The sequence below is a fragment of the Phycodurus eques genome, chromosome 10 (assembly GCF_024500275.1).
Source record: "Phycodurus eques isolate BA_2022a chromosome 10, UOR_Pequ_1.1, whole genome shotgun sequence".
NCBI classification, from domain to species: domain Eukaryota; kingdom Metazoa; phylum Chordata; class Actinopteri; order Syngnathiformes; family Syngnathidae; genus Phycodurus; species Phycodurus eques.
In genome coordinates, this window is record NC_084534.1 from 25,327,675 (window position 1) to 25,470,398 (window position 142,724).

The window sequence follows — 142,724 nt, forward strand, 5'->3', positions numbered from 1 at the left end:
CCAACTTCTGGTTTGTAATAATATGGTTAGAATAATGGCTTGGTGAAGCAGCATGTGGCTCAAGGACTAGCTCAATGGTCAGGAAGGGGTACATTTTTAGTATTGCTACAGGCACAGTAAAGCAGAGCATTCGAATCGCTCCGTTTCTCTTCCTGCTGAAGTAAAAAAAAAAAAAGGCTCTTGTCGCTGGTCAGAGTTCACAGGGCTCGATTTGAACTTCCCCACACACAAATACCTCCACAGCTGATAGACCTATACACTTTTCGGCAGTCGCGGTGCTAGCTTGAATGGCTACGCTACATCGGGAATTGAAGCTGCAATCCCCAGCATGCCTAGCATCATTTTGTGAAATACCGTTAGGAATTGCATGTTTATTGTTAGTTGTTTTTTCCCTCCCCCGTAGTAGTACTAGTAATAGTAGTAGTAGTAGTAGTAGTTGTCGTTGTTATAATAGTGTTTTACGTACTTGTTATGTGTCGTGGTGCCATTTTTTTATTTTTTATTTTTTTAACCGTGAGTAAGGTTAGTATTCTGTTTAGTGACCATCATTTACACAGTAGAAAAACATTTCAGGTCGCAACTCCTTTTTTTGGTCACATTTTGCACATGGCAGGGACCGTCACTGCTTTTAGGCTAGCTGTGTTGTGATCCTGTTTGGTTGCTGGGTTTTTGTTTGATCAGTTTCCTGATAGTGTGGATGGGCGGTCGCCGCAATATTGTCGACTAAGAAGACGAGAGAGAAAAGAGAGAGCTTTTGCTTGGTCATGTTTCGCCCAGTTCCTCGTTTTCGTCGCCCTCGCGTGTAAGTACTTTCCGGTTCTAGGGTTTGCTTCTAAACTTGTGTAGATTAGAATTTGTTCCTTTGTTTATACCTTTATGCCTGTCCTCTAAAGTTGTGCGGTTGAAATTGTGTTTCTTTCCTTGCCCGTTTAATTCCTACAAGGCTGAGTTCTTTGATTCCTGTTATTTATTTGCACTTCCTTTATCTTTCCTTCCTCGTAGTGTTTTTCAGTTAGCATTTTCTTCTTGTTCAGCGTCAAGCTCCCGTCTTTTTCCACGTCAACCTTTTGTTGACATAGTTTTTCCTATAATTCTTGCTCACGTTGCTGTGCTCCCTTATTTCGATGAATCCTACAGTAGTTTGTTTGCTCAAATTTGTGCATCTCTGCTTTAAGGTTCAATATTTTCCTGGTCCCTTCATGGCCCTTTGTTGCTAGGCAGACTTTATAGAACTCTGTTATATCTCCCCCAGAAACTTTTCAGCTGTTTTAATGAAAGGACCAAGAACAGAGAACTGACAGGAAAAGAAACTGAGACAAGTTTTCTCATAGTTGAATTCAACATCATAGCCACAATTTCTGAATGTAAAAGGTTCAGGGTGTAGCCCTGGCTGCAAGGACGGACCATTCTGCATTAAATATAAAACTGATTACATTGCTATCCAATGAAACACACGCATCTCCAAACGGAGATAAAAATAAACAAAATCTCATTTCAGTTTAGCGCTGACTAATGCGGTATAGAGAAGAAAAGCAATCACGGGTTATCATTTGCCTCTGAACCATCCATGCTGCCGTTTTAATTAAATTGATGCAATGAAGTATCATTCATTCATTATGGCATCTGAAATCAATACCCAGCTCAAGTCCCTTGGCTGCACCGAGCTGTTAGTGCTGCGGCATCCTTCAGGGAATAAAGTACACATGCGCTATTCGGATGCGCGGTGAAGCTGTTTGCATGGGAAGGAAAAGGAAAGATTTGGCACCATCTTTTTGAGAAATGTTGACGGAAAGGTCACAGCTGAGTTGAACATCCGTCAATGAGACTCAATGACGCATTACATGCTGTGAGTGCCAGTTCCACCATTACACGTATTAAAGCCCCTCTGGAAGCTCGCCAAGACGTTGTCTATCACAGCCCTGATGGCGGCACCAGCAGATGGGACCCTCGATCGGCCTAAAATGTCCTTAACCGATGTGATCTACTGCTTTAATTAGCTCATTCTTCCATCTTTGTAGTCAATGCCGAAAAGACACAGAACTACAAAACAATGTGTCGGTGCCTTAGTGGGTCACAGGCCCACTTGTGCTCGCTCCCTGGATGCTGAAATTGTGCAATGGGGTCACATAGTGAGAGAATTCCATCTAATTGAGAACTGCACCAGGGAGAACGAAACAGGAACATGTATGAAATGAGATTCGTGGGGGGGGGAAAGGTCGAAATCAAACTGGAGGTGTTTACAAAGATGGCCCCTATTTGAAAAGAGGACACCTTTATTTGTGGAAAAAAAAAAAAAAAGAATTTGTGTCCAGAGTTCATTTATTTACGATGTTCAACTACAACAACTAACATGCATTTATTTGAAGTAAGATGTCTATTTGAGGGGAGGCTTTTGTTTACATAAGAAAACACATGCAGATTTTCTCTCAACCACAGACAAGAACGGTGCCTTTAATATTGTTATTAAAACAAAAGATTGCGTTTTTGTCTGAAGTAATGTGTTTATTTGAGAGAAATGTTTCTGGGGGGAAAAAGACACTTTTCCCCCAAATCGTACACAGAGGGCATTAATTTAATCAAGTGTATACAAGTACCTGGCTTATATTTGAAGGAAAGACATAGTTGTATTCATTTACTCAAATCTACCAAGTGTTTATTTCAAGTTAGCTGATTTTTTAAATGCCTTGATTAGTTTAAAAAAAAAAAAAAAAGCTTCAAATAGCGTCGAGAGGGCAATTACCTGCTAACTTATTGATAACTACCAGGTGTTTATTTGAAAGGAGGGATTTATTTGTACAAATGCAAAAGTCGATATATTGGTCTTCGCGGCTCAGTGAGGTTTAGTCCACTTGCAACCGTCAATTCCCGTCTGTACCACTAGAGGGCGTCACAGAACAGTCATATCCCGCTGCCCATTTCTCACCCAAGCGCACATAAAACATAATTTGTCTTTGCAATGTGGCTACCTACTCTTTAAAATAGAAGTGTGAACACATTTATCATTTATCACCATAACCAAGTAAGAAGAGTGAGCCTGACTTGCGTGCCTGTTTGAACCAGTGCATGCGTATGCTGATCATCACTATTCCAGTAAATCCTCGACTGCATAGCTGCACGATCACTGCTGCATGCTTCTCATGTGAGACTTGGCTGCCGAGCTGCTGTGTGCCCCAACAGCAATTCCGTGAATTAATTCCTGCTGCGTGCTCTCGAATTAGTCGACATGCATTTTGTTTTTAGGAAGGGGGTGATCTCCAAAACAGGAAAGCGAACATACATGACATGACCTTACCCTGTTATGCTTGCATCAGAATCATTTATATGCCACGCCAGGACAATAGTGTTTTGCCTAGGTAACCCTTAATCGCCAAAATAATAGTGACGGACCAGCGTGAACATTTATTCGTAACGTACTCGAATCCAAATTGTTTAGGATAGTGGGTTCATAATGAGGAAAATAGTGTCTCTCTTGTTGCCTAAGGGACCCCAAATCACCGCTTAAAAAGTGTCTGTCATAGTGGTGAACCAGCCGGGACACTACTCCCTAACATACTTGATTTGGATGGTAGACTTGGGTAAAATAAGTGCGAGGAAAATAACGTGTCTTGTTTCCATAGGTGACTCTAAATCACCTATTTTAAGCAGTTCCCAACACACTCGTATTTAAAAGGAAAATAGTGTGTCTTTTTCCCCCATATGGTGTCCTTAAACACTTCCTTTAAGCAGTCTGTAACAGAGAGTGTTTATTTAATTAACTACAGTACTTACATGTACCGGGTTTGTATTTGAATGAGGTTTTTTTTTTTTTTTTTTTTAAAGAGGGGGCCTTAATTTCTGACAACAACAACAACAAAAAAGAATTGCTGATGGCATTTATTTTTTTAGTTTATTCACTCAAAACCAGACAACTACCAAACATTTAGTGGAAGGGGGCTTATAATGAGGAAAATAGTTGCTAGGTGACCCTGAATCACCTCATTTAAGCAGTCCAGGAAACTGCTAGTCCCGAACATACTGGAACCCAAATCATTTGGATGCTGGACTTGGGCCTTACAATGAGGAAAATAGTGTCTCTCTCTCGTTGCCTTGGTGACCCGAAATCACCACGGTTACGACCGTTGAGAGTTGTGTGTGCTGATCTTCTTGGAGAAAACGTTGCCGCATGCTAAGAAAAATGATCAGACAATGTTTATTTCAAGTTCTGGTAGCATATGGGTCATTTTCGTGTCATTCGATTTAATAAAGGTAAACACACTTGCAGAAAAAAAATTGTTTGTAATTCAAAAATTGTTTTGCTGCCGCCTTGATTTTAGGTGCATACGTCTCCCATCCTGAAACAGCCAAATCCTTTTTTTCTAAAAGGTATTGATTTAAAATTTCACACCATAATAGTAAAGAAAAAATGCAAAACGGGAAAGACATAAGCAGCTTCATAGGGACCGTGCAAATTGCACAATTCACATCCGTTGCCCTTCAAACTCTCCAGATACAAGTGCATAAATGATCCCAATTACTCATTAAACCCATTGGACTCTTGGTTTTATACAAACGTAATAACGGTAAAGACATGCAATTGCCCTGACACTTTCACAAATTCATACATACTTCAGAAATAACATCATCTATTTTGCTCTCTGCTATTGTGTGAATGCGAAATGGCTGCCACATCCTGACACTTCAGATCACAGATCCCTCTGGGGGGGGGGGGGGGGGGGGGGGGGGGAAAGGAACTCCTATAAGGCGAAGATGCATTTGTGTTAGTTTTCACAGAAAAGGCATAATGCGCAATAGGAGAAAAATTCTAAATGTCCAAAAATGTAATTAGCATCTTCATAAAACATGTTGCAAAACCTGACATTTCATTTGGGACACGTAACGGTAAAAACATTTTGCGATTAAAAGTTTGAAAAATGGAACTTTAACACTGACAAACAATGATTCCCTTTTGAATGATAACAACTGCCAATGATTCAAATAATACTCATGTCAGTAAAATAATTGATTTTCAAAATAAAACGCGGTGGGCCACGCCTTTGCCGTAATCGATTAAATGCTATGAAAATGACTCGTACACATTGGTTAGCTTCGTTATAATCGTTTAGCCTCTGACCACGTCTTTCGTAAATAACAGCAGGGAGGCTAACTAAATGAGTCGTTCGTACAAACATGTTATATAGTATGTGGAGTTTGTTGCCATTTGTGGGGGGAAGAAAACAGATGATGGCAGAAATGGATTAGGACTTTGGTATTTGGAGCTGTGGTCATCAGCCGTATGCACTGTACACGTCCTTCCAAGGAATCCAGAACCTTCCTGTCGAGGGGTAGAAAAGGTATTTAAATGCACAAAATGCGTTCATTATGAAAGGGAAGATATAATTTTAGACGGGGCTATAAGTGTCTCGCACCTTATGCTGCGAAGGCCCCGCACTCTCGGCTCCTAATTTGGGAATTCGACACACACGGACAAATAAACGCAAGCACAACAGGTGTTAGCTTAGTTTAGGAGCATGACCGAGGCACACATGAAGGCAATTTTGTGTGGGAATAAAATGAAACAATCCACTAAAATTGAAATGAATAAAATGTGCACGTCCATTGAGCAGGCTCAGCACTCTGCTGAGTCGTGGAAATGTGAGCGAAGTCTCTTTAAGTGACGTGCCACTACCCATATAATTTAGGAATTCTGCCGTTCGGGCACCTCGTCCCAGTTTAGTGCCCGCTCGATGTTGGCAAAAGTGTGTCATGGAGTTCACGTGGGCCACCTCATGACTCTTTTAGACCTAGTGGGAGGGGTTTTGTCAAGTTTTTGAATGGCTGAAAATGTGACAAAACGGGCTGAACTCCATTGGTTTACTTGATAGGAGGGATTTATTTATAAATGTAAAGTTTTTCCTCAAATAGAGGCTTGCGATGTTTACCGGTATTTACTCAAATCCAGATCCCTTCCAGGCTTGAATTTGAAGTAAGGCATCAATTGGAGAAGGTACTTTTATTACTAGGTCTTTATTTGAGGCATGGTTTATCTTTGAGTGGAAGCCTTTATTTGTTGAAGAAAAACATAACAAACAAACAACTACACGGAGTTTATTTGAAGTCAGGCTTCTATCTTTGAGCAAGTATTTACTTGTTTGAAATTTTAAAAAACGTGTATTTACTCAAATCCAGGTATCTATCCAGGCCTGTCTTTGAAGTAGACTATCTATTTGAGAGGAGGCCTTTATTTGTTTCCTCATTTTGTGGCCAAGGGTGTTTATTTATTTAAATTCAGATAACTGCCAGGTGTTTATTTGAAGTAAGGCATGCATTTGAGAGGAAGCCTTTATTTTTTGGGGAAAAAATGTGTGCCTCAAGTAGTAGCCAGGTGTTAGATTTACTCAAATTCAGACAACTACCAATTGTTTATTTGAAGTAAGGTGTCTATTCCAGATGATGCTGATGTCTGTTTTAATGTTAGGGTTCTATACGTGTGGTATGGATCAGGGTTATAAATTAAACGCATGGAGTCATCGTCGATGATGGGTGAATTATTGCATCTTTGGTTCTTTCAATAAATAATCTTCTCAAGTTGACTGTGATCAGTTCTTACCTTTGTGAATGAAGATGACCGCTTATTTCTTTTCTGCCTCTGGAACAACCGGCTCTGTTTATAACGGAGGCACCTTGTTAGTCTTCACGGAACTCCTCCCCAAACAAACGTCTCATTATTTACGTACGTCGGACTTCCAGCTTGCAGCTGACTGTGACCTCGCCGTGGTTGTTCCTGGCTCGACAAGTGTAAACGCCTCCGTCGAAGCTCACCGGCTTGCGGATCTCAAGGGAGCAGATGCCCTGCACGCAGATCTGACGGAATTTGGGGTCGTCGCCGATGATCATCTGGTTTTTCAGCCATTCGATCTTCGGCTGCAGTGGGAGGAAGACGGTTTTAGATGGGGTTATTATGTGGTTCTGACTGCGGGGATAGTAACAACATTTGATGTGGATTTGGAGGGTGGTTTCTATTTGTGTTATGGATAAACGCTCCACCCATTCTGGAGTTTTGATATGGCGACGACCCCCTAGGAATGCCACAAATGTGCCCCCTCTTCTCACCTGACCCGTCACCCCCGCCGGCCTCTTCTAACCCCCTGTCATCCTAACACAAAGTATACCAATCCCACTCAGAGCCTTCTCATCCGGCGTAGCTAATGACAGCAGGTGAAAGGCTTGGAATGGGGCCGGAGAACCGTACCTTGGGGTATCCCCTGACGGAGCACAGCAACTTGGTGCTGTAGCCCACCGTGGTGGCTCTGTTGGCCAGGGAGGTAGTGAACTTGGGCGCCTCAGTGAAGTCGCGCTCCTGGTACTCAGGGGCCTTGTACTTGATGCCTGCAGGAAATAACACTCTTGTTAAAGAGATTTTTCATCTTGGCTAAATAAAGGTTAAATTAAAACAAAAAAAACCAGAGGCTCAGATGTTATGAGTTTAATTCGTTAGCTGAAAGTGCATCGGCAACTGAGGCTCTCCTTGCCCACGTGCGAGGGCATTACACTACCTTAACTCGGTAATCACTGCTGGACGTTTTTCTTTTACGACCCACAGAATATTGTGTTCTGTGACAATATAAGCACCAAACCTACCAAAAGAAATACTTTTTTTCTCTAGCGTTTTCTACACACTTTCTATAGCATACCGCGACAAATTTATACCATACATATACATACTCCGTTCGTGGTGCATAAACATATCCTACTTCCAATGTGTCAATCTCTCTGACTCATAAGGGATGTGACAAACTGAGATTACCCCCCTAATTTATATCATCAGCTCAAAAGTTGCCGATCTCAAATCCAAAGCGATGCAACGCTGCCATCTATTTGCGTCCGCTTGAATGCCTACCCGTTGAAAAACATATTTGACGAATATATACGCTGTTGGCAGTAAACGTTGGATTTCAGTTGACAAATATGTACATCCACGGCAGTGAATGAGTTAACTGCGCCATTTAAAAAAATTAAAATCCACTTTACTCGAGCGAGCGGTGACATATTTGAAATACAATCATCGTTAACTCAAATTTTGGCACACAACACAAATAAAAAAAATATCGACCAAGCGACAAACGCATACATCAAGTTACCACTGTAGTTTGGAATAAATGTCTTACCCGTCTTGAGGATCTTGGCCTCGTCCTTGGTGATGGCCGCCTCCTCGCTAACTCCACACTTGTTCTCCGAGAACACCCGGAACTTGTAGATGTTGCCCATGATGAGGTCTGAGATCGTTGCGTTGAGTCTGTGGTAGTGCTCCAGCACGGTGAACCAGTCCTGTCAACACACCCGCAACTCTCGTCAGGATCCAGGATGTATTGTAACTAACTAGGGTTCCAGTGCGGTTCGTACTCCGGTCTTCTTGTCGGCCTTCTGGATGGTGTAGCCTGTGATGTCCGTGTTACCGTTGTCTTTGGGCACAGTCCATTCCAGAGCCACGTTGAAGCCCCACGTGTCCACGATCTTTACGCTGGCTGGAGGTCCAGGAAGCTCTGTGAATGCACAAGACAAAACATTAGCAAACATTCCAGAATCTCCTTTAATTGGGAGGAGACCTTTATTAGTTTTAAAAAAAAGTTTTTGTTCAATTCTCTCTCCAGATGTTGTTCATGAATCTACCGAGATTATGAGGCAAATATTTGAAGGATTTTAACAATCAAATATTTTTTTATTTCCGTTTTTCCTGGAGTTGTGACGAGGGAGTGTTTTTTTTTTTTTTTTTTTCAACTCATCTACAGAGACTACCAGGTACATATTGAAGGTTTATTTTTGAGAGGAGGACTTTATTTTTAACAAAAACACAGACATTAAACATACGGCGTTCACCTACCGACAATCTGCAGGGTGAGTGTGGCCTTGTCCTCAAAGTCGTCCACTTTGACGCACATCTCGAAGACGCCGGAGTCGTCCCTCTCGGCCGCCCGTATGAAGATGATGCTGTCCCTCTCCGTGCTGCGAATGTTCACCCTTCCCCTCTCCAGGGGCTGCCCGTTCTTGGTCCAGCTCACCACAGGCTTGGGTTTGCCCTTGAGAACACCAGACCATTACACTTTGGTCACGTCCGACACGTAAGGCGGCTTCCTGGTCTTGTGCTTACTGTGAAGGGGATGGTCAGGTTGATCTTGTCCCCAACTTGGGTCACGTATCTCTGCCTGAGGAAGCGAGGCAGGCGCACCTTGGGACGATCTAAGTGGTGAAGAAAACAAGGACAATATTATTTAAAAAAAAAAAAATCAGTTTAAGGAAAGAGGCAGCATGGTGGTCGACTGGTTAGAGTGTCTGCCTCAACAATCACAAATGCGAGAATAAGTGGAAATGCCAGTCATGTCGTGTCGCCTTATCGTGTCACTTAGAGCGGATTAGCTGCGCTGAGAAATCACTGTGTGTCTTCCAAAATAAAAGGCTGTCATGAGATTTGAGTGTCACCTGAGACCAGTCAACACCTCTCCCCTGCACACAGACAGGAATTCAACCTCAACCGTACCACGGACGTCCGCCTGCTGGCCCTCAGCTCACTCGACGCAATCCATCTCCCACGAGCTCGACGCCTGGGCAAGTACGATAATGGCCGCAGACATCCCTGCTTTTTTTCCGCTGCTTTCGGGGGCCCTTTTGAAGGAAACCATTCATCAAATGCTTTCTATTCCCAGCGTGCCTGCCAAGATGGGTATGACAACCCAACTAGTTACTAGGCAAGCAAGTGGACTCAGGGTTTTACGCTAAGGAGAATTTAGTGAGCGAGGCCAAAAGTGGTCTTTACTGTGTTGTCATGTCCTGTTTTACGGGAGACTTTCTTTCCCAGGTTGACGAAATTTGTATCTCTTCAAATAGTGTGTGTTCATTTACTCTACTGGAGAGAGTTGCTGCCATTTATTTCAAGTATGGTGTCCATTTAAAAATATTTTTGTGTATGGTCTTTACCTTGTCGTTACCTCCTTCATGGCCATATTTATATTTCCTCAAATAGTATCTGTTTTTATTTAGCCTCCTGCAGTGAGTGGCAGGTGTTTATTTGATGTAGAATGTCCATTTTTCTACTTCTTAAGTTCACGGTCTTTAAGTTGCCCTGTTTTACCGGCAACCTCCTTCACCAGGACAGCTTCAGGGAGGGCGACAGGCAGACTTCGTCCTCCGGCGTTCACGGCCACCACACGGATCTTGAGCCGGTCTCCGGTGGTCTGGTTCTTGATGATAAAGCGGCAAGACTTCTGCAGGTCCTCGTTGACGGCCTTCCAGTCCTCGGCTGAAAGGATACATTTCAGGTTCAGAGGAAAGGTAACAACTGCATTTCAGTCTTTGTGCGTGGGCGGGGCGAGTGTCCTTAAGCAAACTTAGAGGACCCCAAGCCCCAAAACTTTTTAAAGCAACTTTCAAATTTGAAAGTCCTCATATACTGTGACACCATTCACTTTTTCCGGCTTCACGACATCACCAATCTTTTTATTTCTTTTTAAATCGTACTTATATTGTGGATTATTTGCTATGTCATGGGATTTTGCGGTGATTATTTTTCCACACAGACTGTTACTGCAGACTCGTGTTTGGGATCCTTTCACAGTTAATAAAAGAAGCTAAAGTACAACTGGCTTAAAATACACAACTGCACGTTTACGATACAATTATTAGGCGTTCATCATTAGCTAATTTAATATAGACTACCACAACTAGCTAGAATGCGTTGTAGTCCCTCCACACATGATTAGGATAGAGGGAGTATAGGCACATCTTCTGGTGCACTTTCAATCACTTTATGTAACAAACAGTAACAAAATACTGTACTGTAAACATAAAAAGACCTAAAAATGTGCCCCCCCCACCATAAGCGAGCAAATGCAATGTTTTAAACATATATATTTTTTAATACTTTGTAGCTTTAAGCAAACAGCTCCTGATAAGGAAGCTATGCACATTTAAAATGGAACGTTTTGACATCTTGAGTTTGGTCCACCTTTAAATTGCTGATCGCTTAGCTTTTAGTCTGAAAGCAGAATGACCGAAATGCCTCAGTCCTTGTAGGGCGCTCTGTGATGTCGACACACCCAGCAGTAGTCCACAAACTTGTGAGCTGATCACTAATGCAAGAAATCCTCCATCAGCTGCCCCTCTGAATCTCGTCTGGTGATTTACAGGGTCAGCTGAGCGTCTAGCGGGCAGTGTATAAATATCACCGGTTGAACTCTGGCATGCCAGCTTTGCGGCGCGTGCACCTGCCGCGGCCCTGGCACTCACTTCCGTCCTTGCACACCTCGATGGTGTACCCGTCTAGGCCGGACAGCCCGACAACCTCCGGCTGACTCCAGTTGATCGTCACCGAAGTGTCGTTCTTGTCCTCCACGAACAGATCCACAGGGGCGCTCGTGGGCTCTGCGGACAGTGATAATAAAACTCATATTTGGGGAATTTTTGCATGAAATGAACTTTTGATTGGGCAGCGGCAGGGGTTACCTTTGGGTGGAGGTGGCGGCGGTGTCGGTGCTTTAGGCTCTTCGGGCTGTGGGGCCTCGCCAGCTTCTGCTGAACGGGCACAGCCAGGATTATTGGCGGAGTAAGCGACAGCAAAAACATTTCAAACACTTCCCGAACTCCCTTTTTTTTTTTTTTTTTTTTTCTTCAGCCAATTTGTCACCAAATAAAGAGAGGGGAACATGTACACTGCAAAAACTGCGCTCAAAATCACTAGAGGCAAAGAAGGGATGAAATTAACATAATTTTAGCAAAATTATCTGCTAATAGACCAGGAGAATTTGACTTGGCAATTTCTCAAAACAAAAAAGACCGCTCTCCTTAAAAGTAGTGTATTTATACGACCCACACCTATATAATTTAGGTAGTTATTTTACAATGTCTGATAGCAATTGATTTAATCATAAGTAATCATACCTTAAGATATTCAAGAAAAATGCTAGAAGGAATTGAAAGTGAAAAATTGCCTTTTAAAAAGTAATATCTTGGCAGACAAATATGAAGCACATTTTGATTTGAGATGTTTAATCTTGATTAGGTTTTAGTTTTTGCAGTGTAGCAGCTACTAATAAATTTTGGATGTGGAAAAAAAGTGTTTACTTTTAATAATGTTCAAAACAATATGTCAGTCTTTAAAATATATTTTTAAAAGTAGTAAATAAGTGGAAGTAAGGTTTTAACTTGTACAAACTTGTACTTTATTGGTTGACAACATTGTTAATTCATATGATGTAACTGAGGCACAACGGCGACTTGGCAAGTGTTGCCTTTGCTGCACGGCTGAAAGACCGTGCCAATGTTATTTGGAGTAGTATTTTGTTTGGCTCCACATCAACGGCTATTAATTCAAAAAAATATATATATATGAGTGCGTCACGGGCGGGCATGTGTTTGTAACCCGAAGACGCAGCATCTGGCAAGGTGTTATGACTGCGGGGAATTCATTTTTAGTAATGCTCAAATGACAAGTCCGTCAGTCTAGAATAATTTAAAAAAACATTAATAAAAGTGAGCTAAAATTATATCAGTGGAGGTTTTGTTCATAAACATTAAAAAATATATAATTACCGTATTTCCCCAAATAAAAGTGGTTATTTACTTAATTTAAAGGGCAAGCTACGTAGATACGTATTGTAAGCTAGTCACCAGAGAATTGTAACTTCCCTATTACAATGTAGCTGCCTCACAATAGAAAGTTGGCAAAGTTGATGCATGGCAATGAGACCATGCCGGTGTTGTATTTTGGTTCCTGCATGCCAGAGTTTGCGATTTCAAACGTATTGTCATGCGGTGTGAACGGGATAGATGTTACATGGTGCTTGCTGCACGGCTGCAAGACTGTGCCGGTGCCATTTGTCGCATCACTGATTAAACAAAAATGTGGTTCAATTTAAAGCATACGCTCAGGGGTTGAGGTAAAGCGGGCGTTGCACAGAGATCGCACTGAGTGCACTTGTTGTATGGCTGTGAGACCCTACTGATGTCATTTTGTCGTATCTCCGGTGTAATGAAATTTTAGCTCAATTTAATCGAATAATCTTCCATGGTGAAGATATACAGAGAGCACTTACGGCATGCTGTAAGACCATGCTGACATTGTTCGTTGTATTCCAGCTTTAATGAAATTGAAAACTAACAGTCACACGGTGGCAATAAACAACATTGCACAAAGCACTTGATGCAAGGCTGTGAGACCGTGTCGATGCTGAATTTTAAATCCCGCATGCCAGAGTTAATGTAGGCAAATTTTATGTGATTTTAAAGCGTATTGTCGTGTGGTGGGGATGTGTCGAACGTGACCGACCGCAAAGGGAGCGTTTACGGCACAGCTGTGAGACCATGCATACCCAGTTCAAGAAAGAAAGTTTCTTAAAACCTCACTTTTGTTCTACGACAGGAGTGAAATGCAATATTTCCTCCAACATGACGCTCATTTCATTGACATACGTAACAAAAGAATTATTATTATTATTATTATTATTGCCTTGGTGGAGGTATGCGCATGGCTAGTTTGTAAATATAAGTAGTAAAGTGTAAATGAGTAGTTGTATTGATTCCCGAACATGGTGTAAGGTGACGTTAAAATGTATATTGTATGAAGTTTGTTAGTCTCAAAACATGTAGAACAAGCACCATCCTAAGAGTAAACAGTGTAAAATAAGTCAAATAATTTCAGAGTTCCACACACAAGCTTTACCATCAGCTGGTGCGGCTTCATCAGCTGGTGCGGCTTCAGCAGGGGCCTCGCCCTCCACGGCAGGCGCGGAGGCCTCGGCAGGTGCTGCCGGCTCGGCGCCAGTGGCGGGCGCCGCCACCGCCGGCGCGGCAGGCTCCGCCGGTGGGACCTCCACGACCGGGGCGGGCTCGGGAGCCGGTGCTACAACCGGTTCAGGTGTGGCCTTTTGCACCTTCTTAAGAGGGGCGGGTTTCTTCTTGATCGGGGCAGGCTTGGCGGGCATGTTGGCAGCTAATTCCCAAGTGGCAAAAAAAAAAAAAAAAAAAAAAGTCCTTTGACTGTATCCAATGCCAAAGGTTTCACTGGAGTGGAGCGCTTATATACAACCCCCACATCCCCGAGAGAGACAGGCCCTGCCCTCTTTGCAGTGGACGGAATTGACACCGCTTGACTGACTTCGAGCTTAACGAAGCCGCAAATGAAGTCTTAAGGCATTCACCCAGTTAGTCCATTATTTAAATAATAATTACTTGATCAATTATTGGATTAAATGGATGCACAATTTGTATTGTTTATTTAACTAATAATCAATATTTAATTGTATTATTTACAATAAATGAACACGCCAATTGGCGGCACGGTGGACGACTTCTGAGGACAGTTCTGAGGACCGGGGTTCAATCCCGGCCCCGCCTGTGTGGAGTTTGCATGTTCTCCCCGTGCCTGTGTGGGTTTTCTCCGGGTGCTCCGGTTTCTTCCCACATCCCCAAAACATGCATGGTAGGTTAATTGAAGACTCTAAATTGCCCGTAGGTGTGAATGTGAGTGCGGATGGTTGTTTGTTTGTATCTGCCCTGCGATTGGCTGGCAACCAGTTCAGGGTGTACCCCGCCTCCTGCCCGAAGATAGCTGGGATAGGCTCCAGCACGCCCGTGATCCTTGTGAGGATAAGCGGCTCAGAAAATGGATAGATGGATGGATGGATGGATAACACACCAATTAATAAAAATATGAAATGTACATGTAAAATGGTGACTGTTTCAAATAATCTTTGTTCCATTATATACAATAAATTGCCCAATTATTTGATAACATTTATTGTAAAAGGTTAAATATGTAAAATGGTTTAAGTAATATTTCCCATTTGCATCATTTACAATAAAAAAAAATTATAAAAATATTAAAGCGATGTAAAATTGTTTACTAACATTTATAATTCGTAGTTAAAATAAATGTGTTAACCATTTGTTTTATAAAACTAATTTTAATAAGTTATGTATTAGTAAAATTGTTTATTATAGTTTTTAAAATAAAATACACAATTATTAAATAAAACATTAAATGTATCGCTAGAATTGTTTTTTATTTTTTTTGTTTCATTCACACTCTATTAACAAATGTTTTTGTAAAATTAATTAAACATATTATTTACAATAAAAATAATAATATAATTTACAATAAATTAATTTACCAATATTTATTAAAATAATACAAAAATCGAAATGTACTGTACAGTTAAAGTTTTTGACTTATTTATTGTATTATTAACAATGTATTAACCAATTCATAAAAACAATAAAACATTAAACTTAAATATAAAGTATCATTTGCAATTAAAAACCCATTCAGTACAAAAATGTTACCTTTTATTTTATTCATATTTTTTAATTTTATGTACAAAAACATTCATCAATTTTTGAATAATAAAAACCATTATGCACAAAAACAGATATGAATTTTTTCAAATATCTACTATAAATTTGCCAATTATTTAATAAAAATTGTTAACTCATCATGCACTCTTGTTTACTATTTTTTTAATTTGATCAATTACAATAAGTTAACTGAGATTTATGATAGTAAATCATAATAATAATAGCTCGACGGACCTTTTTTTGGAGGGGGGGTTAAATGAAGTGAGAAGAAGCAGGTGATGAAATATAACATGTACTTTATTGATTTGAACAAACAGTGGTTGGTTGTACGGTGGGTGGATTTACTGTGTGGAGGCTGCCTAGCGCTTTTCGTTAAACCTATCCGAGGTTTTATCGGAACTCGACTCGGAACTCTTCTTTGCCGAGCATCCAGAACGCTGCCGTATTTACAATCTTTACAACGACATTTCGTACAAAATAGAGAACTTAACCTTTATAAAGGATTCTTAGAAAAGAAGAGGAATTATCAAATATCGGAGTCGTAAAAAGAAAACAAATTATCTTCCTATTTGTCACACAGCGAGTTTACATGCATTTAGAAAGAAAAACCTTGAACATTTCAAGATAGCTCATAACATCTTCTTTTTTTTTTTTCTCCGACTTTCTCCAAAAAATATGACTATCCAGCAACCTGTAATGGCCTCCATTTAGTTTTCTGAACGACACCCTTTCGAATTGCTTTTTCCAACCGTTTTGGAATTGAAGGTTCAATTTGAAGTGGAGATCTTGACCATTATTTCAGACTAGGTCTTTTTACCCTGTTTCCAACATAACGCCCTTCCCGAAAACACCGTTTTAAGGCTTACCGGGTTATGCCTTCGGCTCACGATCTAAGAACTGGAACATTCGACATTGTCAAAAACCCAAGTAGAAGTTGCTGTATAGTCCCAATACAAAACTTAAGTCACGGCTACTACAGAGTGACAAGCACAACAACCAGTCCATGAGATGAAACGTTCCAGAAAATAGAGTACAGGGCTTACATATTTACAAAGAATTTGATCTAACCCCTTTTTTTTTTTTTTTTTTTTTTTTTTTGTGTGTGTGAAACTCATCTTTGTATTCACTTGGAAAGCTATGTTGACCAATCAGAGTCGGCTAGTCGCAACCAAGCGACCGTTTTAACTTTACGTATAATTTATCGTGTCACGTTAAAGTGGCTGGACATTCATTAACAGGATTTAAGCACATATGAAGTTCATTCAACACCACATCCTTAAAGCAGAGTACACGCATATCGATAATCGGGTCAAATTTCAGCATTTTTCCAATCAAAGTCAGCATAGGCCCACTTATCGCATGTCTTTTAAAGATTATCCTAGGTGATTATCCTATGGTGTGGGGTGTGCCAAATCGGGATTGAACGACTTCATATTTTTTTGTAGTCGACGCTAAGGTGAGTTGACTTTGATTAATCAATTATGTCAATGATATATATATATTTCCTTTTCCCGATCAGCTTCAAAATTGGTCAGGGCTGGCAAATATAAATCGCTAGCCTAGTAGCGTAATTGCCTAAAATCCTATTTAAACGTTTAAAAAAAAGAAAACGAGAAAAAAACAATATATTTCTTTAGCAAGTCCTAAATATTTTTCATTGATTTGGTAACAGCGAGATTAAAATGGATTCAGCAATTATGCTATTAGGCTAACAACAAATGTCAAAACCTGGTCAAAATTTACAAAAGAAAAACCTTTTTCTATTTCTTCTTCTATTACTACTCTTTCTACTTTGCTGTATTTATCAGCAGTCTGGATGGTCTGTGGCACAATGCTGCCTCACACAGGTCGGTCTTGGTACTATGACAGACATCTGGTTTGGGGCTTGACGTACACGATTGTCGATGTGTGTGGTGTGCTGTGTTGGTCAACTTGAGTGCATCCTGGTCAAGTATGGCATCTGTCACATTTTTTAAAAAAATCATTTGCGCTGTTAAAAATCGCTATGTGTGTACCCCGCTTGATGTAATACAGTCATTTACTATTTTAGGGACAATCTATGTATATTTTACACACACACACAAAATAAATACATGAAGCACCTTCCAAAGTGTTAAATCATTCTGACTCTGGAGCAATCCACCAATACCGTAACACGGATATGGTCATATACATGGTACAATGTCTCACGTGACGCCACTTGTTTATATATATATATATATATATATATATATATAAAGTTACTCTCAAAATCTATTTAACGTCAACAATCTGACCAACCTACCCTGAATCGTTGCGTGATCTTCGACAGCGAACAACGGTAAAAGCACCAAACCTACGAAAATGTCGATACTATGCAACATTTGATTTTAAGCTTTTCCTGGTGAAGTTTATGACGTGAATGGACAATGAAGTGGGCGTCGGTAGCTTTAAAGTCAATCACCTTGGCTTTCGCTCTCATTATTAGCTAAGTAACTTTGCTACATGTTTTATACTCGTCTTTGCATCCGTTATGACCTTTGTCTTACAATCATTCGCACCTGCGGACATGATTCGGAATAATGTTTTCGGGTTTCACATACGCGAGTGATTATTCGGTTTGTAAGAAACGCGACCGCTTATGAAGGCATATTAGCGCCGCACAGAAAGGACAAAAATCATAGCTGTAGGTCAGTGGTCACTCGTGGTACACAAACAAACACTGAATTCAATGTTCAGAATGTGCATAATGTTATAGTGGCTTAAAAAAATAAAATTAATCCAGTATAGAACTTTTGTTAAGTACAATTCAGCTGTATTTAACTTTTAGATACTTGTTTCGAAACAAAACCATTGCCTTGTTTATGGTGAATTGCAAGTTAAAACAACAGGTCTCGTGTTTTCAAAAGTTTTATAACGACAAAAGTAGGATTGCTAGAACAGATTTGTTCTATTTTTATCAGTTGTTGTCGGGAGACTTAATGAGCAATCCAAACAAATGGATTGTTGAACAGTCTTTTGGAATGTTGAGCAGTAATAGGTTTTAAAAGTCCTTCTACCAATGTTTGCCTGAACAGCATAGACTGGGATAAAATACCAGTAATGTTTGCGACACAGCTTGGATTTTGTTGTTGTTGTATAGTTATATGGATAACACCTGGCAAAACCTACCTACCTAAATTCTCCAATAAAAATCAAGTTGATTGTTTCTTATGTAATTCTTGAGATGGTAAATTTGTGATTTTCCTTAACTGTAAACTATAATCATCAAAATGATTAAAAAATAAAATATTTCACATCGTGTGTTGTGAATCTGTTTGCAATCTGAATTTTTATTTTTGAATTGATCCACTGAAATTAGTTTTCCGTCGATATTCTCTTTTAGTAAGATGCACCCGTATTCTGTGTGGCGCTAATATTCCTCGCGTCGAGTTTTTAAGGAAGTGGAGTCAAACTGTATCATCATTCTCCTCCTGCTGGTGGAGTAATTGTGAACGTAATACCTGCTATACTGTACATGGCAGCAGCGGTGATATTTGTGTGTGTTTCAAGGTTAAAGCAGCTAAAATAAAAAAAGTGCTAGAACAGTTGCAGAGAGAGGGGTGGGGGAAAAAAAGTATGACAGCAACATTTTCCAGTTTGTGAATATGGAGGTGCAAGTTCAAAGTGAGAAGTAGCGGCAGAAAATGAAAGGCCATCAAAACCTGCTAATAAGGAGCTATGCTGACATAAGCACCAGTAATTGTTTTTTTCTTCTTTAAGGCATCTTTGTAGTTTTTTTTCACCTGATCAAGTTGGAAAGTCAGGGGATTGCATAACGTGTAACATTTGGCTTTAAGAGACGGATGCAGCAGATATGAACTTCAGCAACTTCCATTGTGCTGTCATACTTTTTTTTTTTTTTTTTTTTTTTTTTTTTTTTTTTTACTTTTGAGAACAGCTTCAGTGGACGAGCACACAGATCCCTGCGTTATGCTGCGCAGGGTGTGATGGTTCGGACATCTCCTGAAGTGTTTTTTTTTTTTTTTTAACTTTTAGCACCAATCTAAGAAGAGGACTGAGGGAGAGAGGTGGTCAAGGGACCTGAAAGGAATCGTGTAAATACAGGGGGTCCTCGGTTTACGGCGGTCCCGACATATTGTACAAAAGGTTACAAACGGCACAGCGGCAAAAAAAATAAAAATGCTGCTCCTGGCGCAAGAGTTCAGTTACCGCCGCATTTACAGATATTGAGCTTTAGGGAATTTCAGGATGACTCTAAAAAGCACTGTAACCTTTACAGGTGAACTTAAAGTGAAAACAAACGCTTTTCCAAATTTGACACACCACAGAAGAGTGTTTTTAACAACCCTGCCAAATTTGAAAGATTAAAACAAAAACGTAAAAAAGTATGTAGTGATAAAATTGAGAGCCGTTCAAGCCGTTCTCTTTGTTTCCGCTAAATGTGTGGAACCAGGCCCAGCTGAAAAATGGTCTAGCACCTTTCTTATGCCTACATATATGTTTGAGCCGCAAGCGTATGTCCATTTAAACCATGCAGTGGCTGCTATACATCCTTCCGGGTTGTTTTCCACGTCGCAATGGGAGGCACTAGCCACCAGCTAGCTTAGCAATAATAGCTAGGTAACTCACAATTGCGCCGCATAACGAGTCATGTGAACGAAGGCGCTTAAGTTATTATATTGTGGGGGAGTTGGAACTGGCGACTAAGTGTGTCACCGGGGCTGTTTTAGCCACGCCCCAAAAATCAGGAAAACTGAAATGGTAAAAGCAATTTGATGCTATATTTCCATAATTGAGTACATCATAATCTTGCACGTTTTCAGCAATTATCGTCCAAGGTATAGTATTTAGAAACAAATCTCTCAATTCATTTTAAAAGGTCTTTAAATTCCAATTCCAATTGAACAAGGTTAGTGGTAGACTCCAATTCATTTGGATTTATGTCGACATCTGGGTTACGTCGCTGTCGTAGGCCGGAATGCCGTCGTAAAGCGAGGACCTCCTTTATATATGTGTTTTGTTTAAGTTCACCTATACTTTCTTAAAAATTCTGCATGATTTTCACTTTCAACTTTTCATTGTAGGAATGATGCTTCAAAATCAACCTACAACCTTTTTCTTTTTTTCTGAGGGTTCCCTAATGCACAGTACATTGTCCTTACAGCAGACGAGTAACAATGACTTTTTTTTCATATGAAGTGCTGAGTTTTTTTTAAAGTGTCAGCTTGTTCACAGTCTTGGCAGGCTGGGGTCATCCTTGTCTGGGGATTCGATGTAATTGGCAGCCTCTTGGAGTTTCAAAAGCATTGCCATCTAAAAGCAGAGAAGACACGGTCATGTCCATTTCAGTTAAAAGCGCTCATGTTTTGCCACGTGTCACGAGCTGATCTCGCTTACCAGCGGATCAGATTCCACTGAGCTGGGTGTAGTCTCCTTGCGAGACTTCTCCTCGCCGGCTTGACCGGGACTACTGGAACCGATGCTCGGGGGAGGAAGGTGGAACAGCTTGGCCTGGTCCTGTTGGGCAGAAGGCCAAGGCAGCGTGTCCCTCACCCACTCCACGGGGTCCTCCCACACCGCTTTCTGGCCGTGGAACTGCCGCATACCGGGAGGGTAAAATTAGAGCACCTTGAAAAGGAAGCGGCGCCACCATCTGCAGCTTCGTTCAACTTTTGGAGAGTTTGGACTTCAGGAATTAGCTTTGAAATAAGTTCTGATGTCATTTAACAGAACCAAAAGAAGTGTTCCGTCTGATTATACCCGTCACCCGTTTCCCTGGACTGGTCATTCGTAGGGCACACACATACAGGGGCGTAGAACTGGAGCATAAGGTAGACATGTTTACTTCTAGGACGCAGTCAACCACTCAGTACTTTAGTTTACTTTACTTTAGCCACTGTCACAAAGGTAGACACAGCAGACCACATCAGCTATCACAAACTAAACGTTCCTAAAGCTTTTAGTGGAATGCAGAGAGAGCAGGAATCATAAAGTAAAAGAGGCAGGAGCTGTGTGTTATGATGGTCTCTCACCTTGATGCCATCCTTGGCTCCCTCTTGCAAGTAGGGAATAATAGAATGGTTCCAAAGGTCAATGAACCATGACCGGAACTCATCTACAGTGACTGGACAGGACAGGAAAAAGCACGGGCCTGAGGAGACAACGGCGGGACACATTCAAGCACGGATGCCAAGATGTCGCCCAAAATCATTTATCGGGATTTCATACCAATGAGAAAGTCCGACGTGCTGTGCTTCTCCAGGAAGGTATGCAGGTGATACCACAGTTTCGGAACCCAGTCCAGCACCCGGACCAGATCCTCATTGGTCAGGTTCTGCTCGTCCTCGGACTCCATCAGCTTCCTGTGCAAATAGCGCACCAGGAAGCCATTGGCTGGCTCCACATTGTTGGAGAAGATCACCATCCTGAGACAAAGGGGGAAGTTACAAATCAAACACAAATGGGTGTTGTTCAGGGTTGGTGGACAACTCAAGACCCATTCCCAGTCCTAGTAAAGACCCAAAATCCAACATCAGTTGTCACTGAGTGGAATACCAGCTTTTATCAAATTCGATTCAAACTGGGTCAGACGGCATCAATATCTTGTGAACAATACGTAACAGTTGTGTTGTTGTTGTCTTTGTACTGCTGATACAATGACACCACTAACCTGAAGCTGAGATGCAGGCTGTGGTTTGCCGTCATCTTCACTGGCTGATTGCTCGTTCCGATGATGTACGGGCTGAAGAGGGAAGCAAAGTCACACAGGGAAGCGAATTACAAAGGGCGGGTTCCAAACAAATGTGAATATGTGAATTCGGTAATAGTAAATCACTAATTGACGGCGTATTACTGTAACACGCTTTTTTTAATGTCAGATTATGTATAGATTACCATTTGTGGTATTTGCACGTCAGCGCTCCGTTGACTAGTTCGCTGACGGAAGCCGGATCGTGAATATCGTCCACGATAATGACCAGAGGGTTTTCGGAAGAGCTGGTTTCTCGGTCTATTTGATTGGCCAAGTTTGAAAGATACAGCTGCAGATCCTGCGTGAAGAGACAATGGAAACAAGTGTCGAAATGCTGATTTTAAGAAAGAGGCCGTTTGTGTGGCTTTCCTCTCACCTTGCATGACTGACGATGCATGTTGAAGGTCACCACAATGCCGTCGGAGACTTCACGGGCGCTGCGGTCCACCAGGTACTCGGCCAGCCGCGAGGCCAGGTAGGTCTTGCCTGTTCCGCTTGGTCCAGATAGGATGAGTCTGCGGTGTTTGAGCAGCAGGCTGATGTAGTGTTGCATCATGGGTTTGGGTATTAGGGTCTCGAAGACGAGGCTATCCACACACTTTTCCTTTAAACCTGGGCCAAGGAGCAGAGATTTTGCAGATACGCATAAAGATAATGACTCAGGATATTGTTGTTTTTTACAAAAGTGTTCATTTACTGCGCACTGTTATACAGTAAGGCGGCACGGTGGACGACTGGTTAGAGTGTCAGCCTCACAGTTCTGAGGACCCGGGTTCAATCCCCGGCCCCGCCTGTGTGGAGTTTGCATGTTCTCCCCGTGCCTCCGTGGGTTTTCTCCGGGCACTCCGGTTTCCTCCCACATCCCAAAAACATGCATTAATTGGAGACTCTAAATTGCCCGTAGGCATGACTGTGAGTGTGAATGGTTGTTTGTTTCTATGTGCCCTGCGATTGGCTGGCAACCAGTTGAGGGTGTACCCCGCCTCCTGCCCGATGACAGCTGGGATAGGCTCCAGCACGCCCGCGACCCTAGCGAGAAGCGGCTCAGAAAAAATGGATGTTATACAGTATGACAGATTTTTTTTCTGAATTTATATCTATGACAAAATCCCACCACCAAAATAAAAAAAACAAAACTAATAATTTGGTCTCTATATCCCGGCCTATTGCATAAAGGTCTGGAACATATCCCCAGTGATTAACGGGAGTTCATTGTACTTTTGTTACCATTGCAATTGGGATTGGTGAATGGAGACCAGTATCCTCTTCAGACAATGTTTCTTTTAGGGCTGTTAATTAGAACGCCATCATCTCTCCAACGGGGCTCAAATTTCTTTGGACGCAGAAGTTTTTTACATCCCTGGCAATATGAGTTGAACGCAGCAACACAATAAGCGGCCTTACTTATGTTGAGTCTCAAGTTAGGCACGACAAACATGATGTTCGTTATTTGAGAAAACGGCTCGACGCTTGTTAAGGAAAGACGACGACGGGAGGAAGAAGGCATCACATAAATTAGTTTGTTTCACCTCGCATGCCCTTCATAAGCAATGTGTTGCCCAAGCATTTGGCTCTGAAAATAACTTCCAGTGTAGCGATGGCAAGCGAGCCCACCAGTTAGCGCAAGTATAGGGTTCCGCATTGACATCCACGGTGGGGCAGGGGGGAGCGGTGGGTCGACCAGCTGGACCCGGCTGGCACTGAGTTACAGGGCATCGAGTTACGCAGGAATTGGACACGATTTTCCGCTTCACTCTGGCTTTTTGCAGTCTTCATCGGAGATGGTCTGGTGGAGCCATATCTGGTCTGCTAGCAATGTACATGTGTAAAATTTTACTTTTTCCTAGTAGGCATATTTTACATTATTAACGTTTAAACGGGGTGCACACATATAGACAATCGGGCAAATTTGAGCATTTTCCCTCCCATTTGATGAAAGGCCCGATTATCAGATATCATACCTTGAGTGATTATCCTGTTTTCTGTAGTAAGAGTGATTTTTGCCTCCTGATCTGCTCAGAAAGTGAAGTCTTCACCACAATAAAATGATTTAAGCAGGCTACACACATAGTGATTGTGATCCAGTGGTGTCACTAAGCCTGTTTCAGGGGGACTGAAACCCCCTGAAATAATCTTAAACCCCCCCCAAAATGATTAGGTTGTTACTGGTGAGGTCAAATTCTTTAGTGTCATCTTGTTCTTGTTTGTTCAGAAACAAACAAGAACAATTGAGATGGTCAATTGTGCCTGTACCTTTGAGCGCCACAGTGATGCTGGTGGGACCTCGGGACATGCAACGTGAGGGCTGCGTCTCTGGAGCCTCTCCGCCCAGCACCCTCTTGATGTGACCCATGCTGTAGCTGTAGATGGAGTCGGTCGACAGGCCGAGACTGTAGGTGGGGTCCACCTTGGCAACGTAAACCTGGAACGAACGGAACAGCAATGAACGCCAATAATTGCCAAGAAAATAAAGGAATTCGGGAGTATAATCATGATAATATTAATAATTTTGAGTTTTCTTATCATGTTTTTGGAATGTGGGAGGACCTGGAGAACATGCAAACTCCACACAGGAAGGCAGGAGCCAAATCTCTGAACCACAGACCTGTGAGGTAGATGTGCTAACCACTCGTTCATCATGCTGCCTTCTTCATTCTTCTGGTCATTGGTCAATGTAGAGTGTATCCGGAAAGTATTGGCAGAAAGTTCATATTTTACGTCACTGCCTTTTTCGAAAAAACTGATTAAATCAATTTTCGATTCATCCAACCAGATGGAGCGGATGCGGCAAAGAAGGAATGGAAGAAACTGTGCCAGGTTTGGGGCTTCGCATTCAAAATACTTGAAGCCATAATCCCGAAACGTCTTATGTCGGAAACAGCGAACCCAGTGTTGTGTCAATGTTCATCTCCCAGCATTCACACAATTGGAAAATCCTCAAATGTCAACGCTACAAGCTCAACTGATGTCTTTGCCGTTATCGCCTCTGTGTTTCCATCACCCATTGCACTAGTTGGAACTCTTAACAAGTAACAGCATGCTAAAATTAAACGCAACAGCTGATTTACAAACGTCAGTATGCAGGTTACACATTCGGTGCCTGGGCCAGGTGGTACTCAAAGAATAAGCTGTCTCACCTTAAAGGCCTGGCTGACGGCAGAGTCCAGCATGGGCCAGTCCATCCTGCCGTTGACTCTGACGGTACCCAGGAAGAAGTCCTGCTGTTTCACCTCCTGCTGACGCCAGGAACAAGGCAGATGATGCGCATGTATCATGATGTCTGCAGGTGGACAAACAACAGTATACTTACATCTTTGAAGACGTGCAAATCTGCAACGCAAACCACCACCCTGACACGGTGGTCGTCTCGCTGCGAAGATAGGCTTGCGCAATCCATGGAATCTGCCGGAAGGAAACAATGATTGGATGACTGACACATGGACCTTCAGTAAACTGATGACATGTCAAGGTTTTAACTGAACCTGTGCTGGTTCTTCTGGCCTCGTGCACTGTGAGGGAATGTCGCGGTGACAAGTTGGCGAGAGATGTGAGACACGAGGACTGGGAAATGGAGCTGGAGGGTCCGGGAGATGGACAGGGGGACAGGCTGCTTGTCTTCAGTTGGTCGTTCTCCACCTTGAGATTTTCCACAGTCCTCTGTTGGCACAAGAATGACCTTATCAGTTAGATCTTGCACTATATAAAGGGCAGTGAACTCCAATATGTGATGGTAACAGGCTATATTTACAGTGCACAATTCCGAAATTTTGATTTCAAGTGGAACAATTGGGATATGCTTCATGGCAGTGTAAACAGAAAACAAGGTATTGAAATCAATTATCTTCAGATGGAAATCAGGTGTCTGGATTAAACATTTGCGAGTCCAGTGTAAACATACATATCAGATCAAATCAGTCAATGCCAGCTTGGCATCATTAATGATACATACATACATCTGCCCAAACAACACAAATAAACACATTAAAAAACACCCTGTGTAAATCAAAACCAGAGGAAGCATAGACAATTAATATCGTCTAAGTATGCTACATTAGACGTGTGCATTAAGTAAGCTAAATATTGCAGACACTGACTATTTGAGTAATTCTTCCAAATCAATGGGGGGGGCGGGGGGGGGCGAGTCAGACATAGAGGGCTCTAAAACCATAGCATCTGCATTAAATGGATGGTAATCATTTACATGTTACATATGATAAATTGCATTGTACCTAGAGCGGAGCCTTGAGGTACCCCATACTAACATCAGATTTATCTTTAGTGGCAAGGCGTTATGGTGTGTGGAAAAATTGCAATGAAACAAAATATAATTATACCTGCATGTTGGTCATTGTCTCCTGCAACTGCTCCAGCTGATGGGCTGAGGTTAAAGCCTCCAGCCGGATGTCAGTAAGTTTCCGCTCCTTCTCCCACAATTCTGAGCGAAGGTCCAACACAACCTTATCATCCGCCACCTCGCTTCCCTCACAGAGCCTGCAGATGTTTAGGCTATGATTACTGCACTCTCTTTTCCGAATGTTAGGGTGTTTTAATTAAGAGAAGGCGCATTACCCGGATGTTGAAGCAGAGGCTGAGTCTTTCATGGACGATGGCGGAGAGTCAGCCCCATCACGGTGGACTTTGGGCGACGGTGGTGCCGACGACTCTGGGGTGGCGATTTCCTCAATGTCGGCATAGGGCTCTGTTGTCTTAGACCCCTTCTTGCTGAAAGCCTTGTTGAATGAGCTGCGTAACTGTCGAGGAGAGCAGGGAAACAGTAAATGTAGTTTTTAAATCCGCTAAATACACAATACAGGCGTCGGCTTAAGATGGTCCCAACATACGTTTCAACTTTACGAACAGCGTGCAATGAACTAGTTCACGTAGCGGCAAAAGCATATTTGTGGTTCTGTATTCAAAAACTCACCTTTTGTGGGTTTTTTCTTTGGAACATATCCCTATTCATTTTTAAAGCTAATGTTGTAAGGTGACATTTAAAAAGGTTCAGAACATATTTATGTCATACAAAGTCATATTAAGTATGAGCAGATGTGATTTTCCCTGTTCGACTGCTGTAAACTGCACACAACAGTCTAAATAAAGCAGTTCAAGGAGACAAAATGAGCTTAGGAACACAATAAGCAGGGAAAAAAATGGAAGATGAAGGGTTTACAAGCCATCGCAACTCACCTCATATACCTGAAATTAAAAGCGGGTGGCGGCATGAGGGACACATAAAAGTGTTACTTAATAGCAGGATCATGAACACAGGCGGGAAAGATTCTGTGCAGTCGGTTTTGTCACCCAGTAAAAGTTGCAATCAGTTTGTGTGAGGCATGCGTCCTCACCCAGCTTTTCTTCTTCTTCTTCTTGGCCTCCTGTTCCTTGAGACTGCCCATGCTCGAGTGGCTGATAGTGCTGGCGAGGCTGGAGAGGCTTTCCGATGAGTTCTGACGATTTATCTGAAGTTCTGAATGGAATAAAACCAGAAAAAAGACACATTTAGTAATGGGGAGCTCTAGAAATTTTATTTCATGTACAGTATCTCACAAAAGTGGGTACAGCCCTAATACGTAGTTTTGTAAATCTTTTCTTATACCTTTTCATGTGACTACACTGAAGAAATTATACTTTGCTAAAACGTATTCAGTTTACAGCTTGTATAAAAGTATATATTTACTGTCCATTTTATAAGTCAACACACAGCCATTAATGTCTGAAACGCTGGAAGCAAAAGTGAGTACACACCGAAGTGAAAATTGTTTTCTACCTTTAGATACGATTTCGGAATTATTGAGAGCATCCTGAATGATGTCATGGGCCTCGGTGTTCTTAGTCTTCAGAATCTCGATGGTGTCCCTCAGATCATTCAACTCAGAATCCTGAAGGGAGACAAAAGACAGAAAACACCCAGCATATTTCTATAATTTGTTCTCAAATCTGCTTGTCATTGTACATGCGACAAGAGGACATATAGTAGAATCGTTATACCAAACCTTCTGTTCAGAGGAAACAGACAAGGTCTGCAGGCGAGATGTCATCAGTGCCAGGCTCTGTTCAAAAGCTGCGACCAGGTTAGCCTGTTTGACATACGCAAAGAGTGTCATTTCAAGTTCACCAGCTGCCATCGACAAGTTTATAAACTCAGAAAATATCTTCTCGGATGGTGTCACAAACAGTGGTGTTGCACCGCAACTGCAACCGGCACCGGGCTCATGATGGGTTGTTATACACTATTCACAAAATCTATATTATATAGATATTCTGCTCTTGGGTGAAATTTCAGGATGAACCTAAAACGCACTATAACCTTTAAAGATGAACGTAATTTGACCTTCTCTAAACCTTTGAATGCACAAGTCCAACTGTTCAGTGTTTCTGTACTAACAAAGACCTGAACATCAAAATTCACAATAGGTGTTTGATCCATGACAATTTCTAAGGACTTACACTTCGATGCCTTTCTGTGACTCTTCCATTCCCTCTGTATCTCTGTTGCAATCTACTGATACTAGTCTGTGACACTCTAAACTCAGAGGCCACTTCCCTCTCCTCCTCTCCTGGTTGAAGCTTTGCAATGCTGAGTTACTGTTAATCAAACTTTACTCAATGTCAAAATGTGAACAGCACGATGAAAAGAACTGTGTGAACACCAATTCTAATTAAACCAGGAAATGTATTGGTTAATTTATAATCAAACACCTGTTGATTTGTTTTGTTTCAGTCAGCTACTTATTAGAGAACAGCAAGATGTGCCAAAAGTACTGAAACAACAAAGAGTTGGACATGTGCATTCAAAAGTTGAGATCAAATTAAGTTCCACTGTAAAAGTTGAAATTTTACCCAAAAGCCCAATATCCCTAACTTTTTGTGAGTAGTGTGTTTTATGTTTGCAATAACCAACAATTCCTGTTTGTGATGTTATTTCACTCGAGCGACAGTCCAACCAACCTGGCCTAACTGCTACACCCAACAGCCACAGGAGCGACCGGTTAGCGGGGAGGGGGGCAGGCAGCGAGCAGCAGGAAGTCCGCGAGTCAATTAGCGGCCAGGAAAATAAAAGAGAGGGACAGTGGTGGTTAGGCGTTGCAATAACCCGGACAGTGACACGCATACAAGCAGGTGTTATATTGATCAAAGACCAGGTTAGTTTAAAGAAGTTAGAAGCGTTAACACAAAAAGCGAGTCAGTGTTAAATTGGTTGGTGTTAATAGCTGGATTTACACTGCAATACCGATGTAATGCCGATATAATGAGCAAATGCACATAAATAACTCAACAAGAGTCAGCAGCGGGCAGTGACCACACAGAAGTAAACAACAATGCATTAAAAATACAAATATTAAAATATTACAAGGCATGAAGTTGACCTGGGCTTACTCTTCCCTTCACTGATTTAAATGAGGGTTACATCTACATTACTCCACTGGCAATTATTTTGCTTATTTAATGAAGGACACTCTCGTAGTGTAGCGTATTTAGACCATGTATGAGTGTACATGCTTCTGGGATTTACGGCTGGTGTTTTATAATGCGTTTTTTGTTGTTTGGTCAAATGCGGGTGGGTATATGTCACCAACTGGAATACATCACTCCTTCATTGCAGGATTTATGTTCCATATCCACCTGCGAGAAGGGAAAATCTGCGATATAGATTATTACCCCATATGTTTGTGATTTGCGACTCGTGGATTCACCTACCTACCGACCTATCCTATGTTAAATGAGTTTTTTTTTCAGATATGCAATGGGATCTTGTTGCCAAAGACCTACGTTGAAGTGAGCTGAAAAGCGAGAGAAACTTTTTAGTCAGAGAAAAATCTGCACTCTAGCAGGACCGCGATATGAGTTATAGTTACCGTACTATAATCTGATGATGTGAGGCTCCTATTGCTGGGGTATATTTTTAATATGTGCGTTTATGATGCACTCCCATTGGTAAATAACATTACCATATCATGATGCACTCCCATTGGTAAATAACATTACCATATCATGATTGAAATCCACATTTGGAAGACCTATTTCTGATCTGATCATATAAAATTGTATTGACACCCCCCCCCCCCCACCCTTTATGCTACTTTGACTCATATTCCAAATTTGCCCCAAAAAATCTGAATCATGTCAACTTGAACTATGCAGTCTAAATCCAGTCCATGTGTCAGAAGCCTGTATAAGCAGCAGGTAACGGTGAAGGAGGTGTTGTTCTGCTTTTAGATTAAGGAGAGTGACTGTAAGTCAAAGTCAAAAGGAGCCGTCGTAAAGTCGTACGTACGTTGGCAGACAGCTGCATGGTCAAGTCGGCGACCTTCTCCTGCGAGGATTCCAGCTCGCGGCGCAGTTTGCGGATTTGCTGACGACGAAAGATCACCCATCACCTCATTAAACAGTTATTTTTGTTATTTATATTTCTATATGGACCAAGGAACAGAACAAAAGCAAAGTAGAGTTTGATTGCGTTTATGTCACAGACAGTCTAATTACAAACTTGGGAAAAAAATAATAAAAATTGCACATAGACTGGAAGAAGGGCCACAATGATGGATAAAAACACTATAAAAGTCACATCAGTGACTTCCAAATTCAACCAAAACTTTGGAAAAACAATGTCAGGATACCTGACTGCACCTCAGTTACGCAATTATGAAAGGACTAACTTGTGTTTTGTTTTTTACTATTTATCTATTTGTGATTTTTTTTATGACACTTTTCAAAAAAGAAGGACCAGATTCAGCGTGAAAATAAAGGTTCATAGCAATAAATTTTAATATCATAATTTCAGTCGTTCAACTGAAAAAGTAAAACTCATATTATATAGATTCGCTACACATAATTCTTTTTTATATTCTTATTTTTGATAATTATATCTCACAGCTAACAAAAACCCCAAATTCATGACCTCAAGAAATAGTAATTCAGAAAATTATTCCTGTCCTTTAGTAAGACCCCAATGTCTCACCAAGTGAATGTATGACACTTGAGATAAATATTGAGTTTGTGACTGAATGTGGCAGTTCCACTGTAGATACTGACTGACAGTGTTGCAATCATAGGATGATGATGGCTTTTCCGAGAATGTTATGAAGTGTGAAAATGGCTTCTTGTGGACTTTTGGTGGCGTTAAGGAACAATATTTCCCACTAAATACAACACAGAACATCTGACAAATGGGCTGAATTCAAGAGAAAATGACCCAGTTTCGGCGCCGCAGCCTTACCTCCCCTTGTATCCTGTCCTCATTCTACCGAAGGCATTGCGAAAGCATGTAAATGAGAGGGGTAACTTGAGTAGAAGTTGTTAAAATTGCAGTAAAAATAACTGGCTCTGGGCTTTTTGTGAACTAATGATGATCATTAACGCGGCAATAAATGATGATCATTAACACAGTAATATTCATCCTTTACCGCAAGTCATCGTTGGTCATTAAAAGTGTTATTATTCAGCTGCGAAGGCCAGCAAATCATTTTGATGAAAACATGATTTACTCACCGAGGAGGAGTAGTTGGATGAAGCATTGGAAGCTAAAGAGAGCACAGAGCCGTGCACTGAAAAAGGAGAAAAAAATATGAGTCCAAAATTTGAACCATATTTAACATTATCAAAAACTACTTGGTTCCTCATTGAAGGACTGCATAGGTGCATACAGTAACTTCCAACCAGCACAACATTAGCTACTGCAGTCTCATGAGATGCGATACAAGAGCTTTATCAAAAAATACAAAGATAGCAATGCTCACTTTTGATTGACACTCGCAGAGATGTATACATTTAACAATATCCTTACGATTGGGATTTAAGTTTGTCGTGATGTACGCTGTGAATGGGCGAGTATATTTGAGTTTGAGACGGGGGTCAATGGCATTTTTTAAATTTGAGCAATCCCTGATCAAAGTAAGCAAAATCGGATGTCTCTAAGATCCTGACCAATTATCCTGTGGTGTGGGGTGTGTTAAGAGTGATTAGAGGAGGAAGGAATGGTAGTGGTCTTTTTTACGAATAAAATCGAGATCGTGGAAAAACCCCTGGAGAAAGTGTGAAAAAAGACTATTGACAAACTTGAGGTGAGTTCTCAAATTAAGTTAACGGCTGGTTTCATTATCCTAATAACACTATTGGGACCTTATTGTCTGGGCAAATTCACTCTTAACACATCTCAGACCAGAGGATAATCCTATAGAAGAATTTATCTGGCATTTGTCGTCAGTTGGTCGGAAAGGGGCAAAATCATGAAACGGAACAATAGCCAATCAGGAAGCGACCTTGAGCTCTCGCTGTTATCGGATACATAAAGAGGAGCAACTCGTCATCATCACGGAGTCCTGTTTTGACCACAGAAATAAGGGCTTAAGCTGGAAAACAGTTTCACAGGTTTATCATTCACGATTTTGTGGGCAGAACTGGGAAGAAAAATCACTCCTCCCTTAATTTTTTCATGACATCAAACATCTCTAAGATATTTTCATCTCAGGCATTTTTCCCCCCCCAGAGGCTCACCATCGTCCGCCTGCTCACGGAAAGAGCCGGAGCGCATCATGCTTTTGGGCCGCTCCGCCAGCGACATGGGGCTGCCAAGCGGGGAGGAGCCGTAGAGCTCGCAGTCACCGGGAGGCCCGATGCTGTTGGAGCGCGATATCCTCGCGGTGCCCAAAGAAGAAATTGGGGCAACTATCATGAAAGAAAGAAAGAGAGAGCGTGAGCAGAAAGTGGGGGGCTACAGTACACAAACACACGCACCCTGATGAGCCAGCAAAAAGCAATGCTAAATGCTAAATTTATCTTCGTCTGCATTTTGTCTTTGTCTCCCAGTTTCCACCGTTTATAAATCCAACCCTTTTCTATACTACTTGTCCACATTAGCTGGCGTCAATCCCAGCTCACTTTGGGCGAGAGTCAGGGTACACCCTGCAATCTTCACCAGCCAATCCCAGGGCAGAGACAGACCAATAAACAGTCACGCTCACATGAAACAATTTAGAGTCATCGATGAACCTGCATGAAAAAGCATGTTTTTCAAATGTGGGGGGAAGTCGGAGTAACTGTAGAAAACCCCTTAGTTCTTAACTATTCACATTCAAGAATTGTATGGTCCCAAATTTGTGTGAACGTTGTGGGGGAAGGCATATTCTGTTTCTGCATGACTCCGCCCCAGCGCAAAAAGCAAGGCATAGCAAGGTTCTTGTTGCAAAAATGCTCCGCTGTGTTCAGTTGTAGGGAACGTTCGCTCACCCACGTTGGTGAGAGGCGCTTTGGTGGCGGACAGGAGGTGGAGCGGACGGGTGGGCGACGGCAGCTGAGGCGGGCTGTTGCGCTCGGACGCCGCGTTATGCGAGTGGCGTCGTCCCGGTTTCATGCCGTCACTCTCTGACAGGCTTGAGCTGCAGCGTCTTGTGGAGAAAAGAGCGATCGTTTTAGCGTTAAACACGACGACGCATGACGATGAGGTGTAATGACAGGGTGTCCTCGGTTTTACGATGGATTTTGGCATTCTGAGTTTGTACGACGGTTGGAAGGCGTCATAGTCTCTAACCAAATGCAAATCCAAATTACTATTCAGTTACTAAATCTAATGTAACTTTGTTTATCTCTATGCCAGCAACGGATAGTGACAAGCAGAACATTTAAATGCTCTTCCACTACATGGCAGAATTAACCTGTGTTTGAACCTGTTAGCATTCATATTACAGAATAAATTACTTTACAACTAATTGGGCGAAGTTTTCACACCAAATAGATCATCATTAGTTCACTGTATTAACTTTTTGTGACATTTTCTTCATGGCCGTGTGCTGAGAGATTGTAAGATATAAAATAGGTGCCTTGGCTCCATAAAGGTTGGGAAACACTTCTCTAAGCTATGGTAATGCAGTCGTAAAGTCCTCATCAGAGTACATATTTGTGTGAAAAACACATTGTCTGCAAATTAATGCAATCGTATGTTTGGTGGTGGTCGGAGGGGCCGTAGGCCCAGAATGGCAGCCACGCTTCTGTCAGGCTGTCCAAGGGCAGCTGAGGCTAAACTAGTAGTTTAACACCACCGGGGTGTGACTGAATAATGTGTGAAATTATCTTTAAGTGTCTAGAAAAGCACTATATAAGTTCAATACATTATTATTATTATTATTATTATTATTATAATACAAATCAAATGAAAAGCAGTAGGCACTGCAGTAACTGAGCATGCCTTCTTGTGCCACGTGACCACATATTCTTACACTGTGTGCCATTCATAACCTCAAAATCTCATATACCGGGACCATGGTAAACCGAGGACCATCAGTTTATGAACATACTCTAAGCCTTTCTTTGGCAAGGTGTTCCTATCTGTCTGCAACCTGCAGAAAGAAAGTAGAACAAATTTGTATTGACTGGGAAAACAAAAAAACCTTCATTGGCTGTTGAGATGACACCAACCCTTCTGAGAGGTTGAGGGACGTCCTGCTCCCAGCACCCCACGTCCCCGCGCCTCGTTCCTTATCCTGTGACTCATTGGCGCTAAACCTGGATCGAGGGGGCACGCTCATCTGCAGGGGCAGCGACTCCATACTGCGGTGCATGGTTGACAGTTTGGGATACAGCAGGGGCGACCCCCCGAGGCTGTCGCCGGTGTACGAGCCGGGCGAGTCGATGTGCAGCACGGGCGCCGGGCTGGGAGTCAGGCGGGCTGCTGAGTGGGAGGAAACCAAGTCCTGGAGCTTGGAGTAAGGGGGGACTTTGGGAGGGAGGTCCTGAATTGTCACACAGGAGTCCAGGCTGTTGGAGTTGACCTTGTCCAAGTGAGCCAAGCTGGGTGGACGTCCCAAAGACTTGGCTAACATCCTATAGGGAGAAGACATAAATAACAAAATGTGTCATACAGAAACCGCATCGTTTTTGGGGTTGCATGTGAGATGTAGCCTAACCCAGTTGACCAAAAGGCAGATTACACCTCAGGCTGGACTTTCCTAAGGCAAAGCTATGTTTAAATACACAAAGTGTACAGCTCATCTCTATTCTGTGAGCAATTAAATTTGTACTAGACTGCTATTCTCTCATCTATACAAGCACTAAGATGAATCTAGGGCGAGATGGAGACACCTCGGTGTGGTGGGCGACGACAGTTCGGGATATTTGCTGCTGCTGGTTCGTCTCAGGCCGTGCAGTTTCACGATGGATTCTCGCGAGGACTCGGACGGAACCTGATCTCCTTTCAGGGAAGCACAGTCCATGTCCATGTCAGCGCACACGGCTTTGGCCCTGGCCTTCTCCTTCTCCCGGTCGGTCTGGTTCACCGGGACAATGATGGTCCAATTAGACATTTTGCTGCTAAAACTTGTGGGTTCTTTAACTCTGGGGCTTGCCATGCTGACGGGCTTCATGGTCAGCAGACTCGGGTCTATAGTACCACTGACGGGTCGGGACACGGGACGACCGATGACGCTGAGCGTGCTGGACTTGGCGGGTCGAGGCAGGCTGCGGTACTGGATGCTGTTCCGGGCACTGGGCCCCAGGAAGCTCGGCTCGCCACTGGCATCAAAGCTGTTCTTACGTCCAGAAGGCACTCCTGACCCTACTGGCTTCATTGACATGCCTGAGGACTTGGGAGTTTTCCCCACAGTAGCAGAGCCACTGGAGATGGTGGCACCCCCTGCTGTCAGCACTGTGGCAGTACCAGTGGCTGCAGGCGGTCTCTTGTAGCCAAAGGAGGCTCTGGTCGTGGGTTTGACTAAACCCGACGGTGGCTTTCGGGGCTCCATGTGATGATCCCGGCCGGCGTCAGAACGTGACCGTTGCAGACCCGCCGTCTTGATGGAAATCTTGGATTTATCCTGTGGCTTGTCGTTTTTTGGCGCTGCAGAGAGAAAACAATAACACAGAAAAAGACTAAATATGTCAGTGCATACTTTTCAAACATTCCCATCAATAAAAATGACAGAAAGTTTAAAGGGAATGAAAATGATGAATTGGATGAAAGTGAAACGACTAGCCTGATCACATAAAACATTTGCTCTGCAGCCAAGTTAAACTATAAGCAAAGACACATCTGTGTTTACTTGGGGGAACTTTTATGTGCCTCACGTGTGAATCACTGCCAGACTTTAGATTCATAAAAGGTAATAAGTCCTTGTTCATAAAGTCAATGTAAAACCCAGCATGGGTACGTAATCAAAGCAAACTTTAATCTTCCTTAATTTTGTTAATCCATTATCTAAAGCGTTTGTCCTTATTAGGGTCCCGGATGAGCCGGAGCCAATCCCACCTGACGGGCGGGGTACAACTTGGAATAGTTGCCAGCCAATTGCAGGGCACATATAGACAAAACAACCGTTCACGCTCATGTTAACACCAATGGAAAATTTAGTCTTCAATGAGCCTAAGGCCCGCCGCACACTTGCACATGTGGCCTAACCCGACTGGAATGGACCATTGTGAAAAAATGGAAAAAAAAATGTAATAACTCTGCTAAATTGACTCCAAAAATAGGTCGACACAAAATGTCTCCCCCGAAGCTCCGCTGGGACCCCCCCCCCAAAACAATAAATTCCGCCCGGAAACATGTTTGCGCCGCTGGAACCCATGTTTCACACGGACATTTATTGCAGATGGACGCAGTTTTGGGGCAATGAAAAACTTTGGCGGAGAGAAAAACGACAGTGCAGCGTCTGTAAGCAAGTTTTAAGACTCTGCTAGATCTGTTATGTACATATAAGTATATTAACTGAATAGTAGTTAGCATTATTTTTTTTTTACCTTAAATGGTGTCGCGCTAATGGTCATCACGATTGCTAACCATTTAGAAGAATTGGGTGCCACCAGCCAGATTGTCACTGTCCTGGCCAGTACCGTGTCTGGCCCCTCAGCCATCTTTGCGGTTAACTTTGTGCGTATTGTACAAGCGGGACTGTAAAGCCCTTGGGTCAAAAGGATTTCCAAATCCAGGTGTTCAAGGATGTTCAGCGGTCAGATGCCTGCCACATCTAGCTCCAGAAGAAGCTCATCTTCATCACTTGAAAGCCTGACCACCAGTTTGGTTGTCCCCCAGCCTGTCCAGTCACACACCAAATGAGGCTGTGCGTTTTGATCTGGCCCTCTTCCATGCTCCTGTACATGCCAAGAGCCAGACCTGCAAGGACTACAGCAGCAAAGTCCACATTATTAGATAAAATGTGGCCTGCAGGGTCTGCAAGGTCCACCTTTGCATGAACAATAAGCGTAACTGCTTCATTTGGTACCATGAAAAAATGGCCTTGTGGTGTTAAATGTGACACTGCAATGTTCTTTCTACCTAAAAGGTGTTTTTCTTGTATTTTGTCTTGATATACTTGTTCGATTTTGCTTTTACCACTAACGGGAAAGGAACCGAATATGGTAACTTCGTTAAGGTTGAGTTTCTGAACGGTCCTGATATATATTTTTTTATAATTGCAGCAAAATTGCAAAAGTTTGTTATAATCCCCAACAACACTCTCAGTTTGAATTTTTGAATTTCAAAGTATTTCAATGAGTGCCCTGTCAAGGGTTAAGGATCCAAATCCATCCCTTACAAAGAAATGAAAATCCATGTTAGCTGTGCAAATAAAAGTGTTATTATCGATTATTATTCAATTATTCGATCACTAATCAATAGAATCAATTTTAAAAGGATTCAATAGTGACAGCCCGATTGTTGACTCACACTCTCATACTCAGCGATAGAGCCCTGCACATCTACCGACGCTGCAACCAGAATCTGCGAGCCTGTATCAGGTTTTACGGCCTCACATACTATATGTTAGACCGTATCACTTTTACCGAACAACGTAAACATGTTGTGATTGTCAAGGAAAAGGGTTGCCACAAAGAGATAAAGATGGTGAGAATAAAGGAGATAATGTGGATATTTTGAGAGGCTACCTCACCCCATTCACTGGCTGTACCCCAGCGCGCTTTGTACATCGCTCGTGTGCATTTTGGCGACAGAGACTGCACACCTCACGAGCTCATCCACAGGTACATATGAAATTATAAACATAGTGAAGTAATAATGTAAAACACAATACGGTATATTCTGTTTTTGTATGGCTTGGCGGAATCTCGGTTTTGTAGCATGTATGTTTTTGGAATGTGGGAGGAAGCAGAGTATGTGGAGAGAACCCACGCAAGCACAGGGAGCAGAGATTCAAGCCCTAAACCTCAGAATTGTGAGGCCGATGTGCTAACCACTAGCTAACATGTTGCCCTTCATTACACTTTATTTTGTGATAACTGGCAATACAGCACTACAGACTCATTTTAAGTTTATGTGAATGGATCCATTCCTGATAAAGGGTTAGGACTTTTCCACTTTGTCTACTGTGCAAATAGGTTATAGTAAAAAAAAGTCTTGACGGATGGTGGCTCTCACCTGCCACTCTCAGCATGCTCTGCGACGTATGGGTGATGGGGGAGGTGACCCCCACCGGAGGATTTCGACTCTTCTTAAAGCTCCCTGGTGCGCCCAAACTCTGAGGTTTCCTTGTTTCGCCCTTGACGCTCAGCTCATCGCTCAGACTGGGCGGCTTCTTCCTCCACTTGCTCTGCGCTTCCGTCTTGAGACTGCCCGTGTCGTACCCGCACGCGTCCACCTTGTGGCCCGCCTTGCCATCCTCGCTGTACCAGGAGAGTCCACTTTCCACCAGGGAGCGCTTCTCAGCGTCGGTGCGGAGCTGTTGAGAGACGAGAGGCGCAGTGAAGATAACAATCACGTGCTGCCTGCTGTCTCCCCACGACTGTGCTGCTAGTTGTAATCTTTGTTTCATCTCAGCTGCATTCCAGAGGGGAAGAAGCAGAGATAAGTCAACTGCCCTGAACACTGGAAAGAAAAAAAAACGATTATAACTATTAACTACTATTCACTATTATAGATTTAAAGTGGACATATAACGCAAAATTTACTTTTTCATTGCTTGTTTACAAATACAGTAGTTGGGTCTCTGGTGTGTCTGCCCACCCATAAGTGTAAAATTGAAAAACAATTTGTGTTTGGTGATATGACCCTGCACCACATACACGTAGTTTAGTGGATGAACTGCTGCATCCGTGAGTTAAAATGCTTTTATTGCCTTTGTGGGCCCTCACTTTTTTTTCCCCACACTCTGGTCTCAGTCATCTTGTTAATAAAAGCCAGACTTGCCATTGGCCCAGCTGCTTCTATGCTCAGCTTTTCCCCTGGGAAGAACAATGTCCCTTTTGTAGAAACATGGAAGTCAACAATATCCTTAGAAAATGTATGTTTTAAATGTTCAACAATTTAACATCATAAAATGAGCCGTGGAAGAGTAACCCTGCAACCAATGCAGCTCTCTCAATGTCTTCTCATGCAGTTGTATATGTGAGGCAAGGCGACTTCAACATGGAAGCATATAACTTGGGTCAAGCCAATGAGGATAAATAAGAGCTTTTTTTTCAACGTATACATAGGCAACATGTCTTTGGAAGCACGATTGACTGCAATTGCTGTCCACTGGATCTCCTTCTTGTCATACAGAACATAATTTTAAAATGTATCCACTCAGGTCTGTTTCTTAGCAGGAATTTCAGTTGCTCGTCGCTTTATTAATCCATAGACTAGATTAATCTCCCAGGCCTAGGTCAACTGGTTACAAACAGTTTTACCAGCTCACCATGACGGACGAGTTGCGTCTGGATCCCAGCGGTGTGTTCGGGAGCGAGTTGAGCGACGAGCTGGCGTTGAACTCCTCGGAGCTGAGGTTGTCCGAAACCTCGCCGTCGGCATCACTGAGCCCGCTGCTGATGGAGCTGCTTTCATCCCAGCTGAAGGGAAGAACCACAAAATACATAAAGCTAATGACGACCATATGAAGGGCAAATCAGTTGAGACTATAAATCCCGATGTTAGCGGGGGGGGGGGGGAAAGCGTCAGACTAAACTAAAAAGGTGATTTTGACTTATTTATGAGCGTGTGATAAGCGATCCTGATCCCCGACATTTTGGTTTAATCTTTATTAACTGTTGCTTCAAGGGAAACGTCCCGGGATGCGGCGGATATTAAAAAAAAGAAGAAAAAAAAAGAAAAAAAACAATAACTAAGACCTCTGACAGCTTTAGGGTTAATTCAGGGTCCGAGTGAGAGGAAATCGGAGCGACAGCCCACCTCCCCACCATCCCCCTCTCAACACAACCTCCTGCGTGGCCTGCAAACAGATGCTGCTTGGTCGGGCCTGGTGGCCAAAAATGAAAACAGACCTCCCCGCGTGGGGCCATGGATGCGTGACTCAAATGAACTGTACAGAGTTAAAACTAGTCTGCCTGGAGGTAAATATTAAGAGCAATAAAACACCTGGCATTCAAACCCAGTTAGAATTAAGTATAATTACACAGTTGGTTGTCAAGTTTCTGCTGGACCGCTCTCAGAAATGTGCTGCAGTGGAAAAAGGTAAACTAATAAGAACCTCTCATGTTTGAGTCAGTTTGCTTCGTTTCTTGTTGGCCACTAATTGCCATTTGTGTCTATGAATCCTAAAATCAGCGAGGAACTGTGCAGGGAAATGGACCAAAAAATCCCATACTTTCTCAGACGTGCGTTAACCTTGACACTATATAACGTTCTAACATTTTGTGTTAATGTAATTGTAATTACAATCTTATATTGCATGCAATCCCTCCAATGATTGAGAATAAATACCTTTTGCGTATTAAGATTACTGTATACTTAATCCTTAGCTAAGATTGGACAATCAAATATAGTACATTTAATAAGAAACGTAAACGAAAAGAAAAAAAAATTAGATTTAAATGTTTATGTTAGCATTTTCTCTGTTAGCCATGACTTTTTGAGGAAAACTGACTTTAATAAATAACTGCAGTTCAGTGATAGCATTTTCCCAGTTAGCTATGACTTTGCGAAGCTAACCTTGGCTGTAAAACTAAAGACTACAGCTCGAAAATTACAATTCTGAGCTGGCAGTTTTGATTTAAAGGCTAGTGTTAGCATTTTCTCAGTAAGCGCTAATGAATTTTCTCGGTTAACAATCTTTAATAAATGACTACATTTCACAAAAACGACTATTTTGAGCCAACATTTATGTGTTAGCAGTTTCTCAGTTAATAATTTTTTAAGACAAGGTTAGTCATTCTGTAGCCAACTGGGAAAATGCTAACACTTATTAATGTTGGCGCGAAGTGGTCATTTTTGTGAACTGTAGTCATTTATTAAAGATTGTTAACCTAGAAAACCTAGAAAAACTCAAAAATGACAGCAAACAGTTTTGATTTAGTAGCTAGTGATGGCAATTTTCACCATTGGTTTTGACTTTTCTTGTCTGACAATCTTTCATAACTGACTGAGTTGATTAAAATGACTACTTAGAGCAATTATTTTCCATGTAAATGGTAATGTTTTCATTTTTTCAGTTAGCCCTGACTTAGCGTGGCGAACAGTAAATGACAAGTTCATGAGAATGACCGATGATTTCAGATGCAGTGTTAGTTAGCAATGACAATTTTCTAAAAATTCTAAAAATCGAAGATTTTAAATATATTGAGGCAGGAAACGTATTAGCATTTAGCAAACATTTTGCTATTAACTATTGCGTTAGATAAAGAACAATTCATTAGGGATAGTATTAAAAATTGTGTACTGTTCTTTGTTGTTTTAATTGGAGATGATATCCAGATCAGAAATATTTGCTGCTAGGACCTCTATTAGCACCTTTTTTATTTAATTTTTTTTAAATTAGCCTCCTCAAAACTAAAAACTTTTCTATTTCACGTCATTATTCTCAGGACTTGGCAGGGAAAACTTCTTCCAAGGTAATAACCTCTTCCTCCTCCTCCCTGTGCCGCAACAAATCCCCCAGATGACGCTATGCAAGAGCTCCGGGGAGGTATGACTAGTGTGTAGCCTTGGAAAACCTTCCCCAACCCCCTCGCCCCCCACCCTCTCATTAGCACTCTTTCTGCTGTGGAAAATGACCACTGCAGGAGGCAAAGACAATATACAACGTACATCAGAGAGCAGCTAAAGTTAGTATACACTCACTGCAAGCTTCATCTGATTCCACGTACACAGTTTAATGTGATCCAGTAAGGAAAAAGAAAGAAAAAAAAAAGAATTATAGTGCTTAGTATTGATTGAAATTTTCAGGAAGTTATTAATTTTGTGGTTGTAGTTTGCAAAAATCCTGCCATTTCTCCGTATCACTGATGGCATTTGATAAGATTGTTGTGTCTTCCCCCGTAGTGCCATCATCATCATCATCCTCCTTATCATCAGAAAAAAAGCAAGACATGTACTTGCTGGCTTCTCAATTGGACTGTAAAATATACTAATTTAATACAAATAATACAGAATGATGTTTCTTCGATGAAATGTCATAAAACATCATTTTGTATATATATGTATATGATTTTGGTCTATTTCATTTTTTAATTATCACTATGCACTTTCAACAAGGTAAATTCCATGTTTGTTTTGGAAATTAACGTCATCCTGATAAATATGGGTACAAAAAAAGAATAATATACAAAAATATGTATTAATATTAACGTATATAGTGTGTCTACAATATGTATTATTTAAATAAGACATTACTTTTAGATATTTTAAAAATATCCCTGTATTCTGTAACGGTATTACTAAAGTATATCCATCTGTCTGTCTATCACTCTAATCCAAACCAATCAAATCAAGACTGACTCACATTTGAATTTACATAAACTCATTATATACATTTTAATCATTTTTTATATACATTTTAATCATTTTAATCTATATTATTTAAATATTAAAATGTCTTCGATTGTTTGGTAAAAAATAAACATGCATGAGTTGAAATCTGGTTCGTCGATCTTTTGCGATGTGAAAATGTTGCCTTGATGGTCTGTCTATGCTTTCCCAAATCCAGCAGGAGGCATGGTGAGTTATAGCTGAGCCTCTCATGGCCGCACTTCACACAGAAAGAAATGAGGTACATCAGCAAGTAAATAATGGGATCTTTACAAAAACAACAAAAGACATTGGTGTTTAAGTGTGTTACAGGGTTAGAGTTGGCCAAGACAGAGGTAGAAAGCAAAGCTGGACTGGAAAAATAAATTCTCTGTCAACTTCAGACAGAAAAGTCCCCTCCACCCCCGCCCAGTTTTTAGCCGCAATATGGCTAATGCGCACTTGAATTATGATGTTTCATGTTCTTTTTTTTTTTTTTTTTTTTACCCCACCCTGATGAATGTGGCCATTTCGGTCAATGTTAACCCCGATGCGTCAATGGTGCCATGTCAGCATGAGAAAGATTTGGCAAAAGAAGCCAAAGCATTAAGAATTATAGGATGAACTCAACTCATGAGCCAGCAACTCGTCTGACTTTTATTTATTCTCCCTGAAAGCGCCGGAGTGATGCTTTATTATTCAAATAGATGACGAAGCAACGTGGGTGTTTTTTTTTTGTTTTGTTTTGTTTCTTTTTCTTGAGTCATTAATTTGTTGACCCTCTGATGAGGGAATGCCGCTTTGCCCCCAGATGTCTTTGCGGATAAAGTAACGTGATGATAGTAATGTTTCAACACTTTATAAGATCCTACATAGGGCACAACAAATCACAACATAGACTGATTTAAGTGACTCAATGTGTTCAGTGGGATTTTCCATGCTTGATTAACCATTTGAACCAGAATGAGATTCGTCTCAGTTTCACCACACGGATGCGGTTCAATGTTTTTATGTTTTTTGTTTGTTTGTTTTTTTAACTAACGTCAAACACAAGCCATTCCGTACTACGGAGCCCCTAAAGGGACATGAAAAAAAAAGAAAAAAAGAAACTTGTTTCTCATTCTAATGAGAAACTTTCTCATTAGAACAAGAAACTTTCTCATTCTAATGAGAAACCTTCTCGTTCGAATAAGAAAGTTTCTTGTTAGAAAGAGAAACAAGTTTTGTTTTTTTTCCATGTCCCTTTAGGGCAGGGGGGTTTTTGCTGCAGGCCACATCGTAGTTATAGTTTCCCTCGGAGGGCCATCATGAGCGCGAACACATACGGTAAATGTACAATTGCCTCATGTTATTTCATATACACAAAAAAATTTATGAATAAATATATTTGAAACCAGCAGCCAGTAAAAAGTTTATTTTGAAATGGGGATTGGAAACAAAAATGTTATATAAAACAGAAGACGGTTTGCAATGTTATTTTAGCAAGAAACATGAAGTCGACGCACTTGATTTGCTTACGCGGGCCACATATATTGAAGTGGCGGGCCGGATGTGGCCCCCGGGCCTTGAGTTTGACACCAGTGCTTTAGGGGCTCCGTATTCCCCAAAGCAGGTAAATGAAAAAAAAATTAAAAAATTCTTCCCATAGATCTTAATAGAAATAATCATCAAACTCAAACCCTGTTATAAACCCTCAAAGGGGTCATATGTGATTTTGTTTTTCCTCAATTAAAAAGTTACCAGGTATATTAATCACATGTACAAGTCTTCATCAAAATACCCCAAGGATTCAGTCTCCTGTGTACATAGAAAGTCTCAGATTGCTGAGTTCAGCTCAAGAAAAATGGGAGCAAAACAAAAACAAAAGTGTCTTTTTGTTCTGTGTAACTTTAGTGAGGACGTGTGTATCGTGTGTGTATTCTTTTTTCAGCACATCTTGTTAACGCTTTTGGTCATGCGTGGCGGCTTTTGTACAAAATCCAATTTGACAAATTTTAGAGAAAAACAAAACAAAACGCAAAAACAAGCCAGTTAAAGCATAAACGTGGAAGTACTAATGAATGATCATAAGCAATCGTCTGATGCAAAATGACCACGGAAGCCCCCTGAAAGAACTCACGTGTGTTCACAGCAGAGACACAATTGAGGTCAAAAACATGTGAAGCTTCAATAGTCAAAAGAGCGCACTTAGAGGCTCTAAAAAAAGGTCCGACCCGAGCCAGGAAAAGGGAAATTGAGTGCAGACTGCAGGGACCATAAATCTGGGATGAGATGACTGCAGCAAAAGCCTTCATTAAGTCCAGAATGTCTTTGCTTGGTACGCATTTAGTTTCCACCAGCGAGGCCGTTCGGGGTGTCATACGATACGTGCCAAAGCGTTGAGCGCATGCACTCAGCGCCAGTCGAACCTTATCACCGTTGCCATGGAGATGACATTGCCAGGGAAGCATCTTAAGGCAGTGCTTTTAACCAAGAAGGAATAAAATGCACTGCCAAAGGCAAGAAAAATGCATGCACCCAAGAGTAGTGGCAGACACTATGGAAAGCCATTTCAGCGTTTATTCGATATCCAGCTTAAGGCCCATAATAGTACACTCTTTGTCCTCACTAGTAAGTCAATTCAGTGCACTAGTGGAACGACTGTGTCTTCCTAAAAATGATTTTCCACTTCAACAACTACATGTTAGTAGTAAGGCAAAACTGTGCACTTGTTGACCTCTGCATGCTACTATTAATACTAGTGAAGTGCTAGATGTTAACTTGTAGTCGTATAATCTCACAAGTAATGCTAGTAAGATCCAATTGTCGACTGTGCAATTGTCGCACAGTTTTTCCTTATTAGTCACAGTAGTTGTCCTACTCGTGCAGACAAATAGCATATTAGCACATGGTGGATGGTGGGAGATGGATATCGAGGATATAAAACCAGTTTGAGCGTTTATTCGATATCAAGAGTATCCATCTTAAGGTCGTACTAGTAGGCCAAAAGTGGCACGAGTAGCAGAAAAACATTACTATTAAGACAGTTGTTCAACTAGCGCCCCCTAGTCTTGTACTAGTGCGCTAAATTGTTTTACTAGCGAGGACAGAGAGCGTACAAGTATATGGACCTTAAGCTGGATATCAAGGATATCCAATAAATGTTGCGACATTTCACGTTACCCTGAGTATACACACACACACACACACACACACACACACACACACACACACACACACCATTCAGCAGTTATCACAGTGACACACAAGGCAGCCGCATGAGTGGGTTAGTGGAGGATGGTTACCATGGCAGCACATCCACAGCCGTGCTGGTGCGCACTACTTGCCGCACCAGTCTGCTTTCTGTCTACTGCACTGCTGCCACCACTATGCTGCAGCGCATATAATGTACACAATACACATAAGACACTGTCCAGACCTCCACATGTTCAATGTCACCTTCCTCAGTATTACACTGTATATTCGTGTTGTATAGCTTGCATGATAGTCTTATTTATGGTCCATATGACCCACTAAAAATACACTGTGGGCTTAATGTTGGCTCAAGCACAATTGTTGTACAAAGTTCAAATGGAGTGGTACTCATGAACAATTGTAATTCATCCTAATTATTAATTTTGAGTCATTCAGAATCCTAATTTTCATGTTTTTTGAGTTGAAACTGAATTTTACTGTATCATAGATACTCCCTAAACAGTATATATGTATTAAATTAAAATGGTTGCTTTTTATTATGAATTTTAAAAAAAAGATAATTAAGAAAAAAATAAAACCACATTTAAAACGGTTTGTTAAAAAAAAAAAAAAAAAAAAAAGGTTCTGCCATGACCCATGTCCCCATTCCACAAATCTCTGTATAAATCCTTACAGTATGGTATAGTATGGTATGTTAAAATGCAATACAGTATTGTGTGATCGTGTGATACGAAATGGTAACTGTATGTTATTGAATGACGCAAAAAAGTATGGCCATTTCTATGATACGGTTTGGTATGATAATGGGATGATGCCATGTGGTACGGTAATTGTACAGTCCAGAATGATGCAAGACTGTACGGTAACTGTATGATACAATACGGCCCGATGTGTTACGGTACGGTAATCGAATGGTATGGTGAGCTATGTTGTGTTGCGATACGGTCATTACATTGTATTGTACAATGCAATATTTTATGCAATATTTTATGGCGATGATACAATACGATACAGTCATTTTATGATATGGCATATAGTTTGATACAGTACGGTAATTGTATGATATGTAATAGAAGATGTAGAAAGGTTGAGTATAGATAGATGCTGCTGCTTCTCTCATGTAGAGAGTAAGGTGTAGTGTATGACATGAGTGATATGGCGGCCACAGTGATTATGCCATGTACACATGCCTGTGCAGTGTGGCTGATCAATATCCATTAAACACATCATCGAGCTTGTTCTGTTCCTGTACAGCTCTGTACTGTCAATGTTAGATACCTGCCACTTCTAGATTATTTAAAGTCTTTGGACATTAAGCTCGTAGTTCACGTATGGGATGGTAGAGATCATTATATTGAGATGGCGAAAGGCTAATCACGTTTGACAATGTAAGACTTACTTACTGGGGGGGGCTTACTGATGATTTTTAGCTTGTTGCCATGGTTACGTTGGAGCAGCCTGATCTATTTTCAAGAGCCCGTGCCTAATGGTTCTCAATGAGCTTTTTTGTGAGCGTGTATGTGGATGTACAGTAGGAATGCAAATGTAGCACGAAATTTAAAGACTGTGAGTAAGGAAGCGGATTAGAAATACAGAATAGTAACCCAAGTCGCTACAGACTAGACAATCTTGCAAATTAAAGAGGTAAAAAGTTAAAAACAGCAGCCACTATTTTCATACCTTGGCGTGTCTTTGTAGCCTATTATTTCCCTTAAAAGAGTTGCCTTTTACCAGCTGTGACTGGAATTTTCATGCCACATTGCGGCCAAAACTATTTTTTAAAATAATGCGTTTTTAACTCTGACCTTGGCATCGATCGCCGAAGTGCCCCATCCGTAATACGCATGTATTCTAAATGTGCATGGAACAACCTCCCCCAGGGCATAATAACCAGGGAGCAGCTGTTACTAGCCACGTGTCACCTTGGTGACACGTCTGGCACTGATGGGTCATGGCTAACCGCACTCAACGCACAACAATTTCAATTACCACGTTAAAAGTTGCAAGCAGCGATGAACGTTTTAAAACACTTTGAAGCGTGTGACTTTGAGAATTTGTGAGGTCAGGTATTTAAAAGGCTCCTTCCACATCAAACATTCCTTGCTGGGAAAATAACTGTTGGAAGCATACCATTTCCCAGAATGCCACTTTACCATATTGTGTCCAAGGCATCATCTGATCTTTATGACATTACTGAGGATCTTCTGTCAAGCCTTTGCACGTGGAGCCATAATGAAATCACATGACAAGCAAAAATACATGCAGTAGTTTTAAAAAAAAAGGCAATCTTCAGTGGTATCACATTTCTTATAATTCTACATTGATGTGTTTGAATTTTCCACTTTCCAGCCATTTAAATCAGTCTTCATGTCTTTCCTTAATGCACTTTCCAGTAAGTCCTTCCTTCCAAACACTCGAGAGGCTGAACTCAAATCCTATCCGCATGCCCGACAACAATAAAAAGCTGCGAAACCACACCAGAGTAGCGTCCTAGTTTGCTTCTCCCGTCTCCTCTCAGAACGTTGCTGTCTACAGGACTTCTGCATCTTTGTTAAATCCTCTCCTGTCAAACCTCCTTGACATCCAAAATGATCAAAAACAACTTGTGTACCTCAAAAGATCTATTCTTGTCCTGTTGCATAACCAAGGGAACACCTGGTGTGTTTTTCAGGTTGTCTCCTCGGTGGGGAAAAACTCCTGTTGTGAGCACTTTTAGAAAGAAGTCTTTTGATTCTAGAGAATGCTGATGAAAGCTGCTTGGCCGGCAAAAGCATATTGAACGAAGCACAAATATATTGGCAAGAAGACACTGTCATGTACGTCACCGTTGTTGAATTATTAAAATGTCCCTTGCAACAATGAAGCATTGAGGATAGGGTTTACTGCCTATTAGCCAGCATTAGCTGCTTTTTCAACCGTGCTATAAAAGCAACTACGACAGGAAATACAGGTGCGTACGTCTGCCTCGCAGTCGAGAGGTTTGGGGTTTGAACCTCAACTCTGGCATTCGTGTGTAGCGTTTTAAACGTTCCACATTCCAGAAACAATTGTTCATTGGTGAAAATGTGACCCTAATGATGAAAAGCACAATAGAACATGGATGGATGGAAATACATGAGATTGACAAAAATACTATCCAAGCAAGAATGGTCTTCTTTTGGCCCCGATAAATGACCCCTGAACTAAACTCAGACAATACTTCAGTCCAAATACACAATGGTTCCTCAATACAGTGAGCGCTATTTACAAAATCACCCATTGACGTATTTTTGTCTTCTTTCTGCAATTCATTAAGATGACACAAGATGTCACCAAAGCCCGGGCTAATAGGAAAGTAGTAATTGGTGTCAAGGTAGTATTGTGTGGTATTAAGTGATCCATCTCGACTGAGAGGGCTTTGTATGTCAAGGAGGAGCTAAGCTCAGCCTGTGTTGAAGAGTCTTGGAAATTCTACATATTGGCAGTTCAAACTGTTTATAGCGGCAATTAGAAACATTATTAGGTGGGTCGCAATTACTCGCACCTTCTTGCTATTTGCAGCAATGCTTGGTCCCTATCGCGAATGAATAGCGGGGGCTTACCCAAATTCCTAGTTCCAGGCTAAAGCTCCTGCAGTCGAAATGTGCGAACAGACACCAAAATGGCATCTGCAGTCAGCACTGGAAACAGGGACATGTGTTGCCATGGAAACAGGACACCCGATACATCCATGCTACTTACCCATTAGTGAGGTTGTCTTCGTCATCCGGGAGGCTCTTCCCCAGAAGGTCGCTGTCGCTCAGGTAACCAGACTTGAGGTCTCCGTCGTCCAGAAGATCCACGCGCGATGTCCCGCTCAGCCTGCCCGAGCAGCGAGCCGGCATGGTTTGGGCAACGTACGGCGAGATGGTCTTGGCCCCCTGGTACCCACCCGCCGCCGAGGACGGGGCGTCGCCCGCCTGGAGGCGAGGGCTGGCTTGCCCGTGACGCCACGACAGCGGCGAGGAGCGGTTGGACAGGCTGGACATGCTGCGGGCATTGGTGTCGTCGCTGTCGTAGCCCACATTGCTGCTGTCCGCACAGCTGTGGACGCGCATGGCAAAGGACAATTCATTAGGTACGCCTCCATTTCTGTTTGTTTGACTTATGAGGCATAGTTTGTCTTTTTAATTTTAGGGTGTTTGACTTTGGAGGTTCCACTGTTGAAATTTGTCTATTGCGGCAGTGTAGCGCTTTCTCACAAAACCTGCATTGTGTAAAGTTTTCCTCCTGTAAGTGGGTCAGGGTTTGAAAATTACTCTCGGTAAGAATGGGAGCATCTTGTGTGTGTGTGTGTATGTGCACACTTTTCATTACATAACTATAGGCACCGAGTCACCTCAATAAATATCACAATGGTGACGACCATGGGAGTATTTATATCCGTCCTTGTTGGATAATTTATCAGCAGAGGAACTGAGTTAACCTGCTCCACTTTGGAGAGAGGCAGACATCAGTTTTACCTCATACAGTGGTACCTGTCCAACGCCTTAAAGGGAACTTATAAGGAAAATGTACTTTTTTTATTGCTTGTATACAAATATTTGGGCCTCGACCGTAAGTAATTCAACAACCAACAAGTATTTGCCTATGGCTATTCTTTTATGTAAGAGTGGGACTAATTTATATACAATAATTACCGCCCCCACACAGAGTTTCTCTGCCCATGATATGTTCGCTAGGCTGGGTGAAGATCCAGAGCCAGTTTCAAGCAGCAGCCAGAGTCCGTCAGATTACACGGTCTGAAACACTATCATGCCGAGGCACTATCTCTTGTGATCAGAAGGTAGATTATGTTACTAGTGAACTTCTGCTTGTACTGTTGTGCCGGTTCATTTTGTTATTGTTGTTGTACTCACCTGTGGCTGAGCTGAGAGCCCCGCAGACTCGACATGGTGTCCTCCAAATTCTGCCGGAGGTCGAGGACGTTCTGCACCGTACGTTTCCTCTGCGACTCAGGATCTGTGGTTCGATTTAAAAAAAATAAAATAAAATACGACGCTCATTAGCTTTTCACCTTATTTTGAATTCCTTATCTCGACAGTTAGTCAACCAGGGATTGACCGGCCATCTTTTAGAGGGCGACCACAGTCCCCCAAAAGGTAATTTCATGGTGTTCATTTGACATTATCACATGGAAGGCATACGTTCACATAGGACAACACAATCCTTAATCCTGCCATGACTGTCGTCCTCAGTAAAACGAAATATTGTCTTTAAATACACTTGCGTATATTACAGGACAGGAGTGGCATTTACTGATCAATAAAGGATATTTATTCTGGACTTCTGTCACTGGGCATCGCGGTGATTGCTGTGAATGTTGAAGGTAACTCATACAGAAATCTCCAAACATTTGTTAATAATCCCCACAGTGACGCATTCAATTAAAAAATTGGTTTTGACCCGATTTGCTCCATCAACATGACAGAAAGAAGGAAATAAAACGCTAGATTTGCCCACAAAAATGCTTGATTTAGGCAGTTTTTGCCGACTTACGGAGTTAACTTTACTTTTTTTTACCAAGTTATCCCCAAAATATGAAAAAAAAAAAATTGAAGGGTTACTTCAGGATAAAACTATGGCATATTTGGATCACTATCTACAACCCCTATTCCAATGAAGTTAGGACGTTGTGTTGAACATAAAACAGAATACAATGATTTTCAAATCATGTTCAACCTATATTTAATTGAATACACAACAAAGACAAGATATATAATGTTCAAACTGATAAACTATTTTTTTTTTAGCAAATAATCATTAACTTAGAATTTTATGGCTGCAACACGTTCCAAAATAAACTGGGACAGGTGGCAAAAAAGACTGAGAAAGTTGAGGAATGCTCATCAAACACCTGTTTGGAACATCCCGCAGGTGAACAGCCTGATTGGGAACAGGTGTGTGCCATGATTGGGTATAAAAGGAGCTTCCCTGAATTGCTCAGTCATTCACAACCAAAGATGGGGCGAGGTTCACCTCTTTGGGAACAAGTGTGTGAGAAAATAGTCCAACAGTTTAAGGACAATGTTCCTCAATGTAAAATTGCAAGGAATTTAGGGATTTCATCGTCTACGGTCCATAATATCATCAAAAGGTTTAGAGAATCTGGAGAAATCACTGCATGTAAGCGGCAAGGCCGAAAACCAACATTGAATGCCCGTGACCTTCAATCCCTCAGGCGGCACTGCATCAAAAAACGACATCAACGTGTTAACCATATCACCACATGGGCTCAAGAACGCATCAGAAAACCAATGTCAGTAAATACAGTTCGGCGCTACATCCCTAACTGCAACTTGAAACTCTACTATGCAAAGCAAAAGCCATTTATCAACAACACCCAGAAACGCCGCCAGCTTCTCTGGGCCCCGAGCTCATCTAAGATGGACTGATGCAATGTGGAATTGTTTTTGGAAATTGTGGACGTTGTGTCCCCCGGGCCAAAGGGGAAAAGAACCAGCCGGACTGTTATGGATGCAAAGTTCAAAAGCCAGCATTTGTGATGGTATGGGGCTGTTTTAGTCCCAATGGCATGGGTAACTTACACATCTGTGACGGCACCATTAATGCTGAAAGGTACATACAGGTTTTGGAGAAACATATGCTGCCATCCAAGCAACGTCTTTTTCATGGACGCCCCTGCTTATTTCAGCAAGACAATGCCAAACCACATTCTGCCCACGTTACAACAGCGTGGTTTCGTAGTAAAAGAGTGTGGATACTAGACTGGCCTGCCTGCAGTCCAGACCTGTCTCCCATTGATAATGTGTGGCACATTATGAAGCGTAAAATACGACAATGGAGACCCCGGACTGTTGAACAGCTGAAGCTGTACATCAAGCAAGAATGGGAAAGAATTCCACCTACAAAGCCTCAATAATTAATGTCCTCAGTTTCCAAACGTTTATTGAATATTGTTAAAAGAAAAGGTGATGTAACACAGTGGTAAACATGACCCTGTCCCAGCTTTTTTGGAACGTGTTGCAGCCATAAAATTCAAAGTAAATGATTATTTGCTAAAAACAAAAACTTTATCAGTTTGAACATTAAATATCTTGTCTTTGTAGTCTATTCAATTAAATATAGGTCGAACGTGATTTGCAAATCATTGTATTTTGTTTTTATTTATGTTTAACACAATGTCCCAACTTCGTTGGAATTGGGGTTGTACTAGTTTTGTTAGCTCAAGCTTACTACTCATTAGCGAAGATTGGCAACAGGTAGTAATTAATCTTGTCAGAGGGAAGAAAGAAAATCACACAAGGAGAACACAGTTACCACTGTCCTATAACGACTGTTCTTTGTTAAAAGGAATAAATATAGTCTTTAAGTACACTGGGTTATACTACTGCACAAGTACATTTACTGATCCCCAGGCATTGCAATGATGGCCACATCCAACTCAAAGAAGAGCAAGCAAAGCAAATGACAAAGTCCAATAAATGAATGATGCAACAGAAGTGTAACTCGAAAACAGCGTCGACGAGATGCCGATTGAAACCAGCACGTTGTAATAACTAGCATCCAATTTGCAAGATGCAAAGAGGAAGATCAGAAAGTGAAGACTTCAAGTGGATCACAAGGAAGCACTTGACGGTGGAATTGCTTTGTGATATTAAAAGGCAGAAGAGATGGCTTTTCTCCTGTATACTCTGTAGATGTACTATAGAGCATACACAGTTTTTTTTTTAACTCATTCACTTTTTGAGTTCATGTTAACCCGCTAACCAAGATGGCCACAAAGTAGTAATCTTGCATCTAGCTCGAGAAGCAATACCCTGCATTTTTCTGCCTTTTTTCTGGGTTGTTGTTCTGCATACTGACACACAATGGGGGAAATGAAGTAGACTCAGAGGCTGGGATACCTCGCTGTGTGGAAGCAGTTTCCTTGAAATGTCATAAAGTCAAATCTGTAAACCCTTTCATGCTTGCAGGCCGCGCCACTGATTTCATAGCCCGTCTTCCTGTTTCTTGGCATAAGTAAGGGGGGATATTGCGACATTTGCAGAGCTCTTGCATGACCGATCACATATCATTACATTGAAATGTTAGGTCAACCCCACACACCCCCCGCCCCACACCCACTATGCCGCCCTCCGTGTCTAGTTTTTATGCCAGTAATATAACGGTCTCCATTTTACATGAATGTGAGTCTGTCGTCATAATGACCTGGAATCTGTGTCACTGTCACTTTTAATTTATCTTCTTTCTTTTTTTTAACTCATTCACTTGCCAGCCTTCCCAGTTAACATGAATATTTGACTTCTAAAGCCGTCAATGGCACTGAATGTGTTAATCTGACCTGTTTGTTGATCATTATGTCACATAAACCTATGAAACGAGTGAAGCTATTTACAAAGAAACATTTCTAACATTTATTCTACCGTAAAAACACTCCAGTGTGTAGTGGAGTGAAAAAGAACTTGCCATTCATCCTGCGATATCCAGATACTTAGCTATTCATAATAAATACAGTGCCTTGCAAAAGTATGTACCCCCTTGGCTTTTTAACCATGTTACATTTGCAACCGATAATTTCAACGATTAAATAACAAAAAATAAAAAGCTTAAAATTGGCACTATTTATGCCCCTGAAGTCAGTACTTTGTAGGATCACCAGCAAGTCTCTTATGAGCTTTCCACATCTTGCCACTGGGATTTTTTTTCCCCATTCCTCAAAGGAAAATGGCTCCAGCTCCTTCAAGTTTGTCTGTCACTTGTATGGGTTTTGCTGAAGAATTTCACTGTGTTTAGAAATGAGCACCAACCATCTTTCTCTCAACTCATACCAGCTCCCAGTAACTTCTGTTGAAAACATCCCCACAGCATGATGCTGCCAGTACCATGTTTCACTGTGGGGATGGTGTTGTTGGGGTGATGAGATGTATTGGGTGTGCACCAGACATTTTTCCTTGATGGCTAAAAATATAGATTTGACTTTAATCTGACCAGAGCACTTTCTTCCATGCGTTTTGGGAGTCTCCCACATCGCTTTTTGGAATCTCAAAATGTGCCATCTTATTTTCAGCTGAAATTAACGGCTTTCTTCTGGCCAATTTCCCATAAAGCCCAACTTTATGAAGTACACGGCTTATTGTGGTCCTATGGATAGATATATTTGGTCACAGATTATTTTTTTTTACCCAACCCTGACTTCTCAACAACTTTGTGCCTGAATTGTTTCGAGAGTTCCTTGGTTTTCATGGCTGTGTTCGGTTAGTGGTGCCTCTCACATTGGTGTTGCAGCCTCTGGGGCCTTTCAGAAAAGGTGTGTATATACTGAAAGCTCATGTAACACTAAGATTGCACACAGGTGGACTTCATTTCACTAATTAAGTGAATTTTTAAGGTAATTGGTTGCTTGAGAGCTTTTTATGGCCTTCATAGCAAAGGGGGTGGATGCACATGCCAATTTTCAGTCATTTATTGAAAAACAAAAACCTTCAATCTTTTTAGATATGTATTGTATTTCTCATTTCACTTCAAAACTTGTGAAGATCCATCAAATAAAATTCTGATTGAAAAAAAACATTCAAAGTAGAGGTTGTAATGTCACAGAGCCAAAGGTGGTAAATACTTTTGCAAGGTATATGCATCTTTATGTGTAACTAATATGCCTGATAGATATCCCAACGGCATAGAGAACCATGTGTAATGTGTTTAATCAGCACAGATGTAATCATTAGGATGTAATTGGAAACATGAACTCATCAACATGACAACTTATAATTTTATTTACAGTGCCACATTGACCATGTATTACATCCTCCAGATTTGGTATCCAACAGGACATGTTTGCCTTCACAAAGGCAACAATATGGTTTCAGTTTGCAGTGGTGTGGAACTGCATCATACTGACTTGCAGTAGCTTGCCCCTATTATTGCAAAATAAGGTCACTGGAATATTAGAAACAGTTCTCAGTATGAAGCACTGCAATTACTACAACCACAAGTACATTGTTAAATGAATACCTCTCTGACAGTGTCAATCAAAACTGAGCATGAGAAGCCTGCCAAAGAACAAAACATCATCAGAATCTATGATCAATTGCCTCCTCTATTGATAAAACTGACCTCTATCCGGACAAAGAGAAGACAGCACCATCTCCCTGCCATTTGCACACAGACTGCAAACCATCTGTCAGCGCCCTAACACATGAATGGAACCGGGAGGAGGCTAAATGTGCGTCTGCGCCTCAAAAATGTATTCAATATGGCACACCGGTCATTTTTTTTTTCCTTTGGGGAGCAGCAAACAGGAGGTTTTGACAGGAGAGATCAGGCTGCTGGTAATCATCGTCATCATCGCCGAGCCCTTGGGTGCTTTTTTGTTTGCGCTTGCAATTATGTTGTGATCGGAAACAAGCACGTTTCACACAATTACAGTCGCACGCTGAGGCAGAGGAAGAACAATGCAGCACAGCACATGACCGCAATCCCTATCCAATCCAGTCCTCTATCTGGAAAACATTGGGATTTACGAGGAAATGCGTGAATGTTTTAAGATGTCAGCGTAATTTGTCAAGGCTGCGGCATCCGAGCAGGTGCCGCGTGGCGCCTGCATGCAGGGGTGTGTGCTGCCTGTTGAGGATTCCTTACAGTTCGCACAAGTGGGGCGGTGGTACGATGCACCCTCAACCTCCCATCCATCCATTTTCCAATCTGAGAGCCGATCCCAGCTGACTTGGGGCAAAAGGTGGACTGCATCCTGAACCGGTAGACAGGGTTGATTGTGAGTGGGAATCGTCCCAGCTATGTGAACCACTGCACTATCAATGGCCAAAACCACCTCCATCCATTGTTCATCTCACTCAAGCTGGAGCCTATTCCAGTGAGGTTCGGGTGAAAGGTGGACTACATCCTGAACTGGTCGGCGGGGCTGACTGTGAATGGGGGAATCCCTCGCCAAGTCAGCTATGTGAACCGCTACACAACCAACACACCCCAAGCTAGAGTCTATCCCAACTGGCTTAGGGCGAGCACAACCTGGAAAAGCCACTAGTCCATTGCAGAACTACAGTGATCAGATGGAGCCATTTTCTGCCGCTTAGCATGTTCAGGATTGTGGGTGAGCTGGAATCTATCAAGTTGACTGTGGGCAACTACACCCAGGACGAATTGTTTGTCAACTGAAAAACCACAGGGTTCAGATCGAGCCCAGCCACACGAATAAGCTTCATGAACAACTACACTACAAACGGTCAAAGCCCCATCCATCCATTAATTTTCTAGCGGTCATCGTGGGTGAGGTGGGGTCTATCCCAGCTGACTGGGCAACTATACCTTGGACAAGCCCCTGATCAATTGTACTCAACGAGGGTGATCAGATCGAGATTTGTTCAAGAGTCAGCTATGTGAACAACTACTACCAGTGACCGAAACGCCCTCCATTCATCCATTTTCTACTACTTAGCCTGTCACCGGTCAATCGCAGAGTTACTGTGATTAGATCGATCCAGGCTGCACAAAAGTCAGCTATGGGAACCTGAAACCTGGCCCTGTTGCACTCACCTAACATCTGGCTGAAGAGCAGCTGCTCCAGGTCGCCCAGCACTGTCACCACAAGCTCGGGGTCCACCTTCAGGAAGGGTTTGTCCCCACCTTCTTCCCCCTGGCCCTTGGAGCCAGAATCCCCTCCACCTCCCGGCTTCTTGGTAGCAGTTTTGGCCTTGCTGGAAAGGATCTCGTCATCCGACCTTCCGTCTTCGGGGGCTTTGCTGAGGGGCTTCACCTCTGCATACGGAGCGCGAGGGATCCGGCTTTGCTTGCCGGGAGCTGAGGGAGCTGCCAAAGGGGCGAAGGGCTTGGGTTTGCCTTGGAAAAGAGAGTGTTCTGACTTGGAGAGGTTGCGAGAAAGTGGTGCACCACGACCTGCCGCCTTGCCTGCCGGCTTGCCTGTCTTCCTCGGGGCGCCCGCACCGGTCTTGGCCATGTCATCGCTCCACTTGGGCTCGTAAAGGTGCAACTTCTTCTCGGCGTCGGTGAGCACGGCCAGGTTGGTCATGGACCTCTGCTTGCGAAGGCCGGAGGCCACCGGCAGCCTGCCCTCGGAGCTACCCGCCCGGTAAACCTTGAGTTCACCCCGTTGGGTACTCTGAGGTGCCCCAGATTTGGCCCTCTTGGCCCCAAAGCCAAGTCCTTTGCCATCTGCTTGGCTGTATGCTTTGGAGCTATCCATCTTGAAATCTCCTTCCCTGCCTTTCACACTATTCCCAAGCATGCCTCCTGCATGGGACCGGAGAGACGAGCATCAGCGGGCAAGGGAGAAAAATGTGGTTCCACACTGCGACCTTGTTCAGGGCACAAAGAAAACCTGCATGAAAAAAGACTTCCTGCAACCTCCTCTTCTTCTTCCTTCCTTCCTTCCTTCGCTCCGTCTCTCTTTCCTCCCGCTGCAGCTGTTGCAGTGCTGCCCAGGCGCTCCCTTCCCTAATGTCCTGCTTTTCCTCCCCCCTTCTTTTTTTCCCTCGTCCACCACACGCTTCTCTCCGAACGCACCGCTGCTACAGCGGGAGTGGGCAACGGCAGAATGATAGCGGCGGCAGATGCAGCAACGCTCCCCTCCTCCTCTTCTTCTTCCTCCTCCCTCTCTTACCTCCCACTCCCCTCCCTTCTCCTCTTCATCGCTTTTCCCTGCATTTGCACATTCTCGCTTTTCTCAGTGTGAAAGACAAAAAAAAATGGCACCAGTCTGATGTAACAGCACATTTTTGTACCAGTTTCTCTGAAGCCTTTGTTCTTCCTGTAGCCCCCACCCCCACCACCTCCTTCACCTCTACTGTCTGTTGCAATCATTATTTGTAAGCAGACCCTGTCGTCTATTGATATTGACAAGTCAAGTCATTTGGAGGAAATTCCATGATTCATATTGTAGAAATGTAACAATTGTTGATTGTTTAGTTTTCAGACTGTGTTTGTTTCTACAATGAAACCCTACAATCGAGACAGAATTATATATTCCAACAAAAAACAAGGAACAGTAGTGGCCTAATGGCCCTTATATACTTCACAGTACTGACTCAACTCGATGTGGTTCTACTCACCATTGACATTTTTCCACTGGCAAAATCAGGTAGTACCTTATCAGGCTTGAGGATATACGACAAGAGACGAAGAAAATAAACACACATGCTCACCTTACCTTTCTCCAAAATCTCTGCTCTATGCTCTGTTTTCTTACTGCCCTCAATCTCTTCTTGGATAAGATGTGTCTCCTTAAGTGGGGTACTGATAAACGGGATTTAATTTGAGCATTTTTCCTCTCTTCCGATCAAAGTAAGCAAAGGCTTGATTGCCAGATGTCTCTGAAATAATCCTGAGTGATTATCATGTTGTGTGGGGTGTGTTAAGAGTAATTTTGTTTTGTTTGTTTGTTTGTTTCTCTCTGATCTGCTCCAAAGTAGCTCTGTGCTGACAATCCTAAATGTGAAACATGTTCAATATTTACGATAGCAAATCTTTATGTCTGTGGTCAAAACAGAGGTCGGCTGAGCCACGGACTCCGACTGTGACATCAAACGTAAAGATAGCCAATCAGGAAGCGCCCTGAAGCTCAGACTGTTGCCGGACAAAAATAGAGGAACAACTGGTTATGTTGTCTGTTTCAACAACAGTTAGGCTAGCTTTCTTCGGCTCTTTGTTCTTATATTTTTCGGCAGTCTGAAAGGTCAGTCTTGGTAGAACATCAGACATCTGTTTTGGTGAGATGAGTCGCAATTGTCGATGGCGATATGGTTGTTCTTGTGTTGTGCTGTGTTGGTCATCTGAAGTACACCATACACTACAAGAGCAGTAAGAACACACTTCCTGATTTTTTTTCTCATCATGTGTCGGGTCTCTCACATTGTAAAGATGGTGAAAAATAGTATGTTACTAAGAGCCGTATGGTGAAAAGTCCATCGTTGTTGTCTGCTCATGCCGACTGATGTGTTCAATGGCAGCATGGTTATTGCACTTTCCTGTGGTAGTTCACTGGAAAAGCGGCTATAGGTGTTTGCTTTCACAAGCCAACTGTAACAACATAATGCCTACTGATTCTTATTGAATAATGTGAGCTTGAGCAACACTAGCTTCCAGGGTACCAAAATTGTGCGCCAACGCCGCCAACATGGGGAACCTCACCCCGTTCACTTTTGGAATGCTTGACCTTACTTGGTTACGACAACAGCCTGTTTTGGCAGCATAGTTGTTGGGCCTGAATCCATTTGGTTGCAACCAATTTTTAGGATCCAAAACCTCCTTTGCTTTAACCCTTGGCAACGACGACCAACCTTACCACACAAATTTCAGAAATTTGGCAACGGCTAAATGCTTAACTGATTAAAAATGTCTATACCAAGTGTGAATGGGCAGCCATTCATAATCACAGACGCTAAAGCACACCGCAACAACTGTTAAAGCTTCAGTTGAAGCAACAACTGGAGCAACTGGATCTACTCTTGATCCCGATCCAGATTCCTTGTCTAAGCTTTCTTACCATATCAATTGCATTGAGTTAATTATAACGGTTTAACAACCCAAACTACAGTAATCACATGAACCGCGATGCCTTGTCAAGACGTATTGGTCTTTTGTAAAGATTTGTTGGTCTTTATTCCCTGCTTGTAAAAAAAAAAAAAAAAAAAAAAAAGATTTTAAAAAGTCCACTCTGAGAGCCTCAGCAAGCAACATGTGCCAGTGTAAGCAAGTTAACACGCCCAAAACCACACACAAAACTATGCAAAAGAAACATGTAATTACAGGCACACACACACACAGAATTGAGCATCCAGTCTCTTTATTGACACATGAGCCTAATCCTCTTTTAAAATATTCCACGTTAAAGTTACAGTATCATAACATTTCACATGTCACAGCACACAGAGGGGGACTCACAAGAAGAAGTGCAGCATGGGAACTCCCCCATCTCTTATGACATGTGCACTAGACCTCATGACACACACAAACCACAGCCAAAAACACATATTCGGTCCTGCATTGTCCTTTGAAAAACTCTACTGGAGTGCACTCACTTCTTCTATCTGAGATATACTAAATAAACTTATATATGGATTTTACACAAACAGTTTTACCCAGCATAATAAGTATAAACAAGTACTAGATGTACTATATGTTTCTCACATACCATTAGTACTATATAAGTACTTAGTATAAGATTTAAGAGTAGCTGTTTATCATAAGCACATGCCACCATTTTGTCCTGGCATATAGTTATAGAGTGTTAGGGTCCCATTGGGAAAAAAAAAGACAAAATTATAATCAAGCAAGTCGTAATTTGAACAAGTAAATGTCAGTAATGCTACATAAAGAAACACACTATAATGAGACCAGCAGCCATGTAACACATTCACAACATTCAGGCTTTTTCGTTTTTATTTTTCTTGTAATAGTTCAATATTTTTCACTTAGTATAATTGTTTTGATATTCTGAATGACCCTAATAATTAAAAGCAATATTTTTGTATACAGCATAATTTTTTCCCCCACCAAGACATCTTTAGAACAACTTGTCTAGAACTTTATACAACACCAAGTCACTGTGTTTTTAGAGTTTTGTCTATGATGTCAACCTTCTCTAAACCCCGTTTTGAATACGCCACAAAGTCCAAGACTGTCACAACGGGCTCCCATTGCGCACCAGTGCTTTTCTTTAAATACAGCAACAGGGAGGGATGTGGACTATTGCATTTGTTCTGCCAATTAGTTTCTGCGAACATGTTCCAGTCCTCCTGACTTGTGCTGACTGGAGGTCACGGGCCAACGCCCATGGTCGGCTCAATAGCGTGTTTGTTTTGAACGAGAGATACCGAGTACGTAACTAATCCTTGGGTGACTAATTCCAGCCACGCTAGTTTTCCGCAACCCAGAAAATGTTATTATGTTGTTTAATTGGAGATGAGCTCTCGCTATCACGAGGAAGGAAGTAACGCTACGCTTGATTTATGTCACTAAGGATGTCAATGCAACAATCGTCTGGTATGTTTTTGACCAAATTAGCAACGTTGCCGTAACCAATGCTAGTCTGTGGGGGGGGGGGAAAAACAATGTTCTAGATGTGACGATAAAGAAAAAATAGCAATAAGCATATATATAATAGGAGGGAAGGCTAACTGGGCTGAAGCATGGTATGATGGACCTGGTGAGTTACTTTTGAAGAAAACATTCAAGCAGTTTCCTGCTCTGAGGAGAGTGTTTTCCTCCACATCTGTCTTTAATTCCCTCTCCAAGCGATCATCTCAAGGCACCATCATGTTTGCGTGGACCGACTCTTACACAGCTGGCCTTCCCCGAGCGCTATGCGTCATATTTTAGGGGCGCTCAGCTGCAAGGATGACGCTATCATGACGACACCGTGGCTTTAAGATCAGAGGCCCGCGTGGGGGAGAAGCGTGTTAAAAACATGTCCGTTTATGAATGGAGAGTAATTACATCTACAAAGAGAAAATGTGTGTAAACATAAGTGCTCACAAACTGGAGACCTCTGCCCTAGGCTTCAACATGTGTCAGCAGCTATAATCTTGGGACCCAAAATGTAATAAGAGCCCTCATGAGCACAACAAATTTCAAATTGATCTAATGAGATTTGACACAGATATTCTCATTTCTGCCAAATGTGCAGTCTGGATCAGATCTGGATGGAACTTGTTTTGACATATCATCTCTGGACCCTGCATGTTTTGTCCAAGTCACGGTTTTTGTGAGGCATAAAATATATTTTCTGTGCCCCGGGCAGCTCCAGAGCTTTGGACGCCACTGTTGGGACATCAACACAATTCTCAACTTTTTTCCTCGAAACACCACCACAATGGATTTGAAACAAATTGTAAGAGATGAGCTTTAACTGCAGATGTTCAGCTTTAATTTGAGGCTTTTTACATTCATCATTACAAATGTATTAATTTTAATTAAGCCCAAGCGTAAATTCCAGAAGTCAATATAAATAAGCGTCCTTGGGGAACTTAAAAGGTGCTATAAAATTCTTCGGTGTGTCTGAAATAATTATGTATTTAATTAATACAATTTTTAATTCACTTTTGTAATTAATTATTTAAAATTAATTATTAACCACAAAGTTAAAAAATAATAATACTGAACTGATAACAATATATAAGATAATAATTAGTAACTTTGTTTTAATGCACTTATTTAGTCCAAATAATTTTAAATGTAAATGCAAATATGTGGTCCCCATTAAAAAAAAATAATATACTGTATTAATAATGATTTCAATTTTATCATAATTTTATTGACTGGATTCTCAGTAGAATGTTGTGCTATACATACAGTGCCACCAGAAAATATTCACACTGCTTCACGCTTTCCACATTTTGCTATCTTACAGACTTATTGTAAAGCTGATTTGAGTATAGTTTTCTGTGAAAAAAAATCGACATAAAATATCCCATAATGACAAAGTAAAAACATATTTTCAGACATTTGTGTAAATTTATTAAAAAAAAATTTAAACATTCAAACATAGTAGGTACATAAGTATTCACACCCTTTGACACTCAAACTTAAGCTCAGGTGCATCTGATTTCCATTGATCATCCTTGAGATGCTTTTACAACTTGAATGGAGTCCACCTGTGATAAATTCAGTTGATCGAACATCATTTGGAATGGCGCACACCTCTCTATATGAGGTCTCACAGTTGGCAGTGCATATATAAAAGAATTCCAGCAGCAATAAAGGTCCCGAAAACCACTGTGGTCTCGGTCTAGAGGACTCTGCATCTTTTTGCACAATTGTTTTTTGTCAATGTCTTTATGTCCCCAAAGTGTTCTGTAAATTGACTGTTTGTTGTACTAGAGCGGCTCCAACTACCGGAGACAAATTCCTTGTGTGTTTTGGACATACTTGGCAAATAAAGATGATTCTGATTCTGATTCTGATTCTGATTATTCGGGATTGGAAGAAGTTTGGAACCGCCGGGACCCTTCCTAGATCTGGCCTTACGACCAAGCTGAGTAACCGGGGTAGAAGGGCCTTTGTCCGAGAGGTGAACAAGAACCCTTTGGTCACTAAGGCGGCGCTCCAGTGTTTCCGTGCAGAGATAAGAGAACCATCCAGAAGGTCAACCATTGCTAATGCACTCCACTAATCAGGCCTTTATGGTAGAGTGGCCTGACAGAAGCCAATTCTCACTAAAAGCCACATGACAGCCCACTTGGAGTTTGCCGAAAGGCACCTGAAGGATTTTCAGACCTGCAGAAACAAAATTATCTGGCCTGGTGAAACTAAAATGGAACTTTTTTCAAGCGTCATATCTGGAGTAGAAGAGGCACTGATCATCACTTGGCTAGCACCATTGCTACTGTGAAGCATGGTGGTGGCAGCATCATGCTGTGTTTTTTTTTTTGTTTTTGTTTTTTTCTGCCCCAGGAACTGGGCGACTAGTCCGCATAGAAGGTAAGATGACAGATGCCAATTATAGAGAAACTCTACAAGAGAACTTACTCCAGAGTGCTGTGGAACTTAGACTAAGGAGTCGATTCACCTTCCAACATGACAGTGACCCAAACCACACAGCCAAGATAACAAAGGAGTGGCTTGAGGAGCAGCCTGTGAAGGTCCTTGAGTGGGCCAGCCAGAGCCCGGACTTGAATCCAATCGAACATTTCCAGAAAGACCTAAAAATGGCCGTCCACTGACGCTGCCCATCCAACCTGACTGACCTTGAGAGGATCTGCAGAGAAGAATGGGAGAAAATGCCCCAAAAGAGGTGTGCCAAGCTCGTAGAAAAATACCCAAGAAGATTCGAGGCTGTGATTGCTGCCAAAGGTGCTTCAACAAAATATTAAGCAAAGGGGGTGAATACTAATGCACCTGTTATGTTTAACTGTTTACATTTTCAATAAATTTGCACAAATGTCTAAAAATATGTTTGTAATTTGTCATGATGGGATATTTCATGTAGATATGTATTTTATTTATTTATTTATTTATTTTAAATAAAACTACACCCAAATCAGCTTTACAATAAGTCTGTAACATAGCAAAACGTGAAGGGATGTGAATACTTTCTGGTGGCACTGTATATGTTATACATACTTGAAAGAATACCTACAGTCCTTATTATTTAAAGATGAACAAACAAACAAAAATCATGCAGTGCAAACTTTGCTTGAATTCAGTGTAGCCAGCCGCTACTCTATTGTTGATTAAGCCCGGCGACACATGCTGCTGCTCTACTTTCAAAAATCAAACACAAAACTGTTGTCAGTCCGTCTGCTTACAAAAAAAATAAAGACAAAAAATAAAGACAAAAAATACCCTAGAGCGACCAGACACTAAAATGACATGAAAGCTGATCCGCTCATCAAAGCACTCAAGTCTGCGTCTGTCCCGCCTCCTTTTAGACCCACTTAGTCTCTGGTCTGGCGTCTCACTGGGGAGCATCTCACGCATTATGATAATTAATTTGATTCAATTTTTTACAGTCCAAGCCATCCAATGACATCATTTTCGAAACCACAAAGTCAATTTTTTAAACGAGTGTCTCCAGAACCGCCTTTTAAAACGAGAATTTTATTCCGCTTGCGCTCCCTTTATCTCAGTCAAATCCGCTTCACAATATCAACATAAAATATATTGTGATGGGTGTGAAAAGGCAGATCTGTCTTTCTAGTGCTAAATCTGCCTGACAACAGTCATTTGTGGTGTGTTTATGATGCTGTAAAGCTTTCATAATGTGACATATGTTTTCGCGGGGGTTTAGAGCATGGGAACAGAAATAAATGGAAGCTGCAAGCAGAGCTGAACGGGCGCCTGCGTCCCATTTTTCATTGGTGAATTCTTGAAATGATCATCAAATTTTGACACTCGATGAAAAAAAAAAGCATTCCAATTTAGTATCGCCCGTCTGTCTAGAATACTTCCTTCTGATCGGGGCTCATTTGAGCAAAATCCCCGGTAGGAGTTTGTCAAAGTGCAAGTCATGACATTCACCCAAAATGATAATCTTGCTGCTTCAAACCAAAATGACAAAAAACATTTTTATTTATCCTGTTATTATAGACATATCCATCCAATTTGTTGATTTGTAAACTAGGTATCTGTGGCAAATCCTTGTTTCAACTTTCCAGGGGGTGCTACTGTTTGGGTTTTCAGGGCTTGTGTTCAAGACCCCTAAAATACATCAATTTTTACCAGGATACACACACTTCCCAAATGAATGAGTTTTGGGGCATGTTTGAGGCCCCCCAAAACGCCAGTTATTCGTCATAAGAAGAATAATAAACAGTATCCCAACGGGATGCTGCTGAGGCCAAGACACATGCAAACATTAGTGCCAAAAAAGGCCGAAAAAAAAAGTTGTTGTTTTTTTAACACCATTGCAGGCAAACCTCGCGCATTACATTTTTCACATTTTACGCAGCACGGCAATGGACTCAAACAGCGTCTCGATGGCCCCTCCAGAGACCAGAAACTATGCTCGTGTTGACAGTTGAGGAAAGACCGCGATATGTTTTTCCTGCACGCAAGCAGAGACTCCAAGGAAGCAGTGAGGATGTGGAAGGGTTGATGCACATAACAGGTGTGGGCCGTGCACAGTAGCGTGAAGCTTTTCTTGCCAGTTGTTCTCTTGTGACAACAAGCAGCCCGTCTGTGATGCGCTTGCTTAGCTGGAAAGACGCCTAACTACCTCACTGAACTTTGCGGCGAAAATAGTTGGTTTCTTTGCGTGATACAAGGAGACGGAACGCCACCAGATGGAGACAAATTCAGGCGTGCTTTAGTGCAGCATGTTCGTCCCATACTTGGGTGGGTTTTCTCCAGGTACTCTGGTTTCCTCCCTTTTTTCCCAAAACAATCATGGAAGTTAATCTGCTTTATGCGGAATGTCACTTGGCCAAACCCGGAAAACAGGTTAGCTGACTTCTTGTGTATGCTACGCGAACGAGCATCACTGTGGTTTTGATGAAATGATTTTTTTTGAAGCCGGACTTACCAAAATGTTGTTTTCTTTATGGCTGGTGTCTTTAGACAAAAGTTAAACATATTTATTCATGCAAATATGATATGATAAATGTAAATATGGACAAAGCCTAAACATCAAATATTGTGAGATATCTTGTGTTCACCAAAAGACATTTTAAAGTTCCAACGGGTTTAATTGTCTCCTTTCCCATGCACCCGAACCAGGAGGAAGGGCTTCGACCCGTTTTGTCGAATGCGGAAGTTGCGCATTTCCAGATTGAGCACTCAAAAATTGTCCATAGGAGTGAATGTGAGTGGGAATGGTTGCCTATATCTGCCGTGCGATCGGCCGGCGACCAGTCCAGGGAGTTCCCCGCCTCTTGCCCCAAAGTCAGCCGAGACAGGCTCCAGCTCACCGGCAGCCCTAATGAGGATAAACACTATAGACTCACCAAGATCGTCGCAGCAGACCTCCATGGAGTCTGAGGAGCAGTCGCTCAGGTCCTCCAACGTGGCCTTTGGCTCCTCCTGAGCCTGACACCTACGGTAAAATATCATTTTTAAAAGACGCATTTTCTATGTTCCAATTAAAACAGTTGCCTATGATTTATCCAAATGTTTGGAGAGTCTCAGCTACAACACGATGTTGGCACATCAGTAAAGAGTTTTTCTGGCTTTACTGGATATTCCCAGTTAGCAAATCTGTGGAAACAACAACACTGCAGTTCTGCTTCACTTTTGGCTTTGACCTGATGATGGTTCCATGTAGTCCACGAGAAAAACGAAAATGGCAGCTCTTCATTACTGCATGAAGAAACTGAATGTGATGGCTCAGTTATTTGAATTAGCCCGACTGTGACACCGTCACAAATTGGGTGGAAATCTGGACGAATTGACGCTTTGAACATTTTTCCAGCAAAGGCCCCATCTATCAGATGTCGCTGAAAGATTATCCTGAACGAGTATCCTATGGCGTGTTAAGAGTAATTTTTCATCCGTGATTTGCTAGGAAAACAGTCAAGGTTGTCACTTGTAAATGTTAAACCTGTTCAATATTTACAATGGCAAATCCTTACGTGTGGTCAACAGGAAGTAAGGCCGAGCCACGCGTTCTGTAATTGTGAAGTGAAACTGTACCGTGGCCAATCAGGAAGTGACCCGTTGACTGACACAAATCGAGGAAACAACTGTGTTCACTTGAGTGTATAACTCGGTTTGTCCATTCATTTTCCAACACCGCTTATCCTGGTTAGGGTCGCGGGGCGCTGGAGCCTATCCCAGCTGACTTTGGCCGAAAGGCAGACTACACCCAGAACTGGTCGCCAGTCAGTCGCAGGGCACATATAGACACGGACAACCACCCATTACACCATCAGTGACTTTAACTCGGTTTGTATAATAAGTCATTCACCACAGTAAAATTGACCAGGAGAAATGTTTGCAACTCCAATGTAGTTACCATATAAGCTAAGAGTTAGCCTAGAATCTTCGATTTTGTTCTTTTACTAGGACTCTTTCTTTGTATTTTCTGACGGTCCGTGGCACTGTGCTGCCTCACTCAAGGCAGTATTGTTACTACGACAGATATCTGGTTTAGGGGTAAGAACATGCATGCACATCATGTGTAGGGTTTCATCTTTTAAAAATGGTTTAAGATGTTAAAAATCATGCAGTAAGCGTGTACGCCGCTTAACTTGGTTGTGTAATTTCCCACCTGATGGGTGGCCAATCACTCTCGAAACCCAAATACGCACATCGGCGATGAAAGTCACGTTTCCCGTGATTGTTCCAACAGTAATATAGCGTTCCTCACCTGTACCTGAAGGGGGCGACAGCCGCCATGTTCACCCTTCCCGGAAGCTTTGTTCTGGAAGCATTCCTCTTCCGCTCAGAATTGCTCCTCACCTCTCCTTGGAAGCTCCCCATTCCCTCCAAAGACTCCACATTCCTGTTGTCTCCTTTGGCGTATTGTTGCCGGGATAATGCGGCTTTGTCAGCACCGTGGGCGTTGTCCACGTTGCTCTGGCGATATTTCCCAAAGGTCCAGTTCTTGTTGGTGTTCCTTCTAAGCTGGAGGTCTCTCAGGTCTAGTGTGTCTTTTGAGTGAGGGGCTTCCCTTTTTGGAATACGAGGGCTGCTGTACGCCGAGCACGTTCCGTCACTCCGCTGTGTCGCAGCTGCCGAGCTCCGTTGCGAATACGCTCTGGAACTTCGCTGCTGAAGGTTCTTCACAGATGAACCTTTCAGCAGCAGCTCGGAGGATCCGGAGGAGCAGGAAGGAAGTCGCCTTGCGGAATGCTGGAAGTGCGTGGTGGGATTGGGAAGGCCGCTGTATGGCAGTTTGGGGTCTGCTTTGGAGAGAGGCATCCTGCGTCGATGCTAACTCGAAGTAACCTGCTGCTGCTGTAAGAAAATCATGGCTGCAGAGACAAAATAAGATTATTATTGTATTATTGTACACTATATCGGCACTAAAACGAGTGGTTCGCAAGTCTGCCAAACAGTTCTGATGTTCCACATTTGAATCACGGCTCCAGCCTTCCTGTTTGTAGTTTGCATGTTCTGCCTGTGCTTGCGAGGGTTTTCTGCGGTTATACTGCCCGCCCCCGATTCCAAAAAGACATATTTTAGGTGTGAATGTGTGTGTGGATGCTTGTATGTCTATATGTGCCCAACGAGCGGGTGGTGACCTCAGACTGCCGCAGTCACGGGTGAGTTTTTGCGAGTGTGTTCCGGAAGGAGGGGGTAACTATGGAGAAGGCTCTGTTGGACGGTTGCAGAATACACATTTACACTTACATTTCATCATTTTCATTATATTATGTGTGTAGTTGGATGTTGTCAAGCTTAACATGTCCACACTGTCATGTGAAATATCAATTGATTTAAAAAAATGTATTTGTTAAACAGTACACAATAAGTGCTAACATGAGCCAAAAATGTGCATCCTTTTAGCAAGCTCACATATTTTGCTGTTTGCATGGTAATGTTAGGGGCAAGGGTTAGGGTTAGGGTTAGGATTGCGGTTAGAGTTAGGGGTTCAGTTTTTTGGGGGTACAATGTAGAAGTCTCAAAGGAAATTTATGATCACATTGATTCACAGTTCAAATGACTCTTGGAATATTTTGGGACAATGTGGCAGTGCGTCAGATCAAAATGGCCCCAGAAGTATTATTTAGCAATAATAAGGGTGATGGTTTACCCAGTAATGGCGGCGGTGCAATGCGGCGCGTCTGTGCCAGAGACGGAAGGTTTCTGACCGCAGACTTGCTGACGGAATGGGACAATAAACGGCGGCGACGGGGGGAAGAGGAGCAGATGCTGTTGAGGAGTCGATGAAACTGTAACGCTTGCTTGGGGATGACAAAGCAATATACACATCAAATGGCAGCATATGGTTGTAATGTAGCCATGGTCCTCGGGTGTGTGAAACATGCTGTGAGTGACACAGCTCGGCTCGCACAGCGTGAGGACGACGGCCCCCTTTAAGGTCGTGCCAACACCGCGGCCTGCCACACTTCAAAGATGGAGAATGACCGTGGGTGAGAATGTGGGCTTAGTCAACGCATATTCCACAAGCATGGTCGACATCCATTCATCCATTTTCTCTACTGCTTCTCCTGTTCAGGATCCTAGGCAGCTGCAGCCTATTGCAGCGGACTATGGGCGAGAAACGGACTTCAAGCCGAAACCTGTTACCTGTCAATCACAGGGTAGATTCAGGTACAACCTTTCACACCATAGATATGAAGCGTTACATACGCCTACGCGCTGTAGCAACCTGACTAATCAACGTGCCTTACGTGGTGGCCATGTTGGAGAGGTCGATGTTCCCATCAAAAGCAATGCATGGACATTGAAATGAATTTGCTAAACCTATTTTCACAAGGTGTACATGTTTGTCCATGCCAAAGCACGTGCTATCAGTCCAGCAATTTCTTTTCAAATGTCAAAAGGAATATTTTTACCTGTGAAAGGTCATTCCCAGGTCCCTTGTTGTGATTCTATGGCGCTGTGTGCAACCGTATGCAGCACAATGTGCTTGCATTCTTGTTCTTTTAGTTTTCCTGCCATCCACACACATGGAATGCGCTAACGACTTTGACCGCCCTAGCGTAGCGTCTCCGTAGGTACGCAGCTCAAAAGGGGCGTGTCGTATCTACCTGGTCATATCTGTGTTTCACACTGTCACAGACGCATCTATATATACCATGCGATTGGCTGGGAATCACAGCCATACCCTGCTTCTCTTGCCAGAAAAAAACAGCTGGGATACGCTCCATCTCACCCACGACCCTAATGAAGACAGGCACTATTTAAAAATATTATGGAAGATCACTTATGTGAACTGCTACACTACCAATGGCACAGGAAGAGAAACGTCCTCGACTAAAGTGTTTGGTACACCACCAGTTATTCACATCGAAAAGCGCCACTGGTCTTATCATGGACCATGTTGTCTCGGTGATGACGTCATGTTTGCCCTCTTTGGAGATTAATGGTGGGTTCGCAAATCAAGCGTGACCTTTTCCACCAGAGGACAAAACGAAGCAGCACAATGAGCGGCGGCGGCGTTCGCGGCTGCAGCTGGGAACCTATAATCATCCACAATAAAAAGATACTTGCACCAGGAACCATTTACTGCAGCTCATAAGACTTCAGAGAAGTCCATTTGCTGAATGCTATAAAAGGAAATTGTTATGAAATATAAATGACCAAACCTGGCAGAAACATTTCATACTTTATTCTCCTTTTTTTAATCTTTTGTCGCCAGCATGAAGGGAAACTGTATTAAATTTTGATTATTTCCAGCCACCCCAATCCAGAAGAAGAGTTGAACGGGTGCGTCTCTATCTTTTGTGTGATTCATTTTTCTCAACCCTTCTTGATCCACTTTTTATATATAGCAACCCACATTGCTCATTTCCTTTCCCGGCGGCCTGAAAGATTTGTCTGAGAGGAAGTCTGCAGAACACATGGACGGTCTCTCACACACGCACGCACACACACACACACACACACACGCACACGTGCACGTGCGCACACGCAGATAAACAAACACACACAGCCAAGTGTAAATGTCAACACAACGAAATGTTGGATCTTGCTGTAAGAGGTAGATGAATTTGCGGAAGGTTTTTGGTGTTCGATTTTGTTGTTGATGTTGGGTTTTGTTGTGGGTGTTGTTGTCGGATGTTGACGGGATTGTTGGATGTTGGAGGTTGTCGTCGATAGACTTGTCCTGATCCGATCACGTCATTGGAAATCTGGCCGATCACAACATTTATTTTGGGTGTCAGCTGAAAATGATAGTCTTTTATTCTTTTCAACAGAGCTGGCTCAAAGACAGACGAACCGCTAACTAGCTAGCTAGCTAGCATGGTAGATAGCTGGGCGGGTGGGTGGTTAGGATTCCAAATGCATTAATTAGCATTGTTGCAGTGTTGTGTTATGAAGCAATGTTCATAATAACCAGTTACGCACACACAAGTTGGCGAGAAGGAGCCCGCGAAGCATCTCTAGCCCCGCCCTCGGTCGTCACGGTAACAAACTCCCGGCTCGCCATTGGCCTAGCAGTATATAGGGTGCGATGTGGGCTGTCTCACTTGCATGCGACAGGGCCCGCCTCTAAAAACATGCTGATTTCAGCAAGACAAGACATAGGGTGTAAAGTGTCATAATTCATGATCCTTGTGGTATTTTGACCAAACCATGTCAGACATGTGATTAAAATATCTGAGAACTGTTTTCATTTGTGGGTAACATTGCATTATATGGGTTGCACGGTGAAATTACGGTTAGACCCGTCTGCCTCACAGTTCTTTGTTTCGAGGTTCGAATCTTGGATCCGGCCTTCACGTGTGGCGTTTGCATGTTCTCTCAGCACTTGTGTGGGTTTTCTCCGGCGACTCCGGCTTTTACCCACGTTCCAAAAACATGCATATTAGCTTCATCAAAGACTCTAAATTGTCCTTGTTTGTGAATAGTCGTTTGCCGATATGCGCCGGCCGGTGGGCTAACGCCCAGTCCAGGTCCACCTACGACCCGAAAGAGAACGACTGGTGTTGGAAATGAATGGATGGTTTCCTAATGTCTGCTTTTATGCATGCCTGCAGTGAAAAAGCAGCTTGTTTGGCATCTCTCCCCCATGAGACAACGAGGCATGACCGATACTCGTCTAGAACGTACCGTAGCAAACCAAGCGGTGAAAAAGCGCCTGGAGGAGCTCACTCTGCCTCGTATGGGTCAGCAGACATCTTCATACGATAGAAGTGCATTACAGGCAGACGTGCCTCTGCATCCAATTGCACGCTTAATGACTGCCGTCCAAATGTATTCAAAACATTTTCAAGAAGTTGCATGCGAGAATAGCAACTTACCAGGGAGGCTCTCAAACGGTGGACGCTGGCGTGATCATGAAGCATATCTTGACAAGTCTTTCTTTGCACGCCGGACGGGAGATCCTTCAGTAGCCTCGGGGTGGGCTGCTCCCTTCCCCGCTTGCGTAACCACGCTCCAGTCGCATCCTCCGCCGCCGCCGCCGCCACGGTCAGCGTCCTCTCTGTAAATGCCAGCCCAGGCTAACCGGACCGTTCCTTCCAAGAGCTAAAAGTGGCACCCGGTAAAAAGGTTCCTAATTTTAGTCGATCGTCCATCTGTCGCACGGCGGCTTGGCGGCGGCTCTCGCTCACAGCCGGAACCGTTCAACTGGGCCGATTTGAATTGTCACGGCAGGTTTTGGAGCTCGGGCTCCCTCGGCACCACCCTCACGGGCTCCAATTACTGCAAATAAATGGTGAATTAAGCCAAATATAGCCTCATTTAAATAAATACAGTTCGAAAGTAACACAAACTGCTATCATGCATCTCCTCAAACGCGAAGGATGAACGCCGCAATACTTATTCCGAATGCCCCTGGTGATGTCAAAGAGGAAACATGGCACTAATCGTAAACAGCTAATGTGGTATAACTTCTTGTTTTCTAGGCTGCTCGGTACCATATGGCTAAGATGACAATAATAAAAAGAATCTCTCCATCTTCGTCACTGCTTATCCTCATCATCCTAGCCATACACGCCTTCACACTCACATTCTCACCTACGGACAATTTAGACGCCGTCTTCAATTACTGTAAACTCAACATGCTTGTTTTGGAGATGTGGGAGTCTCAAACCCGAACATAAGACCAGTGAAGCAGTTGTGCTAACCACTCCATCACTATGCCGCCCAAGAATAATAGTTGAGTATAGGTTGAGTATGTTTTTTTTTTTTTTTTCACTATAACTAACATAAATTAACTTCTTTTTACACTTGTAAAATAAAATAAAAATAGGTTAAGTTGATTTCAGATGACATTATTGGAAGCTGCTGGTTTTGTTGCACAACTTTTTATGCTAGGTCGCTAGCTAATCTATACTATAAATACAGTTATTAGGATTCTCACATAGTTTCCAGGCAGGACATGCGCCGCTGCACCATGATTGGCTCCTGTGTCGCGGGAAGGGCGGGTTACGCACATGTAATGAGATGACCATCCCAAACATGTATCACATTTGTCCAAAATCCAAAATAAAAGTTAGTTATGGTTAGATTTAGGGCTAGTGTGTCATGCGGAAACGTCTTTCCAAAAGAACAAAATCAGAGGCCTACCATTGTTCTTAATGTTTTGGAGTTTGGAAGTATTACAATGTATTCGAAGCCAGATGGATCACAACCGAATTTAGCATTAGCCGCTAGTAATGTGGCAAGGCCTACACTGGCGTGAAGACAGCGGGAGGCTGACTGACGCCTTTTCGTTAGTCCGTCTTGCACGTTGGAGAAAATCGTCTTTCTTGTGGGCAGACCGTCATGCCGACCTCACATCTTTCTGTTGACTCACTGTCAAGCAATAAGTAAGGATTATAGTCCAACATTATACAGTACAATCACTGCGGTACACAGACAGAGTTCGACCTTGACACATCCAAATCCCTATCTGTCATATTACATCCTTTCCTCGCCTGGGGCACACAATCGCAAGTTCATAAGCGCCGCTGCTCAGATAAAGAATCACATGACAGGTACAAGAAAATGACAGCGCCGACTGATAACAAAGTTCCTATCGCTTCCCGTTGTTCTTTTTATCGTTAACATCTAATTAGGAGCTGTGCATGTCACACTCTGATGCTTGCACGTCCTACTTTGGCTAATGAGGAGTGCACGAATACACGCACGCACACAAGCAGGGTGTGTCACACACTCTGCTCTACTGACGCCTACTGGAAACTGCATCTCACCGCAACTTGATGAACCAGGCCCAAACATGCTCAAAACTGGCAGGCAACCTGGCAAAGTTGCTCTGTATTCTTTGTAAATATCCACCTACCTGTGAGGTTTTACAATTTCTCGTCAGGTACGGGATCACTAAAGCACCCGAGGAGAATTGTGGTATCCCGTAATAGTAACGCACACTCATATCCAATCGCAAGCAAGCATGACGTGGACGCAGGGGTCACGAATCTTTTTTTTTTTTTTTGAAACTGAGAGCCATGTTGATCCTGTTTCATACACACGTCTACAAAAAAATTCTTATAATAAATACTCAAGTTACCTACATGTTTTGTTTTTTAAAATAATAATTATCATCTTTTTTGTATTGTCATCTATGTGACGACACTCATTTCTCATAATAATTATAAATTATTGAACAAGGTAGGAAACGTCAAAATTCAACGTTTTGCTTTATTTCTATCAAAAGTGTTTTTATGTTTTTAAATGATCGCTTTTACAGCATTCCTAGGAAATCACAATTTCCCATCACCGATGAGCTATTTTTAGAACAGGCCATGAGTGGCCTCATGTGCTCCTTGAGGCCACCAGGTCGTCGAACCCCCTGATGGAGAGTGAAGTCGTCGAAATATCAAAAATACTCTATTATAGAATATTTTTGTTGTTACAGTTTATGCGTAATTTCATGGGTAATATTGGATTTATAATATTATTTGGTATGAGTGTTACGCCATGGAGTATGGAGCGCTGTTTTTGTGCTCGAGGGGGGAAAAAAAGCAATTTGGAAAAAAAAAGAAAAAAATTACAGAATTTGAAATTAAAATGTGTGGTAGGAGTGGAATAATAACTCGCATCAAATCAAATAAAAATAAATAATATATTAATAAATAGAAAATATAATATCATTTCAATATTTATAATGAAGATAAATGCCAAAAAAAATGCAAACCCCCACATAATATGAATAGTAGTAAATTGTTAAGTGTCCAGGCCCTCCGCCTTCCAAAAACATGCAAGTTAGCTTCTTGAAGACTCTCAATTGTCTGTAGCTGTGAATGTTTAGTTTTTTCTCTCTTCTCTATCTGTGCTCTGCGATTGTCTGGCGACCATTCCGGGGCGTGCCCCGCCTCTTGCCCAAAGTCAGCTGAGCTGTAGACACTACAAATAATGCTGTAATAGTCGTCGTAATTTGAGCATCAACCACTTCATTAGGGCTCGTGAAAAGATGTTAAAGTGGCTGTTGTTTATGTTTACGTGCACCAAAAAGCCTTGAAATGTGTAATTCGACACCACTGCAAATAAACTAAGTATTATTGTCTTTGTAAAAGGCAGAATTGTTGAACGTTACATATGCAAATGCATAATTTGTATTTTTTTTTTTTAAATGCCAAGCAGTCACGCTAACAACTCACCTCTTGCTCCCTCGTCGTGTCCTGTCTTGCAGTCAAGTCCCGAGCAGGAGAGAAAGTGCTGAACGCCGCATCCTCGCACCTCGCCTCCCATCGTCTTCCTCTTCCTCCGGATAAATCCGCTAAGCGCCTGTCACTCCACTTCCTCTCTCGCTCCTGCTTTCAAGACGACGCACATGTGCACGGACGAGTCCATGCGGCGCCGAAGCGAGGGTGAGCGCTGTCCGAAAGGCTGGCTATAAATAGACGTCTTGACTCGCTCGTTGTCTCTTCGCGTGATGCTTGAAGCGAGAGGGAGCAAAGACACATGTTGTAGCAAGTCTTGCCAGAAGTGTGGAAGCTGTAACTGCAAAATAAGGGGAAATGTTGAGGAGAATTCACTTACAAGTGTGTATATATAATGACACAACCACATAAATCTAATTCTAAATGTGTCAGCAGTGGGACTCATTTCCATAATAACTGCCCTGCACCAAACCTCTGCTGAGTTGGGCTAAGATCCAGAGCCACTTTCGAGTGACAGTCGGAGTCTGACCACCAGGTTACATGGTTCCGCAAAGAAAACTCATGATGTTTTGAGAGTAAATGTAGTAATTTTTCGAGAGAAAGTCATAATGTTACAGGATGGAGGAAAAATGTTATGAGAGAGAAAAGTCGTAAACTAATACTACGACAAGAAAAATCATAATATTATGGAGAAATAAACATTTTTTTTTAAAGAAAATATCAATACAGAAGAAAAATGTCCTTGGTATGAGAGAGAAAGTCGTAAAGTTACGAGAGAAAACTTTGTCACGTGACGAGAAAGTCATTGCAAAGAGGAAAATATCGGAATGATTTAAGAAGGAAAATCACACTTTTGTGACACGAAGGGTAATTTTGTGAGGGAAAAAGTTATAGTGTTCCAAGAAAAAAAATTCCTTAATTTACAAGAGGGAAAAGTAATAATGTTACAACAAGAAAAATCAAAACGTTAAAAGAAATATTGTAATTGCGTCAAGAAAAAAGAAAAATGGTACTCGAGAGAAAGTCATGTTTACAGGCAAAGTCGTAATGTTACGAGAAGAAAAATAATAATGTCACGAGAACTAGACTGTTATTTTTTTTTCTTTAAGAAAAAGTCAAAATGTTGTTATGAAACAAAAAAGTAATTTTTGGGAGAAAACTTTGTGCTGTCATTAAAGAGAACGCCATGTTAGGAGAAAAGTCGCAATGTTAGGAAGTGAAACATCCCAACCTCAAGAGAGAACTAGTGTTGCGAGAGAAAACCTTGTAATATTACGCGAAAAAAAGTCAGAATGTTCGAAGGAAAACCATCATTCCGTTACCCCACAGAAGTCAAAATGTTTAGAGAAAAAAAAAAGTCAAAAGTGTTTGTGCCACATACACACAGTGGAGCGTATGAACTGCTGCCTCCAAGAGTTAAAATGCTTTTATTGTCTTTACGGGTGCTCGCTTTTTGTCACACTTCGGACTCGAGGAGACGCAAAGTCATTTGTCGTAAAAATGCCAGGCTCCGCCCCAGGTCGTCATGGTAGTGAAATTCAGGAAATCGGGTGCGCACCACAATACGGGATCTTTGTGGGATTATTTTGTTTGATTTTTTGGATTATTTATTTTTTATTTTTAATTTAAGCTTGTCACACGCACATTATTAATAGGACACATGGCAAGTGGTTTAAATTGTGAAAAAAGGAGAGCATGTCTCCTTTAAATGTTACATGGGGCGTGGTCAGCCCTACAGAAAAATGCTAACAATACCCCGCGTGAGGCACAATGATCGATGGTTGATGTTGTTGTTTTGTTGTGCTGTCACGCACATACGAGACATGCGTGTCCAGTTGGAATTAGAATGACGAACGCACACAAATATCACAATTTATCAAGAATAACACAGCCCGTGCCCTGAGAAATTGCTTTGAGGTGACATCATCATCTTGCGTTTCATTCCATTCCATGATGTGGCCTTTTGGGAAAAAAAACAAAAAACAATCAATGACAACAAATTATAAATGACATAAAACACTTACACAGACACATACGCACACTCCTCTAACTCCTCCCACTGAGCAGCTGAGTGTGCTGTTATCCTTTCGCACTTTGCTCTTCATCACAGCTAGTGGACATCTTTAGTAGACGTGAACCAACCGAGAGGCTTCATACGAGCAGGTAGGATTGATCCTAAACTTCTCTCATTTTTTATTTTTTATTTTTTTTGAAATCTTAAAAGCAAAGTTATCATGTTTATTCAAGCTTGTATGGTATGGAGGCCCGAGTTGGAAGATAAATTAGCAGCCTCTTGGGGAAAACAACGTATGGTTTTTAATTCTACATTTCTTTTAAAATAATCTTTGAAGTCAGTCAAACTTGAACTTGATCTGATTTTACAGCCAAGGAATGTCCTGTTTACAAAGGACGATCACATCGATTACTGACTATTCCGCCAGGATGAACTTTTGAGCGTGTTCCATCTCTGTTCAGCTCTTCCCCAGCCCAAAACTGTTTCCTTTTAGAGGTAAAGTTTTACTGAGACGTGTAATGGGTGGTTTAACCCGCATTTACGCAGGATGCCTTTCGGGGGAGGGAACAAGTGCGGCTGCTGCCAGAAGACGGTCTACTTCGCAGAGGAAGTGCAGTGCGAAGGGAAGAGCTGGCATAAATCCTGCTTCCTGTGCAGTAAGTCCATCTCTTGCAAAGTCTCGGCGTGGAATGTGAAGGATTTTGGGAAGCAAATGTTTGTGTTGACACGTCGCAGTCCTTATATGGGCGTGTTGGAAACATGTGACAAAGTTGTCCTTTTATGGAAGAGGAAGGTGCACACGCTCGCCCTCGAGCAGAGTGTTTATCTATGACACACAGATGTTTTTTTTTTTTTTTTTAAATGTCAAGCGCCGGTTGCAGTGGTTTGGCCTGGATTTACACTGCATGCATCACAATTCATATTGTGGCCCAATTGGGATCTTTGTCAAGGCAGCTGAAGAGACAAAAAAAAAAAAAAAAAAAACGCATGGAATCAAGATATCTTCAAATTGGAATCAGCCCTCTTCCAAATGATCATTAAAAATACAATACTTATCAGATATCTGCCAATTGGACTTTAAACTCATAGATGGGATCGACCTTGTCAATGCAAAGCTTGATGTCATTGAGTTATTATTCATTGGAGTTTAAGGGCCGCTCTGAACAGATAAGAAAATAGTTTTATCATGAAAATTAAGCCCCAATCTTTCAAGCCCAAAAGCGTAGGCAATTGGGGGGCAGGAGTTACGGGAAAAAGAATGTTATGAGGAAACGGTTGTATGTTGTGAGGGGGAAAAGTTATGAGGAAAAAGTAAATCAGTATGTAACAAGATAAAAACATAATTTTGAAAGAGAAAGTCGAAGAGTTATGAGAGGCAAACATTACTGCAAGAAAAACGTCGTAAAGTTAAACGAAGAAAAGTCATAAGGTTCGGTGAAAAAAAAGCTGTGTAGTTTTGTGAGAGAAAAAGTCGTTGTTACAAGAAAGTCGTAATACTACGAGAGAAAAGGTTTTGTTGCGAGAAAAATGTAATGTTACTGGAGAAAAAGTCATACGGTTATGAGGGAAAAAAACAATCATAATGTAGAGGGGAAAGTCTTATGACGTGAGTAATGTAAATGCATTTATTCGTGAAACATTTACCGGTACTAATATAAAGTGTCACTTCATAACTTCATATCGCGGGTATACTGTACACAGGTGCATCTCGATGACATCAGTGCGAGCTTGACATCACCAAAGTATTGTACACCGATTGGTTAAAAAGTCTACTAGAACATCTGAACTTTATTTGGAGGGAATCAGTGCCCTTTAAAGGGTGGCAGTTGTGTACTGAGTCCCATTGAATATTTAATTTGAATGTGATTGATTCATTCAGAACACAGCCACATCCCCATTTAAAAGAGGGTGTGCACACTTATGCAATCACAATGTCTCTGTTGTTTAATTGTACTTACCCTCGCTTTTTTTCAATTACAATTGAATTGTTATGTTCTAGGTCACAGTAATGGTCGAAAACGTTTTGTAATGCTTTATCTTGGCCTCGTCTTTTATATTATCAAAGCCTGGCATTTGAACAGGGGTGTGTAGACTTTTGTGCATACCGATTGATTGATGTGTCGCAGATATATTCATTAAATTGGTATTCGTCACTTGGACCTGCAGTGTACACACAGCCTTAGAAAGACGTTTTCACTTCCCTCTCATTGGAAGTGGTTTGCAAGAAGAACTTGGACAGCACAACGGTGGCCGTGCACGTGGACGAGATCTACTGCAAGTCGTGCTACGGGAAGAAGTACGGGCCAAAAGGCTACGGCTACGGCGGGGGAGCGGGGACCCTCAGCGTGGACACAGGGGAGGGGCTTGGAATTAAGCCTCCAGTGTAAGAACAAGAAAACCACATTGTAATTTTAGCAGCAATTAAATTGCAATATTCCAAGAATAATGTGATTTCTAGATAATTAAGTTGTAATATTAGGAGGAAAAACTGCCAAATGAAATTAATGTTTTTGACAATGTTCGTAATATTTTCTCGACAGAGAAGCTCCGCACCATCCTACCAATAACCCCAACGCCTCCAAGTTCGCCAAGAAAGCTGGCGGCGCCGATGTTTGTCCACGCTGTGGCAAAACGGTGTACGCGGCGGAGAAGGTTATCGGCGGCGGCAACGTGAGGAAGCGCTCTCATCTTTTATGACGTGAATTAGTATTTGTTGTTGAAAATTTTGACTGAATCTCTTTTATTTGCTCAGTCGTGGCACAAAGGTTGCTTCCGTTGCTCTAACTGCGGCAAAGGACTGGAGTCCACCACTGTGGCAGACAGAGATGGCGAGATCTTCTGTAAAGGTGCGCTAGCGCTACTTGGGCTAGGTTTGCACTACGGTCCCATTGGCCACTGTTGACAAAACGGGATGGTCGCAAGCCCAGACGCTTAAAAATAAAAACTCATATGAATTTGTTGGTGCCAGAAAAATAATATTGTCAAACACTTATTGAGCGGCAATATGTATCCCCCCTATACTGACGCCGACTCTGGAGCCGGGTCCGGGTACCGACCCCTCCCGTTGCCCGTCACGGATATCGTAAAAGACCGAGAGAAAATTCAGCAAGACCGGAGGGGAACATAGTTTAACGTAAACTTGAATGTGTGAATTAAGGATTTAAAGCGCTCCTTCTTGCATTGGCAGGTTGCTACGCCAAGAACTTCGGCCCCAAGGGATTCGGTTTTGGTCAGGGTGCAGGAGCTCTGGCTCATTCCCAGTGAAATCCGAAGCTTCAAGCCACCTCCATTTTGTCACGCTACTCCAGCTACAGCTCCACGGAAAACAAAGCAACGTTCACCGACAGTTGCCAGTCAGAAAAGCTTTAAAAGTTTTCAAAGTTTTCAAATGTTCAGGCAAATAATGAAGTCATGCTAATGTTTCTTGATGTTGTTGTTGTTAAACCTTTTAAATTCAACCCCCCCCCCCCCCCCCAAAAAAAAAAAAAAAAAAAAAACACACAACTTCAAGTGGTTGTTAAGTGGAGTATCGAGGCCACACTTTACAGAAATGAAAATATTTGAAAATATATTCAAATTTATAGGAAAATAAAAGTTCTAATGTTGCAAGAATTTTTTGAGGGAAAAAAAATCCTAATTTGGCAAAAGTCATCATGAGAGAAATGGTCACTTCACACGAAAACGTAATAGTCTTTTGAGAACCATAATATTAAAAGAAACTATTTTTAAAGTCATAACATTAATGACAAAAGTCATAATATTGTGAGAGGAAGACATCATTTTTTGACAAAAAAAAGTTGTAATATTACAACAAAATGACCGTGATATAAACAAGTAAAAGGTCAGTATTGTAAGAAAAAAAAAGTTGTTTTTGACAAAAAAAATGATTCTTTTCAAAAAGATTTTAACCACAAAATAGGTCAACACAATTGTCACTTTGTAACATCCTAACATCGGTATTATAGTCGTAATGTTATTGCCTTTTTTCTCGTAAGATTAATTTTTTTCCTCGAAAAAGTAGATTTGCCCTTATGATTTTCCCAACTTTACGCCTTTCTTTATTCTCGTAATATCATTTATTTTGCTTTAAGTGGTCCTATTACTTTTTAGAAATGGACCAGTGCCAACCAATTATCCAAGAATAACATACAGTACAGGGATTCTTGCAAAGATGCTATATTATTTCCATTTCCATACACGCACTGATCTACACTCCCAGCATGTGTGCGAGCAGAAAAAAAGCAAACATAAAGAGGTCAGCAGCCACATAAAATCATATTTGTACTTTATAGATGGTGACGTTGCGACCGCTTTTTGTACCTTGCATGCCAAATGTCATCTTGGTGACATGAAAAATAAATATCCAGCATCAGCGTCACTGTCACTTATGTTTTACAACCGTATTTCAGATGGAAACGTGTGTGTGTGTTTGTGTGTGTTTTATGTCGACTGCTCATTTTGTGGAAGAAAGTAGAATGGAAGAAGTAAAAGTACATCGAACATATTTAAACAGTAAATGTTTAATATGATCATTTGTTGATGACGTAGTAATACAAACGTGATTGTAACATGAATGGCAAAAAAAAAAAATGTTTGTATAAAGCTGTTGCATGACGGGCGTTAATCATGCTGCCTGTCATATATACTATATACACAATGCATATATGTACTGTAAATATATACAGTATGTATGCTACTATTGAGTAGTGCTATGAGACACTTTATTAGGGACCCCTCCACAATATCAATGTCAAATGCTGTGACAGTAATGTGCAACACACCTCACTGCTGCATATGGCATAACAAATGTCAGGACATTATTGAAAATGTATTCAAATTAAATATAAAGGAAATTATATCAATGATACAACAATGAAGAATGATAGTGAATTATTTATTTTGAAAAAAACTAATGTAATAATTATTTATTGTTAAAGTTTTAAATGTGTGTTATATTCATGTGTTTATTACAATTACTTATTTATGAAATAATATTGCTTTTGTTTAAACTATGATTTATTTTCTTTTTTATACTATAACCCATCCATCCATTTTCTACCGCTACCGGGTCGCGGGGGCAGTAGCTTTAGCAGGGATGCCCAGACTTCCCTCTCCCCAGCCACTTCATCCAGCTCTTCCTGGGGGATCCCGAGGCGTTCCCAGGCCAGCCGAAGGACGTAGTCTCTCCCGCGTGTCCTGGGTCGTCTCCGGGGTCTCCTCCCGGTGGGACGTGCCCGGAACACCTCACCAGGGAGGCGTCCGAATCAGATGCCCCAGCCACCTCATCTGGCTCCTCTCGATGTGGAGGAGCAGCGGCACGCTACTCTGAGCTCCTCCCGGATGACCGAGCTTCTCACCCTATCTCTTAAGGGAGCGCCCGGACACCCCACGGAGGAAACTCATTTTGGCCGCTTGTATCCGGGATCTTGTTCTTTCGGTCACGACCCACGGCTCGTGACCATAACTGAGGGTAGGAACGTAGAACGACCGGTAAATTGAGAGCTTCGCCTTTCGGCTTAGCTCCTTCTTTACCACAACGGACCGATACAAAGTCCGCATCACTGCAGACCCTGCACCGATCCACCCGTTCCGTTCTTCCCTCACTCGTGAACAAGACCCCAAGATACTTGAACTCCTCCACTTGTGGCAGGATCTCATCCCCGACCCGGAGAGGGCACGCCACCCTCATCCGACTGAGGACCACGGTCTCAGATTTGGAGGTGCTGATTATCATCCCAGCCGCTTCACACTCGGCTGCGGGCCGCTCCAGTGAGAGTTGGAGATCACGGCTTGATGAAGCCAACAGAACCACATCATCTTCGAAAAGCAGAGATGCAATACTGAGGCCACTAAACCGGACCCCCTCTACGCCTCGGCCGTGCCTTGAAATTCTGTCCATAAAAGTCCAGAATCGGTGACAGAGGGAAGCCTTGCCGGAGTCCAACCCTCACCGGGAACGAGTCCGACTTACTGCCGGATATGCGGACCAAACTCTGACTCCGGTCGTACAGGGACCGAACAGCCCGTATCAGGGGGTTCGGTACCCCGTACTCCCGAAGCACCCCCCACAGGACCCCCCGTATGTATTTATTTTTAAACTTAAACTTAAAATTAGTTATATTGTCAACTTACATTTTAGTTTTCCATATTTCATATGAGAGAAGAATAGTGTTTATTAGTTATTATTTACACTGAGAGCTTAATCAATCAATTTATGTGTGTGCATTTCTGCACTGTCAGTTTGAAAAAAAATGTCCCGTTTTTGAATCAAGGGTTGGAAATTAACCAGTTTTTTTTTTTTTTTTTTTAAATCAGCTTTGCCAATTAATTGGAAAGTCATCGACAGATTTATCGTTGAAATAAAACAATCGTTAGTTTCAACCCTATTTAGCATTGATTCAAATAAAGGCTTTTTGGGATGGCACGTTCCGAGATGTGCAACACATTCACGTGTGCGCACACCATCACAATTTGTCTGTATAGTTGGACAGCCTCTATTGTAGGCTGGAAACGACATTCCTCCTTTAAAGCCCGAGCTTAAGCGCTGGCTGCGGCCTTTGCGCTAATCAAAGGGCGCTCGTTACGTTGACGGCCGCTCATCAATCCGTTCGGGCAAACCACTCACAGAAACAAAAGCAGCTGGAATGCAGATACTTACGTGTTTACTTCCATTTTATTGTCACATGTTTCTCTTGCAGCGTCGCAAAACAAGCCAGAAAAAAATTAATAAAAAATACAACTAGCGCGGCTTTTTGCCGCCGCCACAAGGGAGGCTAGCTGGAACGTTTTGGTCGGAACTCAAAATTGTACGACGTTTGTCTCATTGTCTTACTGCTAACAAGTTGGCCCAAAATTGCTGTTTTTTTTAATCGTAACTTTAAAAAATATATATTTGTTTTGATAAAATGTGTATTGCACCTTTCAATTATTATTATTATTATAAATACTGTACCGAAACTTTTGGGCGCTTCCTTCACAGAGGAAATATTCACAGAAGCGTTATGCTAAAGTGCTATTATATTATCCATCCATCCATCCATTTTCTGAGCCGCTTCTCCTCAGTAGGGTCGCGGGCGTGCTGGAGCCTATCCCAGCTGTCACCGGGCAGGAGGCGGGGTACACCCTAAACTGGTTGCCAGCCAATCGCAGGGCACATAGGAACAAACAACCATTCGCACTCACATTCACACCTACGGGCAATTTAGAGTCTCCAATTAATGCATGTTTTTGGGATGTGGGAGGAAACCGGAGAAAACCCACGCAGGCACGGGGAGAACATGCAAGCTCCACACAGGCGGGGCCGGGGATTGAACCCGGGTCCTCAGAACTGCGAGGCTGACGCTCTAACCAGTCGTCCACCGTGCCACCGCTACTATGTTGTGATATTGTAATAATAATATTTTGTGCATTTGATTTGGAGTTGTTTTACCATAACTCCTCAACCTGAAACACTCGAGGTGAAGTTGAAGCCATTATTTATTTATTTCTTTTTAAATAAAAATTTCAAGTATAAGTAAACCACTTGATGAGACTGACGGGCGTGGTTGTATGCGTGCGTGTGCGTACGTGTGCGCGCGCGTGCGTGTGCGCTGGCGTATTCCAGTCCAGCGAGAGAGGAGGGACAAAGGCGGGGGCGAGGGATAAATATCCCCTCTGCTCTTCTCCCTCACATCACTTTCTGTCTCACTTCATCTTCCCACCGAGGTACGTAAGGCTTCACAACAACACTTGTGTGCTTGAAATAATCATTTACGCGACATTTGATCAGTTTAACAGGACCTTTTATGAAGAATGTTAAGGAGATTTGGCTCGATTTTGTCAGATTTCTTTACGACGATGGAGTTTGGGATTGCATAGACGTACTTATAATTGAGTCTATGATGATGGCAACCGCTAACATTGAGTTATATGTCATCGTCTGTCTGTGTGATTGTTTGGAGTTATTTGGAATAAAACACTTTGCAGAAGAATGACTATAGTTTTGTATTGCCCGTAATTGTATTGCCGCCTGCCATCGCTTGGCTGTTTTTGGCTGAGGCAAGAATGCAACGTGCACGACGAACAGGGTGTGTACAAGCGATCGTGGGTCAGTTGACAGCTTGATGTTAGGCAGCTGGCCTTTTTGCAACTAACACATCCTAATGCGGGCTAAGCATACGCATTTAAAAAAGAATAATAATCATCATCAAAATTAAATGTATCGCACGTACAATAAGATCCACCCATGAGTAATTCAATAAACACCCGCCGAGGGGCACAGTTCCATTGCGGGAAAGGCCGGACAGTCGCCAATGCGGTGGAATGTTTCTGGAGTGGAAAGTGTATTAAGATCCTTTGGGGGCCGCCAAAAGGTGTTATTTTTGTCTTTCAGGGTCAACTCAGATAGCCAAGATGCCTGAGAAAGTGTAAGTGTTGTGTTGGTCGTCTCTCATCTGTGTTTATTGTTAGCGCGTGATTAGGAAACACAATCACTGTGATGACACTAATGCCGCTGTTTGTTTCCAATGCTTCCATTACAGGCCTGAGGTGAGACTTTCAACACCGCGTTCATGTATCTCCAAGCACACTGACTCACTTGTAACGCTTATTGTTTCCTGCAGAGGAAATCGAAAATCTCAGCTTCTCGCAAGCTCATGCTGAAGGTGAGGTTTCGATCTTATGCGTGCGTGCAAACGTGACGGAAATCATGCATTTTGTGTTGCTGCTGTTGTTGTTGTCGTGCTGCAGAGCTTGATGGTGGCCAAGGCCAAAGAGGATCTCGAGCAGGAGCTGGCGGAGAAGGAGGAGCAGAAGGAGAAGTACCTGGAGGAAAAAACACCCGCGTTAAATATCAACTCAATGAGCTTGGAGGAGCTGCAGGTGCGTGACTCCGTTTGGACTTTTGATGAGTTTGTATGTTAAAATGTCATTTTTCCCATTGACTTGCTCTATTCAAAGAGAAAGACAAGATCTCGGGGAGGAGTTTGGAAATGGCCAAAATAAAAAAAAATTTTGCAGCATAGGTTCTTGAGACTGTTTTCTACCTCTGCTGGTCACAGAGGTGTCTACCAAATTGCACCTGGCTCAGTGAAACTGTCTTGGAGTTTTATGACAAGTCATCGAACTTCGCCCCCCTGCTCCACCCACACACAAGTTCCATTTTGAAGGAACCCTGGAAATGCGCCCAAAATGAAACGTGGAATCGTGAAATGCGCGCTTCCGACCTAAATGGAAGACTTTCTGTGTCTTTTGAGGTGTGACTTCTTGAGACTTTTTTGTCCATCTACTCATGATAGAACTGTCTACCAAAGTCCACGATGCTCTGTGAAACTGGCTTTGGGGGCTGAATTTCAGAGTAGACCCAATGAGAATTTCATGACTGATTCGTCAAACTTCGCTGCAATGCAATGTTTGCGTAGCTTTTCTGCTTGTACTTCCTCCCTTATTCCAAAAATGTTTGGTTCATTGTCAATCGTTGTGAATGTGATTGTGTGTTCACTGCTCTGTATTTAATATAAAATTCTGCTACCATTCTGCTCTTAATGTAGCGCTGCGACTTCAAAAGATGACTACTACGCACTTGAGCTGAACTAAAGTGTCGGTGAATCCAGGCAGTGATGTTCTTGTTCATGTCTATGTAGAACCTTTGTGAAGAACTCCACTCCAAAATCAACGTGGTGGATGAGGAACGCTACGACATCGAGGCCAAAGTCACACACAACACCCGAGAGGTCAAAGCGGCACCGGCGACGTCGAAAGTGATAACGATGGTAAACGCTTCTTCTGCTGTGTGCTTTAGATCAAAGACCTGAACATCAAGGTTCTGGACCTACGAGGGAAGTTCAAGCGACCCAACCTTCGGCGGGTGAGAGTCTCGGCCGACGCCATCCTGCGCTCGTTGCTGGGCTCCAAGCACAAAGTGTCCCTGGACCTGCGAGCCAACCTCAAGTCGGTCAAGAAGGAAGACACGGAGAAGGTCAGTTGCGCAACAAGTGGAACGCAGAGTCGAAAAACTTCCCAGGCTGACTCTGTCTTCTTCTTGTTCAGGAGAAGACGGCGGAGGTGAGCGACTGGAGGAAGAACGTGGAGGCCATGTCGGGCATGGAGGGCCGCAAGAAGATGTTTGACGCCGCAAAGGGCCCCGCGCAGTAGAAGACACGGCTCACGGAATAAACCATCTCGCTTCATTTCAGTTCAGCAGAAGGCGACACACAAGTGCACTTGCTGAGCATTTTTTTGTTGTCTCCCACTTCATTTAGTGTGTTCTCTTTTCTGTGTCCCTGCAATAAACATACAGCACAAACTGAATATGTGTTTTGCGCTTCATGGTAAGTCACCAAACTTCACTGCCGTGCTCCATCCACACTCTGGTTATTCACATTACAGCGTTGCCCGTCTGACTGGTGCTCGTGGTTCAAATTTGGTAGCAGTCAGACAAAATCTGTAGGCCAAAGCAACCCTCAAATTGCCGATTTAAACCAAAATATAGAATGACTTCCAGCGCAATTCCAGGCTGGGAGCCTTGAGACGTCTACCAAATTCCATATTGCTAAGTGGAACTGGCTTCAGGGGCTGCGAGTGGAGTTAAGATAACTTAAGTTATCACTGGGCTCTTATCAACAGATAATGACAAAAAGTAGAATTACAGTGGGCACCCGCTCTAGCCAGGAGTCTGTCAGTTTTCACTTTGACCACATGGTGGAGATGTCAACTCACACTCAATGTAAATAAATGCAGTAGAATCTTTGGATAGATAGATAGATAGATAGATAGATAGATAGATAGATAGATAGATAGATAGAGAGAGAGACAGAATGGTAGCTCGATAAAGTAGATGTAAAAAGTCAACACACCCCTGTTGAAATGCAAGGGGGTTTTTGTTGTTAAAAAAAAAATGAGACCGTGATAAATCATTTCAAAACCTTTCCCACCATTAATGTGACCTAGAACTTGGGGGGGGGGGGGAGATTAGAAAAATATAATTGGAAAAAAAAGAAATGTTAAAGTTTCTGCTTGAAAGCAAAAATAAAAAATAGCCCACTACAAATTCTGAACTTTATTGAGTGTTAACCAGAGGCACTATAAATGGATGCAGGTGTGTGCTAACTCCCATAAACATGACTTTGAATGTGATCGGTTAAATTCTGAACACAGCCACATCCCCAGTTATAAGAGGGTGTGCACACTTGTGCAACCACATTATTTCAGTTATCTATTTTTACTTCTCCTCCCGAAAAGATAAAAAAATATATTTTTTTTACAGGTAATAGGTGGAAAAAGTTTTGAAATGATTTATCTTGGTGTCATTTTTTTATATATATATCACAAAACCTGACATTTGAACAGGGGTGTGTCGACTTTTTCATCCACTGTAAAAGGTGTCAAAAAAAAAAAAAAAAACAGCTACAAGTACATACGCCATCTGCACCCACCTCTGGTGCTACCAACCCCCCTCAGTTGGCATCAGCGCCCTTCTTGTGATTGAAGGCCAGAAAATGCAGTTGTTTTTTCCAGGCTTTGGAAGTTTCTTAAATGCAGCTGTGTTTCCATGTTGAGCAAAGGTTGAAGATGGTCCAGTGGGTGGTGTGGGTGGTGTGGGTGGGGTGGGTGCTCACAATTGCATCATGGCTCCACTTTTGGTGGCGGTTACACAACCATGGCACTCGTTCAGGAGCGGCGAAGGCCACAATAAAAGTCTTCTTGCAAATCAAAGGAGGGTCCGGGGGGGCCTGAGAGCCCCCCGGAGTATGTTTACACATCTCACTAAGCCCACCTTCTAATCCCACCCTTACCCTCTTACAGGGTCCGCGTCCAGGTTTTTTGCCGTGTAAAAATAGTCAAAGCACGTCCAGTGAGAATGTACATTTTAATACCCGCCGCCATCTGTTTGCAGGTATGTGGCCACCGCCATTGTGCCGTCATGTGATCCGAGGCCCGGTTTAAAAGCTTACCCGGGCCCGGGTCAGGGGACAGCGTGGTGCGTTTCCCACTCCTCCACATCTCCAAGGAGCTTCTGGTCCCGGTGAGTGTGCAGTTGTATTTATTTTTTTTTTTTTGAAGCACAAAATAACTTTTTGGGTTTTGTTTTTCAAAGTGCAGGTGCTTTGTTTTGCAACATGTCGGACGGCGAGGAGGCGTACGAGTGAGTACATGACAAGATGGCGGTCGGATGACATGATGGAGACGACTAATGCATTTTGGTGTGTGTGTGTGTGTGTGTGTCTTTTCTTGCAGGGAAAACCGTAAGTCTATTGATGCATGCATCACATAATAAATGCAAAATGATGCATTTCGGAAGCCTGACAGCATAATTGCTTAAGTCGTTTTTTAAATATTTTCAGAAAACCATGAAAAGATAAACACACAAAGAAAAAAATTCAAAACAAACAGAAAACACACCATTTTCTAGCAAGCACATTTGTATTTTGTTTGTTGATATCGTGACAGTAAGTTAAAAATAACTTGGCCAATTATGTTATTAGACTTACAATTATGATCATATGTGTTATGATGTGTATATGCAATTTGTATATATTAAAATGTTTGCTTTTATGGATTTAATATTTAAAATGGGTTATTATATGATATATTGAATCGTTATTGTATGAAATCTTACATTGAATTATTATTTTATGACATTATATTTCAATTAAGCTACATATATTTTTCAAAAAAGGTAAAAATAAGTTTACCACTAATAATAACATGAAAAAATCAACACCAAATAAAAGGGTAAAAATGGTCATTCTTAAATGTCATTCAAGAGTAAAGTTATGAAATGATACCAATTTATTTTTGTTTCATATATCAATATGCATATATTTGATTTATTTTTATTACCTCATATTATTTCAATTTAAATTAAAGAATTTTTAATTTTAGCTCAAATAATTGAAAAAAAAATGTTTGTAAAAATGAGCTCACCACTCAGTGATGATAACAATAATTTCTTTGTATGATTTAAATTATCAGCAATAATATCACTGAATAAAACAGAAAAAAAACATAGTTAATGACTAAATAATCCATTTATCGATTTTAAACTTACAATTATTTAAATATTATATTTCTATTTGAACCAAGCCACTGTTTTTAATAATGTTAAATTATTACACTACAGTAAATAATCAATGTTGATCAACATTCTTAACTGTCATACAAGTGTAAAAAATATGATAACCAATCAATATAATAATAATGACACATTTTATAGGTGATGTATAAAAACATCTACACTGAATAAAACGGTAAAAAGAATATTGTATTAAATACATATTCTTAACTGCAATACAATAAAAATAATATAGTTCATATTGTGTATCATCAATAAAAAAAAATCTGGGAAAAAATGTTAGTGATAGACATTTTTACCTGTCATACAAGTGCAAAAAAATCACTACTCGTCTTAACAGTAAGGTGACAATATAACGTAATGTATTGTCGATTTCGGGCTTGTAAGCACCCGCGAAGTCACATTTCCAACTTCCACAAATACACGCGCGGTTCCTTGTTTTCGAAGCTCACTGATCTGCGCTTGTTTGCTGTGCAGCCCCTCCAATCAGCTGCTGGTGTTTTTCCTGCCACTTGATTTGCTGCTTTACGTGCTAATCCGCCGGCTTCCCGGTGCTCTTTTTGTATTTTTGTCCCGCTGCCACTGTCCAGGCAGCTGCGCCTGTCCACCGCGTTGACCTTTATCCCCCGCTGCAGTGGTTCCCAAAACCGGTTACATCAAGTAGTACTAACTCAAAGTACAACAACCAGAAAAGTTAACAAAAGTTGTCCTGCACTTAACAATTGTACTGGATTGAATTAAAAAAGAAAGTTCAAGCCAATGTAAAACTATGCACAGTTGAAACATTTTAATTCAGTGATTCTTTCATGTGCCACTAGAGGGAGCCAGAGTACCACTCCCAGTACAAGTACCACACTTTGAGAATCACTACAAGTTTCTGCGGCTTCCAAAAACAAGCACGCTAGGTTTATTGAAGCCTCTAAATTGGCTGTCGGTGTGAATGTGAGAGTGCATGGTTGTTTGTCTGTAAAGTGCTCTACGATTGGCCACTGACTAGACCAGGTTGTACTCAAGCCTGGTTGGAAGTACGGCATCCCGTTGCTATAACGCGGTCTTTAAAACGTTTTAAAAGTAACATTTGAATTCTTGAATATCTTACATGTGGAACATTTCAAGCCAAAGTAACTCATTTGAAAGATGTTTTAATGGATGCTATGATATATAAAATTAGGATTTTATATCATTTGATTTGAAATGAATTTAATAGTTTTTGGCTTTAATTACATTTCAAAACAATAAAAAAAAAAACAAGTTTAAAGTTAAAGTTTAGAATGCTCAATTTAATGGATGATATTCTATATTACATCATTATTCATATTATGTACTGTATTATTAAATTCTTTTATTTTAACTACATCCAAAACACCTAATAGTACTAAAAGTATTAAAATAACTCATTAATAATACTGTAGTTTTTATTTTAATGAATGATATTACACATTTCAAATGTATTAATTAACTTTCCATTTTCAGCGTATTAAAGACACACAACAATCAAAATAATTACAAAATGTAAAAGTAAATAATAGCCAAATTGATGTGTAAAAAAATAAGACTAAAAAAGCAACAATAAGGTATTGTTTTGTGTTTTATAAAGTAATATTAATGACAATATTTTGGCAAATTTTGTATTGTATGTTTATAATATTAATCGATTTTTCTTAACGAGTGTTTTTTTTACGTTTTTCAGTTTTAAAACTAATGTTGTTGGTCACATACACCCATCAAAAGAAGTAAGCCATTGCAAATGATTAAAATGCAGAGAAATCCACTTTGTGTATTGTTATGTTGCACTGAGCGCGGTTGCGCGGGCTTCCAATTCCTGCTCTGTGGTTATCGTCACGAAATATTCGTGTTTGCCGCTAACGCGTCATGCTTTGCACAGGAGAGGAGGAGGAGCTTGCAGATGAGGAGGAAGTCGATGGAAGTATAGTTCACTTCTGCAGCTTTTGTTGCTTGTAACACACACAGGCCTGTCGTTAGCAGTGTGTGCGCGCACAACAATTCTGTGTCGTCGTCAAAAAACTTCAAATTCAAAATGGGTGAATATTTCCATTAAAAAAAAAAAAAAAAAACTAACATTCAATTGAATAGAGGTTGAAAAGGATTTGAAAACCATTGTGTTGTTTTTTTTAATTTACATTTTACGCCCCAACTTCACTGGAATTGGGGTAATGCTCAACTTTTAAATTGGAAAAAAAAAAAAACATAAAATATATCAAATAAAAACAAAGAAATGCCTTGTGCAAATGCGCCCTCTCCATCTATTTTTGCAAAGCTGACGGCTGAGTTATTTTTAATGATACACACACACGTGCATGCACACACACAGACATTTTCACTCCATCATTGCTGGCAGCTGCCTCGTTTTCCCTTTCATGTGTCACTCAACTCGCTTTTTTTTTTTTTTTTTTTGAACTGCTGTCTTTCCACTCGATGAACTGGAAAAACTGAAACGCGTACACTTCAAAGCTACTGTTGTCCACAAATGACAGACGGGGCACTTCATAAGGTACCCTTGCAAGTCCCGATGACATCCAATATTATGTTAGTTTTTTCCATTTGTCAATCTCCCTTGATGAATTGTTTAAAATATCTCTTAAAAGATCACCCTATCTCTTAAGGGAGAGCCCGGACACCCTGCGGAGGAAACTCATTTCGGCCGCTTGTATCCGGGATCTCGTTCTTTCGGTCACGACCCACAGCTCGTGACCATAGGTGAGCGTAGGAACGTAGATCGACCGGTAAATCGAGAGCTTCGCCTTTCGGCTTACCTCCTTCTTTACCACAACAGATCGATACAAAGTCCGCATCACTGCAGACGCTGCACCGATCTGCCTGTCGATCTCCCGTTCCATTCTTCCCTCACTCGTGAACAAGACCCCAAGATACTTGTACTCCTCCACTTGGGGCAGGATCTCATCCCCGACCCGGAGAGGGCACGCCACCCTTTTCCGACTGAGGACCATGGTCTCAGATTTGGAGGTGCTGATTCTCATCCGAGCCCCTTCACACTCGGCTGCGAACTGCTCCAATGAGAGTTGGAGGTCACGGCTTGATGAAGCCAACAGAACCACATCATTTGCAAAAAGAAGAGATGCAATACTGAGGCCACCAAACCGGACCCCCTCTATGCCTCGGCTGCGCCTCGAAATTCTGTCCATAAAAGTTATGAACAGAATCGGTGACAAAGGGCAGCCTTGGCGGAGTCCAACCCTCACCGGAAACGAGTCCGACTTACTGCCGGATATGCGGACCAAACTCTGACTCCGGTCGTACAGGGACCGAACAGCCCGTATCAGGGGGTTCGGTACCCCATACTCCCGAAGCACCCCCCACCCCCCTCTGGAGCCAGGCCTGGAGGTGGGGCTCGAAGGCGAGCGCCTGGTGGCCGGGCCTGCACCCATGGGGCCCGGCCGGGTACGGCCCGAAAGGGTAACGTGGGTCCCCCTTCCCATGGGCTCACCACATGTGGGAGGGGCCATAGGGGTCAGGTGCAATGCGAGCTGGGCGGTAGCCGAAGGCGGGGACCTTGGCGATCCGATCCCCGGCTACAAAAGCTGACTCTAGGGACGTGGAATGTCACCTCTCTGGCAGGAAAGGAGCCCAAGCTGGTGTGTGAGGTCGAGAAGGTCTGACTAGATATAGTCGGACTCGCCTCCACGCACAGGTTGGGCTCTGGTACCAGTCCTCTCGAGAGGGGTTGGACTCTCTTCCACTCTGGAGTTGCCCACGGTGAGAGGCGCCGAGCAGGTGTGGGTACACTTATTGCTCCCCGGCTCGGCACCATTACGTTGGAGTTCACCCCGGTGGACAAGAGGGTAGCCTCCCTCCGCCTTCGGGTGGGGGGACGGGTCCTGACTGTTGTTTGTGCCTGTGCACCAAACACCAGTTCAGAGTACCCACCCTTTTTGGAGTCCTTGGAGGGGATGCTGGGGAGCGCTCCCGCTGGTGACTCCATCGTTCTGCTGGAGGACTTCAATGCTCACGTGGGCAATGACAGTGAGACCTGGAAGGGTGTGATTGGGAGGAACGGCCCCCCCGATCAGAACCCGAGCGGTGTTCTGTTATTGGACTTCTGTGCTCGTCACGGATTGTCCATAACGAACACCATGTTCATGCATAAGGGTGTCCACACGTGAACTTGGCACCAGGACACCCTAGGTCGCAGTTCGATGATCGACTTTGTGGTCGTGTCATCGGACTTCCGGCCGCATGTCTTGGACACTCGGGTAAAGAGAGGGGCGGACCGGTCAACTGATCACCACCTGGTGGTGAGTTGGCTCCAATGGTGGCGGCAATCCCCGAACCCGTTGGTGGACACCAATGGTGAGGGATGCCGTCAAGCTGAAGAAGGAGTCCTATCGGGCCTTTTCGGCCTGTGGGACACCTGAGGCAGCTGATGGGTACCGGCTGGCCAAGCGGAATGCAGCTTTGGTGGTCGCTGAAGCAAAAACTCGGGCATGGGAGGAGTTCGGTGAGACCATGGAGAAAGACTTCCGGACGGAAGGCAGTTCTGTCTCGTGCAAATAATTGTAGCAATTTGTCTGCACCGTCAAATGACTATTTTCCCCAAAAGTGGCTAGCGACAGATAAGCAACTTTTTCCAACCCTTCAATTGAATAAGAAAGAGTGACAAGCAATAAATTTAGCAACTTTTCCGTTCTATTGACGAAAAAAAGTGACTCGCAACATTTCCAAGCCATCTAGCAGATCCATGCTTGTGGCGCATTCAGCGGACACATGGAAAACCACAAATCCCGGCCGAACAGTCCAGTATTCGCTGCTGATTGGACGACTGGAGACGTCATTCAGAAGCATGAGAAAGTGTCTCCAAACTTTTGACTCTTTTTAACCGGAGTGTTTTTGTGCCTTGCAATAGATGGCGGCGAGGAACATGAAGAAGGTACGCAGCACTGACTATATCACATATAACAATAAAAATGAATCATAACTTATTAAAATATTTTTGGCATCTTTTTTTTTGCATGTAAAAGACGCCATGAAGAAAAAGTAAGAGATGATGTTTCATTCATCATGTGTTATTATAATTTATAACTTTACATTATTATTATTATTATTATACCGGTATACAATGCATTATTCTTGATTGTAATTTGGAATGTTTTTGTATTATTTGTAGTTATAATTGTTGAAAATGTTTTTGATTTTATATATATTAATATACATCATTATATAATATTTTGCCATTAGAATTTATATCATATGTATGTGATTTATTATTATTATTATTTATTTTTTTACATAAGATAGCATTCATATTTAATATATATTTTAAAATCATCATTATTGTTGTATTATTATTATTATTAAATGTATAGTACTATAAACACATTTATTATCATTATGACATTATGTTATTCCTATCATATATATTAAATATTTTATTATTATTACAATTCCTGATCAGGCCTGGTTTTGTTCCCTGTTTGGCTGCCCCCAAAATCCCAGATGGAGAAAAAGTGGACTTTGACGTGAGTTGAAGTTATTATTTCTGTCACGATGATTGATTGATTGATTGACTGATTGATTGGCTGACCGGTCATGCGTGCACATCGTCTTTCAGGACATCCACCGCAAGCGAATGGAGAAAGACCTGACGGAGCTCCAGACTCTGATCGAGGATCACTTTGAGAAGCGCAAGAAGGAGGAAGAGGAGCTCCTCAGCCTCACCGACCGCATAGTGAGGTTTCCCCGTCACCTCCGGATGACATCATCAACCGGCGACCCCCTTCCATTTCTCCGCTTTGCGACTTTTTAGGAGAAGCGCCGGTCCGATAGAGCCGACCAGATGAAGATCAGAGCGGAGAAGGAAAAAGAACGACAGACGAAAATGGCCGTAAGTCCAGTCCATAGTGGTCCGTGTCTCGGTTTACGACAAAAGCACATTTTTCTCTATGGGGTTTGGTTTGGGAAAAAAACTCCAAGCAGTCAAATGCAAAAAAACAATTATAAATAAATATTATCAATGTTGCAGTTTTAAACAAGAGAAGAATAACAGACCGGTTGCAACATTTCGAAATTACCTAATAAATACTTTGTTTCATTGTAAACCAATATATCGACTCATTTTCTAAATTTTGTACCAAATAAATCTAATAATCTCCAGCATTTTATTACCCAATATAAACTGACCAGTTTGCTTGATTTTGTACCTAATGAAACGGCTTGTTTGCTACTTTTTTAAAAATAAAAAATCATTACTTTCCTGTATTTTGTACCTAATTAAAACACATTCACTGCCATTGACGGCTTTAGATGTCAAATATCCATGTTAACTGAGAAGGCTGGCAGTGAAGGAGTTTTAAGTGAGTCATTTATTGTATTTTGCACTCATTGGACTAGTTAGCAACATTTTGTAACTAATAAATGGACTTGTTTGCACCTTTTTTTTAACAAATGTGTTTTCATTTAGTACCAAACAAATTGACTAATGTGCGACAATAAACTGACTAGTTTCTTGCATTTTGCATCTAATGAACTGACTACAACATTTATTGTATTATTATTATTATTACAGAGGTTTCTTGATCAGAACTAAAAATTTAAAATCGGCTGGCAGTTGACTGCCAAGTGATGCTCTCTGTTTATTATTTATGATCGCTATTTGACGTTGAAATCAAAGCAACACATAAAAACGTAGCTTCTGATTGTGAAACTTGTCATATTTCATATTCCGTATTTTTTTTCCAGGAGGAGAAAGCGAGGAAGGAGGAGGAAGAGGCCAAGAAGAAAGCCGACGACGACGCCAGGAAGAAGTTGATCCTGAGCAACCTGAGCTTCACCGGCTATAAAGTAACCCGATATTATTATCCCGTATTATTATGATTCTTTATCTATATTAGGTGTTCCTAATACTTTGGCTGCGGGTCGGGCAGACGCAGACGGGAACAAAGCGACAAACCGAGCGAGAGAAGAAGAGGAAGATTCTCAACGACCGCCGCAAGGAGTTAAACATTGATCACCTCAGGGAGGACAAAGTCAGGTAGAGATCTGGCAATCAATCAATCAATGACTCAATCTATCACTTTAACCATTCTTCTGTCTATGTATGTGTCTACTCTATGCAGGGAAAAGGCCAAAGAGTTGATGGACTGGATGCGGCAGCTGGAAGCGGAGAAGTTTGACCTTCAGTACAAATACATGAAGCAGAAATACGAGGTGACTCAATCATACTGAAGCATTACGATATATTACAACACAATATTTTTTACCTAATAAACTGACTAACTTACCATATTTTGTACCTAAAACATTGACTAGATTGCTACATTTTGTACCCAGTGAACAATGTACCACAATGTGACTGCAACTTGAGATACGAGCACTGTGTGGTGGCAGGGAACTTAGCTCAAAAGGTATCACCAAAAAAAATAAAAAATAAAAATAATAATAATAATTCTTCAAGATGAATCATGCCACTTCCAGTTTAGGTTTACTGTCAAACTAAAGAGGATTACACTGTATGTTGCCTTTTGTACCTAATAAACTGACAAGCAGTTTGTACTATAAACTGGTCAATTTGCAGGATTTCGTGCATGATAAATCGACACATTGTTGTATAGTGACGTGACTTAACGTATAACTGCACACATGCAGGTGACTGTGCTGAGGAACCGCGTCAGTGACCATCAGAAAATGTGAGTACCATCGCTATTCCTGCTTTCAAAAGAAATAATCAATCAACGATGACAGATGCTCAGATAATAGATAATCTCATGTGCAAATAAACAGTGAGAGGGTTTTAACAAGGCGGCGGGCCCCTTAGCAGCTGCAAGGGTCAGCTGCCCGCCAGCTAAGTGGGCTACGTGGGGGCTTAAGTGGGACAAAAAGGTGCCTCAAGTGAGACTGCGACAAACACATGTGTAGAGGGTCCCAAGGGGAGCGTGGGGGGTAGGGGTGGGTACAACAGCTGAAAGGTCTTAAGTGCAACACGATCATTTGGTGACCCCGACGCCATCCAAATCACGCCGGACTCCCCCTCGGACTACTGATACGCTGCCTATTTAGCCCGTTGAGTCATTGTTGGATATGAACAAGAGTGGTCGCTAAAAACAACAGCGAGTCATTAGCCGCTAACTGCTAATTTCAGTCAACAGTGGATGTATTCTGCTCACTAACTCCTGTATGAAAACAATTACAAATTAATGAATAAAATGTTAGCCAGCTAGCAGTTTCCCCTGCCCAGTCACTTGTTGCTAGGCAGAATTTGTAGGGGCATAAAAATATGCGCACCAAAAAAACTGAGGATCATACGTTGCTACTTAACTTTGTGTGTCATTGTTACATACAAACAACATTTTCCGCTGAAAACGACAGCCAGTCAGCAGTGAATGTATGCATTTGCTCCCGTAGGAATACAATCATAAACTATAGAATTAAAATGTTAGATAGCTATAATTTTATCCTGCCAGGTTGCTTCACTTGTTGCTAGGCGGAACTGGAAGGGGCATAAAAATGAGAGTTTCAAAACACTGATAAACAGATTATTTAGCCCATTGTGTCAATGTTATTTATAAATAATCTTTGATAAAAACGATAGGGGGTTGTTAGCCGCTAACTGCTAACAACCGTTAACTGTCAATGTACAGTTACTCACGTATGACTAATCACAAACTAAAGAATGTTCCATAAACATTAGATAGCTAGCTTCACACGTTTTCAAGGTCACTTGTTGCTAGGCAGAATGAGTAGGAGTGTAAAAATGTGTCCCCCAAAGCAACAGCGGACTCTCAGTCACTAACTGCTAACAACAGACAACAATGAATGTCCGCATTCACTTTTGATTTTTTTTTTTTTTTTTTTTACTTTTGTTTGTCAGTTCAAAGGGCAGCAGGAGCAAACGAGGCCTGAGGAAGTAACAACAACACCCTAATGTTTCCTCATAAGTTGCCTTACTTGATAAATATAATAAATCATCTTCATGATTGTCTGTGAAATCAAGTGCATGCGTGAATAAAAGCGTCACAATGACATCATTTGTGTCTGTGTGTTTCTTTAACTCGTGAGAACTGAAAGGCTCTAATGACAAATCATCATCATTATTAATTATTATTATTGCAGCCTTGCTCTTTTTTAAACGAGTGCCAATCAGGTTTTCTTTTTATGTCTGCTCCACTTTTAACTCACTTGTTGGATGTTGTACTGAATAAATGCGATACTTTTGTTGCATTTTTCTACCTCATTAATTGACTGGACTGCTGCATTTGGCACTTTTGTTTAAATCAACCAGTTTACTCCATTTTGTACGGAATCAACCATTGAGAAACATTTTGTACATAATAAATCAACTAATTAATTTACTAATACTATTACTAACACACGAATACTGTCTTGTTAGTTGCATTTTGTGCACCTAATAAATTGACTAGTTTGCTGCATTACGTACTTAATAAGCTGATGTGTTACAAATGGAGTTTCAAACATTTTGATCCATATCAACTAACTGTTTGATAGCTGCATTTTGTACTTAATAAAATGGCAAGATTTCCTTCATTTTGTAACAAACTAGACTGGTTTGGTGTATTGTGTACCTAATAAATGGACTAATTTGCCCCATCTTATTTTAACCCACGGGGCCATCTGTAGGCTCGATTGGGGCACTAGCCTGCTTGCCCCTGCCTAGAACAGTCTCAACTGATATATATTCTAACGGTATGAAGTCATGATGCTTTTTATAGGCTGCATCCATGCAGACTATTCTTTATTTTACAAGCACACGAATGAGTTTAAAATAAAACCTCGTAAATCGTAGGCGTCATCCGTGAGCTTACGGGCGCCTCATAGGTAAGCTGAGGTCAAAAGTTAAGCGATCGACCAGGAGGGCAGAATGGAAAGACGTGTTTCTCTTTTTCGCGCAAGCCAGACAGTTGCGACCTGACAGCCAATGAGAAGTCAATTAGTGACGTTTGCCCCCGACAACTGCATTTTGTACCTCATAAAATGACTATTGCATTTCAAAATAAATTTAATTGCTGCATTTTTTAAATTAAGTAGTCAATTGACTAGCTTGATGAGTTTCATTACAAATAGTTCAATGTGATACATCTTGTACCACTTAAATTTCCGACAGCATTTCATTTCATTTTGTAACTCATAGTGACACATCCACTGCATTTTGAACCTTAATTTAATGATTACTATTAATATTAGACTAGTTTAGCAATTTGCACCTGATAAAACTTTTTTTTTTTTTTTTTAGTCATTTGTGCACCAAACACATTTTCGAATTTACTCTTTTGTGACAAACTTCCTGCATTTTTTCTGCATCAAATGGACCAATTTGCTGCATTTTACTGAAAAAAAAACTGACCTTAGCTGCATTTAATGTCTAATAAATTGGTTTACTATTTATGTACTTAATAAAAAATTTTCTACATGTTGTACCTAATAAGTGGACTAATTTACACCATTTGATATACTGTGTAATTAACCAACCTGCTAGCTAAATTTTGTACTTAATAAATGTTTAGCATGTTTGACAAATTAACTGACAAGTTTGCTCACTGGATAGCCTGCCAGATTGAGTACCTAATAAATAAGATAATTTGCTCCATTTTGTAAAACTGACAGGTTTATTGCATTTTGTACCTAATTAACTGACACAATTGTTATACTTAAGTACCTCGTAAAGGTAAGCTGAGGTCAAAAGTTAAGCACTCAACAAGGAGGGTAGGAGAAAGAAGTGTTTTTCTTTACGGCCAATGACCAACAGTCAATTAACAGCGTGTTTGGCCCCTCTAAAACTTTGACACTTTCTTTCAAAACCAATTGCTCACCAATTCAATTACAAAGGGAGTTTAAAAACCACAAAATAAAATGAGAAAGGTTGTTAGCGCACGCGGTGTGGGTGGGGCCCCGCGTTCTAGTCGATCACTTGAAGCGACTTGTGGGCCGCCGCGGTGATGTCATTGACAAACGATGACTTGTTCATCCCTTGCTGTGGAACAAAAATCAAAAACACAAAATCAGTGCAACCTCCGGAGAAAGCCTCCTCTCCAACCTGCGCTACCGCATTCCTGGGAACGTAATCCTGGGAGCCGTTTCTCACAAATACCAGCGAGAGGCGTGGAAGCGGAGACGCAAACTCACCTTCTTCAGGAGGCTTTGGATGTCCTTGTCAGACCACAACTGGTAGAGAAACACAGATGCTGCCTTGCTGGATTTGGGGAAATATCTGAGAAACACATGCACGATCAAGAGGAAATGTTAGCGATTTAAGTGGAGTACACACATAGCGACAACCAGGCCGAATTTGGGCATTTTCCCTCCTTTTCCAATCAAATTTAGCAATGGCCCAATCGTCAGCTGTCTCAAAAAGATTGTCTTGAGAGATTATTCTGTGGTGTGTTGATTGATTTTTCAGAAATCGGTCAGGGCCAACAATCATAAACGTTAAATTTGTTCAATATGTGTACAATCGTAAGTCCTTGTGTATGTGGTCAACACAGTTGGGCCGAGACACAGATTCCGTATCACGTGAAACGGAATGGTAGCCAATTAAACGAGGTACACACAAATTTAGCAAAGGTCTAATTGTCGGATTTCTCTAAAAGATTGTCCTGAGAGGATATCCTGTGGTGTGCAGTGTGAAAAGAGTGATTTTTTTTCTCTGTTGATCAGTTGCGCCGACAATCGGAAATGTTAAACCTGTTCACTATTTACTATGGAAAATCCACGTGTTGAGTTTTGATACTTTCCAAACTGTCCAAAAATGTGACTAATACACACATAATGACAACCGGGCTAAACTTGAGCATTTTCCCCGCTTTCCAATCATAGGCCTAATGGTCAGATGTCTGTAAAAGATTATCCTGAGCGATTATACTGTGGTGTGGGGTGTGTTGGGAGTGATTTTTCCTCCAATTTGAAATGGTCGGTGCTGACAATAATACATATTATGACGTGAAACTGAACAATGATGATTGAGTCAATTAACCAGGGTATACACATACTGACAATCTGGCCGAAATTGAGCATTTTTCTTCTCTTCTGATCAAAGGTCCGATTATCGGATGTCTCTGAAATATTATCCTGAGTGATTATCCTGCTGTGTGCAATCTGTTAAGAGCGAGTTTTTCTCTGTTGGAAAAGCGGTCGGGCCCCATAAATGTTATCGATGATAGTCTCTAAAAGATTATCATGAGAAATTGTCCTGTAGTGTGAGGTGTGTTAAAACAGATTATCATCCACAAAACTCGAAAAACGGGGCTGACGTTTATTGCTAATCTTTCTTCTTTTTTGTATTTTCCGGCAGCCTCGATTTGGAGTACACCACACATTGTACGGGCAGTAAATCCAATTATTTTTTTCCCCAATCACTTGTCAGGTCTCTCACATTTTAAGGATCGTTTAAGATGTTAAAAATCAGCAAGTGTGTACTCTGCTTGAGTGTACTTTTTTTTTTTTTTTTTTTTTTTACTCGCTTGTTATGGCTGAGCTCGTTGAGCAAGTTGATTAAGCCGCCGTTCAGCAGGCGCTTGCCGCTCTCGGGCTCCTTGGCTACCAGGAAGTTGGCCGTCTGGCACGCCATGGCCAGCGTGTCGTCCGACTCGTTGCCCTCCTTGGTGCCCGCGCCCAGGATGCCCAGTAACTCGGGCAATACCTTGCGAGCTGCGACACAACAAAATGTCAGACATCAACACATTTCGTAGAAGTTATCAACATTTAATAAGTCTACACTTGTAAAATGGTTTTGTTAGTTAGTTATACTATCAATTGACAAGTTAGTTACATTTTGTACCTAATAATGACTTCTTTGCTCCAATTAGTACCTAATAAAGTGGGTCAGTCGTTCCATTTCGTACCTAATAAACAGACAAATTTGATCCGTTTTGTAACTCACACGTAAGATGTACGATGTTCCGAATACACTTGGGATTAGCTTTTTTTTTTTTGCAATAGCATTTTAATGCCTCCCTTTGTTGTAGGAAATACTGAATTGTGGTACACTCGCGCTGATGCCATTTCTCACCCAAGATGCCCTGCAGGTTGGGGTTCTTGCTGAAGTTCCGTACCAGGGCCACCGCGTTCCTCTGCAGGGTGACTTTGTTTGACTTCAAAAGTGGAGAGATGACCTGCAGGCCGTCAAGCTTCTGCACCATCATCTGGCTCATGACGTTGGACACCTGAACACAAGCCGGAAACAAAAGTGGATTTGTGAAAACGACTGAACTTCAATGAACTCCCGTTTATCGTTGCGAATACCTTCCACACCCAACCGCAATAGGTGAAAATACCCGATAAAGAGAAACCATGTAATTATTTTAAATACTATATAGTTTTAGCAGTCCTACAGACTTTAAACACATTAAAACTTATTAAAATAACTTTTTAAACATTGTAAACATATTCAAACTAAAAAAACAAATACAAAAAAAAACAAATGCAAGCCTAAAATGTACAGAAAATACTGTAATTATTGTAGTCCCTGTGTATTAGATATATGCCTTTAAGAGGCGTGGTCTGGTAGGGTGGCCTGCGACATCGGCACGCGTGTGTGCTAGTGAGCGTCTAAGTGTGTTCATAGTTTACGCGTTTTAATGTGCTCCCGGTATTCAAAAAAGTGAAAAGTGCAATGGCGCCTGTCACTCTACTTTCCCACGTGAGGGCATTACAGAAAGTAAAGATTAAACAACGAATACCCACAGGGGATACAGACCGACCCCTGCCGCAAACAGCGAAAATCTGAATAATGTATGCCTCCTACCACTCTTAAAATTGGTTTGTAACTGCCTATAGATAGTTACAAAACGGAAAGGATGATAAAGCACCAACGCCATGCATCTAGCATGTACACAATCATGAAACCATGGTACATAAACGACTTTATTCAGTAATTAAATTATTCCACACAAACAAACCACCTTCACAGGAGGTTTATCAATAGTATTAGCGAGCATTGGAGAGTAGCAGAAACATATTTGCACTTTCACTTTTGACGGTGCATGACATGCATTCAAAGGCTGCCAACAAAACAGGACATCTCAAATGCAGACAAAAAAAAACACGTCAATTAATCTAACCTAACAACAACACCAAGATTCCACCACATGGTGCAAAAGAAATCATTGTATTGCTTTGACCTGAGCATAAAAACAGTGAACAGCCAAGATTTTCAGCAACTAATGGAGGATAGGTTCCTCCTCCCAAAAAAATCAGCAAACATGGAAATTTGGGAATGCTGACCCGTGTATATGCCGGGGTTTCACTGTACCGTAGAAACCCATAATAAAAGATCGCTTTAAAAATGTCACATAGCAAAGGCACCACAATAAACCGTGATGTCGCGGGAGAACACTGTAAATCTTAAACACGATTGTTTGAGTTCTTACGATGCCATCCTGTGCAGTGAGGTTCTGCAGAGCTCCGCAGCAGGCTTCCCGGGTTTCCTCCCGATGACTGGAGTCCAGTAAGGACAAATAGTTCTGCAGGGTTTTGGAGTGGATGAGCCAGCTGGCCCCACTAGGGTTGGGGTCCTCCGCCACTGGGAAGTCGAAGTAGCGCTAAACAAAGCGGTGGAAGCTCGTCACTGGATGGGATCAATCGGTTGGTGGAGAAAACGCTGTCTTACCTTGCTGTCGGAGCCTTTGCTGGGCGGACTGAAGCAGCTGATGGGCCCGGCGTCGCCCTGACTCTCCACCGGGCCGACAGGCTTGGCCAGTGCCGTGATGCGGTTGAACAACGCCGGGGCCTCGGCCTCCAACTCGAAGGTGAGGTTGTGCAGGATGCACGCGCAGTTCTCCGCACACTGTTTTGAAAACATTTTAATCGGGTTACACACATATCAACACTTATTGATTATCGGATGGCTCTGAAAGATTATTCCAAGTCATTTTCCTGTGTTCTGGTGTGTGTTAAGAGTGCGGTTTTATCTGCTGGGAAAGTGGTCGGAGCTATTGTAAATGTTAAACCTGTTCAATATTTACAATCACAAATACTCATGTGTAGTCAACACTGACTTTGGCCGAGCCGTGGACTGGTTGGTGACATGGTGGTTGTGGCGTGAAATAGCCATTAAGCAGAGTACACATGTACCGAAAATCAGGCCGAGAGTGAGCATTTAACTCCCTTTCAATCAAAGTCAGCAAAAGTCCAATTGTCGAAAGTCTCAGAAATATCATCCTGAGTGATTATCTCGTGGTGTTGAGTGGGGTAAATGGGATTTTTCCTCCTTGATCTGCTGGGAAAATGGTCAGGGCTAACAATCGGAAATGTTAAACCTGTTTGATATTTAAGCTCACAAATCCTTGTGTGTCTGGACAAAACCAATTTCGTCTGAACCGCGGACTCCATGATTATGACGTGATATAGCAAACAATTATTTTTTTCTGTACCCTACTTCAGCTACGCCTACGTCTTAATTTGGTGGTGACTCCACACCGACACACCCACCTTATCATCTGTCCTGCCAGCATCCAGGCAGTCTTGAAGGTAAGCGACTAAAGAGTCCACCAAACCTCGACATTTCCTCATGGTCTGCCGGTTGCTGTGCTTTGCGCTGCTGAGGTTTCTGTCCCAATGCAAAAAAAGACAATAAAATAAGATAAATGATTCAGAAACTGCTCCACTTTTATGTAACAGCGGTGTTCATTTACACAATAACCGTTCCCACACTGAGTTTCCTCGCCTATTACATAATTGGCTTGGCAAAGATCCACAGCCACTTTCACGTTACTGACTGTCTGAAACACTGGGCAAAGATCCAGAGCCACTTTCACGCTACTGACTGTCTGAAATACTATCATGCAGAAACAGTCACAACCCCATGGGTGCCACGCTGTCATTTCAAAGCTAAAAGGTAAGCAGATCTGCATGGAGTTTTGTTGGATGCTACTTTCCTGACGCAGCTACTAACAGACCATCTACTCTGCTGAAACAATTTGCCTGTATTCCCAAACATTTAGCATTGTGTGTTAATGCCAATAGGTGAGTTTAATACCGTAAAGTGCTAGTGCACATATTTGGTTGCCTAAGTGTGTTATTAAAGCTAGTATGATAGCTAATCCTATTGATTAGCCTCATGTGAAGGTGGTTTGTTTGTGTTGAGTAATTACACTACTTAATACAGTTGTTTATGTAACATTGGTTTATGACTGTGTACATGCTACATATATGGCGTTAGTGTTTTACGATTACGATATCCCTGTAGGGTGGGGCGAGGGAGGACATACTCGCTCAGTTCTATGAGAAAGGACTGTCCTCTCAAGAAATTAGGGTGTGCAAATTGTTCTCTAATTCTTGATCTTTGGGTAATTTTATTGCAAACATGTGAAAGTGGTTAATTTCACATTTGCAGTAAAATGGTTTATTGGGAAACTGTTTTACCGCAGACAGCCGGTGGCGTGAAAGAAGGACTCGTGATCCGGCCCGCTTGCTGTGCCCTGGTCTGGGCTTGTGCTGTAAGGCAAGACAACGCGCTCCATCAGGATGGGCAGCGAGCTCCTCAGCAGGTCCGTCTTCAGGCTGTTGGCGGATGACAAATTCCACAGAAGACCTGGAGGGAGACAAAAGGAACATCACTGCTTACAACATCCGCAAAGCATTCACAGAGCTTCACTTTTTTCACGTTTTGTTGTGTTAGACCCTTATTATAAAATGAATTTTGAGTTGAAACGATTTATCCAATACTCACTCATCACTATATGGGGATTTTGATATAGCGGCCTATATTGTTAAACTAGATAGTCAAAATAGTTTCAGCCCTAGAATCTACTATATAGGCCACTACAGTATATAAAAATCCCCGCCTCTTAAATGAATATATCTAACACACAAATGCTACAATAAGCACTGTATTTATTTTGTGTTAGCAATTTGCTGTGTGTGTTCAAATACAATGTTTACAATAATGAGTTGAAATGTGTTTAAAGCGTGTGGGAGAGGTGAAATGATGTGCATAAAAACATTTTTTTTTTTTTTTTTTTTTTTTAAATCTCTATATTACGGATCTGGAACCTATGCCCCACAGTTAACAGGGCCTCACTGTATCCCATTATGGAATAAGGCTGTAACAAAAATTGTGAAAAAGTGAAGCGCTGTGAATACTCTCCGGATGCACTGCATTAATATTCAGTTGCTGTATTCGAAAAGCACCAACACTAGAATAGCTGTCTCGTGATTTACAGAAGGATTAATGGGTGGGAGTAACGGGGTGTTCTACCTGTGAGCTGCTTCTGGATCTCAGCGGAGTCGGTTTCTTGGAGCAGCGCCACGGCAGACGCGATTCCGCCACAACGCTGGATCTCTTCCTTGTTGTCGTTGTTCTTGAAGGAGAGGTTGCGCAGGGCGGCCGAGGCCGTCTGGCTGAGGGTCACGTTGGGGCTCTGCAGCAGCGCCACCAGCGGAGCGATGCCGTTGTGCTTCAGCACCTGGTGTAGGATATTTAAGTATACCATATTAAATCATCCATCCGTTTTCCATAGCATTTGCAACCAGTTGCATAGCACGTACACACAAATTATTCACACTCCCATTCACACCTATGGACACTTTAAAGTCTTTGAAGAACACAACATGCATGTTTTTGGAATGTGGGAGGAAGTCAGAGTACCCGGAAAAAAACCCACACAAGCATGGGCACAACATGCAAGGCTCACACAGGAAAGCGGAAACCGAGATTTGAACCCAGAACTTTGAGAATTTTTACTCTGACATCAGGTGACTCACCCAGAAAATGTGGGGTTATTTTTCTAATTAAATAGAAATTAATCAATTGTACATGTATCATATCATCATATAAAAAAACAAAAAACAAAGCCTTTTGTTAAAAAAGTGTTTAAGCCTTCTGAGCATAGGAAAAAAAAAAAGCAAAAATAATAAAGTAAAAAAGTAACTGAACATAAAATGGAAAACTACAAAACATGAATATAGAAATGTTACAATAAGTACAGAGAACATATAAAATAATAAAGTAAGAAGTAATTTTTTTTTTAAAAAGAATAGGTTAAAAATAATGCAATACAATTGCAGTACATCAAATCTTAAAATAAGATCAAAAAGTATAGATTTAAAAATTAAGTTACACTTATTAATAAATACAATAGCGTAGGGTAAAAATATTGATTAAATTTACATTTTGAAAAGTAAAAAATATATATAAATATATAGTATTAATCTGGGCAGCTTCATGGTGTAAAAAGTGGTTAGCACATCTCTGTAACAATGTGAACTTTGAAGCTATAGCGCTTATCTCCTAGCCAGCGAGATAATTCACCTCTTCCTTGGCCTTGTCGTCACTGAAGGTCATGTGTTGGATGTAGGAGGCTCCGCCGTGTTGGTATTTCACGTCCGCGTTGGACAGGAATTCCACGGCCTCCTTCATGGTGATGTCAGCCAATGCGTTGTTTCCGCTCGACCTGCGAGTACAATAAGAGGGATGTTGCGAAAGCATGATTTGGGTAACATTCATCCGAAACCCTAACCCCACTAACCCCGACCCTACAAAAATGGTTGTAGCTTAGTGGTGAAGAAGTGCACTGTATCATCCTCTCTTACCCAGAATCCCCTTTGCCGGGCAGCTTGCTTTGCTTGGTGTTACTGTCCACAGACAAAGGCTTGGATTGCGTTTTACTGATGTCAAGCGGCCTGCTGACAAAGTGTTGAGTGTTGCCCGTGAAGTTGTTACTACTGCTGAGCATCTCCGTCCTGTAGGTGCTGCGGTTGGAGAGGAACCTCTGCGGAGGCTGGCGGCGTTCGACCAGGGAGCGCCGCCGGCCCCGGTCGGCCTCGTCGCGGTTGGGGGCCGCCCAGCCGACGGGGGTGTAGCCGTACTCGTAGCGACGCCCGATGGTGTTGGTGGTCTTGGCCGCGGCGCTCGCCGTGCTGTTGAATGACTGGCGGTTGATGCTTTTCTCGAGAGGGAGCTGCCGGGACGACAAGCGTGGTGGAGGTGAACAAATGTATTGCATTTACATGCATTTGTATATATCAAATTATTAACCATAACCCATTAACCCTAACGATATGGATTGTGATAATTTTCGACTGGCAAAACCGGAACCCGACCAACCATAACCCTAACCAGAAACATATGAACCTTAACAGTACTAACCTTTGTACCTTGTAAGCCAAACAACCCTACCCTTACTAACTTTAACCTATGACTACTACCCTTATAAACCTTCACCCTCCCAATCATTAACTTTAACCTTACCAATCATTAACCCAAATTTAGCTCCAAAATTGCATTTCTCAATAGACGATATGTAGTGATAAAGTTTCGGGCATTTCAAAAATGCTTCCACGAGTGGAAAGGTTCTCACCACCGCATTTCACTTTGCGTCTTGGTTTGCACTTGCCTTTCAGACGCGTTATTTAAAGATGCAAAATCAGCCATCGAATTTTCTCTCTGGTAAAAATTAATCCATACTCCTCCCAGAAAGCTCAAAATGAACTGCGCTGCAATTCTGCAAGTTTGGCCGAGGCAGTCCTGGTTGCGCCCGGTTTGTAGATCAGAACAGAATCAAACCTTTCGTAAATCACGCCAAAAGCCTACTTGCCCTACCTAACCAAACTCTTATAAACCCCTAACTCTATTAACCGCACTATTCCGACTAACTCTAAAGCCTAACCCTGCCAACCCTTAACACTAACTCTACTAACCCAAAACCCAAGTAACAGTAACGTTTCACAAGTACTCACAGTTTTTGGGTAACCATTTCCAAAGAACACATTTTCATTAGAGGCGCTGGACTCGTAAACTACGTCATTCAAAGGGCCTGAAGAGGGAAAAAAAAGCAAGGGTGTTATCAGTCAAAAGCGAATATTGCAGCCACAGATTTATTACCTCAAAGTCCTTATTGCGCTTATTCCTACAGACCGAGTAGTGACTGCTCTGTGGTTCAAAGTTGTCGGAACTAATAAGGAACAACATTCCTAAAAGAATGGGCAGGGGAGGGCACATCTAACGTCTCGCAGCGATGTTTATACTCAAAAGTTAGGGCGCGTACAGTTCAAAAAGAGGTTTGTAATTTAATGAGGCGGAAATTAGAAGAACCTGTTTGTTCAAAGCTACACTGCCTGATTTGACAATACACAACTGCAACATACTGAGAGCGTCTCTAACGTGCTATATTATTACAGGTATTACGTAATATTAAAATATATTCTAACCAACAGGCCTTTTGGAACGTTGCATTGTAAACAGTCTATCTTATGCTATATCTCAACAGCCTGATGAAGGGCATAGTATTGATTATTTCTCTCTTATAAAAAAATCATGTTTGACTGTGGGACATTCTCTGCAAAGTAATAAAATAGGAAACATTTTCACCCTAAAAAGTAACAACACTTTACTATAAAATACCAATGGATGAGAATTACAGCATTGTAACAGTAAAAAAAATAATAATAATAGTTTTTTTTAAAAAAGCAATATAATAACAGTAAAATATTAGTATAGTGCTTATAGTGACAAAATAATATTAAAACACTAAAAATAATGCATCATAAAAATGCAGATGCAGTCTTGCACAAATGGTACTAAACCGTTGGTCAAATTTTGTTTTTCTTTTTTTTGACTGCAGGAGATTTAGAGCAATGTCATAATATAATAACATCTTAAGCAGAAGTGGCTATTGTGCTGATATAGTCACTAAATACTATAAAGTTTAGGAATATTAAAACCTGATTTGTGTGTGGATAAAATGACTTTGTATTATTGTATACTCTTCTACAAGCATTTTTTCTTCCATCCATCCATCCATCCATCCATTTTCTGAGCCGCTTCTCCTCACTAGGGTTGCGGGCGTGCTGGAGCCTCTCCCAGCTATCATCGGGCAGAAGGCGGGGTACACCCTGAACTGGTTGCCAGCCAATCGCAGGGCACATACAAACAAACAACCATTCGCACTCACAGTCACAGAGTATTCAATTAACGTGCATGCTTTTGGGATGTGGGAGGAAACCAGAGAGCCCGGAGAAAACCCACGCAGGCACGGGGAGAACATGCAAACTCCACACAGGCGGGGCCGGGGATTGAACCCCGCTCCTCAGAACTGTGAGGCAGATGCTCTAACCAGTCGCCCAGCGCGTCGCCGCATTTTTTCTTGTTTAAAATAATTTTTAAAAACTTGTTTGGCTGGAGGAGATTTACAGCAATGTAATAAAATAGTAAAATATTACAGCAGTGTATTGCAATTGTCAAATACAAAATACATGTAGGTATTGTGGCTAAAAAAAATAAAAATAAATCATATTTATGTACCAATACCACACCCCAATCTTGCACTCTAAGTAATAACTGGAGGGTATTACACCTTGTTCCATTATGATTCAAATCCATCTACTGCAATGCAACTTTTTGCTGGGCTAATTGGTATGTGCACTATTTTTTGTTTTTGTTTCAGGTTATACAGCAAGGCAAATAAACAGATGTTTCTGCAACGCTGAAAGAATTGGTAAAATGTTCTTACTGGTGGGAGTCAAAGAGGTCGAGCCAGTCCTGCTGCTGCTAGAGTGCCTGGACCTGGTCCTCTGCAGGCTCTGCACCTGCTCCAGGACACGCTGCTCTCCGGAGCGGTGCCGCTGGTGGCTCGAGGGCAGGGCCAAAGAGGTGTCGTCCACCGCGGCGACGGACAGGGCCGATTTGAGCGGCAGGGCGCCGGCCATCGCGACCGAGGTTCCGAGGCTCTCGCGACAAGGGGGAGGAAGGAGTCGAGTCGGGCAGGGCAGGTAGGCAGGCGAGGGACTGAGGGAGGAAGCTGCATGAGGGCTGGCGCACCTTGGCCAGACCGCGCCCTGAGTGACGCACAGTGGAGTTGCAGTTTTCTTTTTTTTTTTTTTGCTTTGGGTGTGTCGACAGCACTGAATAGCGCACCTGGTCTACCAGTCTCACCTGCTGGAAGACAAAAGTACAACAATCAAAATGTGGTTTCATTCGCCCTAGTGCCATAACGGTAGCCCAAAATGACTAAACCAAAAATAGTAATATATGCAAAACATTGGGGGGGTGGGGGGGAATGAAAAATGAAACACAAAGAAGCTGGTTTCTTGCACTAATTCAGTCATTTTACAGCATGTTGACATTTTGGTCAATCACAGAAATTAACACAAGAGTTGAAGCTGCCCTCAAGTGGTGACTCAAGAAAGAAATCATGACTTTATTTTTGCATCAACATCATCCAAAATACAGTATTAAGTTGGAATGAATCTCATGTAAAATAAGGATATTAAAAAAACTAAATCATTTTCTTACAATTTCCTGAAAGCTTAAGCATTGAAATAATTTCGGTAAAAGTTTTGGCTCAGCCATGTGGACCATTATGTAGTTCCTACTGTAAGCAAGCGGTTGAGCTCGATTAACTAACAAGTGGACTGCCTGCTAATGCTCAGTTGAAATTACACAACCATTGACATTTTTTTTTTCCACATATTGTCCAGAGATTCCAAGGATCAAATCACAAAGTGTACATTAGATTTACCTTATCGTATAAAAATCATTGTATTATGTAAACGCAGCAATGGGAATACTGTACGTGGTCCCCCTCAAAGCGTTGGATGGGCGGAATGAAAGTTGCATTGATGGCCTTTAAAAAACAAATTACTACAAGGAGCATAAAAAGGTGGATAAATGATTCAAGAGCATTAAAAACATTTGAATGGTGGTTATATATTTAAATTGGGAGGCTCTACGGTGGTTAGCTTTTGCATGTAGAGCGTGCATCTTTTCCTAACAATTGGGCAGGTAAGTAAATGTTTTCATTTATTACTTTACTTAAGGCCCAATTGTTGGATGTCTGTGAAGGATTATCCTGAGCGATCCTGTGATGTGGGGTGTGTTAACTTATTTCTTCCTCACCAATCTGTTCAGAAAACATCTGGGGCAAACGAATGATTATCCTGTGCTGTGGGTTATGTTTTTAAGTGGCTGTTTTTTCCTTGCCCTGATCAGCCTTAAAAACAGTCAGGGCAACAATTGCTCATGTTAAATTTGTTCAGCATTTAAAATAGCAAATCCTAATATGTGAAAGGTTTTTATACTTTCTAAATGGAAAAGTGTGTCAAAACGTTTCTGGTCCACACACGACAATCTGACTCAATTTGGGAATTTACCCATGGTCGTGGCTGACAATCAAAAATGTTAAACCTGTTCAATGCATCGCAAATGTGTCAAAGTTTTGATCAACTTTCTAAATGGGAAAGTGTGTCAAAACATTCTACTTGAACTGTTATGTATTTGCGTCAATAAAAAGGTTAGGTTGGCGTGAGTGTGAATGGTTGCGCCGGCACAGCTTTCCTGTAACGACGTTTAAGATAAGTGGTATCTGAAATGGACGGATAAGATTTCCATTGGCCCGTTATTCCTCCACATGCAACCCGCCGCCGGGCTGCGGACACCCCGGGAGCTTGGCCACGGGGAAGCCCCGCAGCTTCTCCTGCAGGCCTCCCACGGCCAGCCTCATCTGGTCCTCGGTGCCCTGTAGGGACTTGAGCTCCATGGAGTAGAAGACGTAGAGCAGCGAGGTGCACAGCAGGATGGCGAAGCACAGTGCCGCCAGCAGGCAGAAGGAGGTGAGCGGGAAGGCCTGCTCGGCGCCCAGCGCCAGCCAGGGCACGGCCGCGATGGCCAGCTCCAGCAGGAGCAGCGCCAGGCCCATGGCGCCCGTGCGGGCCGCCGTGTAGCGCATCCGTTCCGCGCAGTGCACGCCCACTTTTACCTCAGTGCGGGCCTCCGTCAGTATGTCCACCAGTCTGGCCACATCCCCTGAGGACAAGAGGAACGGCAGACAGAGCAGACTTAAAAGTGGACTTTTTAATTGGGTGTATTCAAATACATGAATAGCCCACCTACTCGCAGTTCGCTATTCACAAAATCACCTTTTCACATTTATTCTGTGGAACCTATCCTCAGCTATTCGCTGAAAAACTCACCAGCTCATCTGTAACTCCTTAAGATGCCACAAGATGCTGCCAAAGCCCCGGCTGAATAGGAAACTCGTAACTGGTGTCAAGGAGGTAAGTTGAAGTGATATATCGGAATTGACAGATGGAGATCTTTGTAAGTCGAGGAGGAGCTAACTTTAGCCTGGGTTGGTAGTGGGAGTTATGTAGTCTTTGCTACATCTGTATGTTTTTGCTCTGCTGAGTGGCTATTAAAAAGCAGATTTTTTTCCATCCCAAATCATCTGTGAGGCATTGATTTTTAAGGGTAATGTAAGATAAGTTTGAAACGATATTGGGATAATAGCTTGTGGTGTATTTACGGTTTAAACGATTTATTCACCAATACCTATCAGCAGCTTTTCACTGAAAACTCATTTTTGCACTCTTTCTGAAATGCTATAAGATGCCATGCGAGGCCACCGAAACCCGGTCTAAATAGGAAAGTAGTAGTGTCAAGAAAGTATGTTGAAGTGATACATCTCTACAAGCTTTGTATGTTGGGGTGGAGCCTTGGTTGTTATGAAAGTTGTGAAAAGTCTGCACATGTGTAACTGCAACCCCAATTCCAATGAAGTTGGGATGTTGTGTTAAACATAAATAAAAACAGAATACAATGATTTGCAAATCATGTTCGACCTATATTTAATTGAATACACTACATAGACAAGATATTTAATGTTCAAACTGATAAACTTTATTGTTTTTAGCAAATAATCATTAACTTTTATTTTTTTTAAATATAATTATAAAAATATAAATATTACAAATTTTATGGCTGCAACACGTTCCAAAAAAGCTGGGACAGGTGGCAAAAAAGACTAATAAAGTTGAAGCTGTTTGGAACATCCCACAGGTGAACAGGTGGGTTCCATGATTGGGTATAAAAGGAGCTTCCCTGAATTGCTCAGTCATTCACAAGCAAAGATGGGGCGAGGTTCACCTCTTTGTGAACAAGTGCGTGAGAAAATAGTCCAACAGTTTAAGGACAATGTTCCTCAATGTACAATTGCAATGAATTTAGGGATTTCATCATCTATGGTCCATTATATCATCAAAAGGTTCAGAGAATCTCAAGTAAGCGGCAAGGCCGAAAACCAACATTGAATGCCCGTGACCTTCGAGCCCTCAGGCGGCACTGCATCAAAAACCAACATCAATGTGTAAAGGATATCACCACATGGGCTCAGGAACACTTCAGAAAACCAATGTCAGTAAATACAGTTCGGTGCTACATCTGTAAGTGCAACTTGAAACTCTACTATGCAAAGCAAAAGCCATTTATCAACAACACACAGAAACGCCGCCAGCTTCTCTGGGCCCGAGATCATCTAAGATGGACTGATGCAAAGTGGAAAAGTGTTCTGTGGTCTGACGAGTCCACATTTCAAATTTGTTTTGGAAATTGTGGACGTCGTGTCCTCCGGGCCAAAGAGGAAAAGAACCATCCGGACTGCTTTGGACACAAAGTTCAAAAGCCAGCATCTGTGATGGTATGGCGCTGTGTTAGTGCCAATGGCATGGGTAACTTACACATCTGTGAAGGCACCATTAATGCTGAAAGGTACATACAGATTTTGGAGAAACATATGCTGCCATCCAAGCAACGTCTTTTTCATGGACGCCCCTGCTTATTTCAGCAAGACAATGCCAAACCACATTCTGCACCTGTTACAAAAGCGTGGCTTCGTAGTAAAAGAGTGCGGGTACTAGACTGGCCTGCCTGCAGTCCAGACCTGTCTCCGATTGAAAATGTATGGCGCATTATAAAGCGTAAAATACGACAACGGAGACCCCGGATTGCTATGACAATTAGTGTCCTCAGTTCCCAAGCATTTTTTTAATGCTGTTGTGAAAAGGTGATGTAACACAGTGGTAAACATGACCCTGTCCCAGCTTTTTTGGAACGTGTTGCAGCCATAAAATTCTAAGTTAATGATTATTTCCTAAAAACAATAAAGTTGATCAGTTTGTACATTAAATATCTTGTTTTTGTTGTGTATTCAATTAAATATAGGTCGAACATGATTTGCAAATCATTGTATTCTGTTTTTATGTTTAACACGTCCCAACTTCATTGGAATTGGGGTTGTACATGCCAGCTTCCCAGTGCATTTTTTTTCAATTAAGCCATTTATGGAAGCCATTTATTTTTTTGGGTAATGTTTTAAGATGAGCTTGAAATGATATTAAACAACTTAGGGATCATAGTTTGTTGTATATTTACAGTTTAAACTGTTATTACGGGGGGGGGGGGGGGGATTACTGTACTAATCTGGGGGTCACAAAAATACCTCCTGCACAATCATGACTCCTCGTCCGAAAGTCTCCCCCGGCCTCACTCGGAGCGAGCACGTCAAGTCTGAACTCGGCCGTCAGAGCCTCGTGGTCCGAGTAGGGGAAAGCCTTTCCCGGGACGGAGCCTTTGGTGGTGCACATGGACGCGCACTGGATGCTGGCTTTGCTCGAACCCTGCATGAAAAAAAAGAAAAGAATGAAAGGGGTCATAAATGGAAAATGTACTTTTACTTTACTTTTATATACAAGTAGTCATGTATCCTTGAAAACGTGTTTTGATACCAGGTGAAACGAATGTTTGAGCCACCTTAAAGAGGATGTAGTCGATCCTGATGCCTTTCTTGAAGGGAGCGATCACTTTCTGGCTGATGAAAGGGTTGTCCAGTATGAGAGTCAGACCGTCTTCACATCCCTGAACAATACAATTTATCAAAAGGCTTCTCATTTCAGCATAGAATTATTAATTTCATTATTAATCATTTGAAGAGCGGTTAACAATTGTGACTTGTGGACGAAAGCCCCTGGATAGATAGACCATCCTGCGTTGAACGAGGTGGTCGATCGAAGCAATTGACAGGTATCACGCCAGGAAACAGCAAATATTACCTGAAAGGTCCTCAATTAGATGACATTGACCACTATGTGTTGAATGGCAATAAAAAATAATAATATAAATAATAATAAAATGTGGCTTTGAGCACTCAAGTTTGCCCTCCCCTAAATAAGACCCCTTCCCGATTCACAACTCTTTGGTGCAGCTGATCCTTTCCTGTGTCTGAAGACCTACGTCAAAGGCGTCGGTCTCGGTGTACGCGTCCCGCAGTCCCGTGTAGGACGTCAGCAGCTTGTTGCCGAGGTCCCGAGGGTGCATGTTGAGGTCGCCGCCGAGGACCACCACGTCGGCGCCGGCGGACGTGTGGCTAGAAACACAGCATGCAGTTATAACAGTCAACAATTTGACACTATGAAAGTAATATCCCGCAGATATGCCCACCCCAAAATGGTTTGCAATTGCCTGTAAATACCACAAGATGGCGGCAAAGCACTTCTTTTTCTAAATGACACTCCTCAACCCACTTCATATAATAGTTTCCTTGAGGTGAGTTTTTCAGGGACTAAAAGAGGATATGTTCCAAACGAATAGGTTAGCCCCGAACCGCGAATATTCGAGGGTTCAATGTTTACCATCAACTCTGACTAAACAGTTTAATATCATTTCAAACATACCAAGAAGAAATAAATGACTTACAGATGATTTGATTTAGAAAAAAAAAGGCATCAGAACTGTGTGTGTGGCAAAGACGCGCCATAACCTCCACTAACAACCCAGGCTAACCTCGCCTCCTCCGACATGCAAACCTTGTCGCTTGGTTGAGATGTATCACTTCAACATTCTTCCTTTTAAGGAGTTGCACGATTTTATTTTTTTTGTAGTCGATGCAAATGTGATGGAAATAGAGTAATCGATCAGTGTATTTTTAAAAAAAAATATTCTATTTCCCTGACACCAACTCCTATTTAGACAGGGCTTGCAAATAGGTGATTGTTTCAGCGACTAGGATAGGATAGGTTCCACAGAAAAAAATGTAAATAGTTAAATTTTTGAGTAGTGAACCACAAATATGCTCGGCAATACAATTACAGAGTTGTCAATGGGACAGTACCGGATGAACTGCTGCAGCTCCCAGGACTGGACCACCCTGTGAGGCAGATAGGCGTCCCTCTCCCGACAGTACTCGGCGTGCAGCTGCAATGACAGACATCTCGGTCAATGAACTCACCCCTGCGTGTATTCGGACGAGACGGACGTTAAGATGCCACCTACGTGAGTCAGGTAGAAGTTGGCGGTCAGCGTGCTGATGTTTACGACGGCCAGGCCCACAGCTTTGCCTCCGAACCAATCCCCGTGGTGAGCCTGAGAATAATTGTGCTTTTAAGACACGGTGCATTGTGGGAATTTGCAATATATACAGTACTAAAATCACTATTTCAGTTGTTATAAAGTTATCCGAGGGCCATACGAAAGCGATAACCAGGCCTCATTTGAGCATTTTTGCACCCTCACAATCAAAGTTCAAAAAAATAAATAAATAAATAAAAATAAAAAAAGAAGATTGTTGGATGTCTCTTTAGAGCTTGTCCTGAGCAACTATTCTTTTTTTATTATTATTCTCCTCCTACCCAATTTGCTCGAAAACAGTTGAGATTGACATTTGTAAATGTTAAACCTGTGCAAAACTTACGATCACAAGTTCTTGTGTCTGTCAAGTTTTCATACTATACTATATACCACACATCATTACAGCAATATGTACACAGTGGCCAATTATTTCTGTGTAATGACTTGGGTTTCTCACACAAAAAAAAAAAAAAAAATTATTAAAAAAAAAAAAAAAAGGGGTAATGTGTGCGAACGCTGCTTTAGGTTCAAATTTACATCTCTAATACTTACCATGTACGGGTACCCATTAAGGGAATAGCGGTAAAGAAGCGTGTCTTGAATTCTGTGCTTGGAGAAAATGGCCAATCCGCTGCCGATGACTCCACTGGGGGGGGGGGGGGGCAAAGTGAGCCATTAGGAGATTTGAATGGAATCCTTCAGTTTAAATATGGTTTCCAAGGCAACCGACATCACACGACATCTTAACAGCTTTGAGTATTTTTATTTTATTTTTATCTATTTAAATGTACAAGTAGCTGAGATTAGATTATTGTGCATTGGTATGCAGGTCAAGAGAGAATTAAAAAGTGTTAATCCTTCAGTCGGTTCCATTTAGCAGGTGGATCAAAGCGCTCCAGCACATCTGAGGCCTTTTCTGACATTTTGCAAGGGGATTACAACTTGAAACACGTTACCTCTTAAAGTAATGCGAGTGAACGTGGCTACTGGCCAACTTCTTCCTCAGGAAGAGGTAGTCTTTTTCACTCCACACCTGCAGAACATAAAAACAGTGTGAGACTTGAAATAAAGGATGACTTTTGCACCTTTTGGCTCATTAGCATTGCCGCTATGTTTGCACAGAGTAGGTTTGGATCACTTGTGGCTGTCTAGGGGTATACATAGAATGTGATCACTTGTTTTTTTATTTCTATACAAAACTAATACTACTAATAATAAAGTACTGTAGCCAATCTACAACCCCAATTCCAATGAAGTTGGGACATTATGTTAAACATAAATAAAAACATAATACAATGATTTTCAAATCATGTTCAACCTATATTTAATTGAATATACTACAAAGACAAGATATTTAATGTTCAAACTGATAAAATGTTATTACTTTTAGCAAATAATCATTAACTTCGAATTTTATGGCTGCAACACGTTCCAAAAAAGCTGGGACAGGGTCATGTTTACCACTGTGTGACATCACCTTTTCTTTTAACAACATTCAATAAACGTTTGGGAACTGAGGACACTAATTGTTGCACCTTTGAAGGTGGAATTCTTTCCCATTCTTGCTTAATGTACAGCTTCAGCTGTTCAACAGTCCGGGGTCAGAATAAAAAACTAAATGAAAGGTGGGAAGAATTTTTTTAAATTAAATTTAAAATGAGGCCAATACATAAATAGACAAATGTGACACATTTTATTTTGAATTTTATAACAACAAAAACTACATTAAATTAAAATGAATTGTGACCTATTAATTTTATGAAACTATTTAACTTTTCCAAATTCTCATTAAATTGTCAGAGTTATTATTAAAATATATATGACAAAATATTAAAATGCAGCAAGTAGATAAAGATTATAGGCAAATTATGTGAACATTTTCTATTTCACATAAAAACACTACATTGGTAAATAAAATTGGGCAAACACAGTACACAATTTTTATTTCCTGATTTTACTTGTTTTAAAATGAAATAAACTAAAAACATAAATATCATGTAACCTGCTAAAAGCGGATACTTTTCCATCCACTCACTTCTTGCAGGAGGACCACGTCGTGCTTTTCATGGTGCAGCATGTCTGCGATCATGGCGTACCGCTGAGCGCAGTGCTTGCTCAGGTAGCGCACCCCCCTGACAAACAAAAACACCAGCGGAATGTCAACTATAGATTTACTGAAACAACAGGAGTGTGTGAGTGTGTGTTTGCATACACTGACCAGCAGTTGAGAGAGAACACTCGGATGCTGACAGAGTCCTTGTGATCCATGATGGTGGAGCATTAGATCCTAATATTGAAGATTACAAATGACACACATATATCAGCTGGTCTTTTTTTTTTTTTTTTTTTTTTTTTTAAACCACCAGGGCCTTTAAAAAGTGCTCATTAAGCTTCAAAAGTGCCACTGAAGCAGAGCTGACAGTTTTCACTTCTTAAAGCCTTAAAAACAAATCCACTAAAACTAATGTCACCTAGTAGTAGTAATAGTAGTCATTATTATAGGAATTTCTGGGATTGATCAAGTCATTAAAATCACTTTATGGCTTTTACACGCAATAGTAAAGATTAGCCAATACGAGCAAATTTTAACGGCAAAGTAGACTACAGCAGCTGTTGGTAGCTCCATGGGGAGAAAAGGAAAAACACATTTTCACTTTTTGTTTCACTTTTATATAGGTGTCCCGCGACTGACTGGCAAATGGTCGTAGCCCGCGTTTCATCCGAAATCAGCTGCGATAGGCTCCAGCAAACCCGTGACCCTGAACAGGATATAAAAAATTGATGGATGGATGGATGGATGGATGTTATTAGATGGGTGTGGTATAGGTAGCATAGACGCACAGATAATGTGTTGACATTGTTATCAGCTGCCGAGGCTGGTCAATGTGACAATACATGTTTGCATGTGGCGTGTGTGTGCGTGTGTTTGGAACAAGCTGACCAGGCAGCCTGTGGGTCACGCGCTGTTTATATAGAAAAAGAAGAAATGGAATTGTGCAAAAAAAAAAAAAAAAAAAAAACAGGAAAAAGAAAACAAAAATCACCAGTAGCACATCAGGAGGGGAAAAAATATGTTTAAAGTGATTTAAGTCAAACTGTGTGCATAGGTGTGTCTGTGGGTGATAACATTTTCCATTTGGGATGCTGTGCTAATTAATTAGCACGAATGATTAAGATTCTCGATTGTGGCTTTTCAGGATTTCCAATTTCCAACAGACCCTAAATTTGGAAAATTCTCAATTCAGATTTTTAGAAAAGATTTCTTCTCAGAACCTGGAGCACAAACAACTTCCTTGTTTTTGTAGCGATGCTACCATAAATGGGTACCAAAGTTGAGATGATAACCACTGAACATCAAATTGACCTCACTTTTCGCTGTACTGTCTACTCAGAAAGAAAGAAAAAAAAGCCTGCTAATGTGATAATGACAGTAAAAAAATAAAAAATTTAATGTATGAACATCCAAATTAGCTGCATTTAGTCTAAATGAAGAGACTCACCTCTCAGGCACAGACAAGTAGCCCAATAACTGTTTTCATTAACTTTCCTGGCAAAAGTTGATTACTTGTTTCGTTTAAGTTTTATGACACAGCCATTATTACAGTTTCCAAACCTATCCCTACAATTTCACTTAGTTAAAAATGGCACTCATCTGTGTATGAGTATGTAGTCGCCTGATGGAAAATAAAATGAATTTAAATTTCCAATGTCGAAAGTGAGACGGGGTTGCAGATTTTATACTACTGTCCAGTACTAGCACAAATACCATCACGACAACTGTCGACTTGGTTGACTTAATAACAATTTCTATGAAGACAAAACTGTGTTTATTACAAATGGCAGACAATGAATGAATTTAAGTTCTAAACGACAGCAGAGCTACACATGCTAGTTGTATCCTGATTGTGAAGCATAGCAGGAGTACTTACTTGACATTAAAACACAGTGAGGTGATTTTAAACGATTGCTACCAATTTAAGTGTCTTATTTTTGTTTTCTTTCTTTCTTTCTTTTTTTTTTTTAATTACTCACCTGGACGAAGTGGGAAGAGGCTCCTCGGTGGGCGTTTGAACAGTCGCTCGGGTCCAGGATACTTCCTGGGGGCTACCGAACAATTAAACCGACGGAAGGCGGACCACGACGTTGTCAAAGTGGTTATTCTTATTACATGATGCTTAAAAACGCGACAGAGCTAGTTCCTCGGCTGCGCGGCGACGCTTTATCACGGTGAAAGTGTAAATAGAGAACACGAAAGTGCCATGTTGGATTAGGAGTGACGGCATCGGGCCACACGTTCGTTACTTCACGTCCTTATCGCTTCCAAAACAAAACGCAAGCCTGACGTTGATTTTCATTTGAATATATGTTATATTTTATGTTGTAAGGCCATTAAGAGTTTATTAAAATACATAAAAAGTAAAAAAAAATAAGTTTCATTTACGCTTTATTGCTGACTTCCGTATCCTTTCCGCTCCTCTGGAATTCTGGGAACTGAAGTTTTCTCCGCGCGCTAATCAGAACAGTGTGCGTTTATTGTCTCAATCATGTGTTCAAATATGGCAGTAATAGTTGATTAGTCAATATTGAGTTTAGCTACACTTCTTTTGTCTTGTTTTGGCTTAAAATATACAGTGCTTACCGTAGATGTACGTATAAACTGATGATAAAGAACACAACCTGAAACAAAAATGTGTCCCAACTTCACCAAAGTAACTTCAAACAGTGGTTGTTCTCAACATTTCTACACTAAATACCACCTCAAAAAAGTATTTTTTTTTTTAAAGGCCTACAGTACCATAACGTAGGCCTATGTCTTTATCAAAAACGAGAGATGATGCCCCTAAAGTATTATTATTGTAAGCCACTGTAAGGTGAGGCACTGTTTGACCATTAACCAAAATGGGGGGGCTTAAACAATGATTCAATCGTAAGGTATTTGATATAAATTACAAATCGTTCTTGAATATTAAAAAAGTCCTTCAAGATTAAATGCAAATGCAATTGTACTTAAGTTCAATAGAACTGAACTGTACTTAAAAAAATGGAATGTACATGAAAAGTAAAACGTACTACACTTGATTTATAAAATGTTTTTAAAAGGCTGTATGCATCGCCGCAAGCTTCAGTGTAATAGGTTTAATTGTATTTTCTTTTTTTAAATGCTGTAAATCTTATCCATTCATCAATTTTTTTTTTGTACAGTGATTTTTTTTGGTGTACCACAAGAGGAAGCCCGCGTACCACTAGTTGTACTCAAATCATTTATTTTGAATTGGTGACTCAAAGCAAACAGACCTGGGAAGAGTTTGGACCACCACCCTAAGTTTAGTTTCAAGTAAAAGTGTTTAAAAAAAATAAAATAAAATTAACGTGTTGTATTTCGTATTTTATTCTTACTTGATAATATTGAAAGAAGAAAAGCCATGGGCAAATACAACTACACAGCGTATCATGGGGAAAATGGCCCCCAAAGGCACCATGTGTCTTTTATTGTTAGATACATTGTTTTGATTACATAGTCCAACCTCTATTCGGAAGTATAAAATTGCAATTCACAATTGTGGCAAAGACAAGAGTAAACCACCTTAAACCAAAAACAATAAAACACCTTCCCACACCATTCAGAATATGACACATTATTATTAATTATCAATATCAACACAATCACACATTATTTTCAGTGAGGCAAAACACTCACAGTCAAAAACACAACAGAATCAAAACATGGACAAATGCTGGTAATGGCGAGAAAACTGTATAAAAGATACACTGAGCAAGGAGCATTATTATTTTTTTTTGTGTGTCTAGTTTGCAAAATACGAGATTCAAAGCCAGGCAGGCACTTTTGTCAAAATGTGTCCAATTTTATGGCGAAAAATTGTCCAGTGAGCCACCCACCCACACCCACACACACACACACACACACACACACACACACACACGCACACACACACGGACGCTTTTCCGTTTCACCATCTCCAAATCAATGCAAAACTGATTAAGTGAACCCCACTCTGCCCTTATTATTAGCATCTGCTTTCCAACCCTATAAATAACAATCACATTCCACACAGCACAGAGACAACAGGTTGGAGTTGGATGTGGATTAAATTGTCTTAAATATGAACAACTGAAGCTTCTGTGCATAGTGAGTGAAGGTGTATGGCTTCACAGCATGCAATTTCTTTCTTAAACAAAAGAAACCGTGATTTCAATTCGCTCGTTCCCCTCTGTGCTGGGTCACTTGATCAAAAATAAACACCCCCTTTCCCCTCCTCTAATTAAAAAATACTCCTATGTAACACATATTCCTTTAGAATCCACTTGACTCACAGTACAACAACAACGTAGTTTTCACTTTAGGCTACATACACGTCAAGGCGTAAAAACAAAACACTGCTGTCACTTTATCTCCACCGCCCCACAGCACAGCCGAGCACACATCTTCCGATAAAGCAATGTAACAACGGGGGTGTCGCTGGTTTTATGTAAGACGAGCAACAGTAAAAGGCATCCGTAGTGTCAGAAAATCTTTTATTTGTAAAACGGGGTACACACATACCGATAATCAGTTCAAATATGATCATTTCGTCCCCCCTTTTCAATCAAAGTCAGCAGAGAACTGATTGTCGGATGTCTCGAAAAGATTATCCTGAGCAATTTTGCTGTAGTGTTGAGAGATTTTCTTTCCTCCCCGGCCTGCTCGGAAGACGAGCTGGGCTGAAGATCTTAAAAGATCTTATGTTAAACCTGTTCAATATTTACAATCAACACCAATTAAAGTGAGATACACACATACTGATATTTGGGCCGGATTTAAGTATTTCCCCTCTTTCCAATCAAAGTCTGCAAAGGACCGATTGTTGCATGTCTCTAAAAGATTGTCATGAGCGTTTAGCCACTGGTGTGGGGTGTGTTAAAATTATTATTTTTTCCCTCCCTCGAAAGACAGTCAGGGCGACAATTGTAGATATTAAAACTGTTCAGTATTTATGATCGCAAACACTTGTGTGTGATCAACACAGATATTAGCCAAGTCACAGACTTTGTGATTGTGACGTGAAACAGAACGATATCAAATTAAGTGTGATACATACACACCAACAATTGGGCTGAATTTGAGGATTTCCCCCATCTTCAGATCAAAGTCAGCAAAGGCTCGATTGTCAGATGTCTCTAAATGATTATCCTGCGCGATTAACCTGTGGTTTGGGATGTGTGTATCGTAAATGTTAAACCTGTTCAATATTTAGGATCACAATAGCTTATGTGTGTGGTCAACACCGATTGAAGCAGGGTACAAACATATTGATAATTGTACCAAATTTTAGCATTCCCCCTTTCCAATCAAAGTCACTGAGGGCCCGATTGTTAGAGGATTCTAACAGATTATCCTAAATGATTATCCTGTGGTGTGGGATTCGGTGAGTGATTCCCCCCCATAAATATTAAACCTGTTCAAAATTTATGATCACAAAGCCTTGTGTGGGAAAATCGGTATGTGTGTACCCCGTGTCAAACAAGATTTAAAACAGACAGGCAGTACCAGAATGATAAGGCAAAAAGTCTTTTCACTGATAAATGTTGGCGTGAAAAGCCTGACGGGCTTATTTCCAATTGAATCTCTTTTATGATGATCTGTCATTTGAGAGAGAGAAAAAAAAAAAAAAGAGGTAGTACAAAAGGCAATTCAAAGTGGCAGGCAACGATATCTTTGGAGGAAAAAAAAAAGGCACTTTTCTTTCCGAACAAAATCTACTGCAACACCGCTTCCTCTTCCTCTGTGGTCCAGTTCTGTCGTCTCTTCTTGCTCTGAGTGATCTCATTCAACACCTTCTCATTCCCTCAAGCTCCTTGGCGTACCTCCACTCCATCTAAAGCAAGTTTCAACACAAGCTACTGGTCTGTAAATGCAAGTGTGTGCGATTGTCGGTGTTTATTTTTTATTTTTTTCTTATGTGTGTGTGAGTGTTAGTTCACTAGCGTCGTTTCTGGTTTTGCTGGCTGAAGAGAGGGGGGACGGCGTGTTTTCACTTATTTTTTTTTCGGTTTTTTTTTTTTTTTTTTTTGCTTAGTCCTTCACAAGTCTGTAGACGTGATACTGGGCGCCGTGCTCGCTGGTGGACACCTCGAACACGAACGCGATGCACAGCAACGTCTCTTGGGTGTCCCGGTTCGTTACCACCTGGGGGAGCAAAAAGAGATGGAGGCAACAACGTCAGGTGGGGAAATGCGACGGAGCCCAGCCCTGCACGCCCATTATCTCATTAGGTATTGTTCATTATTAGGTAAATGGTACACTGTATTTGGATTTTTTTCAGTACAGGACATTCAGGATGGTACAACGGAATATACTTGGTGCTATTTTTCCCATTAATCTTCTGTATTACAAAGCTTCTGGGATTATCGTACACTACAAATGCATGCTCATATGGATGTGTGTACCTGCAGGATGGTGAAGTTTTCAAGAACACTGTTCATCATGTACTTTTCGGGCAAGTGCTTGAGCTTGTGGATGAAGTTGATCATGTACTCGCACATGGGGGAGCGGTGGATCCTGTAAACGCACTTGCCCCCCTCCAGGCGGGCGTACTCGGTCTGCGGCGGCGGCAGGAGAGCACACACACACACAGCTAATACACACAAACTGCACGTTTGAGGAGATAATCGATCATTACGCGCTATCGTTACCTCGACTTTCTCCACCACCTGCTTCCCAAAGGAGCAGACTTTGGTCGAAACGGTGATGGTCATGTTCTCGGCGCTGCTGTACTGGCTGGTGACGCCGTAGAAAGACCCGGGGCCGTCCTGCATGCCGCTGCTGTTCAGGTCGGCCTGGGGAGGGCGTAATCAATGTAAAAAGGGAGATATTATGGAAAATTGACTTTATAATCACGTGCATACTATTAATGTAATCGTGTCCCCCTCAAAACGGGCTCAAGTGCAGCTTGAATAAACAAAACAAAAAGTGTGGTTTAGTTTCTGATACTTTGTTTTGACAAAGGTGTGTCACGGAAATGTTATTAAGACACCTGAAAATGGTTTTTAAATTGAGAAAATAAATGTATGCTAATGTCTTCTTCAAATAAACCTTGATTGCGCACCCAAAATTTAACCAGGAAAAATGCGTTCTGAGGGCCTTTCTCGTAAAGCTCCTTGAGGCCGCCCTTCTTCTCGGGGAACTTGTCGTAGATCTGTCGGATGTCCACAGCCTCCAGGAGGGGGTCGCTGTAGGAGGGGTTGGTCTGTCCTATGTGGACAAACAGGTGTTTGCTGTACTGCAAAACAGAGGCACAAGAAAGGACGCGATTAAACTCGCAGGCAAATATATGACCTGCATTAAGATGCTTTGAGGAATCTGGTGAATTATAAGACAATAGGGAAGGTCACTAATTGAAGCAACATGGACATTATGAAATTATTGTGCCCTCGAGTGACTCCTACCAAGTGGTGATTCGATGAGAGGGTGGGGGAAATGATTAGTTGATTCACTGCTGAATTTGTAAGTTTACAATTAACAGTCTCCAATTGTATGGTTGGTTTATTGATTATGGCAATTGACAGGATATCAGTCAAAATGGTGAAAAAAAAAAAAAAACGAAGTTCACACAAAATAAACTTATAGAAATGCTGTGTTATTGCTGAGGAAAGGAAGTTTTCATTCAAGATATAACAGTGTATGGCTCCGTTCACTGATCCCTAAATTCCTTGCTACACATGGAGACGGTCACAGTTTTTCAGTAAACCGTCGGAATATCTGCCGTTCTTCGCAGAGGACAATGAATACATGCCTATGAGTATTGTTATATTATCTCATCTACAGAGATAATAATCTATTTGCGAGCCTGTCTATTGAATTTTGCATTGTTTGCAAGCCTTGAGCTAAACAGACTTGACTCAAGCAAAGCTATGTTGTCGTTTCAAAGACAGAACGTTTAATTCTCTTTGTTTTATGTTTACTTTGATAGTAAACTTCAACTGGGTGTGAAAATACAAAACTTGAAGTCTCTTTTTTGAAGAATTGTGAAATAAAACCATCATCCAAATGACGACTTGTATCTATAAATCGGAACCACTGTATTGGTCATTGGTTGATTGTGCACAGCTGTGTGACACACGGGCACAAGCCAATCTAAAGAAATCGACATCGTTTCTTCACAGAGTTTTATTACTTTTGCATTGTTTTTTTCCCCCATGCATTTTAGACTGCTATTCCGTCTGTTATAATAATCAATAAAGAATGATACAAATTGGAGAAAAATAAAACTTGCACTTTCAGCAAGGAATCAAATCATGATTTTCATCACTGTATTGCTCTTTTATTTCAATATGTAACCACACCAAAACTTGAACTCACAGTGTCCGGGTCCCTCTGGACTTCCATGAAGGCCGAGTACTCTAACATGCGCAGCTTCGAGGAGGCGATGGTCCGGTCCTGCCACACTGGCACCGCTGTAGCTGTGGGCGCGAGGGGCGGCGCCAAGGGTTCGTAACCTGTCAGGCAGAAAATGCAAAAATTGAGGATGTCTCAAATATCCCAGAGTTAGTCAGACTGTATATGTACACAAAGTCATACTTACTTGGTATGGACTGCGGTACAGGACCTGATAGGCTCGGGTATGGGGGCTGTGCAAAAGGTTTGATACTAGAAGACAACAAATACTTTAGTGAGACAAACTTGACAGGAAAGAACATGTTCGTCTGAAATATTTGAATGCTAGAAAGGGGGACATATTATGGAAAAATGCATTTTTAATTTCTTGTACACAAAAAGTGGCTTGTTTGGATTGCCTGGCCATATATTAAGCATGAAATTAACAACCAAATAAATCTTTAGTGAGTGTTCTGGTTGTCTCAGAAGATGTTTCACCTCTCATCCAAGCAGGCTTAGTCAGTTTGTAAAACAAGGCGAGTGCCGTCCTACCTACCCTTGTTGCATGAACCGATGAAACCTGCTGGGATGCATGTTTTATTTATGCATGTTTTTGTCACTAGTCACATGTTTTTTTTCGCTAGTCGCAGCAGGGCTCGGTCTTTACAATAATTTGGCGGCTTGGTGATGAAGTGCCGTCTCCATGACGGAAAATACAATCAATGCCTTTACTGCTAATTATTGTCGATGCCTTTTTTCTTCACACTCAAGGAGTTCACTTGGTCATAATCCTGTAGCTCCACCCCTAGTCGTCATGGTAACAAAAGACCTATGCCCTGTCCTGGTGAGCTGAGCAGTGGCTTCAAAACAGGCTAATTTCAGCTAGACTTAAATAATGGTGTAATTCTTGATTCTTGGGAGTATTTTTAAGAAAGCAAGTCATAGAAATGCTATTAAGATACCAAGAAACTGTTTTAAGTTGCGAAATAAAGCACAATATGTCTGCTTTAAACGTGGCTTGCCAGTTGGTGTCCAAGTAAGCATGTGTTGCTGCACCAGCAAAGCGTAAGTCCACCTGCTTCATTGCTTTCCAACCTTTGGTTGCATTTTTTCTGGGTGAATGAATTTGAAAGTCAATTTGGTGCAGGCAACATACAAGAAAAAGAGTGTGGAAGTTAGTAGCGGTGCTTCGGTGCTGACGGCGGGAGCTCAGCTGCCAGGGCGAACTTACGCATGGCTGGTGCGGCCAAGCCCAGGAGTCCTTCCCGGGTTGAGATCTAGAACAAGCCTGATGTGCAAAAACGTCACGCGTTAAACATGCTTTGCAATGCCGCTGATTTTATGCATCGGTGACAACGTCGTCTCCTGTCATACACCAAGACTGCTTACAACATACACCAAACTGCTTACAACATACAAGGCCTTCACAAAAAAACTGTAAATGTGGCTAGTTAACACCTATAGCTGCAAACACTAAAAGACAAGTATGTCATGTTGTTTTTTTGTTATGATAAAAAAAATTATGGTTTTATTCTCTCTTAATAGTATAGTTTGATTATGTATCCTGTATTATATTGTCTTGTAGATGTATTCTACTGCTTTTTTACATCATGGCCAGGGGACTACAGATGAAAACTAGCCTTCTGGCTAATTCTGGCTTTTTTAACCATGTGTACTTCATGTGTTTTATGAAATTACATTGTCCCCTTTCAAAAATAAACTGAACTGAAGACGCCCCCCCCCCCCCCCCAACCCACACACACACACCCCACCACCCCGCCCCTCGCACTCGGGGGGGGTTCTACTTACTCCTGAGAAGGTCCAGGCTGTCCCGGAATCGGCGCGGGCCAGAACTAGAGAATGACACAAGGTTTTCAGATTTAAAAATAAAAACGTGAAAGAAAGCAGGACAATTGAAGGGAGGTCTCACTCTGCCTGGCTGGTAGGGGGCAGGGGGCATCGGCGGAAGATGATTCTTGATCATGCTCGGCGAGACGATCTGCGCCGACGAGAGCGCCGCCATGTTCTGGAGGGCTTTGTCTTTGGATGCCTGATCCTACAGTGAAAGGAGGCCAGTCAAGCACAAGGGGGCGCCACAATGTGCACAGGACTCCTAAAACGGGGTACACGCATACCGATAATCGGGCCCAATTTGAGTATTTTCCCATGCGATCAAAGTTAGCGAAGGCCAAATTGTCTCGAAAAGATTAGCCTGAGTGATTATCCTGTGGTGTAATGTGCGTTAAAGACAATTGTAAATATGAAACCTGGTCTGCCTCGATGGGAAATCCATACATGTACGGTCAACACAGTGTTCATTTTGTTTGTGGTGTTGGTCCTTTTGAGTACACCATAGAATATAAGCGCAGGAAGAACACATTCAACGATATTTCTTCCCCTCGTCGTATGTGGGGTGTGTCGCATTTGAAGAATCGGTAAAGATGTTGAAAATCGGTATGTGTACCCAACTTTCTGAAGCCAGTTGTAGACTGGCATTCGTGTTACCAAAGAAAATGAAGTCAATTCTAAAAAAGCGCTTATTTGGCTTTGAAAGTAAAGTGCAGCGTTGTTGCGGTCACCATGGAAATGAGAAAGAGAGTAGCTTTACACTGATGAATGGATGTAGAGCAGTGTCATGAAAAGCAGCATACGAAAGATCGTAGTTGATTCATGTTGGAGCCACATTATTTTTAAGTCTAAAATTATTTTATTCATATTATTATTAGTAGTATTATTTCGGTGTTTCACGCTATTTATCTCATTGCATTTTTGTCGAGTCGAGAGCCCCAAAACAACAAAGCAGCACCTCAGCGAAGCAAGCGAGGATGCACAGCAGCGTTTAAAAGTGAGGCCGTTTCCTAAACGCTGCGCCTTGTTACGTGATAGCGAAGTAGGTGGAGGAGGGGCGGAGGGGGGGATTGGGGCGGGGGGGGGGGTGATGCCATGCCAGCAGAGGGCCATAAGGAGGCGCACTGATGCCGTTGATGCGAATAGGGGAAGCATAGCGTACGGCGCGAGTGAGATTCACTTACCAAATTCATCGCCTAAAGCAAAACAAAAAGAGAAAAGAACCGTTAGTTTGATGCACTTAAGCCGTCGGAGGAGTTTTGGGCCAAATGGAAATGTACAATGTCGTCTAATACATTTGTGTGGCGTGGGAAATTAACCAATTCCACTGAATTTAATCCAAAAATGATTATTCATCTACTACAAATAATCATCATCATCTTCTTCCTCATCTATCTTTGCCAGCAACGTATAGTGACAGGCAGCACAATTAAATGCTCTTCCACTAGATGGCAGAAGATGCAGTTAACGTGTATTACATTGAATAAGTACATTTGTGAGTAAATTAGGATGAGATCATCATTATTGCAGTGTATATAATTTTTGTGAAACTTTTTGTTCGGCGGTGTGCAGTGGGATTTTTTCCAAATAAAAATGTGAGCTTTTTCTAAAAAAAAACCACTCAATTAGTTCCAGACAGAATTCTTAACGTTCAGTGCGGTAAATCAATTGCTACACACATCCACTTGGAGAACTACAATATTTTACATAGAAGAAGAAGGAATCGCGTAAATGTTGATGTTTGTTTTTAGTCTCCACAGCTAATGATCCAACTGAAAAAAATCATTATAGTTTCAGTCTACCTTAATTGATCATTCCTGCAAACATTTTATTGTAATGCTTTGTTTGAATAAATGGCATAAAAATGGCATTTTTATGTGAAGCGTTTAAAAAATAGATTAGAATAATTTAACTAAGGTAAAAAGATGATTAAGGTTTATGATGTAATATTAGTGGATTTTTAGGAATATTTGTAGGACATGGGACTTTTGTATACGTGTCTTGTTTCTGTCAAAACAAAAAGGTAACTCAAGGAATTAATGATGATAATTTTGAGTGATGACCCCCCCCCACCCACACACAAACCTGTAAAATGTAGATTGTACATAATATACATAGAATGTACTGTACATTTTAATATGCTGAGAGGTAAATTAACTCATGAACATTTTTGGTTTACCAAAGAAACAATGGTGCATGTTCAACTGACATGTTTTTTTTTTTTTTTTTTAATTATTGTGCTGGCCTTATTTTTGTTCGTATTTTTATCATACATAGTATTAAATACAGTAAAAAATATAGATGTCAAAGTAGTCAACACATTTGCTACCGCTACTGCATTAGTTACCAGTACGAGGTTAATGTCACGGGTCTATTGTGTGTGCACATCGTACTGTATGAATGTGAATTTGCATTGGAGAAACAAACAAAAACAAAACAAAAACTGAGGAAAGAGACCAGAGGAAGAATTTTGTATGTGCATCTTTACAAACAGGACATTAGAAACATGAACGAGAGGAACGAGAGGGGTCAGAGTAGAGGGAACGGAGACAAGTCTCAGAGGTTGAAGAGCATGCTGCACAAGCGTGAAAGGCAAAAGCTTCTCACGGGCTCCTCGTAACAGCGTGTGTTGCATTCACTTTAGTTAAGTCGGCCTTTGCTTTCAAGGAGACATATTATGCCTTTTCTTCACAGTTTAAAACTCCGAACCCAGAGCCAAGAACTCAACCTGTTTCGATGGTGTTATCCGGTCTCCTGCAAATGAGCCGCTGCTCGCCCCCGTCCCCTCTACTACGTGTTGTGACAAGGCTTACGTCTTTCGTTACCATAACGACACAGGAAGGGGCTTGAAACGAGGCAAGCTGCCACTACTTGCCCAGAGTGGGAAGACAGAAGCAAGCGCTTGCAAAAACACGAAAAGCATCGATTTAGTTTTCACTCCTGGAGGCAGCACTTCATCACCTAGCTGCAGTATTATGAAAATTAGCTCCAATGTAAAGTCAGAATCTGGCAAAAATTATGAATGGCTTCCTTACAGTCACATTTTGGGAAATAGGCAGCTTACGAGAGAAAGCCATATTTTTATGTAGAAGGTCATCTTTTTATGACACGAAATGAGCTATGAGGTTTCTTCCTGTTGTATTATAGTTATGTGTTTTTTTAAATTTTTACAATCATCTACTGTAATTCTGACTCCTACCGTGTTAGCGTAGGTTAGTGACAGATTACGCACATTCCAACTTGCATAGAAATTCAGATTACTTCGCCACCGTAAGAACAAAACTGTTGTACTCTGAGTGCAGGCACTACTTGTTTACGCTATGTCAAATATTTAAACTTCGTTTCGCCCGAGACTAAAAGCAGTTAGTGCATAGTGACATCGCCAACTAATGGCCTGGCATGCACTTTACAACTTTTTGGTAAATGTTGTTTGTGATCGTTTTGACAATATTGTCATTTGTACACGAAACATTTCTCAACTTCTTCTACCTGGTTGTCTTAAAAGGTTCTCATAATGTCCATCTATCGGAGCCTCTGCTCTATTTTACTAAAACAGGGGGTCGTTGGTTAGTGCTAAACCATGACGCATTCCGACTTCTTTAGAAATTCAGGTTATGCTGTCACTATAGGAAGGGAACAACTCCGTATTCTGATAACAAGCAATTAAAAATACATTTTCTATCATATGTCCCCTTTAAAAATAGCTACATGTAGGTGTTAAAAAGCGCTACCTGTCTGACCACAGCATGCAAAAGCATTATTTTTTTTTGTCCAATATTCCTCAATAAAGCTGGAATTAGTTCAATACAAATGATGATTTTGTCGGCCAAGCTTGCGTCTGATTCACCTAATGCTATGATTCGAACGGAGTGGTTAGTGCAAAGCCAAGCCATATGGTCCAGCCCCGGTTGAGCCCGCCGTGAAGCGCATACCTTTAGCTTTGACTGGATCTCGCGAGATTTTCTCCGGGCGAGAACCTGCAAGTGGCTAGAAACCTGCACAGAAGAATAGCCAAAGAGGGAGGGAAGGAGGGAAAGGAGAGAAGACAAGAAGAAGAAGGGAAGAGAGAAGCCGTAACCAAAAGAGGAAAGAGACGCCCAGTCAGTGTCGCCAGAGAGGCGGGGCAGGTCGCCATCACCTACCTTGATACCCGCCTGGTATTCGCGAACTTTCTTCCGTGCTAACACCTGTATGTGACTAGAAACCTAAGGGGGTGTGAGAGAGTTTTTGAGCACAAAAAACACAACATGCATTAGGATGCATGCACACACACACATACACGGAAGCGCAACCTTAAACAATCGTACAGTGGAACCTCTAAAGGTCGGGTGAGTCGAACGTATTGCGAAGCGAGATCTCGGCAAATCTCGAGGGATTCGACCCACTAAGCATCTAAGGCTGGATCTATGTATACCACATGGTTCAAGTGGTACAATTCCCATGTTTTATTCTCGAGTGGAACAATTGGGTTATGGGTCATGGCAGCGTTGAATACGATATTTTTCGATTGAAATCAGGTCTGATACGCATCGAATATCTGCCAATGCAAGTGTAGCGTAAACGGACAGATTGGATGTACCTTATCGACGGCAGCAGCGTGCGTATATCGCATAAATACAGCAAAAGCATAGACGATGACATACGGTACAAATATGCTTCACAAAGGTGAGTTCATCATTAAATAAGCAAAACAATTGGCATAATGTCGAGGTCACCCTCATTTCAATCAATGGGTGGTAGAGTCCGCCCATGGAGCACAGTTTTTCCGTTTTGCAAATCACTTTGCAATGAAGCTGCGTGTGTGATGACAACCGGAGAACGAGAAAATGGAAAGGACAGAAAGTAAGGAAGCGGGACGCTCATTTCTCTGCTTGGTGCTCAATAAGGTCGTCCATTTTGGAAAATGCTTCAAACACAGAACCTCAAAACAGTGACGCCGACGTGCCAACAGCAATAAATAACTAAAAACAACAGAACGGACACTGCACGGCAAAGTCAGTGTTGAGTATTAATTCAAAGAGACTCGTCTCCCAAGCACACACAGTCGTCACTAGTAACCATATCCAGCAGTCAGCAAAGTGTTTTAATGTTGTAGAATGTCTTCATTTTTTATTTGTGATATCAAAAATTTTAAAACATTAACTGTACAATTAATGACACTTTTGTGTCTCCGATCTCCGGGTTTCCACTGTATTTAAATTAATATATACACACACAGACACACAGGTGTGTGTGTATATGTATATATATATATATATATATATATATATATATATATATATATATATATATATATATATATATATACTTTATTGTCAACAAATGCAGCTTACAGCTTGAATATCACACAGTAGAAACAGTCAGAATGATTTTTAAAACTGAAATTAGGTAGGAATGTGTCTTTTCAAAAGTATTTTCCTATTTAATCAATTCATTTAATGAATCTGCATAGTACAATGGTGCCTTGAGATACGAGACATCGTTCGGCCGATTGATTTGCTTGACTTGAGAACCCATCTGAACTCTCTTCAAAGCAAGAAGCAGTTTGGCAGATAGTGAACAAGTCTTCAAAAAAAAAAAAAACTCCCAGTTATGGTTTACTGTCAAATAAAATTTACAATTAGGTATTTTAAAACAACCACATAACTTGACATTGCAGCCCATTTAGCTTAATGACAAACAAAGCAAAACACCATAGACGGGCTAATGAATAGCACCAGTGTTGCGTTCTTATAACGCATTAAGCAACAGATATTTGAAAATATAGGGTAAAGCATCACTTGGAGACAGATAATATAGCAATACTCACATGGATATACAGTATTCGTTATCGTCTGCGAAGAACGACTAATATTAGTGTGGGTTACTGAGCAATTGTGACCATGTATATCCGTATGTGTCTATTATAGCGACGCCCGATGGCCATGGTGCACACACCAGAAGGAGCAGCACAATGTCCATTGAATTGAAGCAAAAACTGACAAAAACATTCTTTACATTCTATTTAATTATATCATTTCATTTCTTTATGTTTTATAAAGTGCACTATTACAGAGTGCTATTTTGTATTATTTAAAAAAAAAAATACAACCTTTTTTATTTGAGGGGGGTTGGGGCTGAAACGGATTGATGGCATTACATTCATTTCAACCACACCAGAAGCAGCACAATGTCCAGTCAATTGAAGCAAGAAATGTGGCAAACACTTAATTTGTTTACATTTTATTTATTTATGTCGTTACTGTATGCTTACCTAAAGTACAATGTTATCATTTGTTTGTCTTATTAAAAACACTTTACAAAATTGTGCTTTTTGTTTTTTGGGAGTCTGGAACGAATTAATGACATTTCCAATCATTTCAGTAGGGAAAGATGATTGAAGATATCAGTGCTGTGAGTTTTGAGTGTTCACGGAACGAATTAAACTTTCGTCTCAAGGCATCACTGTATGTGTTCAATTCACTTTTTGAATTGTACTTCTGAAATAAATGAACGTTTCTCCCAAATTTACATTTACTGAGATGCACCTATATCCAGCATTACAAGTAACCTAACCTGAAAAAGACTGATGTGAGAATAAGGAAGATTATGATGTTATTCATTTATAACTAAAAAAGACGATTCTGCATCTGCGGTGGTGTTTTGTGTTGGTGTGTCAATTAATAGAAAAACCATTGTTAAACACTCAAACAACACTTGTAACTATTTACCTGTTTCCTTGTGCGAGTTTTCCCCGTCCTCAGTTTGATGTACCGCGCTATCAATTCATTGCGACCTGTGTGGAGACAAATGCAAACTAGTCAACATAGGAGGCAAAAACACGTGACAATAACCAACGTTGGACAGAGGGTGGCGTTGTTGTTACTTTAAAAAAATAATAATACTGCATGTCAAGAAACGCTTTGACCTTTCCCGGCACAGACGGCGAGCAAACACACTTTTGTCACGGGTTAGAGGCCACAATAACACCTCTGTTCCCCATAGGTCACATTCATTTTAAGGCAACCCCATTGGAGATGAGGCACACAGGTCTTAAAAGCGGACGTCAGTAACTCAACGTCTGCGGCCTAATTACCGAGAGGGAGAACAGAACAGACATAACATCCACACGAGACATTCTGCACAAACTGTTTGCGCGTCTATTTCGGGCACGCGTGGTTTCCCCTCATGTTTCTGGTGCGTGAGAAGTGCTAAAAACACGATTATGTTGGCTCGGAGGGAAAAAATGCGCTTCATTCCGAGTCCTGCAAACTTGGGTTTCTGCAGCTTCAAGAGGGCTTGGACGGCAGAAACCGGCACACACGGAGTGACTAAAGCAGGGTGCACGCATACCGAAAACCTAGCCAAATTTGAGCCGAGGCCGGCGTGTCGCATGTGAAAGATTATCCCGAGTGATTATCCTGTGTGTGGGATGTGTTAAAAGTGATTTTTTTCCTCATTGATCCGCTGGGGAAACGGTTGGGGCTCCAAAGAGTACGACTAATCTTTCTTTTTGTATTTTCTGGCAGTCTGGCTGTCGCTATCATTTTAGACATGGGGAGGGGTGAGGGAGACAAATTGATTAGCAATAAACCGGCTTTTATGAGCAAATGATCATCTTTCAACTGCTCCTCTCCACAGTGGCCAAAGAACTAAATAACCAAACTGTCAAACTCTGATTGAGGTAAGATGACAGTACAGCATGTCCAGTCAGATAATTAACTGTCTGTTGGCAATACTGAACACAAAATTTCAGTGAAACATTTTTCTTCCCAGCAAGCTTATTTGCACACAAAACGGAAAAAGGAACCATTTTGTTCATATTATTTTTAAAAGTCCACATCTTCGGATTTCAGCCACTCAAATGATTTTACTTTCAGATTTCCTTCGTCCTCCATGAAAGCAGAATTTCCCCCCCCCCCATTTTCTGACATATTTTGAATGTAAAACTAACGCTGTCATTCCCAAGAGTGCCACGACTCTGTTTGAAATCTGAAAACCATCTGAAGCCCGGCCAAAACCTCAAAACACGACACTGGGATCAATTGTCCCCAAATATACAAGTTTTCAAAACCAGAACATGTGTGTATCTAAACATGGGAATATAAAAACGCAAATTAGCAATGAGTTAGTCAGACTTTTAATGTAAACGTGTTTTTTTTCCCCCTCAACATAAATCTACATATTGAAATATAGTCTCAACATGACAGATAGGAAATACTTGCAAAGCCCAAGTGATCTTTACACAATACAATACTTGATAAAAATAATACAATACTTGATAAAAATAAAATATTCTCATGATAGTTGCAAGATATAATGGCATGATCAAGTATCGGTCAAGTGGTGCCTTGAGATACAAGTGACCCAACTGAGGAGTTTTTGGAGGTACGAGCCCTCGTTCGGCTAATTTTTTGCTTTGAATTGCGAGCACCATTTTGTCACTTCAAACACAAGCAGCAGTGGGCAGAGTGACGAATTCTTGTTTCCTCACTAAAAGGTTTTGTATTTGAGAACGTCATGTTCAAGAAAAGTTTCTTTTTTTGTCTTTTGGAACAATATTTGATAAAAATAAAAATAAAACCCATTTTCACACAATACTCAAAGTGGTATTGGTGCATCCCCATCCCTAGTGTGTACCCCGCTTCAGTAATAGCATTGTTCAAAGCGCTGTCCACGCAGACACATCATGACGGCAAAGGTGTCCTCTTTGCTCATCCACTTTTTTAGCACTCGGCCTCCAGAGGGCCCCGCGTCTCGCAGTGACCATAAAAGTACAGCGGGGCCCTCGCGGAACTGCCTGCCCGATACCCCGCAAGCACCGCCCCCTTTCCGCCTGGGGCCAAAGAATGGACACGCCCTCTCCGGCGCCTCCGCATTCCTTGCATTCCTCCGAGCCTGACACATCTGTGCGAGCCAGTTTGATTGGCCCGGGCCTGCAAACACAGCCGGAGCTTGGCGGGCCGCACACATATACACACACACACACACACACTTTTAGCAGCCCAAGGAGAGGCGAGTGAGGTTACATCAGGGGTTACGGTCGGGGTGAGGGCCAAGGGGCTGCTGGGGTGGAAGGTTGACGGTTGAGGGTGGGGGAAGAGGGCGAGGGGGCAAAAGGGGCAGCTGATGCTGTAACTCTTGGAGGCTACACAAAGCCATCAGTGTCTCTGCCAACAACTGCCACCTGGCCGCAGAGGAGGAGGACGGCGGGGGAGGCCTGCCCACCCCCGCCCAAAACAACACCACTGTGTGACCCGGCACGGAGCAGACGGCAACACCTGCTGCCGACCGTCCCAGTAGAAGATGCCAAGCTCGCCAACTGTCACCCTCAACCTCTTCAAGCTAATCGGCATCCAAACCGCTAAGTTTTGCGACGAGTTGCGCACGTCTATAGGGGTAAAAAGCCGCTTTCCTCAAAGCTGACGATACTGTATGCTGTTCAAATTTAGAAGTGTTGAAATTCACCATGTACTCGGCACGTCTGTCTCTTCATTCAAATCTTGGCTCCGGGGTTCCTGCATGGAGTTTTGCACGTTCTCCCCAATTTTGCGCCGGTTTTCTCTGAGTTCGTTGTTTTTTGCAGCCCATCTGGTGGCATCTTAGTGCAAAGGAACTAACTGTTGAAGTGAGTTGAGGAGCTTCATTTAGACAATAGTAGGCCTTGGCCGCCAATATTGTGGCATCTACAGGCCATCCATGTACAGTATAAACTTGCAAAAAAAAATAAGACAACGACATGCAACGTGCCTACTTCAAAGCAGGACTTCGGAGCACAAGAGCAGGTCTACGATCGCCAACACAAAGTATCGATGTTAACTATAGAACGTATTGTAAGTGGTCGAGGACAGACGCAGCCGCTGATGCACTTTCAACTGTTTTATGAAACAAACAGTAACAAAATTGAAATGTAATAAGCACATTCCTACACGAGCATTCACTCGACTCGCGGAATGCCGAACGATTTCCCTGTGAACAGTCAGCTGCTAACCTGAGCGCAAAACAGCAAACTGTACACTTTCATTCGTCCCATGTCGCTCACCCGGCCGGGCACCACCTTTTAAAGTGACACACACTTAAAAGTCACTGATATTATAGTGTGGAATGTGACAATGGTGACCCCAAGTGGATAGCTATAACAACTGCATTTCACCTTCACATTTTGTTGTTTAAAATGGCAAAATGAATTTGTATCCAATTACTGGATACATTGATGGTATAATCGGTAGAATAATAGCTTTTTAACAATATACGATAGCTGCAGCCCAAGTACAAACATGGGGAGTGTGAATTACCCATTGATTTTCGATATTTTGCTGCAGTGCTTTGTCCCAGACACCCCCCCAAAAAAATTGTTGGGGTTCACTGCAATATCGAGGAAGAAACTATTTAATTTCGAGAAATCCCTCCAGCCCCCCCGCCCCCAAAAAAATAATCGCTGATGCGAACCTTTCCATGTTTTTACTTGGCCCACGTACCAACACCTCTACAAAGTTCCATGGAAATCAAGTTGCTTCAGTAGTTAAGCAATCCAGTAAACAAAATGCCAATTAAAACACAACGTCCTCGGTGGAGGTAATTATGTGAATCCTCTCCAAAAAGAGACACATGTGTATCATTTGAGGAGCACAAACAGTACAAGGAGATAATCATGAATGATTCACCTGGCGGTGTCAGAACAATGAACCAGTCGGACTGGTTCTATGAGTCATTTTCACCAGAACACACTGTTGTTGTGTGTGTGTGTGTGGGGGGGGCAGCAGCACAGCGGGAGTACACACACACGTACAGGGTCCTACTTCCGTGTCTTTTTGTGATCACCTC

General features: G+C 41.7%; 8 protein-coding genes across 16 annotated transcripts in view; 3 read left to right on the forward strand and 5 right to left on the reverse strand.

Moving 5' to 3' along the window:
- Positions 1–6,585: 6,585 nt before the first annotated feature.
- On the reverse strand, positions 6,586–13,949 carry mybphb (myosin binding protein Hb). Its single transcript, XM_061687104.1, has 12 exons — positions 13,688–13,949; positions 12,389–12,403; positions 11,473–11,541; positions 11,257–11,391; positions 10,103–10,270; positions 9,125–9,213; positions 8,858–9,053; positions 8,380–8,519; positions 8,145–8,304; positions 7,229–7,365; positions 6,714–6,900; positions 6,586–6,640 (listed from the first exon to the last, which is right to left on the reverse strand). Exons 1-12 carry the CDS (start codon positions 13,947–13,949, stop codon positions 6,609–6,611), a joined length of 1,590 nt encoding a protein of 529 aa, XP_061543088.1. The 3' UTR covers positions 6,586–6,608.
- Positions 13,950–15,583: 1,634 nt separating this feature from the next.
- On the reverse strand, positions 15,584–76,648 carry nav1b (neuron navigator 1b). 7 transcript variants are annotated; one of them, XM_061687102.1, is made up of 33 exons: positions 76,535–76,648; positions 73,235–73,637; positions 68,668–69,274; positions 67,307–67,395; positions 57,444–58,157; positions 50,789–50,891; positions 49,632–49,973; positions 39,673–39,823; positions 38,415–38,715; positions 35,129–35,882; positions 34,466–34,870; positions 34,345–34,386; positions 33,281–33,438; positions 32,549–32,719; positions 31,544–31,599; positions 31,272–31,295; positions 30,330–30,407; positions 28,048–28,131; positions 27,822–27,933; positions 27,400–27,521; positions 26,624–26,805; positions 26,389–26,545; positions 25,537–25,711; positions 25,365–25,456; positions 25,192–25,287; positions 24,308–24,476; positions 22,431–22,666; positions 22,198–22,352; positions 21,974–22,045; positions 21,532–21,728; positions 21,336–21,454; positions 20,701–20,898; positions 15,584–20,616 (listed from the first exon to the last, which is right to left on the reverse strand). In XM_061687102.1, exons 3-33 carry the CDS (start codon positions 69,219–69,221, stop codon positions 20,533–20,535), a joined length of 6,192 nt encoding a protein of 2,063 aa, XP_061543086.1. In that variant the 5' UTR covers positions 69,222–69,274; positions 73,235–73,637; positions 76,535–76,648; the 3' UTR covers positions 15,584–20,532. The 7 variants fall into 7 exon arrangements, with proteins under 7 accessions (XP_061543086.1, XP_061543087.1, XP_061543084.1 ...); XM_061687103.1 differs by lacking the exon at positions 57,444–58,157; XM_061687100.1 differs by lacking the exon at positions 57,444–58,157 and having other exon boundaries at positions 25,192–25,290.
- A 1,944-nt stretch (positions 76,649–78,592) lies between these two features.
- Positions 78,593–83,175, forward strand: csrp1b (cysteine and glycine-rich protein 1b). Its single transcript, XM_061687107.1, has 6 exons — positions 78,593–78,700; positions 79,098–79,207; positions 80,766–80,934; positions 81,092–81,221; positions 81,304–81,397; positions 81,739–83,175. Exons 2-6 carry the CDS (start codon positions 79,099–79,101, stop codon positions 81,813–81,815), a joined length of 579 nt encoding a protein of 192 aa, XP_061543091.1. The 5' UTR covers positions 78,593–78,700; position 79,098; the 3' UTR covers positions 81,816–83,175.
- A 3,973-nt stretch (positions 83,176–87,148) lies between these two features.
- Positions 87,149–88,824, forward strand: LOC133408337 (troponin I, slow skeletal muscle-like). The gene is made up of 5 exons (XM_061687108.1): positions 87,149–87,193; positions 87,279–87,410; positions 88,172–88,261; positions 88,330–88,506; positions 88,578–88,824. Exons 1-5 carry the CDS (start codon positions 87,185–87,187, stop codon positions 88,680–88,682), a joined length of 513 nt encoding a protein of 170 aa, XP_061543092.1. The 5' UTR covers positions 87,149–87,184; the 3' UTR covers positions 88,683–88,824.
- A 1,693-nt stretch (positions 88,825–90,517) lies between these two features.
- tnnt2b (troponin T type 2b (cardiac)) lies at positions 90,518–100,588 on the forward strand. Of its 2 annotated transcripts, none has more exons than XM_061687106.1 (12): positions 90,518–90,552; positions 90,630–90,672; positions 96,485–96,508; positions 96,600–96,615; positions 97,034–97,097; positions 97,190–97,306; positions 97,385–97,462; positions 98,317–98,418; positions 98,502–98,608; positions 98,694–98,784; positions 99,223–99,263; positions 100,445–100,588. In XM_061687106.1, the coding sequence occupies exons 4-12, from the start codon at positions 96,605–96,607 to the stop codon at positions 100,482–100,484; spliced, it is 651 nt and encodes a 216-aa protein (XP_061543090.1). In that variant the 5' UTR covers positions 90,518–90,552; positions 90,630–90,672; positions 96,485–96,508; positions 96,600–96,604; the 3' UTR covers positions 100,485–100,588. The 2 variants fall into 2 exon arrangements, with proteins under 2 accessions (XP_061543090.1, XP_061543089.1); XM_061687105.1 differs by having other exon boundaries at positions 90,522–90,552; positions 90,625–90,672.
- Positions 100,589–101,383: 795 nt separating this feature from the next.
- On the reverse strand, positions 101,384–113,606 carry pkp1b (plakophilin 1b). 2 transcript variants are annotated; one of them, XM_061688510.1, is made up of 13 exons: positions 113,037–113,606; positions 111,265–111,341; positions 110,119–110,486; positions 109,838–109,979; positions 108,785–108,992; positions 107,950–108,118; positions 107,017–107,134; positions 106,196–106,372; positions 105,957–106,127; positions 104,597–104,750; positions 104,049–104,235; positions 102,715–102,799; positions 101,384–102,562 (listed from the first exon to the last, which is right to left on the reverse strand). In XM_061688510.1, exons 1-13 carry the CDS (start codon positions 113,230–113,232, stop codon positions 102,488–102,490), a joined length of 2,127 nt encoding a protein of 708 aa, XP_061544494.1. In that variant the 5' UTR covers positions 113,233–113,606; the 3' UTR covers positions 101,384–102,487. The 2 variants fall into 2 exon arrangements, with proteins under 2 accessions (XP_061544494.1, XP_061544496.1); XM_061688512.1 differs by lacking the exons at positions 101,384–102,562; positions 102,715–102,799 and adding an exon at positions 104,366–104,429 and having other exon boundaries at positions 104,147–104,235.
- Positions 113,607–113,679: 73 nt separating this feature from the next.
- Positions 113,680–124,152, reverse strand: smpd2b (sphingomyelin phosphodiesterase 2b). Its single transcript, XM_061688513.1, has 11 exons — positions 123,734–124,152; positions 121,920–121,988; positions 121,737–121,833; positions 120,658–120,734; positions 120,254–120,347; positions 119,627–119,716; positions 119,466–119,548; positions 118,589–118,721; positions 118,109–118,213; positions 117,798–117,975; positions 113,680–115,327 (listed from the first exon to the last, which is right to left on the reverse strand). The coding sequence occupies exons 2-11, from the start codon at positions 121,967–121,969 to the stop codon at positions 114,921–114,923; spliced, it is 1,314 nt and encodes a 437-aa protein (XP_061544497.1). The 5' UTR covers positions 121,970–121,988; positions 123,734–124,152; the 3' UTR covers positions 113,680–114,920.
- Positions 124,153–125,150: 998 nt separating this feature from the next.
- Positions 125,151–142,724, reverse strand: part of tead3b (TEA domain family member 3 b) — a 35,672-nt gene continuing 18,098 nt past the window's right edge. The window contains exons 3-15 of the mRNA XM_061687515.1: positions 138,632–138,696; positions 136,064–136,126; positions 135,854–135,916; positions 133,106–133,117; positions 132,004–132,129; positions 131,883–131,926; positions 131,305–131,361; positions 130,282–130,346; positions 130,059–130,195; positions 128,806–128,979; positions 128,393–128,536; positions 128,147–128,299; positions 125,151–127,886 (exon numbers count right to left, since the gene is read on the reverse strand). Coding sequence (XP_061543499.1) covers positions 127,773–127,886; positions 128,147–128,299; positions 128,393–128,536; positions 128,806–128,979; positions 130,059–130,195; positions 130,282–130,346; positions 131,305–131,361; positions 131,883–131,926; positions 132,004–132,129; positions 133,106–133,117; positions 135,854–135,916; positions 136,064–136,126; positions 138,632–138,696 — 1,217 coding nt within the window. The 3' untranslated portion in view covers positions 125,151–127,772. The remainder of the gene's footprint in view (positions 127,887–128,146; positions 128,300–128,392; positions 128,537–128,805; positions 128,980–130,058; positions 130,196–130,281; positions 130,347–131,304; positions 131,362–131,882; positions 131,927–132,003; positions 132,130–133,105; positions 133,118–135,853; positions 135,917–136,063; positions 136,127–138,631; positions 138,697–142,724) is intronic.

Excerpts from the sequence above, each read along its gene's own strand:
- mybphb (XM_061687104.1), bottom strand. The coding sequence starts at position 13,949 with ATGCCCGCCAAGCCTGCCCCGATCAAGAAGAAACCCGCCCCTCTTAAG. Across the intron at positions 10,271-11,256 it reads CGAGGTGTGCAAGGACGGAA|CCGAGGACTGGAAGGCCGTC; the intron begins GTGAGTGCCAGG and ends GTATCCTTTCAG. Across the intron at positions 9,054-9,124 it reads ACCTGACCATCCCCTTCACA|GGCAAACCCAAGCCTGTGGT; the intron begins GTAAGCACAAGA and ends GGTGTTCTCAAG.
- nav1b (XM_061687102.1), bottom strand. The coding sequence starts at position 69,221 with ATGCCTCTCTCCAAAGCAGACCCCAAACTGCCATACAGCGGCCTTCCC. Across the intron at positions 50,892-57,443 it reads GCTCTTCAGCCAGATGTTAG|ATCCTGAGTCGCAGAGGAAA; the intron begins GTGAGTGCAACA and ends ATCGAACCACAG. Across the intron at positions 27,522-27,821 it reads TTCCGAAATCGTATCTAAAG|AACTTCAGATAAATCGTCAG; the intron begins GTAGAAAACAAT and ends TATTCCATTCAG.
- csrp1b (XM_061687107.1), top strand. The coding sequence starts at position 79,099 with ATGCCTTTCGGGGGAGGGAACAAGTGCGGCTGCTGCCAGAAGACGGTC. Across the intron at positions 80,935-81,091 it reads CTTGGAATTAAGCCTCCAGT|AGAAGCTCCGCACCATCCTA; the intron begins GTAAGAACAAGA and ends TTTTCTCGACAG. Across the intron at positions 81,398-81,738 it reads TGGCGAGATCTTCTGTAAAG|GTTGCTACGCCAAGAACTTC; the intron begins GTGCGCTAGCGC and ends TTGCATTGGCAG.
- LOC133408337 (XM_061687108.1), top strand. Across the intron at positions 87,411-88,171 it reads TGAGCTTGGAGGAGCTGCAG|AACCTTTGTGAAGAACTCCA; the intron begins GTGCGTGACTCC and ends ATGTCTATGTAG. Across the intron at positions 88,262-88,329 it reads TCACACACAACACCCGAGAG|ATCAAAGACCTGAACATCAA; the intron begins GTCAAAGCGGCA and ends TGTGTGCTTTAG.
- tnnt2b (XM_061687106.1), top strand. Across the intron at positions 97,307-97,384 it reads TCAGCCTCACCGACCGCATA|GAGAAGCGCCGGTCCGATAG; the intron begins GTGAGGTTTCCC and ends GCGACTTTTTAG. Across the intron at positions 99,264-100,444 it reads GTCAGTGACCATCAGAAAAT|TTCAAAGGGCAGCAGGAGCA; the intron begins GTGAGTACCATC and ends TTTGTTTGTCAG.
- pkp1b (XM_061688510.1), bottom strand. The coding sequence starts at position 113,232 with ATGGCCGGCGCCCTGCCGCTCAAATCGGCCCTGTCCGTCGCCGCGGTG. Across the intron at positions 108,119-108,784 it reads GATCCAGAAGCAGCTCACAG|GTCTTCTGTGGAATTTGTCA; the intron begins GTAGAACACCCC and ends GTCTCCCTCCAG. Across the intron at positions 106,373-107,016 it reads CTGGCAGGACAGATGATAAG|TGTGCGGAGAACTGCGCGTG; the intron begins GTGGGTGTGTCG and ends TTTTCAAAACAG.
- smpd2b (XM_061688513.1), bottom strand. The coding sequence starts at position 121,969 with ATGGATCACAAGGACTCTGTCAGCATCCGAGTGTTCTCTCTCAACTGC. Across the intron at positions 121,834-121,919 it reads GTGTTCTCTCTCAACTGCTG|GGGGGTGCGCTACCTGAGCA; the intron begins GTCAGTGTATGC and ends TTTGTTTGTCAG. Across the intron at positions 120,348-120,657 it reads CACTCGCATTACTTTAAGAG|TGGAGTCATCGGCAGCGGAT; the intron begins GTAACGTGTTTC and ends CCCCCCCCCCAG.